The 142,008-nt window shown below is 41.3% G+C and overlaps 2 protein-coding genes across 4 annotated transcripts; one reads left to right on the forward strand and one right to left on the reverse strand.

Moving 5' to 3' along the window:
• Positions 1 to 69,856: 69,856 nt before the first annotated feature.
• LOC121946175 (teashirt homolog 1-like) lies at positions 69,857 to 110,998 on the reverse strand. Of its 3 annotated transcripts, none has more exons than XM_042490644.1 (3): positions 110,801 to 110,998; positions 108,242 to 108,787; positions 69,857 to 74,701 (listed from the first exon to the last, which is right to left on the reverse strand). In XM_042490644.1, the coding sequence occupies exons 2-3, from the start codon at positions 108,279 to 108,281 to the stop codon at positions 71,160 to 71,162; spliced, it is 3,582 nt and encodes a 1,193-aa protein (XP_042346578.1). In that variant the 5' UTR covers positions 108,282 to 108,787; positions 110,801 to 110,998; the 3' UTR covers positions 69,857 to 71,159. The 3 variants fall into 3 exon arrangements, 2 of the variants coding, with proteins under 2 accessions (XP_042346578.1, XP_042346577.1); XM_042490643.1 differs by lacking the exon at positions 110,801 to 110,998 and adding an exon at positions 108,988 to 109,577; XR_006105997.1 differs by lacking the exons at positions 69,857 to 74,701; positions 110,801 to 110,998 and adding exons at positions 92,360 to 92,477; positions 108,988 to 109,578.
• Positions 109,700 to 115,024, forward strand: LOC121946176 (prostaglandin reductase-3-like). The gene is made up of 2 exons (XM_042490646.1): positions 109,700 to 110,616; positions 113,053 to 115,024. The coding sequence occupies exons 1-2, from the start codon at positions 110,330 to 110,332 to the stop codon at positions 113,981 to 113,983; spliced, it is 1,218 nt and encodes a 405-aa protein (XP_042346580.1). The 5' UTR covers positions 109,700 to 110,329; the 3' UTR covers positions 113,984 to 115,024.
• Positions 115,025 to 142,008: the final 26,984 nt, after the last annotated feature.

Consider the following 142,008-nt stretch of genomic DNA (forward strand, 5'->3'; position numbering starts at 1 on the left):
GTTTTCTTTTCGCTACCTCTCTTACTCTCTCGCTCTTTCCCTCCCCTCTCTCTTGCTGCCTCCCCCCCTCGTCTTTCTGTCTGACTGCAGGCAATGGAGAAATTGGGACTTTGTCTCTGGGGAAGTGGAAAGAGTAGGAGGGAGAGTGTATGGTGTCTTTGTGGGAGTGTATTACTCACACACACATGCACAGATAACACACACAAACCCGTGTAAGCCCACTGCATACACATACACACACATACAGCAGCTCTGACTGAGCACAGCATGTGTGTGTTCGCATGTGTGTGTGTGCATGTGTGATAATATGCATGCCTATCTCTGGCCATCCAGTTTTATCAGCGACAAAAAGGTATTGGTTTCAGTGTTTGGTGTGGAACAGCATGGTGCCACGGGGCATGCCTGCTCAATAATCTGCTAGCGCACTGAAAACAACCATGCGCGCGCGCGCGCGCGCGCGCACACACACACACACACACACACACACACACACACACACACACACACACACACACACACACACACACACTCATGCAGACGCACACACAGGTTCATAAATGCAAACCAATATGCATAAGCATGCCTAACATACGCAGGTGGCACATGTAAAGGTGTATATGCACATGCTCTCTGCGAAAATCATCTACACACACACACACATTCAAAAAAATACACACATATGCAATGCATTCTGGCTGTCCATCAAGACTCTCCCAGTCATTTCCATTCCCCCCTGTCCTCCCTGAGACATGGGCTAGTTCTTTTTTCTTCGCCTCTGCTTTAATCCCCTATTTGCTTTCAGCTGCTGGTACTGAGGTAGTGTTTATCTTCACTCATACACACATAGTGTAGCTTAAATTAGCTCCTATATACGTGATTGATTTCATTTGCAATACATCACAACTAAATGAGTGTACAGGTAATTTATGGGTCACACTTTAACATAAGTAAAGCATGATGGCATTGATTTGGAGATATTTCTATGACAACCATGAAGAAGACCATGGTGGCTTCACTCGGCCTCTGTGCTGCATTTTTTCTAAGGTTGTCTGCAGCTGACTCCAGATTTTGGAGGAAACCTACTGCTATGTGACACAAAGCAGTAGGGAGGAGATAGCTTTACAGCATAAAACAGGAAAAAAGAGCTGCTCTTTCAAAGTAAAAGGAGTTTATAAACAAAGAAGCCAGGTCAGTCAGGGCTATGTTTAGTTCATGTTAAGGTATAATTGCTAATGTTAATTCTTGACCAGAAAAGAGGAAACAACAAAGTGCAGTGAAAAAAAAACAAAAAAAAGATGCTTACCAAGATCCTAATTTGCATGCGATATGATCACATGACTTCTGTGTACGTTACTTGCAGCAGAATTATTTCTTGTCAAGTTTACAGACATAGCAGATTTGCACAGGATGAAATCACAGACAATCGTCAGAACCATCACAATTATGAGAGGTCCCTAGATAATACTAGTCCTGTGTGACAGGGACTAGTCCCTACTAAGTTCATTGCTGTGTTCAGTGGTCACAATTCTTCATAAAGGGGTTCACAGGGCAAAAAGATTGCACTAGTCTAAATCACAGCCTTCATTGTTTATAATATTCACACCAAGACACCACAGTTAATGAGTAAATGATATATTATCGCTGGATTTATTGGAATTAAACTAATGCTGACTGAATCATACACTCAGACCTATCATTTCACTATTGGACAGCTGTAGTACTGAATGTGCTACTCACCATCACTAGATGATGCATTTGTGGATATTTGCACAAGTAAAGAAAGCAAAAGGCAAATGTGTGTGTGTGTGTGTGTGTGTGTGTGTGTGTGTGTGTGTGTGTGTGTGTGAGTGTGTAATTCTTTGGGCGCCAGCCATGTCAATCAGCCCCCCGCAGCGCAACTGCCCTTCACACTTCTGTTTATCTGCTGCTGCTGAGGACTGGGAAGACTGATAAGAGTACATCACTCTCTGTCTCGCTCCCTCTCTCCCCCTGTCTCTCTGTCTGTCTCGCTCACACACATTAAACACAAACGCCCACAGTTTGTTAGCTGTCCCTCTAAGCAGTCTTCGTCATCAGCGGAGATCATCAAGGCTATGTTTCATTGCAAGCGTCATATTGTTTGAAGTGAGACCTGTTCATTGTTAATATTCGCCCCGTCTCTGTGCATCCCATGTGCATTCTACAAAATCAGATGTTTAATAGAACATTTAGGATGTATTGCGGTGCTCGTGTTTATTCCTCAGTTTCCATTGTGGAAAATGATCACAATCGTGTATCTAATGGTCAACGAGAGAACATGTTCTTGCTTTTCAGCTTGCTTATTCAGGCTCCATGTGTGTTTGAGCTGTTTCAGATTGTGCCCTATATTATAATCAAGGATCAGAATCCATTTTCCCTATCAAAGCGCTTGCCGCCGGCAATGTTGATTAGCACAAACCCTCAAAATGTTTTTTCTTTCCTTTTTTTTTTCCCCCACTGCCACCTGAAATTTTCTCTTTTCATGTCTGACGCCCGGCGACTGCGAGGCTCCACATTTCCCTGGAGACTGGCCATTGTTACCATGGTCGCTGGACAATATTGGCGGCCATTGTGCCCCCCATGTACACCTGTCACTCAAGGATGGAGAGGCCACTCTACGCAAAAAGACACAGTCTATTGAGACGAAAACGAGTGTATGGATGTGCTGAGTGTTGAGGGAGTCCATACGTGTATATTGAGTGGGCTGAGTTTGCACGCCTGTGTGTGTGTGTGTGTGTGTGTGTGTGTGCCTGTGCATGTCTGTGTGTGTCCTCACTCAGTCAGCCAGCTGAGTCTGCAGTCAGTTTACGTTTGACTGCGGGGCAAAAGCTCGAGCAAGAAATGAATTCTGACTCACCGAGCGCCTCACATAAATTCCTTTTCTCATATTCCGACACAAAAGACAACATATCTGCATTGCATTAGCCCTGGGACTCCTTTCTCATTCTGATGATGATTTAGGGATGTTGAGATCTCCCCATGAACCTCAGAGCCGAGCCAGAGAAACAGTAAGACAGAGATAAAGAGGAGAGACACACTGAGAGATGTTTTTGGGTGTGCGGTGGAAGAGGGGGTGCTAAGAAAGGAAAAGAAAGGATAAAATGATAGTTAGGTTTCATGTGCAGCCAAAAGTTATATTTTTTTCCCCATTTGTTTGCCAACGTTTGAATTTGCATGCTGTTAAATGTTATGTGAAAAATGTTTTGGGAAGCATTATTAGACAGCTGTAAAGTTAATGACCTGACATTACCTTGTAATATTCTGTTGATGATTACGCTGTAAGAAAACTTTACCTGTGTTTCTAGTGGACTCTAATGGAATGTCAGAGGTGTATAAGTAAACTGTCAGTTTAATATTGTTTCTTTAACCATCGTGTTGCCACAGTAACACCTTTTTTTAACATATCGAAATGCATTACATCCTTCAAACACTTGTATAACGCTTAAGTCTTATATAATACCATGTGTTTACCTCTTAACGTGCATGTGTGATGATTATATTGTGCAAGTTTACCTTTATCTCTGGTCCTTTTTATTGATTGTATTGACATTATTGGTATCTTTTCATGCAAATAAAGCTTTCTAAAGGTGTTGATTTCCACTGAGAGACATTCATAGTCCATTTTTTCTCTCACACATGTTCTCTCTTGTCCTTGAGGTAAACAAGAGTGACACGCTGGATGATGTTTCCTTTAGACTGAGGTGACAGCCCTCGAGAGATGGAGTAAAAGACGGAGTAAAAGATAAGGAGGTAAGATGTAGAAATGGACGTGATCGATTTCAGTTTTAAACACTGGTTTAGCACCTGTTGTTTGTTAAGGTTGAGGCAGGAAGACATTTCAGAGAAGGGAAAACAAAGTATATGCTCAGGTTGACACACTCTTAAAGGAAAAAGTCCCTGGTCTTGAGACAGGCCATTTTTATTTTTGTGTGTTTTATTGCAAAATGCTTCAAACCACTCAGTCACTTCAAATAAGGGCTGAGCAATATGGCTTTAAAATATTATTGGGATAGAGACAGAGATTATTGGAAGGCTATATCGCTATGGACGATATATATCTTGATATTTTTAAATTGACTTTAATGTTAAAATACTGAATGAAATGCAGTTACAATAAAGTTTAATAAAGAAGCTACAGTAATTAAGTTGAATATGCTACTGTTATAATAACAGTTGATAAAATATGGTTATAAGAAAGTTAAATTAAGTATTTTTATGAAGAAATTTTAAAAATATTGTTACAATTGAATAAATCAGAGCGGGACCCATGATGCTTTTATTTTGAAGGACATTGCTCTTCTCGGGCTGGAAGTGTTGATGTTTTTGCTATTAACTTGAAGTTAACTTTTAAGTTCAGTCAAGTTAATTTTCAGTCAGCAGTTGGATGTTAGCTTTAGCAGACAGATAGCGCGGCACCTTTAACCGTAAAGACTCATTCACAGTGAGTGGGCAACAGACAAACAGCTCTCCAGTTCACTTATTACTAATATTTCAAGTCGCACCGGTGCTCTGTGGTCACAAAATGGGACTAGATAGTTGCGATCAAAACTATGCAAATAAAAACACACACCTCAGCTGCTCACACTACCACCACTACCACTCATTAAGTTCACTGTAGGCTGGAAATAAACCAACAGCTCTCCACTTCATTTATTAATAGTATTTGCAAATCGCAGCAGAGCTCCATGGTCGCAAAATGTGACTTGACAGTCAAGGTCTAGAGCCCTGTAAAAGCCCTGCTTTGTGTGTGTGTGTGTGTGTGTGTGTGTGTGTGTGTGTGTAAGAGGCAGAGAACCATAGAGGAGAACGAAAGAACCAAAACGCCAATGGCTTACAAAAACAACATAACATTTTATACTCAATGTCACGATATATCAAGCATATTCAATATATCACCCACCCCGACTTCAAAACTTTTTGGTCGTTTTTCGAGCGAATCTGAGAGTTTGGTTGTTGTGAAATGACAGTATGTACTGTGCTCACTATGTTATCATCTGACTTACTTATTGAAAAGGTGCTCTGGTGCTTCATCGTACCAAACAGAATATACTGTATCTACTGTACTGTATCAGCTCTATACACTGCAGCTGTGTTTTTGTGATGTCAGCAGTGGTGAGAGAATTTGGATCCTTTACTTAAGTAAAAGTACAATTTGTTGGTCCAGCTTCTACAACTACACAGTTTTCTAAAATATGTTTCTGTTTTTAAGGCGAAAAAAAACTAAATCTTCATTCATATTTGATCAGAACTTTAGGTTGACCTTATTTCACATGCCACGATTGACATGATTGACAGCTGCATTAGAGACTTCTTTGCTCTAATTAGATGTTTTTGCTCACACACGTTAAGGCCATAAGAAATGCTACATGTGCATAACTGTTTCATTAAGTGCTGTGCAAAATAAGAGTGAGTTTCGGCAAAAATCTGAAACAACAGTTTCCAACTTAAGCTTTAAGTAAAAGTATGCAAGTATTATCAGCAAACTGCACTTTAAGGATTAAAGGTGAAAGACCTCATCATACAGAGTGGCTCATTTTTAAGTTTTATAAAATATAATAATATTCTTCTTTTATCACCACTGCATACATGTAAGTGCAACTTAATATCCCAGTTTAGCCAAATAAATGCAGTGGAGTAAAAAGTACAATAGATCACTCTAAGATGTAGTGGAGTAGAGTGGAAAAAAGTACCAGAAAAAGAAAATAAGTACAAGTTTGTCAAAGGCGTACGTAGTTACAGTACATTCCACCAGTAAATGACAGTAACATCATCCACTGAGAGTGGCTGGAAGAAGAATGTAATTTGTTCTTGTTTAAATGGTGCTGCGTGTCAAATTAAAATCAATTATAACACTGATCACAAATTTAAACACTGCAAAGCTGACTGGCATATCATTTGTTGCACATATTCTCATCCACACAACCTTCTGTATTGTTTGGCCCAAAGGTTGAGCTCTATCAGTCAGCCAATTTAGGACATCATCTACATCAAAAATTCAATTTGCATCTTGTATTTCCACACTTTGACCTTTTGGCATTTGTATAACTAGTTGCTGATTGGCCCTGAGGGTGGCTGCGTCATTGCTGCATGACTACATGTTTACTGTTGCCTTGTTATTATTGCAGAGTCCCGGGCACAGTGGGGGAGTTGACATTGAGCAAGGTTTTAACCTTCGTTGGGCGCTCCAGGATGGAGGCGGTGGTGTGTTGGAGGGTTGGGAGCTTCTGTCTACATATATGTGTGTATAAGGGGGTCCCTCTGTATCAGAAAGGAAAGGGTTAACATGCAGGTGTGAACCTCTCATTACCCAGTGGCATGTGTCCTGTCACTCCGTCATTGTTACCGGCCACGTTCACATCTGAGCTCTTTCACATTACTCATCCTCTGTTTGCCCCACCTGACCTCTTTCTCTCTCTGATGCGCGTGCGCACGCACACACACACACACACACACACACACACACACCCACACACACAAAGAGAACGTTGAGTATTCAGGCAGACAAAGCCTCTGCGTACTATAATATTTATACATCTCAGTTGTTCTTGTGTGCTCAACTTAGAATAGGGGGAAATTGTTTTACAAAATACTGCTTATTCATTATTTACCTTTCTTTCCCTTTGTTTGTTCTATCCACCCATCCTTTGTAGCACCACTTTCTGAACATGAGCATGGAGAAATCTTTTTACAGGATGTGTCCTGCAACATGACTAATCATTTGAATTACTTGCTGTAGGCCATGGCATTAGATTAACACTTTGGAATTAATCTAACAGGATTTTAAAAGCCTTTGGGTGCAAGGATCATAGCATTCTCAAGTCATACATGTGCAATTCATAAGTAAGTCTTACTCTTCAAGTCCCAGGGTAAAGTGGTAAAAATAAAAACAAGCAAGTCAAGTCCTTGTAAGTCAAGCGAGACAAGGTAAAGTTATTGGTCAAGAAAATCGCATATCTAGACACATGAAATTCTGATGGTCGTTTCTCTAATGTTTAAACTTGTGTAAATGTTAGCTGTCTAGCCAAATTTAGCTTTCTAGCTAATATTATAAACTGATAAACTAGTAAGTTAGCTAAAAATACACATTCACGTACCTTTTTTTGGTTGTTGTTGGTGTATTAATGGATGAAGTTGGGTATGGTGATCATTTTACTGATTTTGTGGGTACAGATGTTGCATATTGCTGCTCTCTTCTTACTACCATAATCATTAAATCTAAATTTGATTATTTGTGGATGTGCCCCTTCCTTGATAACTGCCCCCACGCATTGGTCTTTGCTGGTCTGCCGCGTCCTAGTAGGTTACTAGTTATATGCACATTGCAGTAGCAACAGGTATCATGTTTTAAAAACAAATCGTAACTAGAAAAAAGCAAACATTCAATTTAAAAAGTCAAGTCTTTTTAAGTTATCAGTCTTAAACCTAAGTCAAGTCTCAAGTCATGAATAGCGGTCAAAGTCAAGTGTTTTGTCATTGGTCATTGTTAGTTAAGCAAGGTGATCAGATTTGCAACCCAAGTCTCACTCATGTAAAGTCATATGACTCGAGTCCCACATGTCTGCATTCTGTCAAGTCATCATTCCAATGATATACTTATGCAGTTTAATATATGAAACTAAACTGTGTCAATAAAGCGCTAGTGACATTACAATGTCATGAGGTGAGCACAAGACACTGAAGTTCCACTGAAGGTCTTATAAGCTGGAAATGTGAAATTATGCCCTCTATACTATCCATGTTAGTGAAAGTCTTCAGAACCAGTGTTTCAGCCGCTGGTATTTGAGGAAAAAAATGAGATACTGAGAGTTTGTCTTCCTTTATGATCTGACTCCCCTGGAAGCTCCTCTGCAGTCCAGTCCACATTACTAAATACAAGATACAGAAAGTATATATGTACAGGTGGTGTGTTAGGGGAATACCCTTCTCTATATGCTGGGGAGCTGTGGATTTAGGGGGAAAGGGGGGGGGGGTTCTCTGGATAGAGGGGTTGGGGTAGTCTGGTGTTGTACGCATCATTTCATGGGTGATAGAAAATGGAGAGCCCCCAGGGGATGCCTCCTTCTGCTCAGAGAAGCCAGGGGAGAGAGGGACTTTAGGGACTGAGAGAGTAAAAGAGAGAGAGTTAAAGAGACAAAGTGTAAGGGGGGGGGGGGGGGGGGGGGGAGTCCTGCCATCACATGGGACGGATCAAACTACAGCTGGCTGATTTCATTCGTCCCTTGCCTCCCACTCTTCCCATCCACCCCTCTGTCCCCTTGAACCTCCTCGTTTCATTTCTCCGTCCTTTCTCAGCAAAGGCTACGGACCAGAGATCATAATGTTTTCAGTATTCAGCCTGTTGACTGTTTACTGTTTGTCCAGTGAGAACTTTGATGAGTTTGACTTTTGTTTGTACAAGTTCCTGCAAGCATGCAGTTCATTTTTTTTATACAAACCTTCATGGCATAAAAATAAAACAAATGTGAGTTGCTTTTTGAAATTTTCTACGAACATGTTGACAAAAGAGTAGACTAAAAAGTTACTATGGCCTGAATACAAGCATACTTTGCAGAGGCTTCCTGTTTCATTTGTTCATGATGACATCATCCTACCATGTTGGCTGGGATGGTTATGTTTAAAGACCAGGAAAGTTAACTATACCATTGGAATTATAACAAGAGCACTTGCCTTCATATATGCATCATACATTCGGCACCTAGGCTGTTCTTTTACACTAATATGTTTGGATGGGTCACAAAACAGAGGATTTCCCTTGGAACTTTCCCAGAAGACAGGTGTTTGGAATCAAGTAAACTTTAAGTGAACTTTGAGACATTTTAAGGTCCGTCCTTACCATGTTTCTTTTCCTTAACCTAACCACAGTAACTTTACTTGCCTAAATGTAAAAACACCCAACCATGTTTCTTTTCCTAAACCTACCCTTTATAACTTTACATTAAGGACATAACGTGATTTCTGAGGCACCAATTCGCATAGGATATCACTTGAACCGTTTTATGAGGATAAGATACGGTACTTACGTATGTGTCACTTCATTACGCATACTAGTCATGTTTCCATTCAATTATGAAGCTAAATGCTGCAAAACAGAATCAACTGGCTTGGAGCAAATAAACTAGACTATACGAAGCAAAGTTTCATTACAAGTTGGAGGCATAGGTTACGCTTTAAGCTTGGCTGTAATCCACCCGAAAACAGACTAAGAAGTAGAGGGTGAGAAAACCGGAAACGACTCAAGTCGCCATCTAACCCATCTGCAAAGGACTAATTGACTATGTTTCATGCTGTCCAAATTATGTTGTTATGGAAATATCTGAGAAGACGCTGACAGAGGAAACAGCTAATCAGTCATGTAAGTCAAATGTGTGCAATGAGAGAACTTATTCCGCAAAGTCATTTCCACATCTATTGAGCTCATCAACTCAAAAAAAAACCTCATGCGATCTTAAACATTTTTGTGCAATTGAATAAGTTTTAGCACATTAAGCTGTGTCCATACAGCATTTCTAATGTCATACATCAAAATGCAGATAAAAATATGTGTATGGAAACATGGCTACTGAGAATACACTTAAAATCTACACTTTCGATTTCTTTCTTTTTCTAACTTTAAGTTCACTTCTTCTGTATCACAAAGACTTTTTTGAAGATTTTGTCAAAGACTTGGATGAAATTCATCTTATATCAATTGCCCTCTTGAGAACTTTAAGTACAGATGACCAAACTCGGGGCTAAAAACAATGGAGGCATATGACCGCCAGCTCGCGGCTATATTTCAATCAGCGCCATTACTCCCACCTCCTACGCTTCCTGCTCCATGCTCTCCATTTTTTTTCCCATGCAGAGGAGGCAGAGGAAGGAGCTGAGATCAGACCACACATACAGATCCAGGCCTCCACCCTCCACCCCCAGCCTCCAGTTCCCCCGCCATCTGTGCACGTCCCTCCGCCTGCAACTCCACAACAACAAGGCCCTGAACCTCCGCGGAGGAGTCAATCCATCACTGGAGAACGAGAGAGAAAGAGACAGAGAAGGGAAGAGAAGGGAGAGAGAGAGGAAAAGAGGATGAGGGGTGAGGGGTGAGGAGGCGGGGGGGTACTGTATGAAGAAGGAGAGGTGAGGAAAAGCGAAAGTGAGATGCCATGAAACTTAATCACAGAAAGGGTCGTGTCGGGCAGAGGAGGGGAACAGATTAAATTAGCATAGCATTAGATATGGAAAATGATCTCTGTCAAAATCATCCGCTGCACAATTATAATATGTTAATTACTTATTTCATTAAGGAAGTTTATTATGGCCTCGCAGATGAAATCATGCAGGCCAAAGACACCTGGAGGAAAAGCAGTGATGCCTGAATCTCTCTCTCTCTCTCTCTCTCCTCTCTGCCATCACTCTTGAGTTCCCCCCGGCCACTCTTGACTCTCACCGGCCCCCCCCCCCCGCTTTCCCATCCTCATTCCTTCACTCTTCTCTCTTTGTTTCCCACTACATCACTCACAATGTCACACTTTAAAACACAATGTCTAATAATCTCTGCGATTGGTGTAGGAGTGTTATATTGACGACCACCAGAGAAGAGGTTTGATGTTTACCTCTCTGTCTCACGTCTCATCAGTAAAAGTGGGCATATAAATAGTCTGGATCTGGTGGTGTGCAGTACACACGCACATGCACACATATGGACACTGTACAAACATCTGCACATGCAGGTTTAGGGAAGGTATTTTCACTTTACACACAAGATGGGTTCCCATCCAAGTGTTATCTTATTTTGTGTTTTCTTCTTTTCTGAATTCTGAAAAAGTAAATGGGCTAAAACATTCTGTTTTCTTGAGTGTTTTTTTTAAGGTTTAAAATCATTTAGAATGTGAAGATACAGAGATAAACTGCAATAAAAATACCTTATCACAGGCCTTATTTCACAATCAAAAAGAGCCTTTTAGGTGACAAACATCTGTTTCTATAGAGCAGTAACAACTTGCCCAATACTTATTAATTATTGAAAGTCCATTTGTTGTGTTGTTATTCATTCCCAAAGCCAATTTATTCCCTCCCCAATCCAAGTGATAAAAACACACCTAATTCACATTCTATTTTTTGGTGATATTTCAAAAGTTTGCATAAAATCTGCCTGACAGTTGGATGCGAACAGGGGGGCACGGGGCAGTTTGCATTTGTTTCCACAGCCCTGCTGTCTGGCTATCTGGCTCGCTGCCTTTCTGGCTCGTCAACGCGGGTCGGACACACGGACGATGATGATGACAGTCATCAGGGATGTAGCAGCCTTCCGCCCGTCCATCCGACAGTAAGAGCGAGAGGAGCAGGTGCAGAAAATGCAGAACAAAGAGGAAGGAGTGAGTTGAGAGACTGATGGAGGGAGAGGGAGGTTGGTTGAGGATAACAAAGAAGCTCTTCTTCATACAGGACCTGTTATTAATATGTCACAGGTTATATTGGATTAAAATCTTGGTCAGGAAAACAAGATACGATCAAGCAAATAAGTTCTCAACTCCAAAGATGGTCAAAATCCCAATGCATCAATAGTTGACATAAAACAGTAACACTTTACTGTAACACCTTCCTCATTCACCACCAAAGTCACTGTGCGTCTTCTGAGGAAAATAAATCTATAAACAAAGTTTCACAACATTGCATCCAATACTTGCTGAGACCTTTCAGTCTGAACCTAAGTAATGGACCAACTAACCAGCTATTAGAACACCTACGTTGAATGTATTACTCAACTGAATGGGCGTTATCAGTGGTTATCAGTGTCATGCATGTAAATTAGAAGGGGCCTGCTACACCTACGTGTAGATTCAGAAGGCCATTATCAGCCCATTAGATGGTGTTATCAGTTGGTAACTACAACCTGAGTAAAGGAGAAAGTCAGGTGACATAGTATAAAGAGCGACAAAGTCTGTGTGGAGGTGGTCGGCATGGTGGATGAGTCAAACAAACACAGTACCTCCACCTAGAGGGTGGCTGTTTGTGTCCCATAAAAAAAACCAAAGTCAACATCTACATAATAATTTCTGTCATGTCACGTCGCATTGCATTGTGTAACAAAACAAACTACTTATTTATTTTACTTATTTTAACCAAACCCACAATCTTTTCCCTAAACCTAACCGATTTATTTTGGCACTTAAACATAACAAAAGTTAAACTGACACCTAACGGCCATATAATGGGCTGATAACAGCTTCTGAACCTACTAGTCGGTGTAGTGGGCCTCTTTTAACCAATATGTATGAAGCTGATAACCAGTGATAATGGCCATTTACTGCACTGATATCATTCAAAATGGTTGAGCCAAATATATATTGCCCTCCACAGAGCCATGCTGCTACGGCTAAAACATACACAGCTAATGTAGCTACATGTGATTTAGTTAGTTAGGTCAGATCTGGTTTCACACAGGCATGAATGTGGCACTGCCAGCAGACTAAATAATATAATCATATATTGTCACAAGAATTTGTAGATATGGAATGTTGACTCATTTAACAAATTTACTTCTTTTCTGGTTTAATTACTATGATTAATTTAGCTTAACAGTTTAATTGAACTGTAAAACTGTTAAGATTTGTTGCTATATAATGACTTGGCATTTTGTAGTGAACAATAGTGAGCTAAAACCTTGTCAATTGCTACACACAAAATCCTTGTCTACATATATAATCTTTATATGTATGTGTCAAAATAATTAATTGTATCAAACTGATGTCAGCTAGATTTGTAGGTCTATAAGGCAAAAACAGTAAAATGCTTTTGAAAATATGATGTTGTATGCTGTAAAGCCCTCAGAGACGAATTCAGATTTGTGATAATGGGCTTTAAGAATAAAACTGACTTGACTTGATCATTGTTTGCATAAAATACTATTAAGGAGATACGTTTCTTGCTAAAGGATTAACAGAAAGATGGACCTGATGAGGCACTGCACACACCACATCTAAAAGCCTTGTATTCCTCAAAATGAAACCAAAGACCTATTTATGAACTGAACTTTCTCTTTTCAAGATTTGAACTACTGAGCCCACCCAGGAATCATGCAAAAGCCCATATACACTAGAAAGGTCGGATGATGCAGAGTTGGTTTCAAATGAAGCAAACTGATTTTCAAAGTGGATTTATAAATATATAAAAATGCACATCACATGTTCATTTTGTAACGCTAACTGCTACATCCCTGATTTAGTGATCTGCTAATAGATTCAAATGCAAGAATCAGAAACATTATATAAAAAAAGCAACAGAAAGATCAAAGATAGCTGATAAAAAGCTATAACGTCTGATGCACGTACAGTATGCAGCCGGGAACTGGGAAAAACAAATTCAGACGTTTAACATCTCTCCGCTGATCCCAAATTTTCAAAACATCTCCGCTGTTTAACATGTTTAGCATTCCAACTTCAAAAAAATCCCGTAGCTCCTCTCATATTGGCCGCGAGGCTTCAAGCGAAAACCATATTGATCGCAAAGTGAGAGGACTTGCAGAAGATAAATAAAAGGGAAAAAGAAAGGAGATGAGAGAGGAGGATCAGGAGATATATATGGCAAGAGAACGAGAAAAAAAGAGAGGCATAGACAGGCCAAATAAACCAGGGGCAATATCTTCAGTATCTGGGGCTCTGTTCTGCAAGGAACACAAGGGGAGAGGGAGGGAGGAGAGGAGGAGGAGAAAAGAGGAGAAAAGAGGAGGAGAGCGAGAACATCTTAGAGAGTGTGTACAAAGAGAATGAAAACACACACACACCCGAAGGCTGGGGTCACAGTCAGAATGCTAGAGAGGTGCAGCGGAGCCGACGGCTACGCAGGAACACCTCGCTCTGCCTTTAATATACCCTGCCCACCCCACAGATTTCAAAACAGATAGTCAAAAACAAAAAAATCAACGCCCCCAAACACACATACACACCCGCCTGGCGCAAACACACACCCTCCACCATGTACATAAACTCTGCAGCCCCCATGCAGATGTGTAGTCTTGTTAGGTCGAGCTCAGAGGGTGGGAATGGGTGAATTCGACAATGGCAGCCTCTGGGGGATTGCAGAGTAGTCTCACACATACACTAAACACTCTCTCCACATCATGCCCTCCCTATCTTGATCTCTCTCTCACACACACACATACACACACAGGCAGAGGCAGAAGTGAAAGGTAAGCTTTTCTTATGGTTTCATGCATAATTCTGCCTCACAGCGCCAAACATTGTGATGAATTTTCACAAGGGATTTTATATTTTTTTGTTTTTGGTTGTGTGTGTTTTGAGGCCACGAGGTGCCGCGATGACAAGATAGTTAAGTTGGTTTGGGCAACAGCTTGTTTTCAATCAGGACATTTATGAGGGGTTGAATCATTTATGCGCCCGGCGTCCCGGGCGTATGACAGATCCCTTGGAAACACAAATTATCATGTTGACTTGCAACAAACACTGTGTAATTACATCATGGCCTGTCGAGAGGCATTAAGGAATCTTCTCCCTATCGCCAAAGTAATGAGACGCTAATGCAGCTACATATGACACAGTCATTGGCAGTTAAAAGATTCACCCAAACACGCTGCCACTGAATAATTATAAGATATCACAGTTTTATAGGTTATGATATTAGAGGGTCTCTAGCATGTCGGCTCAATTTCAATAAAGGGTTCAGTAATAGATTCACTATCAGGGACAAACGTCTCTGTGGCCTGCCGTTACATCTGGTGGATCCCCTGTGTATCAGACCTGCCTCTGATTTCATTTATACATTTCTATTCTTGGGAGAGGAATAAAAATGCCCCGACTTTAAGTCCCATTTGAAATCCAGCAGCTCCTGCCATGTAAAGGAGCCAGAAATGGGACAGTCCTCCTGCATGTGTTAGCACATCACTTGATCCATCAGGCATCTATCTATTCACAGAGGTCTCTTTAGGAGCAGACCGCTCAGGGCTGTTTGCCTTCCCAATGTACGTGCGAGAGAAATTGGGAGGGCCGTAGCCCTTAATGGTGCCCCCCCCCCCTCCCCCCCCCATCTCCCCCTTCTACCCAACCCCCGCCTCCTATCCTTAAATCTGCAGGGAATAAAGAGTGCTGTTAAACCAAACTGGAAGAGAAATGGTTTTGTTCAATGGGAAGCCGCCTCCATAAATTCCCACTTAATGCGGTGGAGGAAGGCTGAGGCAGAAACAGGTGATTTCGTCGCAGTGAGGGACGCCATTCATTACCTCTCAGCAGAGGAGAAGAGCAGGAGAAGAAAAGGCTGGGTACTGTAGATGGACAGATGGATGGACGAGCGGACGAACAGATTAAAGTTTTGGGTTAAAGAATATACTGTTTTTTTCTCATATTGCTCTTTATCAAAAAACAGATGATGGCAAGGGAGTGTGCTGCACCTCTGATTTGTTTGATATGATACTGCATGATTAAATTGTGACTGATTAATTAGATGCATCGTATACTATGATTAATATGATTTTGTCTATGAAATGCTTTTTTTCTGAATAAAAATAAATATTTCATTAGAATTCCCTATATAACTTAAATACCCCCCATACACCTTGACCACAATATATCTCTGTTGGAAACACACAAGTTTACACTTAAAAATTCTCTTCACAGTTGGTAAAACATATGACAAGTCATCAGTTACAATCTGACAACACTAGCAATGGTATCAGCATTCGAAAAATCTAAATAATGAGCCTTGACCGAAACACTAAGTATGTATGATAACAGCGGTCTAGAACCTATTTGGAGTCCCTGACTGTTGCCAAAGTGCTAAAAGTGATTTCTGTTCAATAATGTAATATCTGGGCAAATGGCCGGGGAAAGGAGATATTCTCCGAAGAGATGAGGCGAGGATAAGACGGGACGAGAGGCTCTGAAGGGTGAGATAAGTGAAGGGGGGGAGGAAAGGTGGGACAGGGATGTGGGGTGTTGGGGAAACAGTGGTACAGGGAAGAGAACTGGAGTTTGGAGTGAGCAGTAAGTGAGTTATATTTAAACCATTAGGCAGCTTATTCGCTCAGTACAAATGCAAATGAACCGGCATTATCATCACGGCCTCTTCCCTGGAAATCGACTCCCTCTGTAATACCTCGGCAGAAGTGGACCGGTCATGAACCCTCCTCCTCTGCAGCGCCAGCTAGCCCTCAAATGGCCTACATAGACAGCAAGACGCACACACACATGCACGCGCGCACATGCACACGGACACGCACACATGCAGCCAGTACCCCTCCTCTGCTAGGCACCCACCCAAATCAGAGATCAAAGGCTGGATTTGTAAAGCTAATGGCTGCTGCGCTGCAGCCAGGGACAGGGAATGAGGGAAGAGAGGAATAGAGGGAAAGAGGGCAAAACAGACAGCAACAGCGGAGGCAGAGTGACACAGACGCACGGAGGAAGAAAATGTCTTTGTATTTTTAACAAAATTACCAAACACAATGTGGAGTGCGAATGCCACGCTATTTAAAAATAAGGCGATATAGAATATAGTGGGAGGTATCTCCAAAACACCTAGACAAACGCCACACTGAGGCGTTCACACTTTAACTTTTGCTGGGTGCAGTTTTACTTTTAGGCAAAGCGATGAGAGACACGTCCACAGATGGTGACTATCTCTCGCTCATCACTGTGTGGGATTGTGGGATTGATGGTGTTGAAACAGACCTTTCTCTTTGTCTCACACATGGCGCAAGTGCTGCTGCTATTCCCACAGTGCAGTGAGAGGCCATTGAGATAAATGGCATGAATACAAGAAAAGGAGCGAAAAAAGAAGAAAGGGAAAGGAGGAAAAATGTGTCTTTGCCTCAAAAAAACAGCAATCTTAAGCATTCAGTCTGCCAGTTTGCATTGTCCCAACATTTATAATGCTTTAAGCCTGTCAGGAGTGCTCAGTCACTCCCACTCATTACAGTACGTTGAAATCCTCACTGTCACAAAGAAACAAAAAGCATTTTATCACGTGCAATGATTTGGTGATCACAGAAACATATTGAGGAGCATATTTCACATCTAAAAACTCCACAGCATGTATACCGGATCTCATATATTAACAGCTCAGCACTTGGCGTACTGTTTCCAGTTCGCTCAATTAGGAGCCATTTTGGTGGCGAGCGGCTCGCTGACAATGATGAGAGAGGAAAAGTAGCTCTTGCATACATTAGCAATGGAACCAGGCCAAAATGCTAGATTTCTCCTGATGACACTAACACTGTGACTTCATTATCACGACAATAAACAAGCGAAATGAGTAAAAATAAAAGTGTCAGAGCAGCAGAAACGTGCCGGGGGCTGGGTAGAGCCTGCTCTATGATGTCGATACCTTATTCGACGTGTTAATCGAGACAGCTGGTTATTCTCAATGGAGATCCTGTTTTTTGACAGTGAACAAACTGTATTTAAAGTATTTTCACACATTTTAACGTTACAAACAGCCTTGCATGTTTCCCTGCGATGAAGATAGCCTGTGAGTGTACTAACACCCCACCCTCTTCCTCCCCACCAGTCCCTGAGACTCCATCAGTCATCATGATGGGGCACTGAGGCCCCTCCATATCCCCGTGAGAGAGAGGATGAGGAAGAGGATGATGCAGAAGGATGAGGGCCAAAGCCAGAGCTCTTTGTCAGGTGACAAAAGCTTTCCAACACAACAATAGCTATCAGTCACTTCCCGAGCCTGTCGGATTATACGGATCACTATACGGCAGCGGTGGTATGTGTAGGTGTCTGGTTAAGTGGGTGCGGGGGGTGTTTTGGAGGTGTGCTGGGGGGTTGGGTATTGTAGGAAAAGACGGACATGGTTTCAACCTGCTCTGCTCCTCTTCTACACATTCAACATTCAGTCAGAGCAGCAGATCGTCACCTTTCTGCTTACATAACAGACATCTCCTAAAGCAGCAGGGAAAGTCGAGAGCTCAGATCTCAGGGTCAGACTGGTGCTGTTGTCTGGTTGTGTACAAGGATGGATTCTCGGTCGGTAGAAAAAGAAGGAAATACTCTAATAAAGTATTGGTGCACTTTTTTGTAAAACATTTTTTTGGCATTTAAGTCTTTATTGTGAAGTTGACATCATCAATATATCCTTATAGTCAAACTGTAATTGTTGCACTTTTACAGAACAGTGCAGTCTTGTCTCCTAGAAATTCTGTTTATATCGGCTTACAACTAATTTGAAACAGCATTTTGAGTGAAACACAATGCCGAACAAATTATTTGTCCTATTGATAGAAAGAGGAAGTCGTGCTCATTTACGCATCTGGCAAGTCACAAAAATTTTGACACTGAATGTATCAGCAAAATGTTCATTGACAATGTAGCTGTTTTCCACCTGTAGCCCATCTACTCAATTCCAGTTTTTTCACTGAATTATCATGTATACATTACCACTGTGGATCTGATAGTGTCTTCGCATGGGAGGGAAATTGGTGAAGGTCAATTGAAATGTATAATTAGCACCCAGGCCACACTGCACGTGAAGCAGCGTGTGACGGCAACCTTGCCAAACTGCTGCAACTTGAACGTTTGCAGTGTTCACACTGACAGCATCATTGCTGCGGCGCTGCTGCAGAGCTGCCTGCTGCTGAAACTACTGTATTTGCACAATCAAAAGCCAATACTCCACTAATTTTTAAAGCCATGCAAGCTACTGCATCATCAAACACAGTCCTGCAAACACTTCACACGTAAACACCTCGTGTTAACGACTGAGGGGATTCTGTCGATAGAAACGTTGTCAGAGGGCTTTTATTTTGAGATGGAAACATGAAAGGTTAATTAAAACAGATATATTTTTATTTCTCCATGTCTGTGACAGATGAAGAGATTGTCAAAGCTGTAGTAAAAGGTGGCATATTACCAATATAATTATCAAAACACCATTTTCACTATCTATTTTTACTGACAACTGCACACATCACGCGGAAATATAAACAGCAAGACTCTGTATCTCCAGATGTGCTGCAGCTGAGAAGCAGCTCAGCTGACCCTGAGCAGCGCTCACCTCAGCAGCGTGGCTGCTCTAACTTGTTAACATGGTCGCTGAAATAATGAACAACAGGTTCTGCCATGCAGACACATGCATCTGACAAGTTCGAGCATATGAGCATATAGGTGCAGAGAGGCCTGGTAAGCTTATTGCATAGCTACACTTTTATTGTGAGCTTTAAAACTCCCATGAATCTTTACTTAAGCAACAGTAACCCTTAGTTTGCCACTAAAACACACATATGTTTTACAAATCAATTAATCTTAAAACACAAGTATGGACAAGTATTACATGCCCATGAAAATATTTGCTCCATGACAGTTTAAACACACCATTAAACCTGCCCGGTGACCCAAAAAAATAAACATAAAAACATCTGATATTGTATGATTCAGCTAGTAAGACCACAACTCGGGCACACTTGTTGGAGCTCATTGAAAAATGCAAAGGAAATATTATGTGTACTCACTGTTCCTTTGACTCAGAAAGCTGTTGATAGTCTTTGCAAACCTCCTGTCCAGCGGTGATCTGTGGTGGAGAGACCCTTGCTCTGATCGGGTGAAAACAGCATGGCCTCCTCTGGCATGCAGCACCTCCTCTGCAGCAGCGTCCGACACACACTACCCGGAAATTCATAAAAAATAATTAAGCTCCTAGCCTTTAACCATGAATGTACTTATCCTCACACTTCTTAATGTCCATACTCACTCTGAAACTCAGTGACAAAAAGGGATTTCCCACATGCAGTCTCTCTCCTCCAAGCTAATCAGGGCGATGACCTATTAGCAACAACACACCTGGTTACACCTGATAGTCAAAATAATTACTCACTGCAAACAGCTCCACAACAACCTCCTCCTCCTCTTTAAAAGGTTACACGCTGATATAAACACTCCGGGTTTTTACTTGATAACAAACAGTATCATAACAATCTGTACTGAATTAAGAGCTAGCGCATAGCATCTTTCTTTACTTTGCATGTTTCTCGCATGGATGTATTATAAGGAAGTCTGGATACAGCCGTGGGGGCGGGGCCTCAGTGGTGCATGAAGCATAGAAAACTCTTTTTCCGGGTTTAGAAAAGTGTAAAATACCCGGATCTACTGGCCCATAGAGCATGCGTGGAAGTGATTAACGACAGCCGAACGCGGCCGAGTGTACCCGAGCGGCTCGCTCACTCAGATGACCCGAGTGCTCGAAGCGAACAGCGCCGGTGCACGAGCATTCTTCTCGTAGTAGCTTAGCTTATTAGCAACAGCAGCTAATCGGCGGTATAACGACAGCGCTGTCGGTTTTAATATTTACGTGATTATCAGATAATGGTATATTTATCTCTCTCTCTCTCTCTCTACACACACATATACATACAACTCATCAGGAAATCATAGCGTAATCACGATCGGATTAACAGAATTAACAGAATCGGAATGTGTTGTGCCCATAAAAAGGTAATAAAAGGTGGTGCTTGTAATATTGCCCCGTTTTATCACACAGCTCAACTTTAAGTAAATACTACGTTCAGTGCCTTTCAGTAACTGTCTCTAGTGCTCCGCGCTGCTCACTGATAACCGGTAGTTTGAATGCAGAGCGTAGACTGTATATACGGTCTCTGACACACGGTAAGACGTCCATATTAACAGCTTTACAGCCAACAGCGTATGGATGTGTTGTAAAATGGTAAAAATGATAAATTGTGATTAAAAACTGATGATTTACAGCAAAAATATCCATTACTACGGCCGATACGAAGCCTGTGCTGTCAGAAACGCTTTGAGTTACATGCGCGTTCACGTGGTAGAGTCCCGCGGGTCCGATGCGTGTTCATTTTATGTCTGGAGAAATGTCCGAATTCCAAATTTGATTCGGAAAATAGCGCATTTTACGTCTCTAGGACTTAATTTTTTTTTAAATAACGGCTATAAAAAATGCGTTCTGAAAAGTCAACATGTCTCAAAAAAAATTATCCAGTGATTTAAGGAAGTCTCTTTCCCAATGTTAACAAACGGGGAAGTCTTTCTGGGCCAGTGTGCATCACGTGACGCTGTAGTTCCACTTTCGGCCACTATGTAAATAACTTATTATAACTTCCTTATAATACTTTCATGAAATTTTGCTTCAGAGGGTGGCGCACTTCCTGGGGGCTTGGTTTCTCGACTTCCTTATAGTCCCGCCTTCTCAAAGAACCCGTTAGGTTGATGTTCACCTCTGATTGGCACTGATTGGCTGACAACATATTGAAACCTTGCCAGTCAACCAATGAGACGTTCAAGGGCTCCACAAAACATAGGACATTTTACCATCTTACCAGCAGTTTTCCTGACCCACGTCGTCCAAAAATATGCCAAAAGAAGGCATTCCTGCATGGCAAAAAGATGTAAAGCAGAAGAGCAAATGTTTTATTCAAAATATTAACTTTTTACTGCAAATAGTTTTTTTCATGTTGACCCTTTGTAATCACCAACATTTTGATTAAAAAAACTGTAATTAATCACATATTTATTCTCAGTAACTGTAACTTATCACAACTACATTTTGTTGTAATCCAATTACTGTAACTAGTCACTCCCCAACATTGCTTGTTGTGACTACAGCATTATTTTTGTATCAGTGCCTTTTTTTTTTTTAAATTAACATTTAACCCCAAATCAAGATTTTTCCCTAAACTTCACCAAAATGTCTTTGTTGCCTAAATCTAAGAGAGGAGAATGGACATGAAACTGAGGTTTTGTTGTCAAGGTCCTGCACTTTGTACACCCTCCATCCCTCCAAACCACCTCCTTGTGAAGCCTAAACATGCAGTATATAAATTTAGTGTTTAGTTACCTTAAATAAATTTTTTCTGAATATTATCCAGGCCGTTGCTACAACAATGTTATGAATAAAGCAGTCTTGTTAAAATTCAAACTTAATTTCTAGGACATAGAGTTGCACAGTATACTGTATGTCTGAAACAAGATGCTTATAATCTATTACAATTAAGAGTTCTGCATTTAAAACTGTACCAAAGTATACATACTGCAGTATTATTGGCAAATTATGCTTGTTTTTAAAAGTAAAAGTTCTCACTAAGTAGAAAAATGACACCCATGACTGTCATATTATTATATATTATCAAACTGGACCTTTACTAATGCATAAATGTTACTATAGTTCTATCATACTGTTGTATGTTGTCAAAGTGGAGCTAAATTTAACTTCATATACTAATTTTTAATCTATAACTATGCAACAAATTTTTATGTTTAAATTCATATTGTATCCAATTTTTTAAGTACAATATTTCCCTCTGAAATGTAGCGCAGTAGTTGAGTAAAAGTACTCTCTACTTTCCCCAGTGAACACAGCACACTATTTCTGTTCATATTGGTGCTTCTTCATCAGCAACACAAACCAATATTTGTTAACTCTTTGAAACCTGTGAAACCTAAGGTTTTATTTCTTTCAAAGACACGGGGAAAGGTAACAAGCAATTTAACAAGACATGGCCCAAAAATTAGCAAACAATATAGCAAAAAACATTATATGATGGGGTTTTTTTCAAGTAATTTTTAGGTTTTTTCCCCCCTTTTAACAATTTCTCGCAATTTCTTCCTTTTTCCCAATGTTTTTGAAAGAGATCAAACCAATTTCCTCAGGTTTCAAAGGGTCAAATAGCTTGTGAAAGGTGTCTGAATGCGGCACAAGAAAAATGGTTTCGATCCAGGTTTCAAAGGATTAACTAACCTGTTTTCATTGATAAAGATGGAGATTAAATGTTACAGTTAGCAGCTCATTTCCACTAACAAGTCGTGTAGTCCATGAAATCTATCTTCAGATATGTGTATTCAAATCAAATGCAAGTGGGTGTCTGAGTGAGTGTGTGTTTGTCTCAGAAATATTCAATCCGTGCTGGTGGTGGGTGAGGGAAGCATTGACAGTGACCTCCAGCTCCACTCTCTCTCAGGTCAGAGTTCAGGTTGAGGACGATGCTAAAGGATCCGACTGGAGGGAGCCTGAGAAAGGGGGTGGGCTCCCGGTAAAAAAAATCAATGCATGGCCGGTGGTGGGTCTCCTTCTCAATCAGCCACCATGACAGCTGCTCCAGATGGCCACTGGGTAAGTTGGCTGTCAGGCCATCAGTATCATCATTACCCATAAGGCCCAGCACGGTCAAAAGGTCAAGGGGTGGCCTCTGTAGATTTGTCAACCTGAAAACACCAGGGAAGCACCAAATATTTGTATCACTGTCAGCATGCGTGACATTTATCTATTTTATGTAAATGGCATATTATAATGCTCGCTGAACGCAAAACACACAAACTCCAAAGCAGTGGTGCAGAAAGGGATAATTCATCATGAGAAGTCAACACTTCACATTTCATTTCTTTGCAGAGTGGTTTAAAAGCTGGCATGGAGACAATTGCTGTGACATGTGTTTTCCTTCGTTTTTATACCATAGTTTATATCACGCTTGCAGGTCGGCCCTTCGAGGAATAATAATCTGAGGGCGTGTGGCTGATGGAGTGTCTGTGTGTCTTTGAACAGTAGATGACCCGCCTGAACTCAAAGCTAACACTGCCCTGATGAATCTGAGGCCACTGGGTCATGGTGGGGTCATGGGTCACAGAGAGGACTCTTGTCTGACCTTTAGCACCGTGTCTCTCTGATAACCTTGCTGTGGAATGAGAAAGCACAGTGTTAAGAGAAAGTTAAAGGGAGGCATTAGCTCATTTAGTCCTGAGTATTTTTAGTCATACTGCTTCAGTCCCTACCTACCTCCTCCTTAGCTCGGTTAGCCAGAGCTATATAATGTTAAAGTTATGTCAATAAAGTCCAAGGTGACTTTTGTAAGATAGGCTTATATACTTTAATTCCATGAGTCAGTGAAGAAGACTACTACCACTATCATATCTGTCTATTCAAATATGTGGCTGAAGTCATCAGCTGGTTAGCTTAGGTTAGCATACAGACTGGAAATATGATGTGGAAAAAAGTTCTCATCCCAACTTGCTATTTGTCATATGACTTACATGTCAAAATATGAAGCGCTACGTATCCTCCTGCATCACTTTTGAAAGTTCATGGACGGCATGTAAATTTACGCTTGCTACAATGCATTGCATCTTTCAAAAAGATCCATTTTCACAGAAAATGTATGGTTTCTGCCTATACAGTCTTTTTTAAAACAAACTTAAAATGCAGGTATGACACTTTGTTTTTAGGTTTACTTCTTTAGGTTTAGACAACAAAACTCAGTGGTAGGCTTGAGAAAAAAATAACATGGTTTGGCTTAGGTACAGTAGCTACTATCATAATATTGTAAAGTTACTCTATGTGACATAAGTCATGTAAAATACATCACCAGCTGCACATACAAGTTGTTATTAAAGTAACTCAAGCAGCTTTTGGTATCACATGGGATGCGAACAATGGGCTTCCAGGTGAAAGTCCAGTGTTTGTTTGACCCACTCACCTCCATATTCAACCACCCTATACAAACGTTGTCTCTCTTAATACTATGGTAGTTGCTGGTGGTGTCAAGTTCATATCATACTACCATGAAAGGCTCCTCTATGCGTTGGTTTTTAATGCCAGCAACACTGACAAAGCCGCAGTATTTGACAAGTTGGGAGTGAGAACAGGCTCAAAAAAGATGCTGTGGATTTACAAGGGACAAGCTGTTTCTCCCTTTCTCCAGTCTTCATACTAAGCTAACCTAATCAGCTGCTGAACCTATAGCTTTATGTTTTTGACTCTTAACTTTAACAAATATATACTATACTTACTGAAAAGAGCCACCTCTGTTTATTTGGACATACTGTTTCTCTTTATCTGGCTTAACTAGCAATCACCACCCACTAGCGTTGTAGTTTTACAGTAATCAACTGTATTACCAACAAAACTGTGATTGTTAGTGCAGTTCAGACACAGGTTCAGATATATCTGACACTAAGAACATAGAAATGTATGTCAAGGAATTAAAGTTCCAAGTTGAAGGATCTCTATGTCCTAGTGTATTAACATATCTATATTCTTCTGAAGCTGTAAAGTGATGCTTTTAATCAGTCAACATTCAGTTAAACTACAAGTTGCAATATTAAAAGGTAGAGTGAATGAAGGTAATGTAAGGCCACCTTTGACAGACAGCTATAATGATATATGTTTAGTTTGCTTTGCTGGCTTCCACTGATTAAACACAATGTGGGATCAACAATGTTTTTATGATTGCTGTCTGTTTACTGCCCTGCCTGGTCAAAGACTCAGAGTGTGTGCATGTAAACATTATGTGGTGTCTTTCACACACACACACACACACACACACACACACACACACACACACACACACACACACACACACACACACACACACACAGGCTTGTATGGGAAAACAGCAGTCGTGTAGGAGGGAATGCAGTTGCAGTACGTCTGGTGAATCCACAGTCTGACACGACCCTCTAAACAACAGATGCAGTCACACACACTATGACAACAACACACACACACATACCCACTCTGACTAACAGAAGCATAAACACTCCCATACATCCACACATGCACAACATACATGCACTGTATGTGACCTCGCCCTGACAATGGCAACCACCTACGCTACAATCTGTGTGACAGAGGAAAAGAAAAAAAAAAAGAGAGATGCCCATTCTTCTTGAAATGATATTTCGTGGTGTTGCTGTGGTCTGTCGTTAAGTGATTGCAGTTAAAACTGTCAGAACTCTTATCTCTTTTGAGCGAACAACGCAGACACTGAAAAGCAAGTAAAAGTAAGTACTCAAAAGATGCGTTTAAAGTATGGATAGGTGAATTTTGAAATTCCAGGTGAAAAGAGGTGTCAAAGTACTTTATTTTACATGGTATTTTTGTTGACTTTATGCTACATTCCCTGTCTATTAGGAGCTCTATTTAATGGATTAAACATCAAAAATGAATTATATTCATAATACATTTTTAAGTTTATTTAGGAAGAGCAAATGTTGACAGAGGTCAAGTTAGGAAATAAAGGTGCAATGTTGATTTTTTTTTTTTTTTTTGTTTTTGCAGATTTAGCCATCTGTAAGCTCTTATTTTAAAGGTCTGTAATTATGATTTACCATTATCTTTAATGCGTTACAATGAACAATTTGAACATCAAGGGATCATCTAAGTCAGTGGTTCCCAACTGCTGGGTCACGGTCCAAAAGTGGGTCGCAGGTCCATTCTGAGTGGACTGCAAGTGACTTGTGAACATGTCAAGTTTGTAACAAACACATTTTACTTTGAAGTACAATGAATTGCTGGCAAAAAGCTTTTATTTTGAAGTGCCATTTCTGTTTTAATCTTGCAGTGCATTTTATTTCTTTGTGTTCTAATCTAACATGATATTTACATTTAATGAAATAAAACTGAATATGTGGTCATTTGTCTAATGTGTGGACCTTGAACAAACGACTAAGGAGAGATATGACCCTGTGACTGGATTTCTTGGGAACCACTGGTTTATATGATACCTTCACTCTGCTGAAAAGCAAAATTCTGGGGGTAGCAATGAATACTTGCGTAAATACGATTAACGATGAAATTTGTCAAACTTTATGCTCCTAAAAATAGTACTTAAAAAATCTCAAATATCGCCAAATAACTGTATCTGTGTTGCAAAACTTCATATTGTTCAAGTCCTGATCTTTTGAAGCCTTTTTCTTTTTAAAGGGGGTAGAAAACAACAAGAAAACCTAAAGGCTGTTGAACTACATTTGTCTCTCAGACAGCACCTACAGTCTGCTCTGCCGGCAAGGAAAACAAGGAAGGAGCAACCAGACGGCGGGGGGGCTGTTGTATTATCCTCCTCACAGGGGGGTGGGGGGATGCTCTGCCATGTTATTGAAATCTCCAAGTCCTGAAGCACTCTGCTGTACTTCTCATTAACCGGCGCAATGTTTGCCGGGGTGTCTCTTTCCTCTTTAATAATAAAACAACGCTCCCCTCTTTTCTGCCGACTTAAAGGATTTCCTAATTTAATCAACACGGGCAGGAACAATAACAACAAAAGCATCAACAATGGTAACATGGCCTCCGGTGTCTTGTCTGTACTTTTGCAGAGCTGAGAACCTGCCTGGATGTGGGGAAAAGTCATGTGTGTGTATGCTCGTGTTTGGGGCTTCTGCGTGTGGATGAAGCGGAGAAAAACTACAGAGAAGATGACATTTACTTCGGTCTGGATGTGCTAATAATGTGGCTGTCAGTCCATCAGTTGCTAACTGATTACCACAGGTGAAGAGTGTGTTTTCTGTGTTTGTCTGAGCACATGTTTACACTAAAGGGTGACACACAAACAGTCCGGCAAAGATACTCCTCAAAGTGAGCCATGGTGACCATTGCTTGACCCCGATAGCACACCCCAGTCTCAGTGTACATAGGCAACCTGACCTGACTCTCACCCCGGATATCACTCCAGCACCCCTACACTCCCACACACACTCACACACACACACACACACACACACCAGTGTTTGTGGGCTCTACTGACCTCATGATCACCCTCTCATAGTCCAGCTGGCCTCTCTTTCACCCCATGACCTCTGGATCACCCCAGACAGCACCCTGAGAGAGACAGAAGGGCCGGGGTTTTAGGTGAAAGGCTACGGTCATCTTCCTCTCAGTGGGTGTCAATGATCCATTTCCCAACTCAGGACAGCTTAGAAACCAGAGATTACATATGTTATGTTATGTTGTTTACTACTACTATTTTCAGTGTAGTTGTATTGTTGTATTATTATTACCATTATTATACTGTTTTTTATTTTCTTTCTTTCTTTATCTTGTTTTATTGTTTTATTATAATGGTGATAATATTGATAATAATGATATCGTTGTTGTTGTTGTTGTTATTATATTTAATAATTATTATTGTTTTTCTTTCACTTATTTACTTTATTGTTTACTATTAATTTTAAATTTGTTTCTGTTGTGATGTAATGTTATGTTCTCTTGGACCTCAGGAAGACTAGCTTGTCACCTAGATGTCAGCTAATGGAGATTCAACCTCAACATTAGAACATGTGTATTTGTCTCCCCTAATAAAAACATTAGCAGAGGACTTTTATTTTGACAAAATTAAGAATTTGGTAAATGAAAAATTCACCATGTGGGAAATTAAGTATTTAATGCTCAAAATGTTCAAAATTTCCAATGTTGAAAAAAAAGGCTGGGCATTATGGAGGAAATCAAATGATATATTTGACCATGTACTGAAATATTGATATTTCAGCGTACTGTAGGGTAGGGGTGCTCTCACAAAATATTTACACAATGACACTTTTTGATTAATTATCAGCAATGCCCATAAAAGTGGTTGAAGGCAAATAATAGAGCAGCAAGAGCAGTCTTGTAAGTTCAGAAAATGACATCACATAATAATAAATCGCATAATAATAAAAATATCATATCAATGTATTGCCCAGCCCTACACCCTTGGTAGAATGCACCTTTTAAGTCTCCTGAATCTCATGCCTATTACAGCTCCAAACTTTGTATAGAATTGGTTAAAATGAGTAAAATAGTGTAGTGAAGTAGTTGTATCTAACCCTTTGAAACCTGGAGTGACATCACTTTTCTTGTGCCGCTTTTTCAAGCCTTTCACAAGTAATAAACTTCAATAATCTCAGCAAATTGGTGTGATTCTTTAAAAACATGGGGGAAAATGCAGTAAGCAACTTGATAAGAAATGTTCCATAAATTGCAAAAAAAATAGCACATTTTGAAAATTATTAAAATAAAAATAATGTAAAGCTAAAGAAAGATTTCTAGAGATCATAATTATATATTTAAAATTATGTTACAGAATTAATATCATTTTTAACACTTCTTCCCAGTCCTGTTTGCCTTATCCGTGTGTTTTTTAACTTTTTTCTTTTTAGGTAATTTCCTTGTAATTTTCTTTAAAAATGTGCTCAGATTTCAAAGGGTTAATGGCTTTGGCTTATTTGCAGACATGCATCAGGAATAAAATTTCATGCTGAAGTCATCAGAGCCTTTTAGGAATTACTTTCAAAGTGCACTGTAATGCACAACAGGCTACTCGAACAGATACACTTTTCGTATAATGTTAAAACATATATTAATCATGTCCAGTTTGACTTCAAAGTTGCTCCCCATGAAATATTTAACCTCTACACTTTCACACATTGTGCTTGTTATGTTATCACACATTAGCTTATGATGCACCTTTATAGTCTTGTAGTGCCTTATTAGAGCCTTTTCTAGGCATGTTTCTTCTTGGAAATGAACCTTTCCTGACATGTTAGTGTTATTCCTGCCCAACCACTTAACTGGTCCAGACGACGTTCCTATGGGATTCCATTAGCAGTCTTGTACTATGGCTAACAGCAGATCTTCATGTTAAGAAAAATTGAACATGATTCTATGTTGTATTAGAGAAAATCTAATTTTGTCTGCCAGTCCAGTGTAACATGTTACATACAGTACAGGCATCCAGAGAAACATTGGGGGAAAGGTAGAATTTTGTGCACAATATGCAATAGCTCCATCATATTTGAAATGCAAACCGGCTCCTTTGGTGAGAGACTAGTGGGAGTTGGAGGTGCACTGCAATGGCTTCTGGGAGTAGAAAACAAACAGCGCTGTCAAAACAAATGCTTTAATGCCTGCGGAGGCTGTCCTGCACTCTGCAGTTAGCAAGACTGGTCCATACCAGCCGGCTTAATGGGCTAATATGGATGAGAGAATTTTTTCCTGGTGCTTTTGTAAGCTGAACTTTACATCAAAGACCCATGATTAATTACTGATAAGGGGTTAATAAAACATTAATGCTTTTTGTAATTAACTACGACTCTGAAATACAGTACAGCCCCCCCCCGTTGCCACCACTTCTCTCCTCACTCACCCCCAGCTATGTCTTGTCTTCATCTTTTTATGTCACATTCTGCTGCATCGTGCCATCTTGCATTTTTTTTCTTTTTTTTTCCGAGGTTGAAGTGAAATCATTAAAATAGAGTATAGGATGGGCCAGAAGGGAACAAACACAGCCCCAGATTTGTTTATCCTGCTCCAGAGGAGGACGGGGTGGCGGGTTTTTAATTAAGGGCTTTTGAATATTAATTTGGAAGGGTGATGGAGGCTCCAACAAGGTCAAGATAAAAAAACAAGAGCTTCATCACACTGACTTTTACAAGAACTGAGCCTCCAGAAAACAAAACACTCTCATTAATTGTCTTGCGCAGGCCAGTGAGAGGGTTCAGACAAAAAGTAACGTTGCATCATCAAAATGGGAATTCTCGCTGTTTTCTTCTACCTGAGTCAAGCACACAAATCCAAACAGTAAGTATTGAAATATAAACACTTGGGAGGTGAAGTAGTGTGCGCGTGGCCTCGGATTCTATCATCATGATTTTGCTGAATGAATGGCATCCAGTCTGAAATATGCACCGCAACATATAATCACACAAACAAGACATTTAATAATGTTGTTTTGATATGTGGTGCGGGAGTCATCTACCGTACTGCTTTCGCTGGCACCAAGAATGTTCTTGTATTATCAGCCCTCCCGCTGAAGTCCTAGTTTAAACTTTCATGTTTTCTTTCCTTAGCAAATATAAAGTCCTTACATGACTTTAAATATTGTTATTAAAGGGACAATCCACTGATTTTACAAATGGAAATTTAATTTACTCGTCATGAGAGGTACCACTCAGCCTGATAAAACAGTTGTATAATCTTTTCTGTGACTGAGACACTTTCCAAAATTTGAAAAAAAAAGAAAAATTAAATACAATATCAAGGCTTGAAGTTATAGATGCAGCAAGTACATTTAGATATACTGGCAGCAATGGAATTGAATATAGTAAGTATATATTTTTAATCACCGGGTAATAAGAACTGTAGTGTTTTTGATACCTTACAAAGCGACATTTCTATCTATATAAGGAACAGGCCCTCGTCTGTGGAGATTGCCATGTTGCACCACCATGTTTCTACAGGAGCCAACAACAACAAACCACTTGCTCTTAATAGAGCGTTCCAGTTTGGTTTTCTTGTTTTGTGTTTGTCTGGTGGCCACCGTAGTCAGAAGCCCCTGCATGACAAGCGGAACAGCATTGGAAATTTTTTTGAAAAAACTGGCTCAAGTCACTGGCTCAAATTGTTTGGGAGAGTAAGAAACCTCTGCAGTTAATTTTCTCATGGTTAAAACCTCTGGATCTTAATTTATCAGAGAAAAAATAATGAGCACACCGTAGGTTATTAGAGAAAAATTGTGAGAACAAATTAGCAGGCGCTGTCTGCAATATGCCGAACAATGTCAGGAAAAACATGTTGTAATGTGAAACTACCTCATTCTGTGTTTTTACTGATTTTTACTTCCAGTTAAAAGTTCCTGAACATCTGGATCAGAAATAAGGCCTGCACATATTTACTGGGGCTTGGCCAGTAGCCTGTCTCTGGCATGCCAAATAACATTGCTGAAACACTGAATTGTAACAAGTAACTGCTTTATTCATTTTTTTTACTGGTTTTAATCACCTAGTCTGTTTGTCTAGGAGAGGAAGAGACCTCTGCGAATAATTCGACTCCTGGTATAAACCTCCTGAACAATGAACACTGAAAAGAATTCTAACCGGGAGAAGTTTATCTCAGATAACAATCTGTTTTCCTTACCTCTAAATCTCCCTAAATCTTACACAGATTTAGGGAGTTAAAGATTACAGATTACTCAGTTAAAAATTCTTACGATGACATCCACTCCCTTTTTCCCCTTTAAAAATACAGAATCAGTGCCAAACTGTTTTTTGATATGAGTAGGGCGATGAGATTTTAGGCATGAAATAGTCAAATATAAATTGGTGGGTGGGGGGTGAGGGGGATCACATGCAGTAAGGGGCTACAGGTTGGAATTGAATCTGCGACCGCTGTGGCAAGGACATGGCCTACCAGGTGAACTGAACTGGGCGGCCCTTTCACATGTATATTCGAGGATTTCTGGGCAGGGCGAATTGCATTAGAAATAAGTAGAATTTACTGACTGCAGTACTCTATAGACATTTTCACAGTGTGGTTTTTGTTTCAAAAACGTGAGGAGGACCAATCGTTCCCAAGATACGATTGGTCTGAATAAGTTTCTAACCAATATGCTGCCCAATATAAAAAAAAAAACAAAAAAAACACTTGATGCGCACCAACATGCACACACACACACACACACGCACACACACACTAGACACAAATAGAAAGGTCACACACGTAGCACTCTCCATCTCCCAAACACACACATTCACCTATACACAGTGGATGAGACAGCGGGAATGTGTGGTTAATATTTAACAAACAGGAACAGAAATAGATGGGCTTGTGTGTTCAGAGCTGAATAGGTTTCAGCAGAGTGGCCTCTGTGGCGCATGAAACATTTAACACACTCCAAACAGTAAATCATAGGAAATAGAAAAGTAAAGTTTACATCGAGATAGACTTGTAAAAGAGCTGCCTCTGCACTGGATGAGGCATGTAGGTGGCCCTCCATTTTTTTCCCCCCTATCACTTGATTAAAAGCTGTTGGTACCCAAATGGATGTTGCTGTAATCAAAAACTGTATGTATATGTCACAAACAGGTTATGAATAGCATATTATCCAAAATTCCAGACTGTTGGGGTTATGGGTTAGGGTTATGAAAACATGTTTTGATGATAAATAATCTACACTTTTACATTAATGCAGAAAAAATACTAATATTTACTGCATATTATAGATTAAGGCAATCACCCACACTAATTCAAAGTGATCATATTACCAGGTTTACTGTATGTACAGATCACATTTCCTTAAAATGAACAACCATCTGGTGTATGAGTTTGTGAGCCTGTGTTGTTTTTGCTTTTCTCTGCTTTTTGGAGCCTGCACATGTGCTACCTGTGTGTATGATAAATCTGTTCTCCCTCATAATCTATGTGATTCAAAATGTGATATATGTGAGCGTGAACTTTGAATTATGACCCGCACGGTGGATCGTAAATCTCTCCTCCCAAACTCTCTCTGAGTATACACTCTTACACTCTTTGGTTTGGTCCACTCATAAATCTCTCCAAACTGGAGCGGAGGTACACTCTTTCTTTCTTTCCTTCTTTCCAACACTCTTTCTCACAGAAGTTGGAGACTTCGGATTAGACAAAACAACAGTGGAGAGGCCAGCTGACTTTTGTGAGTATGCATGTGAAAGCAACAGAAAGAAATGGTAGACTTTGAGAAGAGATAAATTTGATAGTTTGCTTTGAATTTTGAGGACCTTTTGCAATAGATATATCAAAAGAAACGTTCGGATTTATTAAGCTTTTGATTATAGATGACAGATAATAAAAATGTATATTTACAATTTCTGCAAATTTAGAAGGTTTTTGTTAAAATGAATAAATCACAAAAATTTATAAGCAACTAAAACTAAGGGGGGCTACAGTACTCCAGTTTGCGCACATAAAAGTAGGCATGGAATCCTAACTTGCTTTTGATCACACTTTCAACAATAACAGTTGTTTTGGCCAAAATCTCCCACAGCTCCCAGGCTGACCACTGGTTCAAGGACTGGAGCCTTGAGGGTGTTTTCCAGACGGTGTTTTCTCTCTCTGTCTCATTTGTGTCGCAGCCAAAGTAGATTTCAGGAGAATCACAGCATCAGCAGCCGCAGCCGGAGTGGTGAGAGGACAAAAGAGTCGTCTGCTATTGTTACCCTGGCTCTCAATAATTTGCAAGTTAGCATGAGGTGCGATATCACAAACAAACGCCCTCAAACAAAGAAAAAAAAATATTGCCATCTCGGCATCCTTCTGTCACCTGTGAAAAGAAGCACCTGTGATGCGCAGAAGCCGGTGCATGTTGGTAGTGCAATTGGACAGTGAGCATTCATCTGCTGCTTCTACAATATAGTCAGTGGATGTCAATCAAGATGAGTAATGGGTTGGATCGTTTTGTGACATCAAGGTGTAAATATGTTTATGAAATATGTTCAAAACAGCTTCTAAGATGCTTTTCGTTGAATTGTTAATGAAAGCTTTGCTTTGTTGGATAAGCTGTGGAATTGCACCAGACATATAATTTATCTTTCAGTTCTTGTCCTTAACATTAAACCAAAAAAATGTCACATATAAATTTTGATTTCACACACAGTACAACAAATAAATTAGTGGTACCTATTTGATCTTTTATGTAGGGTCCTGTACTTCACATTTAGAGCATTAATATAACAGCAAACCACTATTTGCTATGTACAGATATAGTGGAGAAATGATGTCATGAGCTGAGAAGGAAGTGAAGCTACCTCAGTGTGTGCTGTAATCCAAGCTTTTCTGATTTTTGCAGACCACTGTTAGCACTGTTTGTATTGTTAGCACCATTAGCTGCTAGCCAGTAGCTCAGCCACCTCCATGTTGAGAGCCATGTGCAGACAATCCCAGCTCAGACTCTGAATCATAACTACACTCTAAATGTCACATACAAGGTACAAGGTAACTTTATTGTCATTTTTCCCTCTTAAACTCCTTTGAAGTACAAGAGTGTGTAAATAGTGCATCACAAATAAAATTATTGCATTCAAAATCTTACTTACATATGTGCATTAAATATCAAAATGAAAGTATTTGATGCACAGATGAACAGCCCTAGCAATTGTTAAATATGATTTTACTGATTCCTACAGCATTCTACAATTGTGGCTAGTTGTCCAATTTAAACTACATTTTGTACTGTTGGGTAGTTTATTCTAAAGCATATGTCTTATTTTGATCCTGATGTTGCGTATGTAAACTATTAACCACCAACTTATTTCTATAGTGGCCAGATCAATGTAGTGGGGTATCAAGTACAAAGAATTCCTCGGAAATTAATTCTAGTAGAAGTAGAAAGTCACGTTAAAAATAAGCACTCAGGTAAAGTACCTCAAAAATGTACAGCAGTTGATCAAATGTATTTGATGCCATGTCACCATTACAAAAAAGGACTATATATAATAAGTGATCCCTCTACATATATGGTTAGGTGACGTTCAATTATCACAATAATCAAATAATAATATCTTGTTAGTCATCAGCAGTAGCAGTTCTCCACTTTGTCTCTAGAAATTCAGCCCTGGTGATTTTTTAAACCAGACGCAGCTTGCATTTAGTGAACTGATGCACCTGATATGCTTCATTATGATTGTCATTTCCACTTCTGCTCCTACTGGTGCCGCTGCAGCCGTTTTGCCGCCACTAACGGCGCTATATGGAGTAATTAGCATGAGTGTGTCGCGGTGGGTTTTACGGGACGCAGCATCGTCGCCTCCATTACGGCTGACATTCATCGCTCATCAGTCCACTCACAGATGATGATGATCAACATACGGCGCATCATCGCTGCTAATGAGATGCGCTTTGCTGATGAAAGCCATTCGTCGAAATTCAAGCGTAAAAAATAGAGAAAGAGAGACAGGGGGAAAAAAACACATACACAGGAAGGCGCATTCGGACAGCGCTCATCTTTCAATCTAATGGTGTTAACTAAGATTCATTAACCACCAGCCATCTTTGTCCTGCAGGAATCTTGGAAGAGTGTTTGTGTGTTTGTCTGCTCTCTGTTTCTCTACCACATACTCTCTGTCTTGTGTGGCATGTGGTCATATTGCATGTGAATGTACTGTATTTGTATGAGTGGCCATGGGAATGAGTACCAAATTAATCTGTTTCAAAGGGAAGGTTCACTTCATGCCATTATCCATAGTAGAAACAAATTCACAAATGACTTGCTCCTGGAAATGTGGCCATGTGTATGTGTGTGTGTCATTGTGGGTGTGTGTGGGTGTTGTCTGTGCAGACGGGGTGCTCATCATCTCCTGGAAGGATTGATATGAACATTCTGTCACTCACGGGCAGCACAGATGGCTAATTTCCGGAAAAGAGCAGATTTGAGCCAGGTTTTAAAGGGAAAAAAAAATAGAAATGGCACTTTTTCAAAGTGTGTGTGTGTGTGTTTGGGGGAGAGAGCATCAGTGTGTGTGTGTGTGTGTGTGTTTGTGTGACTGCCTATAATGTAGCGGGGGTTCAGTCAGGCTTGACCACTGACAGATAAAAGCTTTGTGTTGTTGAGCTGCCAGCCCAACATGGCTGCCTGTCAGAGTGTGAGTGAGCAGTGTGTGTGTGTGTGTGTGTGTGTGTGTGTGTGTGTGTGTGTGTGCGCGCGCAGTGAAACCTCCAATGTGATCTAGGCGCCCACAGCTGTGGAGCTCTTCCAAAGTGCTAACATTTAGACAAACAAACCCTGCTCCACATCCATCGGAGGAAAAAAAAAAAGAGAGAAAGAAATCCAGATAACGTCACTTCAATACCCATTTAACACTCGCTCCTCTCGCCACCAAACATTGGCGAAGGCTTTGTGGAAGGACGAGGGAGAGGTTGTGACAGGATTATAGCGCTGTTTACTGTAAATAACCAATTTAATGACCGCTGGCAAGCTTCAGGCTACAGGCCAGAGGCTCAGAGAGAGAGAAACAGAAATACAAATACGAGTCATCTGGTTGACTCCCCATAAGGCGAATTTAGCGGAGGTACTTTGGAGGCGTGCTCATGTGATGCCACGAAACTTGGCCATGAAAAAAAATACTCCAACAAAAGTAGCACATTTACATAAGAGGAACCCTCCTCTTTAGTCAAATGTGTTTGAGCTGGAATCTGGGCGATCTGGTGCCGCCATAATCTCAAGAGAGACAAGCGGGACCAGAGGACTTCAGACAATATACTGTAGTTAAGGAGTAAGTGTGGGGTACACATTTATACTTTGATATGCACAGACTTGTGAAAAAGTGCTTATTTAAAAAGATAAACACACCATACATGTTACTGCATCAACACGTGTATAACTTCTTGTAGGCTCAATGTGGATGTGCATGTGCCAGCATGTATGCAAGTGTTTAAATTTGTGTACTCATCCTCCTTGTCTTAAATGGATAGACATGCTTATGTTTTGTGTGTGTGTGTGTGTGTGTGTGTGTGTGTGTGTGTGTGTGTGTGTGTGTGTGTGTGTGTGTGTGTGGCATGCGTTAGGCACATATCTCTGTATTCATCTGTGCTAAGCGGATGAGGGACCCGGTGAGCAACGCTAAAACATCCAGCTTCTTGTCCTTGCCCTTGTCAACATGGCGCCGTCCGTTATCCCTCACCTAGCAGACAAAGACACTTCTTACAGGAGGGATCATCAGTCGCCTTTGCAACTCTGCAGATTCACTCCATAAATCCTAATTATACCCCTCCCAAGTCCCCCCCATTTCCCTCCCTCTCCCGCTCCACAAATAAATGGTCAGAAAGTGTAAAACATCTGCTGCGTGGATCATCTCAGTGGCTGTGAAGGTAAATCATCCTCGTCTGTTTCTATTATAAAGGCAGGAGAGTCAAGGGACTTCAATCCGGCTGAATGTGAAGCATCACTTCACCGACTTGTTCCACCACGTCACTTGACTTTTCAGCCATTGAGGTTGTGAATTGTTGTCTGTTGCTGTATTTTTTTGTTTTTGACCACTTAAAGTGTTGCACTTTAGGTATTAGAAACACATTACAAGAGCAATGTGAAAACTCAGGGTATGATATAATGAGCGCAATATTGTTTTATGGGGCTTAGAAATGTAATGGGTTTTTCTGATGGATAGTAATTATGCCTGAAAACTTTTCAGTGCTTCTGTTTTCTATTACGCTGGATTACATTACATTTGATTTTACTACAGTATTAACGTTATGATTTATTTATGAAATTTTGGCACGTCATTCACTTGATTAACTATGCATTCCAAACAAAGAAATGCATTGAAATGATTTTAAATAACAATTAAAAAATTACAATATTATCAGTCTTGTTCATGTGTCTGGTACATTCGTGTTTACAAAATGTGACATATGTGAGCGTTTACACGTTACTGTCACCAATTGTCAATCAATACAACTATGTGAGCCAATTCAAAATTTCAACGTCTGTCTGAGCAAAGAAAAAAATGTGATATCCAAACTGTAAAAACCCTTTCAAATGTAAAATCTACAGTCTATATGTTTAACGGACAATCTGAAGTAGTTTTCCTTGGGGGTGTTCTTCAAATCCACTCGCAGCTTGACCTATTCCTTGCTGTATTGACCAGTAAACTAAGCTCATAAATAGGAATGGAGACCACTAGTGAGTAAAGCCATGCTACAATGTCAAAGCACCTGAGAGGTAGTCTGGGAAGATACTCTGGATCCTACACCGTAGATGGCAAAATCATCAACAAAGATAAGGCTGTTTGCTGACCTTGTAAAAAGCAGACTTATATACAACAATTCTGAGCTATGAATACTGCAGTGTGTTGATTGGTCAATAGACACTCTTGCTTGACAGTGCACAAACCCCAAACCTGCAATTTTTAAATATGTAATGGATTGCTACAGAGACTCTAAACAATCCAGCCTGTTCTTTTCTGAAAATGTTGTGCAACCTTGGTCCGTAGACAATCAGTGAGGTGCAGATGTTCCTCTTTATTATTGGTGAAGAGGAAATACAGCGTGAGCTGGATAAAGCAATGACGCTGCTCACCTACATAAAAGCACTGTTTCCAGTGGAAACTCAAATACAGACCTATGGTTTAGAAACATGTCTGTGCAGGTTACGTATAGTTCTAAGGTTACTATAGAAAGTGATGGTGGAAATTTGGCTATAGTACTGTTTTACAACACCACATAGAAAAATACTGAAGGGTAAGACACTCTTTGACCGCCGGACATGGTGAGGGGGTACATTATACTTTATCGAGACTGTCCATATATCATGTTGTTTGTACAAGCAGCAATTACGACTCATGTTAATTTGTTGTTCGGCAGTAACCTCTAATGGCTGCAATAACTGCAAAGGAGGAAGTCAGGTGACCAAGGAATGAAGAGTGACAAAGTCTGTTTAGGGCCAGAGAGAGGGGCGGTGGATGGGTTAAACAAATACAGGACTTTCTTTTGGGAGACCAAAGTTTGTGTCCTGTGTGAAACCAAAAGTCAACATGGAGCTATTTTAACAACCCAATGTAGTATGCAGTCATGGTTATTACATATTAGGTTGAATTCATTTGAACTTGAGCTCCGTCACTTTACAGAACAGAGAGTGGTTGCTTTACAGCACAAACCGGAAGAGGGAGCTGTTTTACCAGTACAAAGAGAGATTAGGTTAGATTTCTGACTTTCTGATGACACCAGATGGTGGGGGAAGTGAAAGGCTGATGGGAAAATATTTCCACAACATGTTTGTCCCCCTCATCATCTCCAAAAATACATTTGAGGGAACAAGAGAGAATGGATTTCAGCAAAACTGTGGATTTCAATTGAAAAACGCTGGCACCAGCAATACCACTGGCATGAGAAAGAGGCTATACCATTCACCCCTTTCAAAAATATGAAATGTGAGACCTTTAACTTCTACAACTACAGTAATTTATTTTTGTTAAATATTAAACAAGTGAACTCACCCGGCCCTGTTGCTATTGACAGTGCATTGTTGTTTACTTGTGTAAAAAAACAGATGGCCTTAACATATTTGATGTTGGGGGGAAAGGAGGGTGGCAGCGGGTTCATGCTAGTTTAGTTTTGTGTGTGTTTCTTGTGCAGGCGTCTGGTATTTTATTTGCCCTCGTCCTTTTCTGCCTGTCTCTTCTCCCCTTCTCCCTCTCTCTCTCGGCTCTCCTCAGCCTCCAGCCAGCCTCGCTGTAGACAGGAGGTCAGGCCATGCCACTCCGCTCTGCCTGCTATGAGCGCTGGGTCACCGAGCCAGATAACACCACCAACTGTTCAATATTTGAAGAAATCAAGCATTCTGTTTGTTTGAAATTTCACTATTTGTTCGCATTCTCTCCACCTCCCCTGATAAATCTTGCACTTTATGCAAAACAGTAGAGCAGTTCAAGGGTGGAAAGTAACAAATTAAGGCTTTGTGAAAGCTGTGAAGCTGTAGCTCTTTTGTATTCTTGTACTTTAAGATAAATGTATGTTTTGACTCCTGTACTTTACTACATTTCAAAACAAATCCATTGTGGAATATATATTTCACCGGATTAGAGACAGATCATGGTTGTGATAAATCAAGTGAGTTATTTCTAAACCAAGCTTCAAACTTTCTGTCCTCTTTTTCCTTCACATAGACCTGCAGTCATATTCAGACAAAAAAATTTTGAATCAAACCTAACTTTTTACTTTGACTACATTTTAAATTTGCCCCTGGACTTTACAGCAGTATGAGAATTTCAGTTTAGCAACGGTGCTTCCACTCAAGTGGGACATTTTGGCTCCTCTCTGTTGCTGCTTATCATGAATATTCAAAACTGTGTTGCATTCCAAGACTGAGACACCAAACATGCAGATCAGTGAGAAAATACACTCCACCACTGACAGGCTGCTAAAGCTCGTTTGAAACTCTGGCTAATGTGACTGTACATTTCCCTTTTGGTCACCTATAGTGAATGAAAGCAACCAGTGGCAAAATAGAGGGTCACTGTTGTGTGTTGTGTAAAAACGTGCTGTTTAAAATGGGAGTGCTCTCATGTGCAGCTGAGCCACGCAGTTTCCTCCACAGTAAAAAGGTGATTTATTTAGTGTTTGGGGGGTGCTGTCAGGCCAAGCACGAGATTTCACAGGGTGTAATTTGATCTTAAATTGCTTGGCTACATACACTTTTCACAGCCAAGAAAGGGACACCCACATAGGTTTCTCAATAAAAGGATGGCAGACATGTCACTCCAACATAACGCAGACGTTGTACATATGCAAGTACAGCCTATACAAATATGCATGTTAACACATTGCTATATGTGCCAACATGCCAGCATGAGGCGACACATACAGAGAAGTGATGTGGCTTCTACAGGGCCTGGTTTTTATCATGTGCAGAGAGTTATCAACTTTTCTGTCTCTTCTATTCATTTGATGAACCAGATTCTGTATGAAATGTAACAAATGTAAAGATAAAAAGTAAAATGTAATGCATTGAAAATAACATCAATTGATAGTTTAGCCTCTTGGGAGCCAAGATGACAACCTGTAAACATAGTACCGATCTCCTTTTACGTTAATGTGGTGCACTCTTCAGCACAGTTGCCTACAGTTTCTTTTGAAGTCGTTTTTCTGTTTCTTCACCTTCCTTTTAGCTCTGTTTTGTTCTCAATTACTCCATTAGATGCTATAAAAGCAGTGAGAATTAACCAAACTGTGAACCTGTTGGCAACCATGAGCTGAAAGATGCTATTATGTGCTAGTGGCTCTGCCAGACCATACTCATGCACAATGGTGCCTTAAGCAAAATCCTAACGCAGCATGCTAAAGTCCACACAAGGACAATGCTAACATGCTGATGTTTAGCAACTAATCTTTACCTTGTATTAGCGGGTTGCTTACGTTTGCTTATTAACACTAAACACAAACTACATTGGGATTTAACTCAACAACTGACAAATTCTGTTTTTGAAATAACAACCAATACTCAATCTCTCTATAGTGCCTTTCCAGTGAAGAAAACCTTTTGCAGTGCTCTCTAGGATGCCCTCCCAGAAGAGAAAAGTGCTCCAGTGCTCTCTAAGGTGGCCTTAACATTGAGAAACACAATGCACTACCATAAAGGCTTCCCTCTGTATTACAAAACTATCTGCGAGCTGGTGCCCTTTTTATTTTTCTGGCCCCTGTCCCTCAGACAGCCTGAATCTGCCACTAATTTTTTGTAGCCTATGTGAGCAGGGTTTACTCCTCACTGTCAGATGATCTCACACCATCTTCTATTTTGTCTTTCTGCACGGGTTCTCTCTGCCTGTCTTACTAACTCTCTCTTTCCATAATGTCCTCTCCAGACGCCAGTACACTTGAGGGGTTTAAGGTAATTGCACTCAGGGCTTCATCTTAGCGCTGCTCTCTCACATGTGGAATCATTATCCAGGCTAACAATTACAGCCTGCTCTAGTAATTGATCAGAAAACTGTCTCGAGGAGGTTAAAAGGTATTAAATATCACCACTTTCTTAATTTACTGCGCCTGTCAAATAAAAAAGAAGGCGAAAGAGGAGTGAAAATGAGAGTCCTCAGCCTTTTCCTTCTCTCAGCTTAAATAATGACCCCCAATTAGAGGTTTTCTCTGTTACTATGCACTGCTCTAATGCAGGTCTGTTGGCCCTGTGGCTAATTTTGTGTACACAGGGTCATGAAGATTTTAATTTATCGTCTTGGCATTGTAGACGTGCGTGTGTGTGGGCTTCCTTTTGTGCCTTTGCATATGCATCTGCGTGCACAGCATGTGTATGTGCAGGCATTTTTTTGTGTGTTTTCTCTTATTTTTCCACTTTACTTTCACCAAATCACCAATTCTAATGAGTTGCCACTGGCAATTATTGCCCACTTTAGCGCTGACCCTACAAGATGGGGGGGTCAGAGTGTGCTACTTTGTGCCTTTGTATGCATCAAAATGGGGAGGGAAAATTATCAAAATGTGCAAAAATAAACACAAGATGTTCATTGTGGCCTAAGTGGTCCATTATGTGCACAAATTTCCCTTTGTAGGCTATTATAGCACCCTTTGTACCTTTATTACAAAAAATTACTTGTTGGATGTTAAAGTTGGAATATAAAACATATCAGATTCTGCATAGAGATTAGTAATTTCTATTTTTATTTTTTCCACTTTCTTCATATAAGCTCATAGCCAATCAATGAATGATGTGCTTTTTACTTAGACGCGGTATCTGATCCCACAAATGTTCCTTTGTTGACATTAGGATGCCAAAAATGTCCAAATTCTGCAAGATTTTGTAATCTCTGAATCCTTTTATGGATATTTGGTTTTTCAAAATTGAAGTAAAAGACCACAAAGACACCTGAAAACAACTCCTTGCAAGTCTACTAATTCCTCTTTACCTCTATGAAACAAGCAGCCCCAACCAGTCCCTTACATCTCTCCCTGTTTCTCTCTCTCACAGTAAGGATAGCTGACAATGATAGGCAGCCAGGGTGAGGTGGAGGGGGTGATAGGAGGAAGACGAGGGAGGGATGGAGGGATAGAGGGTAACAGCAGGGGACAGCAGGGCTAGCAGGGTGAGCGACGCTTGGTGCCTCTCAAATCAGGTCCATTTTTTCATTAGCTCATATCCTTGCCAGGCTTTACAGCTGGCTGATCAGCAATCAGTGGCCGTTTGTTTCAATCAGGCAGCACCTCCACTGTTACAGACAGGGCCAGATTACCGAGAGAGGGAACAAGGGAGGGATGAAGAGGGGAGAGGAGGAAGAGGAAGGCGAGGGGAGGGGAAGGGAGGCAGTGGGGGGAGGATGTCTATACCTTGCCATCACAGAGATGAAAGGGGTGAAACAGGGGACATGCAAATACAAAATGTACAAAATGGAGAGCAAGGCAAATGTAAGGGTTTGAACAATGGAGTGAACTGTACTGGAAATGAGAAAATGCTCCCTGTTGCTGCAGAAACAATGGAGTGAGGCTAATTTTATTTCAGCGTTGCCACTTGTATGCTGGAAAAGTTAAGGGAGAAAAAAAGGGAGAGATGAGTGATTGCTATACTGCAAAAGGTATCTCTCTCAACAACTTTTCAGTGAAGTCTTTATTTTTCGTACACCAAGTAAAAAGAATCTGTCACCGCAAGATAGAGACGAGAATACCTCTTGTTTTACCAGACTCCAGTGGAGAAATCTGCATATTACGCCCTGCTTCAAGATATTGTGGCACGTTTATAACACAAATCTTGTGACAGATGAAACTGCATGAGTAACAAAAGGTATTATCTTATCCAGTCTGTCCAAATTACCTTCTCATTTCGAGAAAAATAAGACTTTAAGATCAGATATGTGATTAAAAGACTTATTGAGAGTGAGGAGGGGTTTTTTTCCACAGTGAGGGGAAGTGTGAGGAAATAAAGAGAAATGAGAATGATATCTCTCTCATCCCTCTTCCAGTCACCCAGCCGGCCTCTCAGCCTCTCAGTGTTGAAAGGAGGGAGTGAAAAAAGATGAGAATGAGGGATGATTTAAGGGGGAAAGCCAGCACCGTGCCCAGGGAGGCCTTGTGCCTACTGAGCGTGCCCAATGAGTGGCGGAGACTGAGGCGTGTTGGATCTATAAGCAAAGTATTTATCCTGCCAGAGACCCTGAGAGATTAGCCTCCGCAATGGTGATTTATACCGACACACAGCCATCCTTTACCTTATACTACAGACTCTCTCTCTCTCTCTCTCTCTCTCTCTCTCTCTCTCTCTCTCTCTCTCTCTCTCTCTCTCTCTCTCTCTCTCTCTCTCTCTCTCTCTCTCTCTCTCTCTCTCTCTCTCTCTCTCTCTCTCTCTCTCTCTCTCTCTCTCTCTCTCTCTCTCTCTCTCTCTCTCTCCCCTCTCTCTCTCCCCCTTCATTCCCTGTGGATTGTGTCTGTCAGTGGGCCCTGATGCCCAGTTAGCCTCCAGCTATGATATTTGATCATAGTAACTACTGACTCTGTCACCTCCATTTCTTTTCTGTTCAGATACATTATATATAAGGCTGCTGAGACTTGGATGTATGGCGGATAGGGCAGGAATCATATGGAGATGGATTAAAACAAGTCTGATGAATAGAGCAGCTTCAGCGTCTGACACGTAGGATGCAGGTTTATTTAGCTGCTTGACAAGCTGGTTGTCTCTCTGTATAAACATGACAGTCTAGAATACATCACACTAATCAAATTCGTGAGATGTTATTAAATTGCAGTTATATAAAACTGAGACTAGTGTCAGTTACAGAGTAAAATGTGTGTGTGTGGGGATACAGGCGAACTTTGCTTTATTTGTGTTTCTAAGACAGATTCTGACCACTCCAACCTATCAGCTTTGATATAAATGTCCTCTACTTGATCAGGAAATGCTAAATAGGAATAGTTTGACATTTAGGACAGTTATGATGGTATGAATACATATTTTGAATAAACTGTGTGCCCTGTTAGTGTCAAGCTAACTGGCTTGCTAACTGACAGCGGACAAATTTGCCACTATGTGGAGTGACTGGGCCTTGGAAAAAAAAAAAACTGGCATTGCTATATTTTTTCTTTTGGGATGAATACTGTAATATGAAATAATTCATGAGTTTTCACCAGATGACTGAATAGCGTTATTAGGAAAAAGGTGATCATTCTAGAATTAATGGTGTGATTTTGAGTGAGCGAAGTAAGTGCATCTGCATGTAAAAAATAAAATAATAATATAACAGCTGCAAAAACAACTTTATACTTTAAATATTTGTTACTGCGTGGGGTGATTAGGTATTTTAATACAATGGTCGACTCATCATGACACCATTTTATTTATATAATGCTCCTCTATTAATCCAGGCTGATGTCAATGATCTAACATGTCATATTAAGCATGTTGCTTAGTTTAAAATACAGGGGCTCCCTTTTGTTGCTACACTCTTGTTGCTCGCTCTTGTTCAGGTTGTGGTTCACTGATAGCATGACATGCTTTGGCTTTTTATCAAACAGACTCCTATTGTAGTTAGCGTTAACGTTAGCGTTAATGTAACCTTTCTAGCCTTGCAGTTCAGAACCGTAGTAAAAGATCTCTGGTTTCTTGATGCTAACTCTCTTTAGCTTTAAACAGCTTCAAGCTGGTAACTAACTAAGTAGCTTTTAAAGCTGGGCAACTTGGAGTGAAGAGAGATGTTGTGATGTTGCACTAAAGAGGTTTACTTCTTCTGTGCTGCGACCACGAAACATGGCCCTTTTAACAGTCATCATACTGGAACCTGAGCTCATTAAGACACTTTCTGCTGACTACTGTAGTTTCGGAAAAGCGCTTCACTATGTTCACTTGTCGACCCAGTTCAGATACTTTACTACATACACTAGACCATGGATGTAAAAGAGAGCTGGATACCACATTGGAGGTGGGACCCCAAATTATGCAATTCAATGGCTCTTCTTGACTTTCCAGTTGTTATTGGACCACATGCACTAAATTCCGAGAGTGAAACAAGTTATTTTGCAGGGGTTGTGATACTCAAATAATGTATCCATGGATTTACAGACATCTCTTTCACCATGTATGTCTATGGGAAAAAGTCTTTTAGGCCATAAGGCATGATGTGACGATGTAGGCTTATCACACTGTTTGGCCACTGCAAAAACTAGCGAATGAAAAGTCTCACTTCCTATTGTAAACGCCACCAGACAAAGGGAAGAGTTGGCTGGTAAAATCAGTAATGGAAAGCAAGCACTATGTGAGTTTTCCCTTTTTCCTTTTGTATCAAGCAGCAAAAAAGTTGTAGCATTACGTGTTTGGGTCAGTTTGCCTAACTTGACATCGCACATATTCACATAGCAGTGTCAATGCTGACACAATATATCATGCAGCCCAAAAAACGAGAGTAAATGCATCACAACTATCAAATCAGTGCTGAGTGATTTGATATCCTTTAAAAAAAAACAACAAAGTCAATGTCAACACTCTTATATTTAAACAATTGCATATCTGAGCATGGTCACACAGCATTAGACTTCTGTTGCTTGTAATAGCCACTGGGATGTGGTCAATCATATGAGCCTGTATTTGCCCCCAATGTAACCCCCCCCCCCCCATTCCCCCTGCGTTGCATCGCTTCTGTAATTGGCTGGGGCTCAGACAAATACACTGTGACAGCTAAAAGCAGCTAATTGGCAGCTTCTTGGTTTGATGCCATTATGTTATTATACAAATATAGCACCTAAAACTGTGCACAATTAAATATACTACATATTACATTACCCATGATCTGCTGAACAAACTTGTACCCTAATGAAAAGAGGGACTAGGTACAGTGCTGGACCTAGTGCACATCATCTTTAACATCTCACCCTTGACACCAGCACCCTACAGCCCTATAATTGTCTAGTCTGACCCAGTTACGCAAACACACCAGTGCTTTGACATATCGTCTCAAGGCCTCACCTCAACAGGTAATGATGACGACTGTTACTAATGGAGGCAAGCATGTAATTGGCAGCTTCTTGGTTTGATGCCATTATGTTATTATACAAATATAGCACCTAAAACTGTGCACAATTAAATATACTACATATTACATTACCCATGATCTGCTGAACAAACTTGTACCCTAATGAAAAGAGGGACTAGGTACAGTGCTGGACCTAGTGCATTACTATGATTTCTATTTATTGTATTCATTACTAACAACAACAAGAGAAATTTGCAATTTCTTTTTCACCATTTCCCGGGTGTTTGTTTTTTCGGAATGTCAAAAAAAAACCAAGAAAAAAAAACGCACTGATTTGTTTGTTTTGGGTGGCATGTGTGATGGTTGTGGTGGTGGCACAATCACAGAATGGGTAGACAAGGTGATTTCACCTTTTTACCGGCACGGTAGGAAGTAACAGCGCCAAAACAGTGTCTGTGTAAATGTGACAGTTGGCAGGATGGGACCATGGGCCAGGTGGGTGTGTTGCTTTGATGGTGTGTTATGTGTGAGGTCAACACCAGGAAATAGCAGTTAGCTGCTGACTCAAAGAAGAACAACAGTGGCGCAAAATGTCCGCACATTGGGAAAACTATCCGGTTTGAGAGCTCCTTACCCTCCGAGCACAGTGCGTGATCAGCTGCCATAACAGGGACTGTAAATGAGTCTTTCTGACTCGTTATGCACTTGGTATTGTTTAGAAGGTGTTGCCAACATGCATGTTACATGTCACGAGGCGGACGCTGTTGTGTTAAACATCATGCCCCTCACGTCTCTTGTGCTTCCGTGATGCTGGCACGCTGTCTAAAATCACACACTGGTGCAGCATGATGCCTCCATTTGGGTCTATCTAAAAATGCAAAGGCAGCCCAATGAGGGCACTTAGTAGTGGCCCGATAAAGCAATCTCTGTGTAAAAAGGGAAAATGTAACCTATAGGAAGAACCACCTCCTGATTAAGTCGAATGAAGAAAACATGTCCATCTTAAATGTTGTGGCCTATTCTACGGGCAAACATATAGCCCAGATATAGGCTACTGTATGCATATATGAAGTGTAAGTGTGTGCTCACCGGCCACTTAATGGCTTTGTGAAAAGAGGGTTGGTGGTCCTCTGTGAGGTCACTGAGAATGACCCGTCACAGCAGAGTGTCACTTTAACACAAGGCAGGCCTGGATGCAAACATGTGCACAATTGATGAAGTCACAGTAATGAAATATCTATCAAGTATGACTTAGAGCTGCAAACTAAAGATGTCACACTGTGAATCTGAGTGTATTTGAATGGCCATATTAGAGTATAAACTACCACGGGTGTTGATAGTGTCACTGGTGTGTTGCTGAGGCAAATGAGACAATATCTAATATTTTCTCCCACAGTGACAACAGGTAGAGTGGGTAATCAGTAAAAGCATTCACACAAACACGCACACACACACGGACTCACACATTCACACTCAGGCATAAAGCATTCATCTCTCACTAATTTAACCACAGGGATCACTCACAGTTTTGGCCCCTAATAGCAGGAGCTGTCAATATGGACAAGGTTAGTGAACCCAGGGCCATAACAAGCCAGACACCCGCCACCACACACACCCCACATCCACACTTAAACACACTGCCGGGCTTTGATCACACACATGAACATCGTGAGAATAATTTCAGAATATAGTGATGAATGTGTGCACTGCACATGCCTTAATACACCTCAGTCTGGTGCTAATTGAATTTTATCCATTATACTCCAGGCTCCACGGTGGTATAAGGCACAACATGGCATATAATTAACCATTCATTTTCAATGGCATAATATTATATGGATGTTATCGCCAGGCCTCTATCAGGGGACTTGTATTGATGAGCTCAATACGCTCATCTGGAGTAAAAATCTCAATGTATAGAGGGAGTGCATGTGTCTCTCTCTGCCCATAACTGAGATTAAATTAGAGTTTAAAAAAAAGTCAAAAGAAGAAGAATCATCATGCCGATAATAGGATTATTGTTTGTTGTTTGTTTGTTATGGATGGCGGATTAAAAAGAAAACCAGGGTTAAACGCAGGGAAGATTAGCACAGGCTGCGTGGTTATCGCCCTGCCGTTTCATAAAATTAGCAAACGCAACAGACTGAGAGCTCATTTGCATGAGGAGATAACGCTGGCATTGTTGTACGAGTGTTGCCGCTAATTAGAGGTTGTGCGAATACTGTTATGATGAATTAAACCCTTCATCATTAACACTGAGAAAACTCACAAATGATTGGACAGAGGGGGGAATAGCTGAAACAGGAGCTTGAGAGAGTATTTACAGGGTGTCAAGTTGACTGACATCCCCCCCAAAAAAGCGTCTAGGGAGGGGCGGCTTTCCCTTCTGAATATTATCAAAGTCAGTAAAGCCCCAGATTGAAATATTATGGGGTTTAATAAGACTTGGGGGGTGTGACCTGCTTCTGTGTGATGGTTTGTGTGTGTGTGTGTATGTGTGTGTGCCTTCTGGATGTGAGTGCGCGTAGTTGTGAGTGTGTGTGTGTGTGTGATACGTGTTTCTGTACCATACTGTATGTGTGTTTGCTTTATCTAAAGTGGTTAATTAAATAGGAGAGTGGAATTGTCATTTAGTTTTAATTATGTGCCATAAATGAGGAGAGCAGCCGACTCGCTCTCCCTCTCTCTATGAACTGGTCCTTCAAAAACATCAGTGAATAAAACCTAATATACGGTTCAGTTCGTAGTTATGCAATCTGACGAGACGAGGGTAGGGTGGGGGGGGGGGGGGGGGGTGGGGGGGGGAGTGGGGGTGGTGAAAAAGGGGGGGTAAAAAAAGGAGACGGTGCTAATTAAAGTCAGCTCTCTGTCAGTTCTGGTGGATAAACACTTCAAGAAGCTTTGCAGATAGACGAGAGATGCCTTTGTGTCAGGGAAATCTCTCTTACGTGGAAACGTACTCCGCAAAGGGTGACAATCCCCAGGGAGAAAACGTCTGATAAGGACCTTGTCTCAGTTTTTAAAAAGCCAGAACAGGCCTCATTAAGGACCAAAGTCATATAGATATGCCCTTCGTCTAGACTTTACAGCCAGCAACCAAAAAACAAGGGAAACACTTGGACTGCCAGTTGCGTTGACAACACATGCAACTTAGATTTTGCAAAGAGAAAAATCTAAATGAAAGCTTTTTTTTTGTGACCACCAAATGATGATCACTAACTTTTTTGATTAACTGCAACATAACATGAAAAAGTCTTTGTTTCTGGCTTCTATTAATAACTACCATCTACTTAAGAGAGAGCTAGCAAAATGTTTCCTATTAGTTTAAGACGCTTCTAGAAGCCTTTGCATTTGCTTCTAACATTTTGCAATTGTACAAGAGGTGCTTTCACAACAACAGTTTTTAAGCTCTAAGCTCATTTTAACTTTAAAGTGTCATCTTTAGGTTTTATGAGGGTTCACCCCTCTGTGGACCAGATGGATTATTATGTAGAAACAAGGTACCTGTTGGCTTGTAATTCTCTGAAATGAACACTTTAGATTCTATTTTGAGAAATTTGTTTCCCCTGGTTGGAGAAATAGTTGACCAGTCAGCACTGGTGAGATTCAAATTGCCATTTTACTACATTGCTAACAAGCTAACTAGCTTTACGCATGGTAAAAATAGCACAGGCCGGTTGAATAAATTAAGCAAAACAAAATGGCTATGTGTCTTACTTAGCACTTAACTACAAAATGTTGTTTGTAAAGGGCCAAAATATTACATTGAATCAAATCCTAAATATTTGTTAATTGTTTTTAGAAATGCAACAGTACAAGATACTGGAGGATGTGTTATACTGTGTTGGGGTCACTGGCAGCAGTGTGCAGCGCTGGATCATGCAGTGTTAACTCTCTGTTCTAATAATGCTTAAATAAGCAGCTCTTCAAGTGTTACCAAAATTTTTAAATATGTCATAAATGTCTCTTCCACATACTATCTGAGGTTAATGGCAGAGTAACCTCTTTCATGTTGCCAGCCGTTGATCCTGGGCTCATTTGTCTGCTTTGCTTTGCTGATGTTATTGTGTTACTTCCTGGTCAGCAGATACAGCCAGGGCCTCTGTTCTTATAGATGTTGGTTGAGGGATGAAATGAGCGGCTGCTGGAGCTCCGAGGGGCCCCGTGCCTGCAGGCAAAGCTGACCCCGCTGTCCTCCTCCGACTGTCTGTGATGAGGCGGCAATACTCGCTTCAGGCTACAAACGTACAAGGGGGGGATGGAGGGAGGGAGGGAGTGGGAGGGCAAGACTGCATGGGGCAAAGGCTTAATTTGTCTGTTTTGTCACTAAATTTAAAAAGGGGGCTGCTCAGAAGTGTAACATTTTACACAGTGTTTAATCCCACTCTGTCATGGCAAACAAGGGGCTAATGGGGAAAAATGGGGTGAGGGAGTCGGGGGTGGGGTGGTTGAGAGGTTTTCCCTGATGTGTGGGGAGCCAGTTGACTGGTGGTTTGCATGGAGATTTGCATTCTCTGCACAGTTAAATCTGCACCCATACACCAAACACCAGTAATTATATTAATTTGTAATTGAAATAATGCATTGTGCAGCCTACTTAAGATAATAACCTGCCAATTTCATGAAAGATGTTGATAATTTTTTTAATTTATACTTTGAAAAATAGTAATTTCATATTATTTTCTGAGACTGTCCTCACTAAAAAAGGACAACTTTAGTTGCTTGTCCAAAAAATCTGAATGATCTATATATTTACTTATTTTGTGCAGTTGTATGGATAAAAAGTAAAAGACCAAAGATGTTTGATGTTTCACAGCCACGTAACCTCCTACAGCCCTGACACACCAAGCCAACAGTCAGTTGTTGGTCACTGGCAGGCCTTCGGTGAGTGTCTGTTGCACCAGTTTTTGTGGTGTCTTGCACAGCTGGCACTATAGTAAGCCCTTGTTGGCTTTTTTTCAGTCGATTCAGCAAGCTGAATTGGCTTCAGAGTCAGGGGAATCCACCACTCTATGAAATAACTTTGATTGGTTCAGCTCAGTGCACAACAAATGGGAGGAAAGAATATGAAAGAAGATCGAAACTAGCTTGTTACATAAGGTAAGATTATATTTTTATCCATCTAGCTCGTATGCAGAAATGGTTCATGACTCTTTGTGTTCTTGTTTGGTAGGGCACTGTAGGTATTTTTGGTTCTTTCAACATTGGCTGATGTGCCAGCTGGCTAATAACTGTCTTGAATCCCTCAGCTCTGCCTTACAGTTTCCATTTTTGAATGACCAATACTACGACTACTGCCACCTGTTGGCATGGAGAGTTATTTCCACTCATGCAAGCATAAGTGCTAGTTGGCTGTTAACTGTAGTCTTCACATTGTGTTCTAGTTCAACTTTTTGGCCAAGACGCAGGTGACACGAGGCGACGCAACACCTTTGACCCCAATAGTTCTTTATGCTGGTTTAATGCATCTGGGCCTTTAAGGAGGACTGTGGCTCGCATCCTGTGTCCTTCCCTCAGTTAAAACTGATTTCTTAAAACTACAAGGGCAATACTTACCCAACCAAGTACTTTTAGTTACTTGTACTTAGTTTTCTCCACCTAAAACCAAATTTTAACCAAAGGGGTGAAGTATCATGGCATGCTTATATGTGTTGTTTTTGGAAACGTCACATGGATCGATTTTAAAGGCACTGGCAACCGACCACTTTTTGTTTTGGAGCTCTGTGACAGCTTAAGACAGTTACTTGTAAAGCAGAACAGAAAGGCTGACCGACATTTACTGCATTTAGCCCCTTTTAAGGCTTACTTGAATCACATTTAGGTTGTATCAGTGAGCTCTATCCTAAGTTAGATGAGGATTTCACTGAATCAGTGATCGTTATGATCGTTCTGATTATCGCCTCCATTCGAGTTTACTCACCTTTTTATTTACTACACTAACACTGAGCATCACGTCCTAGTGGCTGTGAAAAGGAGAGATAGCAAACAAAAAGGTATTTGGTGAAGGGTTTTTTTGGAACTACACCACATTTCTCTTTGACTGACAGCCAGCAGTATTTTCAAGGCTTTCCTTCCTAGTGTAGCCCGGGCGACAAACTGCACATCACAAGCCGGCCAAGATGGCATCCATCGCACAGCCCTGCCACTGATCTCACCGCCATCGGCCGCCAATCAGACTCATCACATAGCTGCCTTCTGCTTGCTGACAGCAGCCAGGGCCAAGAAAGTTAACTCTTCCTCCACCAGTCTGGACAAAAAAATAGTAGAATAACTGTCTCTTTCTGTGTCTCGCTTTCTCTTTGTTTCTGGTCAGATTGTATCTGCAGAAAACAGGACTGAACCACAGCGAGCGATCACTCTCTCCAGGATCCACCTCAGCCTTCTCACTGTCACCAGGACAGCAATGCAGCTGTGTTTTTTCTTCTTTTTTTTTTTTTTTTTACAGCTAGGCCAGCCTTATCATCTCAGTTTGCATTCACAATACTGTGCTGAATTATTGTGTGAATGTGCATAGTGAACATCTCTAACTTAATTGGGAATATTGAATAGCAGATAATTAGATATTTGATGTGACACGTGGCGTCTAATGGGCTTGATGCAGTGGTCTCATGTTGTTCCCATAGCGAGAGGGATTTTTGATGTGTTGTCAGGCCCCAGTGTAAAAATAACTGAAGTGACAGCAGTGACTTGGTTGTCAGTGTTGTCGAGGCTGGTGCGGATTTTCACAGCCGTGGGTCCTGTGTATGTGTGTGTGTGTACGCCTGTGTATATGTGTGTTTGTGTGCATGCCTGCACTTGTATACGTGTGTGTGTTTGTGCACGGCAATGTTGTGGGTGACAGTGCTGATCGCTGTGTGATGACAGCCTATCATTGTCGCTGTGCAAGAGTGAGAGTGGCAGGGGGGCCTTTTTGGCATGTGTTTTCTCCACGCCTTCATCTGTGTCTATGGCACTCCGAGCTTGGCTTAACAAAGGAGAAGCAGGGTGGCGAGGTGGGGGGGGGGTACTGGGTGGCGGATGTCGGAGGCTGGGTGGGGCTAGCTGTGGAGAAAATGTGTTGGTAGCGCAGTCACATGGTGTCACTTCCATCCACGGTTCAGGAACAGGAAGCAGAATTCACAAACTCTGTGGGGCAAAAAGTCACCATGGCAACGAGTTTCTTTTTTAAACTCTTCTTTGTGTATGTTTGCTGCAGAAAAAACACACTGATTTTTAACTATCAGTCATATTTAAGGTGCTCACAGGTATTGCTTCCATAGCTGCCGGCTTGACAGGTTCCAGCTTTCTCATTCCCCAAAATCAAATACCATAGCTTGCTCAGCTATTTGTCGGACACCAATGCCAAAAGCCACCTTTTGTGGCAGTGGCAAAACATTGCCGGTGGTGACGTAATATAAGGAGCTTAAAAGTCACTGTCGGCTGGATGGGAACAAAGGTAGATATTGGTCCAAAAAAACTTGGACTTTTCACCTTTCAATGGAAGTATATTTTGAAAAGACAGAATGCATTAACATGCATAAATTGACACGCTGTCCCGATACCCCATCTACAGACGCAGCAGAATACCTCTAGGTGTAAACGGCAATGACCAAGCTGCAATGCTTAATTAGAATGTAAATGTCTCAGAATGTATTGCAGGTTTATGTGGCACACGAGAATCCCAAAACTACATCAGACCCTCCACTTCATTTATGCATTGGTTTAGCTGTGATTCACATGACAAAAAATACCAAACAAAGCCGACTTTATCAACAAGTGCCATGTGGGAGCAGCCATTTCTTTCTCTGGTCCGAAATTTGGTACGGGGAAGGACTTTTGTAAAAACTTGCCTTAAGCCACTATTCACAGTGTGTTTCAAACAGACGGATTACATGGTTCTCCATCAAAACAAAGCTCTGCAATGCTAGCCTGGAAACACTGCAAGAAGCCTTTCTTTGTGCTCTTAATACTGTGCTCACATATGGAAACCTAAACAGCAATCATGTTGGAAACGGCTGCACATACAGCACACACTTACACACAATGGGTGAAGTAAAATTATCTTGGTGCAGTGACAAGGAAGTGACAGGCTGTCCATTAAATCAACACTCAGGAACTGCAGCTTTCTACCTTCCTACCGATACGATGATGCATGGCCATTAACTGGACTGTCTGCCCGTCTGTACTCTCCACATTCACCAAAGCTTTCACTCATCTGCAGACTCCTCCATGGGGAAAGCAATATGAAATAGATCACATACTGTAATTGTTCCCTCTGATTGTCTGACCTGTCAGTCCTTTTTTATATTAATAATTTTAAAATAAAGATAATAAATGTGAACGTCTTTATATTTGCCACTTTCTAACTTCTCATTTCTCCACTTTAATTTCTCCTCAAGTTCAGGTTGAGTTTATATTTTCCCTCTCAGTTATTTATACCAGACGTACTGTGACTAAACCTGTCATTTACTCTCTTATCAACAGGGAGGACAAACTTTTCAGATGACAATCCACTACATGTTGTAAACTCTGAGGACTGTGAGAAACGTACGCTTCGTAAGTGTGGAGGCAGTTAACCTTTGATAAACAGATGGACAACTCCAACTGGTGCTGTGAAATTAACAGGCTCGAAATAACAACGGGACAATTACATGCAAGCTGCCTACAGTGACAGTCTGCTTCATTCTCCCTTGATTTTACTTTTGTTTCTTAAAACTGATGCCACAGCGGTCAGGGGTTCCCAAAGTTAGGACTAAGGGCTCTCAGCAAACGGAAGAAAATGACATTTCAAGAATGTACAAATTCCTATTGCAATCAGAGTTTTCACTTTACTACTGAACACCTTTAAAAATAAAATTAAAGCTGCAAACAGCGATGAATGGGCCCTTCCTGCTTCGCAGGTAATGACGGGATGAAGGTTGACGCAGCAGTGCATTTCTGCGACCATCTACACAGCACATAACTTGGATATTATTTCCTGCGTGGCAATGAAAATGATGCATCGCAAATTGTGTAAGACTTCATGTATCAATTATGAGGCACAACAGAACACACAATTATTATATGTATGCCGCTATATATCTATTGCAGACCACACTATGTAAATATTGTGTAAATTGGATGATCTTTGTCACATCAGGTTGACTCTCCATTGTAAGTAGGTGGCGCTATGAGTATAACAAAATATGGGCATGTACATATCTTCATACCTGGACTCCTGTGAAATTTGTGGCAGACAGGACAATGTAAAGTCAAGTTATGACAGCTTCCTGTGTCATGTCTAAAGGTTGAAATTCGCTGTGCTGCCATAGCAACGCTGTTACATAAAACCTCACAATCTTCACAACAAAGCATCATCATCATCTAGTAACTCAAAATGAAACTGAGTTGGATTAAGTCAATTTGCTAAGAGAAGTACATCAAAGTATTAAACCTGTCATCTCCTGTTGCCAGTAGGTGGCATTTTGACTTTAACCCAATTTTGGCATGTAGACTCTTATCAGTCCTGTGAAGTTCAGGGAAGATTTGACCATGCACAGACACAAAACAACATCCTTTTTGGTGGTTCAACATGGAAATCCAATGCCTCGCCGCTGCCAAAGCAGTCAATAAAAAACTCAAAAGCTTTGCAATTTAGCACTGCGAACATCAGTAAATTATGTTACCCAAATTTGAAGTCGATCCAACAAAATCTCTAGGAGGTGTTTGTTAAAGTACAACACCTGAAAAAAGGCAAAAAAAGCCCTGACAATGAGAAGTTAATTCATATTGTCGGAGTTGCTAGTGGTTCCAAGAGACTCTTTTTAATTATTGGGATGTTACATGTGCCTCTCAATTTTTGTACCTCTAGGTGAAGGCTTCATGAATTTTCGAACACTTCAAGCCCCTCAAAAACACAATTCTTTTTGTGTGAGTGATTACAATAGGGTCAGTGCCAGGGCACTAACTACTTGTGCTGAGTCATATTCAGTGTGAAATTTGAAATTTTGCCCACAGATTAAATCGTTAACACATGACATCAGAAATAAAGACCACAGCATTCATGCCACACAAAGCCCATATGTCAGTTATTTATCTCGGCAACAAAAGGCCTCTTTTGATGGTCTTCTGTCTCCATTGCAGTCCAAGAAACCCCGTCAGCAACCTCTGACTACAAAAACCAATAATGTTAATGGAGGGTCACAAGGGAGCAGTGATTGAGCTGGTTGGGGGTAATGCAGGGATACTGCTTCCAAACAAACACATTGAAGTTTTTTACAGCAAGGGAATGAATGTACAATGCCTGCCCCTGAGGTCCAAATCCTCTGGGAAATAATCATTTTATATAAGTCTTAGAAACAGCATTTAGAGCTTTACGGGACATTAAAAGTCTCCATAAAAAAAGCTTTCATTGCAGGTTTTCCCAGATTGTTGAAGTAATACCCCACACCACATTGGAGCCACATTTCTGTGGCCACATGTCTGATCTTAAAATATTATTAACAGAAGAGATATTGACTAGATGTGATCAGAGAACCACTTTTAAGGCCTTGGAGGTCAGATTATCTGTATTTTGTTGTTTCTGTGAGTTAGTTTCCTGTCCAGTGTATTGAGATTTGACAGTAAAAGGGTATTGTGTTGTCTTGCCTTGTTTTTATATTCACTACAAGCAAACTTTTATTCTGTTGGAACCAGTCTGAAAAACATAGCCCAGTTTGTAGCTTGAAAAGCCTGGAGCAAATTTTCAAAATTCCACATAATCTGTTTTCAACTGATGGGAATGTCATGGCCTTTGAATCACCATTAGTAATTTAGTATAGACAATTTTAAGAATTTATTTTTGATAAAAACTATTACAATAAACAATTTATAACCCAATTTTCAGCCAGGATGTTTGTATGGGACAATTCTGTAAAACTCTGACCAATGGCAATCTTTATTTTATTTTATTTTTTAGTTTGTTTTTTTCCAGAAAACTGACAAAAGTCTGCGCTATAGGTAGGGTTGGGGAAAGACTGTGGTTATGACAAATGAACAGGGATGAAGGTATGGTTGGGATTAGGCAACTAAAACTGGTTAGGATGGGGAAAGATTGTGGCTATGTTAACAGAAAAAGTGGTAAACCTGTAGAGTTGCGATGGTCTCCCACAAGTTAGATGTGCTATGCCAACCCACCACCCTGACCTCCTCACCCTTCATTTCTGCTTCACTACATCAAGGGAGCACTACTTACAGCATTGGCACTAAATGTTGGTGCTGGATGTAAATTGTGTGCTGCAGATGTGTAGACATATTTAATGAACAAAATTCCTAGGATGCAGGGCTGTTGTGCTTGACATAATAATAGCTAATTGATGGTGGTATGCACAGAGAAAACCACATGCAAAACCCTTTTTTCCCCATGATGTAAGCCTGATCTTATATTTCCTGTAATTATTACATTAACTTGCATTGTAGAGTGTGGTGAAACACTGAAAAGGGCGGTTGGACATGCTCTCCATACTCTATGTCCCTGATAAATGTTGATCATGTAACCTGAGTGTAACCTTTTCCTTGTAGAAGGGAATACATGTTGCTGATCCTGGGTTTAGTATCTGAAGTATCTAACTCTGGGGCTCTCATAAATGGAATACACCTGAGATCTACGAGTCATCCTTACATCAGGTTAACTCAGTTATCTATGTACACTAAATTTCTAAGTTGGAAAGGAGATTGGACAGCAGCAGACTACAAGAGAGATGAAAATACCTACAGCCTACACAAAATAAACACAACCACTGACTTACAAAAAATAGAAAAAAATATCTTAAGGTGAAAGGATAATTTTGTCCTGTTCATTTCCCTTTAAAACACAATAATACAAAATATAATCATAATATTCACTCAAGGCAAAACTTAAACTCAGTAACACAGAAATAAGATTAATCACAAATAAACATCAACCACACTTTGCTGTAAATTAGAAATTAGTGTTCAACACCTGAATTTTTCTCACAAATCAAATGTGCCTCTATTGGACCAAAATGCTCTAATTTACAGTTATTAGTTCTTTATAGTCTAATTTCCTTTAACAGCCACTTAAATTCCCTTAAGATCAATAATCTCCTTTAATCTCTAGTTTCTTTGTTTAAATGTTCCTTTTATGTTATTTATCAACTTTGAGTTTCCTTACGAAATCAGTTATAGTCATTCTTGGGCCCAAAACAAAAAATTACCTGAGATCTCCATGAAAAAATGCAAATGGAGTGCAATCCTCCTTGATTGGATCCCCTTTAATTCAGTTCCTACGGCCTTCAGGTCACGATGAGGCATCCATGAGCAACAGTGACAGTCTGGATGGAAGACCAAGCAGCTCCGCCATGTTGCAGACCACAGATTGAATCATCCATCAAAAAAACAGCCTGCACACAAGTGTGCACAACAGTTATTGTATTGTCTGAATGTCCTTGTTTAACTGTCAATTTCTGAAAGTTTCTTTTTTCTTTATTCGTTACCTTCTCCTCATAATTTTTTAAAGAAATCAAGCAAATTCGCTCAGGTGTAAAAGTTACATTACGTGAAAAGTACATAAACACATTTAGGCTGACTTTGAACAACACAATGCTGACCGTGTTAAGCAGCTAAAAACTCATCACCATCAGCTATGTCTTCTTTACATCACACAGACATTATATAGTGAATGGTTTTAGCTTTCACCAAACATTTTCAGGTAAAGTAACAGACAGTTAAATTCTCTCTGAACAGCTAGGCTACTTGATGCTAACTCGCTAGCCGCAGGCAGCTAACTCACCTGGATATTTAGGAAGGAAACGGCAGCCGGAGTTTCTCCCGAAGTTGTCTTACATAGCCACTCTGCAGCTTGCAGTTTCTGCTCTCTCTCACTCTCTGGCAACACGCCAGCTCCACTCAGTTTATACCTCTGTAAAAAACAGTTTCTGACCATAAACATGTTGCGTCTGTTGCATTAACTGAGAGGAAACTAGACCAAACGCGTCTCTGCCGTCATCTCTACCTGTGAGGCGTTTAGGGAACATCTACATACTGGAGCGTTACACAAAACCTAGGTTACACTGTGAGGCATTTAAGGAACACCTGTAAATTATCGAGTCTGAAAAATAACCAGGGTAACAATCAGTTTTGTTGCGTCATAGTTATTTGTTAGACACATAGGTGTTTTGCAGGTGGAGAGAGCACAGAGTTGCAGATTGCATTTTTAATAGAGAGTCAAAGATAATTGGGTCTTACATTTAAATGTATAATAACATACCTGTTTTATCAGGCTTGTTTGTAACCTTTAAGACTTTGTTTTAATTTGATGCTTGTGACTGGTTTATCGCAGCAGTCTCAAGACAAGGCCATAGTGATTACAACATAAAGAAAGGAGATGGAAGAAGTATTCAGATCATTTACTTAAGTAAAAGTACCAATACCACCCCGTGATAATACTCTATTATAATTACAAGTCCTGCATTGAAAAGCACAAACATCTTTAAGAAACAGACATGCATCCAAAAAAACACCCCTAAAACTCAAAATAATTTAAATTAATAAGAAAAAATCCCCCAAACTCAAAATTTTAATTAATACAAAACACCAAAAAAATCTAATTAAAAAATAAAAGAAAAAAACAACAACCAAAAACCTCAAAATTATTTGAAATAAAATAGGAAAAACAACCCAAAACTCAAAAATATTTTTAATAAAGTAGAAAAACAAATTCATAAATTTTTATCGAAATATTTGGCGATTGATTCATTCATTGGCGAGTAATTCATTAATCAACTAACTGTTGCAGCTGTACTTGTATAATCTTTTTGGTAATTTAATTTGCGACAAAACATCATATCAACATATTTTATTAACTCCTCTGTTTTTTATGCAAAAATCTTTATTTGTGAAGAAAGTAAACTGTCACATAAATGTAATGAAGTACAATATTTGCCTCTAAAATGTAGTAGAGTAAAAGTTAGTAGCATGAAAAGAACAGACCCAAGTAAAGCACAAGTACCTCAAATTCTTACTTAGGTACACTACTTGAGTAAATGAACATCATAACGTTCCACCACTGAGTATAAAGGCATGAAGGAAATTGGACCATGAAACTGTTCAAACTGCAAGACAAATTTTTTACCACCACCTAACTGTCCAAGAGTCAATAGTTGATTGTGTAGGTGCGTAATGAAGCTCAGTGATCTCTCCCAAACTGCAAGTCAAATAGCAAGCGATTGGGATGAATTCACACACTGTTTGACCAGCTTTAGGGTTCATGGCAACAAGATGAGATGAAATTAATATTTCTCATCAAGCACAAGCATTAAAACAGTAATATCAATGGACAGGTGACCTACAGGCATATAAGACCTCCAGATCCACATCCATGTCCGCTCGGGGTGAGGCCTGTCCAGAAAAAGGCCCAGAGGGCCCATACTGAACCTCACAGTCATGTCTAATTTTGGTTACTGAGGCAACGGCAGGGATTAGGAGCGTGATGAGGGAGGGGCTCCTCTAACAAGACTGGTCATATGCATAATTCATGTAAACGAGCCAGGAGGGGGGGGGGGCAGGAGTAGTTGATGCGTGATGAGCACTTTCCAAAGACACTCACAGTAATTCACAAATAACAGTAAATCCTAACCATGAGCTAATTGATATTACATTCATATTTACTAATTTGTAAAACATCAACACACACATGCACATTTATCAAGAACACTGGCCATAATCTGTCCATATGTGCCTTTATAGCCACACCTATTTACTGATTCACTAAAATGCACCATCTCACACACAAACACATCAACATATAACACATCTAATTAACGCTTTACTCACTGAAGCAAAAATCATGTGAAGCTGATGAGAAGCGGTGTCAGCGGTGCTTTAACACCACGCTGCAGCTAGTGCTCGGAAAACAATCCCATCCAATGGAATGACAGAGGGTCATGTCAACGATATTAGTCATTTTCACTCACGAACAGATGTCTTAAGGGACAAGATTATGGCTGTGATTTCACTGTGACTCAACATGCATATCACCAAAGTGTGAATGTGCGTGTGTGTGTGTTGGTGCGTGTTAGAGCCCGGGTGTCTGTATTAGTGAATTTGAATGCACTTGTTTATGTATATGTTGCTTCTCAGTGGACATGACAAATGTGTCGCCCCTTCAGTGTGTGCAACACCAAGATGCTGCCATCCACCGCCCCTCGAAACACACACACACACACACACACACACACACACTCTGCCACCTCTGCGCCCTCGCTCTACTCTCCCAACCCCCCAACCCCCCCCCCCCCCCCCCCCCCCCCCCCCCACCTGCATAATAACCCCCCCTCTGTCTTCACTGCCAGAGCGCCCATGTCCAAACCAAACACAACAGATCAACAACTCGGCATGCAGATCGTGTCACAGGATAAATTATGCGCAGCGTGTCAGCTTCATACGTGGGCTCTCGGCTGGCTGTCCGTGACATGTGTCAGGGTGCCCCTGCATCTCCGCTGTGCAACGCTAATGACGTGATGCTGGGTTAGCCTCCCGTGCACCCCACCCCGCCCCACCTCTCCGCCTGCCCTCAACCACCCCAACCCTTCTACCCCTTCACCCACTCGCCTACCACCCCCCACCCATCATGCGACGATGAGACAGTGTGTCACCTCCAGAAGGGCGGAAGGAGAAAAAACTCAGGTTTTAAGCGGATAAAGATGGACAGCAGTGTCTGGTCCAGTGTGAGAGTGTGGGGGTTGATGACTGAGGGCCTTTAAATAGAAGAGTTTGACCAACACTGCCAACAAGATTATTAAATACCCGTCTTTAATGCATCAAATATACTGAAATTTACGCTTAAAATATTTCAAACAATGTTTTTCCCCTTCTAAACTGCTATATGTAAAATTTAAAAAAAAGAAAAATGAAACCAAGGAATCATTACATAATATATTTAACTGTCAATAATGATAATAATTTTCTTTTTCATTCAGAGGCATACGTCACCAAACCAAATGCCAAACGCCAGTATCAACTCTGTATATCGGTCCAACCCTTTTACATACGCAACACGACATGCAAGACCTTTTTAAAACAATTTACCGGTCTCCCCTTCCACCCTCCCTCCCCTCAATTCTCCAACTTCTCTTCCTGCTCAAGATGGTGCATTTTTTATTTATGCCCTCCTTTTTTTTGTTTTTAGTCTTTGTATGCAAATCCTGTCTGACTTGTCTGAATTATGTGTGTCTGTCCGGGAGCCTCTGTGATTCGGAGTGACTGAGGATTGCACACACGGTGATTGCATCCACTGGGCCTACTCTGAGCCTTGCATAAGTAATTGAGATGTCAGTATGTGTTCTCATATTCCCACAACAAAACTGTAGGAAAACATGCACTGTTGAAGGTCATTTGAATAATTCCTTAATGGAAGGGAGGCCTTGTTTTTCGGGATGCATGAAAAAGCAAATGTCAATGATCAAAATCAAGCAGCATCATATCTCACGGAGGCAGCACTGATTCCTGGAGCACTTCACCCTCTATCTCCTTCTCTTTCTCTCTGAAAAGATAGATAAGGGATAAGTGTCTTTGTGCATATCAAACACAACACAAGCCACTTTTTCTCAAGGGTCTTTTTGAAACACAAATTGGTTTTGAGACATTTTCCGTGTTGACCTCTTTGATTTGAAATAGGAAATGACAGGGACATGGTAGTTCTCATATTCAGAAAACCACTGGGAGGTCAATGACTGAATCATACATATACACACTGGATAATAGGGAATATGTCATTAATCTTTCATATATGGATGGTTATTGTAGCTATAGACATGTCCCCAGGTGATCACGCAAATAGAGATAGATTAGGTGATATGCAGACAGAGAGGTGTACATAAAAAAATATGTAGCAGATATGTTTAAAGAATTTATATCAACATGCACGGTTTATTATATGTATAAATGAAAGAAATGAAGAAATAAAAGATACACAATAAATAAACCACCCCAAAAAAGAAAAAAAAAGGATAAAAGGAAAAAAAAAATTACAGTGCAGTGTCAGGAGAGAATGGATGGGTATCGCGTCTTGTTTTGTAAAACCACATCCCTCATCCACTGAGATGGAGGAAACATTTCATCCCCCCTGTATTCTTTGTGTTTTGTCCGGGCTTGTGATGGATGAAGGGCCTGGCGACACACACCTGCAGTTCTCATCCACCACCACATCATAACTAAAGGCTTGGCAGACTCAGATGATCTCCTACATCCGTTAGCCTGCTGCTGTCAAACACCATCATTCTCCAAAGACAACTCTGTCACATCAACCCTCCCACCACAAAATGAACCCACCTTGATGAAAGAGTGCTGCGTGTCCATCAAAGAAACACAAATACACTGCTACTGACACCAGCTGGAGTGCTGCTCTCTCGGTTCCAGAGGCATGAGTATCACACTGGTGCCTGAAATGACGTAGTCTTCTTCAGTGTGTATGAATCAGAGACAGGCAAATGAATACATGAGTGTTAATAAATATGAATCTTTTTTGTAAACATGTGAGCAGACTGCAATGGACCTCATCAAGTTACCTGTGTAGTTAATTCAAGACACCACAATAGGAGGGTTAGTTAACCCTCTGACACCTGGAGCGATATCACCTTTCTTGTGCTGTTTTCAGATGCCTATCCCAAGTATTTAGACCTTTGAAATTGGTTTGATTTCAATACAAACATGAGCAACTTGGCAAGAAATGCCCTGCAAATTTCAAGAAATTAGCAGATTTAGAATTTTTTTTTTTTTTAATAAAAGCTAGGGGAAATTTCTATGAGGAACTAATTATAGTAATTACAAATTTAAAATTATTTTACAGAATATTAACTTTTTTAAGCAGTTTTTTTCAGGCCATTTTTCTGTTGTTTTTAATTTTCCTGTTTGATTTTTTCTTGTACTTTTCACAAATTTCTTTTTTATTTCTGGGTTATTTCTGCTTAAGCTGATCATTGCCTTCTTTTTGTGTGCTTTTTTTTTTTTTTTTTTAAGAAATCAAGCCAATTGGCTCAGGTTTCAAAGGACTAAAGGTAAACTCTCAGATTTGTTGTTGAAAAAATGGGTTAACTTCAGAATGACATGTATTTTAACATCCTTTTTAAAGTACCATATGTGTTGTGTAAATGTAAAATATACAGAGTTAAATATATCAACCCTTGGGAGACAGTTCTTGGAAGAACCCTTTGCAGAGCCTACATGCAAAATTATATACAATCTAGGAAACCTTTGATAGAGCAAGGAAGTCCTGCACACTGTCATCTACGCTTGCAATAATCATAAATTAACTGAGAATATAGCCTCTCTGCAGAGAGTTTCATCAGGTCATTTAAAATATTTAAAAATACAAAATATTTTTTCTGAAAACTCATGTAATATCATTTGATAAGGGGAGTAACAACAAATAAATAACTGGGGGGAAAAAAGGGAAAAGACAAGTAAAGTAAGTTATATAAATGAAAGCTGTGATTTATTTACAAAAGAAATAGGGGGGCCCAGTAGCTCACCTGGTGTGTGTGCCTCACAAAGGCTGTGTTCTTGTTGCAGTGGCTGCAGGTTAGATTCCAACCTTGGTCCTTTGCTACATGTAATTGCACCTCTCACTCCCTTTCATGCTGTACTATCTAATGAAGGCTAAAAAACCCAATTTATAGCCATAAAACATGTACAAAAGTCTTCAAAAATGTTACAAAAATCTTCTTTCTTTAAAAGAAAGTGGCACTTCATTTAACTATAAACAATTCCACCAAAACATTTAACACACTCCCTCCAAAAGACAGCAAAGGTCACTGAGTTCTGTGCATTACAGCATTAGTTCCTTCAGTCTTTAATCCGACACACAGCAACAATGCTGCCAAACTGAGCCACTGGCACCGACATTTAGCTTCTTTAGACCTTGTTTGCTCCATGCTCCTGATGAGCAGATAAAGCACAGGTGTGCTCAATCACTCTCTGCAAGGTGAGGAGGAGGGTGGCACCTGGAGAAGCACACACACACACACACACACACACACGCACGCACATAAAGAAACAGGAAACAAGCACAGAAAAAAGCACACCCACCTCTTCACCCTTAACAAATATCCTAATGAAGGTCTGCACCGAAACGTTGTTCCCAATAAATTTCTGATTGTTGCAAGTGTAAAAAATGGTGTGCAGGAGTTCTTTGCTCTCATCTGGTTGGCCCATGATCTTCTCCTACACACCCGTCGACTTACAGGTGTGCCAAGGTTTTGCTTTTTGAGGTAATCTTTGATAAAGTTAGAGAAGAACACCTCCAAAATTGACGATTACAAGTTGTTTTTTTCTATTCAAATCAAATTAAATTAAATTACATTCAGACAACTTAAAAAATGAAGGCTGTCTGGATACTAACTCTGTTTTTTTAAAGTTAAAACAAATAGTTTATTTTTACAGTCGGAAAGTTCAATCAGGATCTCTGAACATGAGCTACCCTCTCAAATGTAGAAACCAGAGAAGAAAGTCTCAAACTTGTGATGTCATAAAGTCTGGAGCTGCTACATAGATAATGAATCAGAGCCTGATTTTGTGGACCCACAGTTTGTTTATTTTCTTTTTTCATGCCCAAATGACCTTTATTATGTTGTAGTGTTCTGAAACAGAAAATGTACGCATGTACTCAGAAAATTCCCCTTGCTGCTCTCTGTGTCAGAACATCTTTTCCAATTCATTGTCTATGGAGCAGCTCCAGACTATATACTATACCCTATGACATCACAAATTTGAGTTTTAGCACTCAAGTTTTTGGATTGGGAAGGGAGTTGTTCATTTTTATCAATATTTTTGGGCTGTCTTAGACCACTGGAATAGCATGTATGAATTTTGAAATGGGTGAAGTTTCCCTTTAATTTATCTGGAGATGAGCCATTAAGGACCCAGATTTTGTGAGCACCCTAACATTAAGTGTGAGTTGCCAAACTTATGTCTGCTGTTATGAGAAAAGAAATGAATAAATATGAATTGTGGTATTGTATATACCCATTTCCAGTGCCTGTGAACTGTACACTGTCTCAAAAATTTAAAGCACCTCCTAAACAGAACCTGTTTTGGTTACTGTGTATATGGAAAGCAGAATTGTAACAGATCATGTGCATTTTAAAATACAAAGCTGAGTAACATAATTGAATTAAGCCTACAAACTGACTTAAATCAACATAAAAATAGACTGAGGCAGGTATCTTGTGCAAAAATGTGAATACTGATAACTTCTTCCTGAATGGAATCTCCACAATGAGGAGTTTTATCAGGATCCAAACAGATTTCTCCGACTTTAGTTTCTGATCCAGTGCAAAGGCTCTCAGTCGTCGTTGTCGTTGTCGCTTTGTTTGCTGATTTTCTGTCAGACATTGTTTGTTTGGTTTGAGGTATTTTGGAAGGGTATTAAACTATACGTCGGAGTTCTGTGCAAAGTTGGAGGTTTTATAGACATGCGTGCCAGGATCCTCAGTAGGAGCTTTGTCTTTGTTTTCGACAATGATCGTCATGCCGCTATCATATACAAACAGGGAACAAGTACCATGAACATATAAAGCCTAACAAAAGACTTGTCTGAAACCACAGGTGTGAGCATGTGTTTGCACTGAGCATACACACATTGAGAGTAATAACACACCTTGAAGCTTTAGAGGTGAACATCAGAAGCATTGGGATCAACATGCCCTCTCTCTCTCTGTGACTCCAAAGTGACACCTCCATTATTGTCTCACAGGTGACACAAATATACTCAGTATACTTGATGTAATGTATAGAATCAGAGTGTGAAGTAGAGTACACACTCTCATGCAAACACCAATACACCCTCTTTCTATCTCGGCAGAGGCAGATGCGAGTTATGCAGGTTAATACCTCCTCCCCGTTTTCCCACCAGCCCAGGTAATTTTGTTATTCCGTTTGTGCCCTCTGTCTACACCCACCCCTGTCTGCTGTACATAATGGTCCCAGCCCTGAGAGGAAGCAGGCATTTACTTATACAAAACCTTGAGGAAATCCCTACCAATCCTCAGGGCTCACGTTCAGCAGCGCCCAAAACACAAAGGCTATGCAAATCTGCCCAGCCTGCGTTTATCTACCCTCGGTTTCCGTTTGCACCACGGGAACCAGCATTGTGCCGTGCGTGGCGATTATCGCATGTAATTTACATAGAATACGCACAGGAAACAGTGCACTGATCTCTAACAAAGCAGGAAAGAGTCTCTATCGGCTCAGCAGCTATCTGACGGCACAGCAAAATTACAGGTTTAGCTGTGGGGTATTAAACCTACAAGGTGTTTTTTTATTTCTGGTGTGCAGGGAACACTATCTCCTCCAAATGTTGCTTGTTTATCTGCCTTGTTTGTTTTATAACCCAACTCTAGCAGCCCCCTTTTTCCGAGGAAGCTGCATCTTCAGCCGGGGCTAATCTGCCCTCTGCCTGTGTTTCCTTTGTCACTGAATCCATGTATCAACACAGCGAGGTGCAGCCAGATCGAGGAGGTGTGTAATTGCACAAAGACACTCACGCTAATATAGCCGGGAGAGCGAGTGTGTGTGACTGACTCAGCCGACACGAGACACGTTGTGAGTGTGAGGAATGGAAGTCATAACACTGCAGCATGGCGTCATCCATACAAAGGCTGGCACTGTAAGTACTCTATCAGAAACTTGAGACATGAGGGCGAGATGAGAGATCAAATTCCTGATGCAGACGCTTCACCTGCAGGGCTGCCTGAGGAAGAAAACCCCACAACTTGCTGGGCGGTCATCCAGAGGTCACTGAACACAATGACTTACTTTCAGCTCTCACCAAAGCTAAGTGTTCAAGCTATGGTGAACACTGAAAGAAGTCAAAACATAGAACACAACAAAGCAAAGAGAGCTTGAAAAAGTGGCTAAAAAAGCTGCGGCCGAAGTGAAACAGAGGATATTGACGTACTTAGGTGATGTAGAAGCTGCTTGATTACCCGAAAAGGTGAGGACATCTTCTGTCATGCTCTGCAAGCAACTATGCAAACAAACATTTCAGAGATGGAAACAAATTAAATGAAGTGGAAAGGGAAATGGCAGTGGTTTTCTGCATAGTTTGTGACTAACCTTAGACCATAACGAGCTAGCTGCGGGAACCCTAACCCCCTAACCCTAACCTCTTTATCTGTAGAATACTGATAAAATACAGATACTGAAAATTTGGTATTTACTGTACACATGTCCTTAAGACTCTGGCTCTGATCGATGATACAAAAAGCTTTAAAAAGCAAATTTAAATGATACATTTTACAGTTACACTCCTCCACTGCCGCATCCCCAAAAAATATCAATGTCACTTTTTCAAGGCATAGTGTTAAGATATGCAGTATTTTCTTGTTATCAGTGATGCAGTTGATCACAGAAGACGACAGCTTCCTCGTGTATCAAATGAACAGCTGTGTTCATCATTGGTTGGTACAGTGTGGCTAGTCAGGAGGCTATATCAAGAAGAACAGACACCCATCTGATTTTGTTCCAAGAAGACAGGCAAAAGTACACTGCCGTCATTAATATAACACTGATTCTTTGAGAACGGGCCCTCCAAAGGCCAGTCACAAGCCTAGCATGAGTTCCGTACAGTACAATAGACACCCTTACAGGCTTATCATCCCCGTCATCTTCGTCATTATAATAATCATCGGCAGTATGATGCGGCCCAGTCATCAGTTATGAGTATGACACAAGTGACTTTTCTTTTCTCTTAAAATTTTCGAACACAAAAGCAGGTCTGTTGCAGAATAACATTTGAAATCTCACCTCTCAATTCAAACGCTTAACCAAATAAAAAAATCCTGTTACACTGTTAGGATTTACTTGGGTGTGATTGCTTTAATCTGCCGCAAAGCAAATTATGCTACAGAGCGAGACTTTGTACATGCTGAGTTTGGTACACCACCATGACAAATGAACACGCAACCACAAATGTATGACTGTTAACAACTGCTTTGGGGTTTATTTTACAATTGAGAAAGAAATGAAACAAACTAATCGGTGCTAAAAAGTTTTTTTTTCTTTTTTTTTTACAATATTGTCGATAAAACATTGAAATGTATAGTCATTGTGCATCGCTTATTTATTTTCCACACCATTTCATGCATCAAATTGGATGCAAGTATAATTAAAATCATTTCTGTAAACCAAGCCAGAGAAGCTAAATTTGTATTTTCTTTAAAAAAAGGACATTTTGTAGCTCTACAGCATATATCTATATACACCATCTGTTTTTATTTTTTATCATTTTTGTATATAAAATGACAATATAAAAGTTAGAGAATGCACACACCTTAAGATACAAAGAATGTTGAGCCGTTTCAAATGGTAAGATATGTCTGATGGAGTACTGACATTTTCACTGGTAATCATTTACATGTAACGGACTGTTCTCTTTACAGTTGAATAAAGCGACACAATTTAGAAAGAGAATGTTGTAACAAACCATACAACTGGAAAATTGCTATAAGGTGATACTTCACAACAAGGAAAAAGTTTTTTGAGCAAACTTGCATACTGACGGCCATTCATTTTTCACTGATTGACTCGTAACCAGAAGCAGCATTTCAGTTTTTCCAAATGTTCACGTGATCTTTTTTCTAATACACTGACAGATTTATGAGCAGGCCATTCGTCATCAGAAACATTGCAGTGACAGGAACCCAAAAAGGAGAAAGGGGGGAAATGATAATCCTCAATATTTTAAAAATCAATCTGATTTTGACAAATGCAAGATATTTCAAAACATGTTCTCTTTACAATTCAAAATTCAACTGTCTAAGGTGCTACTTCAGTCTTTCAGGGTATTCTTTCATTCTTTTGGTGTATACATTTAATTTTCACCTTCTTCATATCAAGTATTATACAGTTTTCTCTTCCACCAATTCTTTTTCCACTCACCACTTTTACCATTGAAGCAGTAGTTGTATTTTTGCCATGAAAAGATTAAAATCTTGTGTTTAACCTTGATTCACTAAAATACATGCACAGATCAGACAAATAGCATATAAATATATTACAAAATAAGTGTAAAAAAGCTTGGCAAAACAAAAACAAATCAACATGAAAAGACATGGTCCAGTCAGGCAGTTATCACAACAAAAAATAATAAGACCGTTTTTTTTTTTCTGGCGGCTCAGTTCGGCCCAGTGCAGTAACTGTGAACAATGTCATTTTAGTGCAATGAAATTCTAGTCAGTTCCACAGCTGTCAGTCTCTACGCTCAGCTCTAGACCCCGTTTAAACCTTCTCCATTTTGTCTAGCTTCTCCAGTTTCTCCAAAGCAGTGACAAACACCAGGTGGTCCTCTGGAGACTTGCCGTGGGTCTTGCTGAGGTGCAGTTTGACTGCGTGTTTGCTGACGAATGTCCGATTGCAAAGTCTGCACTGGTACACAGAGCCTGTGTCATCCTCTGCCGTGGTCAAGGCTGACAGGGGGCTGCCGAATGTCATTTTGTCTGTGATCACCTTTGAGGCAGCCTGCTGCTCCCGAAGGTGCTCAGCTGACAGTTTGGACAGGTCCTTCAAGCTGAAGCCCAGGTGAGACTCCAGGTGGCTGATGTAGGAGGAGGGAGTCCTGAACTGGGAGGCACAGTCACCACAGAGGAACACAGGCTGGCACGAGTCCATGTTCTTGAGAAACTTGGTGCCCCCAGTCCGTCTCAGCTGGTACTTGACATTAGCCAGCCAGTGGGATATGGTGGTCATGGAGAGGCCTGTGAACTTACAGATGTGGACCCTTTCCTGGGGGCCCAGGTCAGTCATGGCGTAGCGACCTTCTGAGGTCTCCCTCAGACTGGAGGCAAACTGGGCCTGAAGGATGAGGAGGTGCTGGGGATTCCAGTTGGATTGCCTCCCTTTCCTCTTCTGCACTGGGGAGAGGTCCTCGAGGGCGTCCTCAAATGCACTGCCGTCTGCGTCCGACTTCTCTGAAATGGAGGAGGGAGTTGAAGATTTGGGCGTCAGTCTTCCAGTGAGGTTCTTGACCATATCGGAAATGTCCATGAGAGCATTTTCTCTCAGAGGAGAGGAGACTGAGTCAGGGAGGGAGATGAGGGGTTTGTTACCATTTACACTACTATTGGTCAATAGTACACTGCTGCTGTTGTTGTTGTTGTTATTGTTGCTGTTAATGGTGGACTTATTTTTACTCAGGTCTATTGGCTGGTCACTGTTTTCATATATAGGATAGTGGTTGACAGGCTCAGCTGGCTTGCCCTGAGGAGTTGGGTTAAAAGCTGGCTTATCCATCATGCTGTTGCTGATTTTATAAAGCATAGATAGTGGGTCTGCAGCTGGGCTTACGGGTTTGGAGGCCTTACCCAGGTGCGTGTTCATGATTGACTGGAGTGCGCTGAGAGGATTGATGAATGGACTTTCTGGTGAGTGATCGGTGATGATGCCAAGACTGTTGCCATTAGTTACTGGAGATTGGCACGCCTCAGAGCTGTTCTTTGAATGGTTGGTGTGGCCATCAACGAGGCTCTCTTTAGGCTCCTTCTTGCAGATGAGCTCTGAATCTATACTGCCTGGACTGCTACTTCTCATACCCGATGGTTTACCTACAGACAGGTCATTCGGAGATGCCAATTGTTCTCTCTGCTCTCTCAGTGCAGGAGAGGGGGATTTTACTAATGACGGGGGCCGGCATCGTTCCAGGCTCACCATCTTCTCCTCCTTTTCTTTCTTCACAGTGGCAGCTTTCCCAGTCACTTTCTCCACTAGCTCCTCCATGGCAGTGACGTTGCTCCTGAGGGGGGTAGGGGAGGAAGGGCTCCGAGGTGAGTGGATGACTGAGTTGGGATCATTTACCAGGCCTCGTAGCCCACTGTTAAACATTGGCTGCATCTGGACACTTTGGACCATTGGGGGTAAGACAGTAGCAGAGCTCTTCATGGCGCCCTGCAGCTGATAGGCCGCATGAATGCTAGAGTAGCCACCCCATGTGGGTGTGCCTGTCTGGGCTTTGCTGATGGCACTGGATACTGTGTTCTCAAGGGATTTTAGAATATCTAACCCTCCTTTAGGTGCCTCCTCCAGATCTTCTTCTCTAAGGTATTTATATGATGTGGCGTCAGACTCAGATTTCTCACCTGAATCATCTCTTTCCTCCTTGATTTTTCTCTCCACTGGCTCACCACTTTCAACCTTTTCATCCTCAACTCCTTCCCTCTTTTCCTCTGAGCCAGAGGAGAGGGCGGGGGATACCGGCTGGGACTTAACACCACTGGGAACAGGAAGTCTGGTGGTGGTCGGTGGCAGTGGGATAGACTGAATCTTCTCTTCCACCACTGGATCAAACACCAGCTGTTTGCCCTTCTTGGACGCAGAATTTGTAACCTTCAAAAAGTGACCAGTAACCATCATATGGGCAGTTAGCTGTTGCAGTGTATCATGGGAGCTCCCGCACTCCATGCATTTGAGGATCTGGGCTTTACGAGCTTCAAACTGCCATGTGTAGCTGGCGCCATTCTGGTAGCCATAGCGGTTGTTAGGTGTTACATAGGGGTTAGCTGCAGATTTTGCATCTTTGCCAACATCCCCAAGGGATACACTCCCACCACCACCACTACCAGCATGGAGAGAGTCCGGGGAGCATGGAGATACTATAGCATCTTGAATAGCTCGTTTTTTAGCTGAAGTGGGCACCAGTTTAGTGGCCAAGGCTGGCACTGGTTCTTTGAGAGGCACTTTCTGGTAATGCTTGGTCTTGATCATATGAACACTAAGATCTTGCAGAGACTCAAATGAGTGGCCACAGTACATGCACTTCAGCACCTTCTGGGCATCCTCTTTCCCCTCCATCTCCATCAGAGAGCGCTTACGTGGTTTGGACCAGCGCTTTCCCTGATCCTCCTCTTTGTCCTTGTTGTCATCTCTATAGTGGCCCGTCTCATTCATGTGGACTGTTAAACCCACCAGCGTGTCGTAGGCAGCGCTGCAGTCTTTGCAGCGAAACTTGCTTGCACCAGTGAAAACAGAACCATACAGCTTGTTGTTCTGCCGGTAGAGCTGCACTGTGCTGAAGAGACTGGGCTCTGGTAAAAGGTGGTAGGGGGTCTGCTGAAGAGTTTTGGCAAGTGCTGCCTGGTGCCAGTCATAGGCTACACCACTACCATTACTAGCCCCACCACTGCTGCTCCCACTGCAGCTGGTTGCACTGTGGCTGCTAACAGAACTAGCAGCTGTGCCATTGGTATTGCCACTCGTGCTGCCTGTGTGGTTGACAGTGGTGCTGGAGCTCCTGCCGTTATGGTGACTGCTAGTCAAGTTGACGGCACTGCTCTTGTTTGTGGTTGTAGTCGTGGAGACAGAAGCGGTAGGGGTGGGCTCTGGAGTGGTGAGGGCACTGTTGACACTGCCAGCTGCAGCAGGCTTGGATTTCATGATGTCCATTGTGATGCTGGACCAAGAGGCATCTGAGATGAGGTTTGCATAGACGGCTTTCATCTGTGCCAGGCTATCCTGGAAAGAGAGGCCGTTGTTGGGGCGGAAGGGCAAAGCCGTGCCTTCCCTCTCCTGACCGTCCCTGGAAGAGGTGCTCTTGAAGTCTGTCAGTCGGTCACTGGCATCACTGAGCGGGGACCCGTATCCAGCATCAGGGTTGGTGCCGTTGCTGAGCGGAGAGTCTCTGTAACTAGGCGGCTGGCCTCCGTCCACATCTTCCTCTTCCTCGTTGCACAGAAACTCAGTGTCCTGGCCATCTAATGAGAGGCCGTCATCCTGCAGGTGCTCTTCCTCATCGTGAACGTCTGCCTTAAGCTCGTCCTCGGGCATGTACGCTGGAGAGAATGAGAGCAAGAGAGTAGACAAAAAAGAGGAGAAAATAGGAGAATAAAAAAGAGGTCAGCTCAGTGAAATTAAAGATTTAGAGCCCACCAACAGGACCACTGTCAAAATAACATGGAATGAATACTCAATGATGGGAAATGTAGGCTTTTACTCTCATCCGTTGTTGGTGTGTGTATGTGTCCGTATGCATGCATGCATGGATTTGTGTGTATTTCGCACACATGTGGCTCTGAAAGCCAGTGGTGAAAAAAGCCTCCAAGGGAAAAATAAATCACTGAGCTTCTGACAGTTGTCCTTTTCCTTCCCAACTCCCTATTCCTCCACACATGCCTCATGTTCCCCAGGAAATGACTGGCTGTTTGGCCTTGTTAGCCAGCTGCATGCTTGCATGTTTAACTCCCCCTGTTTCTCTTTTCTTTCTCTCTTTCCAGAGCTTTATTGCCTTTCACTCATCCAGTCAGTGAAGTTCAGCTCCTCACATGCTCAGGTTATGCAACTGATTAGGGGGGGGGGAAACAAAACACTAATTTGGAGATACTGCAGCTTTTCCTAAACCCTCTCTGAAGAGCTGAAGGTCACTGTCATTTGAGCTATTAGGCAGGAACTGGCAAAACAATGGTACTTGGAGTGACAATGCCACAATGACTGCTGAAGGAAGGAGTCTGGGGCATTTTGAAAAATACTACTGCTGTCCTGTGATCCAAAATGGCATGGACACAGCTTAGCAAAAAGACAGATTAAAAGAGGAGAGGGAACTAAAGAAGGCTGAGATCTATCAGGTAAAATGCACAAAGGCAGATGAGACAGAAGGATAGACCATGTGTACGTAATGTAAGTATAAGTGTGTTCGCGTGCTAGGGAAGACACAGCAAGCATCAGTAAGTAGGAGAGACAGGAGGTGGTTAGAGGGAGAACAAGTGAATGAAAAGACGATGGTGCGGCGGAGAAAGAAAAGTGAGCAGGAGGTGGTGGGTTTGGTGGGCGGGGAGACGGGGTGTAAGAGAAAAGGGAGACAGAAGAGGGAGAGAGAGAGAGGGTGAGGGAGGCAGGGAGACAGGAAAGACGGCCCCCTAGCTTCTTCCTTTATCTCCTTCCTGCACGGTGAGATGTGTGTCCTAGATGCCAGTATCAGTCTCTCCTGATGAAACAGATGTGCTGTCAGCTTCAAACGGCACGCTAACCTGTCATATCATAATCTAAGTGGACATAATACCTGATATATATACACTGGCAACATTTACTGCTGCCTGAGAGGAGATGGGTGGAGGAGGTGGGGGAGGTGAGCAGCTGCACCGTCGACTGTGACTGCGCGATGATGTGCATGTGTGTGCGTGTGAGTGCCTCGGTAAGTGCCTGTTTGCCCGCATGCTCACCTCCCCATGCCTATGTGTGTACTTTACGCACTCTGCAGCTCATGCATGTTTGCTCTTACAGTGCAAACCCGAAGCCACCGACCATAATATTGCCTATAAGTCTGAGTTCGCTGTGTGCTACTGATACACCCTTCTCCAAATGAGCAACATACTCCCCTAACGCCTGACAGGATTTCAGTGAAATGAGAGCACTACAGGAGAACCTGGCTGCGCTTCAATCCCACTGACAGACTGAGACCGAGACAGTTTCTAAAACTCCTGAAAATCCCTAACACAGCAGATTAGCATTATGTGCTGTACTCTCTACAACACATCTGCAGAGTGTCTTCTGTTACAGTGCCTTCCCCCTCGCTAACCCGCTTCAAGAACAGGAGGCTATCAATATATATCAGCCATTTAATATACAAAGCATCCTGCAGAAACGGCTATCCGTTCTTCATGAGCCCACACTAACAGTGCAAACATACAGTAGGAATTACCTATGTGAGTCACTCGCAATGGCTGCAGCCAAAAAATAGCTAAACCCCGATAGCTGGCAGTGCTTAATACACACACATACACACACACACACACACACACACACACACACACACACACACACACACACAGACAGCAGGAATGAGAAGCAGCAGATCAGAAATATCACTGTGTGAGTGACAAAACAGACTGCAGCAGGGAGGGGCTTCGAACAATGAGCAGGTCGCCAGGGAACCCTTTGACGATCCCTGTCAATCAATGCCTGTCCTGCCATGTTGTCATGGAAACAACAAAGAGGGAGATATCAAAAGCACACAGACAAAAGACTGGCAGAGACAGACATCTGTAAAAATCACAGGCAGCAAGTGGACGGTTTCGCAAACCATAAATGTACAATATTAGTGATGAAACGTTCGTCTGAAATAAATGATCCCCCTCGTCTCTTTTGAGTTGCTGCATCCATTCTGACAGGATGCTAAAAATCTGAAGCACAAGGAAAAATATTAAGAGCCACACATCAACTCTATCTCTTTCAACTTGAAGATGTGTGATTCTGACGGGCGACCAGATTAAGCTCCTTCTCTCATCCTGGACGCACATATGCAGAGCAACACCAGCAGCAAAGGGGCGGGCTCGGGAAGGGGCAGGGCTGGCGTGCCGTCCCTGGCGGTTTGGTTTGCCGAGCGGGTGATGGCTGTGAGCAGGGCCATCTGCACGGGCGCCAAAGCGCCTGTCACTTTTGCTCGGGGACGTGCCGCCATCAAGGAGACAGGCGGCAGCGTGGCCAGGATAGCACTGCAGACTCACTGTCAGAAACAGCAGCGATCAAGCCCGCCACCAGCCATGCCAGATCACCAACAATACACACCGTGGAAGCAAGAATTAGCATTCAAGTGCACTGATCTCACAATACCTACACATATGGTTAATACACTGTAACAAAAAGGGGATCTAAAATATGTAAAGTACCAAAAAGGGTTGTAGGAGCCCCTTTGGATGTTATAAAGAGCCTTTTTTAAAAATGCAGAATGCACAAATGGATTGGCACTTTATAGTTCTATAAAAAAAGGTGTTATCAAAGGTTTTCATGTCTCAGGCTACCAAATATATTTTGAGAGAGAGACCTTTATTTTATTAGGGATAAGAGCTCAAGTGTGTTTTGTTCTCTCCTGCCTCATTTATTATTATTCTTATTTAAATAAGAGAGTTCCTGAAGGACTACCACAACTAAAGCACCCATGAAGCACCTATTCTGATTTGTACCTAGTATATAAAGACTGCAGATTTTGCATTTGCAATCTGTGCTCAGGTTTAACACTAGTTCTCACAGATTTTAAGCAGAAAGGGAGACACTTTGACATGATGTTTTTCTGATGGAAAGACTGCGGTGAACGCCCTCGACACAAAACTGGGCCTCACAACGGGACAACATTATCGACCTAAGTACAGATCATCTCCAAAGCATTCCTCCCTCACACACGGCTTAACTTTGTGTATGACTTGATTTTTGTAAACGATACCAAATGAAATACAACCAGCGGACACGTCAGCGTTTTGGCAAGGAGCTGAGTAGAAACATATCACTCCTTTTTCAAAACTTCTGCTATCTTCTCCGCCCCCCCCCCCCCCCCTTCCCTTTTCCGCCTTCTCCCTTTGCTTTGCTGTGAGTCTGCCGGTTGTTAAATCAATAAAACTCTCTGTCAGGCTCGTGGAGCTTCACCATTTGGCCGATGTCAAAGCCAAACAAACCAGATAAGAAAAGGCAGAGAGGCGATGAAACGAGAGAGAGGAAAAAGAAGGGGATGAAACCAGTCAGGCTCCCCACCCTCACCACCACCAGCCCCATTTCTCCAACACCCCTCCTTCTATTTATTTACACACATTTCTTTATTTATTTGATGTGAGTTTGGGAAGAGGGGGCAATCACGGCAGTCATTTGCGGCACTAATGTCCAATCACAGGCCCCTTCACTCATGTGATTTAGGCAGTGTAGGAGTGGGTTCGCAGCAGAGAATGGTCGGGAGGGGGTAGGCGGTGGGTGTGGGGGGGCCGAGGCCGTTTAGGCCGGCCCCTAATAGGAAACTGGCAGTCTTATTCCTTCCCCAGATTCTGTTTGTCACCCCGCTCTCCATTACGTGCCTCTCAACCCTGATGGCTTTGGACAGGAGCTGATCAAAAAGCCATCGCTTGACCTACACGCCGTGGCAGAACGAGACTCGCACCCTGCACAGGGAGAGTGGGAGAGAGGGAGATGAGATAGACGAGGCGAGGGGGGGTGAGTAGGAGGGGTGTATGTCAGTGTATGTGTGGAAAGGAGGAAGAGTGCGGCGGCGGTGAGGAGGGAGGGAGAAATGAGGAGGGAGGAGGGGGGGGTGATAGCTCTCGGACCGGGACAAGAGGGCTGTAAATAAAATGACATTATTATTTCCTCTGTCCCGTCATGTAGAAAAGCCAATTATGGTAATGCTGCTGCCGGCGTGTCAGAGGGAATGCTGGGATGTGCTTCCCGTGAAGCGGCTAACATGAGAGCAATGCCCTGATCAGGAACACAGGCCTCAGTTTGACAAGAGACTGTACAGATAGGGAGAAGAAGAAAGAGAGAGAGAGAGAAAACAAGAGAGAGGAGGAGATACGAAGCTAACAGCAAAGCTGCATCTAGGCCTTGTTTGAGATAAATATGAAGCTATCTGCAGAAGATTATTTTGAAATATTAAGTTTTGGGGATCCACATTCTGAAAAGGGGCAAAGTTTATTTGCACTATTTACTTGATTTTATCCTGATCACATTTCATTATCATTGCTACTGTTGCATATTTAAAGCATTTCAGTTGTAAAAAATACAAAAAAAACCTAAAAAAAAAAAAACCATGAGGAGGCATTCCATACAGAATCACATTAAGTGCAGCTCCACGATATGAAAATGATTGAGAAGGCCTAACCTAAGAAAAAGCTATCAACCTGAAAAGTTCAGGAGTTCATGAATTATACTCTGTCACACCTCAAAATTTGACGAGATGAATTATGCAAAGACGACGGCGAGAGAGCCGGATATTGAGGGTGAAGGCGATCATTTACGTTAGAAGCTAATTCGTTCTCATCTCATCTCAGGCTTCTCCAGGTATCCCGTTCTCAAAAAAATTCCTCCTACGCTTGATAGGGGGACTCTCCTTAAAATAATTCCTCGGCTACCTTTTTCTCCTTTCACTCCCCTCCATCACCCCCTCTTTCTCTCTTTTGCTCCCACCCTCCTCCTCCACCTCCTCCTCTCTCCAGCCTTGCTCACATGCCCACATGGGCCCCTCCCAAGCGGAATAATGGGAGCATATGGCCTAGGCAGCACCTACAGGGCCTTAAATAACTGCTGCAGCATTCCAGCTCGCTGTACCAATTTATCTCTCACCCCCCCCCCCCCCACACACACAAACACACACACACCCTCCTCTCTACCCCATTTCAAAACACTTCTAGCCTGAGTTGAGCTCAGCAGACAGCGGGCGGATGGGACATGTTGTTCTTGAGACACACAGCTACATTATGGACTGACGTAGAAAGTGGTGTGAATGTGAATAAGTGCTGTGCAAACAGGATTAGTGGTAAAATTCTGTATTATTGATATTCATTGAGTCAACCGGCAGTCTTTCCGGTGATGGTTTGCGCCGGTGGCTCCGTGCAAACACTTCAAGTCATGTTGAGTTACAGTTGGCCTGTAGCATTATGTAAAGTTACAGCGCTGATGTTTTAGAGAGCAGTTTGTTAGTGTGTTTTGCCTTGCAAGCAGGACAGCAATGTTGGATTGCCTGCCATTCTGAGGCCCATATATGGACAACTAGGGCTGCAACTAAGGATTACTTTCATTAGTAATTAATCTATTGATTATTTTATCAATTGATCGATTAGTTGTTTGGTTTATAAAATGTCAGAAAATGATGAAAAATGTCAACTGTTTCCCAAAGCCCAAGATGAGGTCAACAGAGGTCGTGTTTTGTCACCAAACTTTTTCACTGTCAAAGAAGAGAAGAAAAAGAAAGAGAGTTACCAAAAAAAAACCCAAACAGAGAGTATTTACATTTAAGAAGCTTGAATCAGAGAACCTTTTTTTGTAAAAAAAAAAGACTTATCAATTATCAAATAAGTTAATAATTATTTAAATGGTTTACAACTAATTAATTAACCGACTAACTATTGCAGATCTATTGACAACTGCTGGCCAAACAGAGATTGGGAAGTAATCCTCCTGGACTTTGAAAGGCTGGTTTGGTAAAAATGCAAGTTCAGGTTCAATGTCTTCATCAGCTAATGCGATTGTATCACCATTATGGGGAAAAGTCACAGCACTGATGTTTTAGAGAGCAGTTAGTTAGTCTGTTTTGCCTTGAAAGCAAGATGGCAATGTTGGATTGCCTGCCAGTCTGTGGCCCAAATCTGTACAACTAACCCTGCAACAAAGGATTATTTTATTGATTAATCACATAGTTGTTAGGTCCATAAAAAGTCTGAATGTGATGATAAGTCCAAAGCCCAAGATGAGGTTCTCAAATGTCTTGTTTTGTCCAAAAACCAAAGATACTCATTGTACTGTCCTGGAGGAGCAAAGAAACCAATAAATATTCATATATAAGAAGCTGGAATCAGATAAATTTGAACTATTTAAACTGATTTATAGATTATCAAATAAGTAATAACATTTACTCCTTCTCCACCAAATAAGCTCTAAAAGCTTGGTGCTACCAATAAAATCAAGGATATGTAATCAATGGAGGGCATTGCACAATGCGCAATTTGAAGTAAACAGTAGAAGCAAAATCACAGATAACATTGTTTACTGATGACCTTTAGTTCTGTTATTGTAGATATTTGTTTTAAAAAAAGCATGAGCCAACTATTAATGAGACCACTGTATACTCTTTTTTCCATTGTCATGGTTCGCGCTTTAGGTAAAGGAAAACCTGCTCTTTTTTGGTTCTAGCTGGGAACCAACTTTTTGGGGGCTAAACCATTTTATTTTTGGTCAAAATGCTACAGTTCAGGTTCAATGTCTTTATCAGCTAACACCTTTTTTAATCACCATTTTGGGGAAGACATTGATTATCTACGTGAACATTGAATAAAATCGTCAGCTAAATAACCAACTGTGCACACTTCTGAAAAGTAAGGTGGGTCAGAGGTCAGGCAGGTAGCCCGTGCTAAGCTGGTTCAGGTCTCACTCCCATGTAAATAAGTCAATATGACGCACAGACATGCTTCTCTCTGACCTCCACAGATATGGATTGATGGGAGGTCTATGTGTGAGAGTATTTTTGCATACTATGATAATGAACGGGCAGGTGTAAAATCCAGGAGGCAAGTGGGCAGGTTTAGGTGTGTAAGTATGTGTGTGTATGTGTGTGTGTGGTAAGTGAGAGAGAGTGAGTGTGAAAGGTGCTGCTGTTTTATTTATAGAGCAAGCGCTATTTATACCCAACTCAAAGATCAGTTCAGAGAAGCAGCTTGTGGGCCACAGCCAAGATCACTCTCCATTACTGTGCACGCACAAAACCAAGTCACACACACACACAAACACACACAAACACACACACACACACACACACACTCACGCATACTAAAGCTGAGGCTGCAAGCACAATCCGCTTTTTACACATGCATGCAGTAACAACACAGGGAGACATTTACAGTATATGCAGCCGCGTGTTAGTTGGTGAAGGGGTGGAGGAGGATGGGGAGGCGCTGGGGGGGGGGGTCTGAGCCCACACTGACTGACTGAGTGTTCTTCATGGAGTACAGCAGGCTTTAACATGCTGGGGGATCAATACAGTGAACCAGCGCCAATCGATTGCAATTCATCTGGCCCTTTTTTTTTTTTTAAATTTCATTCTCACCCACTCACACTGCGCACTGAGCTGCTGCTGCTGTCCTGCGAGGCAGCAATACATAAATAAACATTCGCGCACATATGCATACACATGAACATATAAACACAATAACACGCGCACACACCTGAATGGCTGGAACGATTGCACCCTCCGTGCAAACGCGGGTTCAATAAACCCCCGTATGGAATTTATTTATTTTTATTGAGCATATCAGCCCATCCTGGTCTTCTCTGCATAACAAGGCCTGTATAATTAAACCATAAATTTCAGTGTGCTCCTTTAATTACCACAGACAATGTCAGGAGGCAGCAGAGTAAACAAATGGCTTTGAAGTGAGCAAGAAAAAAAAAACGCTTCGACACAGCAATGGAGAAGCTGTTCATTTTGGTTGGGATGTTGTTGCACTTGAAAAGGATGAAATGTTCAAAAGAGTGTACGTGCATGGGGAGTACAGTATGTATTTTTTTTTCTCTTCCCCCTCCTGCCTTTTCTAAGAATGCTTTTGAGGGATGCAGGTTTGCGGTAGAAGGTGGGGAGGAATAATCAGTAGAAATGTAACGCTGCGAGCATGACGATGTGCAAATATGTATATTTGGATGAGCAAGGCACGCTTGCACTAACTAATAAAGTATGTTAGGAAGTGTGTGTGTGTGTTTAAGCATTTGTTTTTCCTGAACACACTGGCACAGGTTTGTTTTTGTATGTAATTTATTGGGTGCCAGGGGTTTGTGTCCCTCTTGACCATGACTGGAGACATCTGTGTGTCTTATACACTATATATGTGCCAGTGTGTGTCTGTGTGTGTATTGTGTGCGTGTGTGTACGCTTTAGGTCAATGTCAACACACAGACCTGCTTCCCAGCAGCTTAGCTAATTACACAAGAGCCCTGAAGGCCACTTAGAACAGGTTAGCTAATTAACAAACAGGCTGATTGCAGATTAATTGAGAGGTGTTCCTAATCTTCACCCCTAAACGCAATGACAAATGCTAACTGGCGCTAATTAGGCTGGTATGGAGAGCCGAGAGTGGAGGTTGTATTTACAGTTACCGTCGCTCATATGGACGTGTGGCTTATATCCAGCTGGCTTTTAAAGAACTGCCAAGCAAATAAAACTTCAGCGGAAGTGCTCGGATGCAAAAGTGTGAACGAGACAGTTTCATCAGCAGACTTTTTCAGCTCCTAACAATCCAGACAATCTAGTTTAAAATTAGTTTGTGAATTAGCTCTTTGATATTGTTAGAACTTCTATTCTTATCATTATTAAATTTGGTGGTTAAAGCAGAGATTTTGTTTATCGCTGCTTGCAATTTTATCTGTTAGAAGTTGTCAAAATATTGATTTATTGATACATATCAATTTTTAATATTTTATTAGCGTTTCAATACTAAGTTTTCACAGTATTGACACTATTGATACTACTTTCTTGCTCTGTCTTCACAGACACACACACACACACACACACACACACACACACACACACACACACAAACCGCTGCGGTATCTTCATAGCCTCCGCTCTTCTTACTCACTCACAGTGCTCTTTTTGTCACTGTTCTCATTATCGAGTTTGCATACAGGCTTTTGTGGCACACTTTTGTTTGGGTTTTACTTTCTTTTCTTTGCATTTCAAATGTGTGACAATCTAAGAGGCTTTTGAATATGTGCGCCACAAGAAAGATTATTGTTTTCATTGATTTAAAAAAGAGTTTTAATCATTGTTAATATTACCAGGGTTATGATGCTGCTCTCTGCTACTAACCAAGAAAAAAAGTAACAATGACATATTATAGCCTTGTTATATTTGTCATTTAATAAAAATGTGAAATTATAAGCACTCAATGCCATTTTTTTTCAAAAAATCCTAGTATTTACGCTTCTTCATATTAGACATGGGATCATATGAAAATTTCATGTCATGATTTTTCTTGCCAACAACATTTTATCCTGATAATCATTTAACAATGCTGAAGTTAAAAATCAAACAATATTAAAAAGCCAGGATTTTCAAATATTTTAAATGTCATCACAACTTTCAATATGAAACATTCAAATGCTTGACTATAATCTCCTTTCGTTGTTGGCTGCCCAGCAATCTTTTTGGACAAGGGTGCAGGTTTCATTTCAACATTGGGGGTGACACATATGAGACAGGGGGTTTGGGGGTCCTCCAGAAAATTTTGAGCATGAAAGACTTAATGACCTACATTCTAGTGAGTTATTATACACCAATTTATACCTTTCCTGCATCAATTTATGGTGCTAAAATCCTTAACTTTGTCAAAATAAAAGTCCTCTGCTACTTTCAAGTTTTCATCGGGAGGTGGATGCAAATATGACCTCTTCCTCCCAAATTCTACACCTATGTTTTTGTATTCTGCTGGACACAATTATCCCTCAAAAGGAAATACGACACGATCATCTTATTGTCAGTGTTTTTTTTTTTTTTTAGGATATGCTACAAAATTGTACATCCTCCCATCTGTGCATCTTGTAATTATTATTACAACTTGTATACAGAGCTAGTTTTATCATGTCCTCTCAGTTTTGGCTCTTTATCATATCATCAGAAGTAAACATTTCAGCAATCTCTCTCTCTCTAAGCTCTACATTCCAAGCTACCCGTGATGATAATCTCCTGCACTTTCTTTGAAACTCCCCCTCATATGTTCACTGAATGTGGTGTTAAGACTATAATGTTTGACCTTTCACTGTGTGTGCCTGTGTGTGTGTGTGTAGGATTTGGGTACATTCATGTCTGCGCCGACATGAATGGCGTGCGTAGATCATGAAACCTGAAACGGCTGCGACACAAAGGGCTGCGGTAGATTACAATGGCAAAACGAAGAGAAATAGGCCCCTCAGCAGGGATCTGAACCAGCACCCATCTGTGTGACGATCACCTGCCAATAGAAAACAATCTCCCCCACCCTCCCCTCCACACATACACACACTCAATCTTGCAATTTTCACAGCCACTAAAACTACTCCCCAAGGCCCGACTTCTTCCAACTTCCATCTGCCTGGATACATTTATCACACAGCTCCCCTGTCTATCACACACACACACACCTGTGCCTTTTAAGCTGCCCACTCCCCCCCAACACACACACACACACTCTCAAATTCCACCTGGCCTTTTTCAACCTCTGACCCCACCCTCATCCAAGTCTCCCTCCCTCCTATAATCCTTCCCTCCATTCGATGACGCCTTCTCTTCCTGCTGTCTTCTACACCACCTGCGCTTTTTAAATCCCCACATCAGGATGGACCACTTTACCTGAACACACACACACACACACACACAACAGACACACGCACACGATTACCGCTAAATACACATGCGTAAGCACATGCACCCTCACCCAAATCCCCCGGAAGCACACACACAAACATACACAAGTATGTACAAACACACACACACATGCACTGTCCCTGACAAGACAACAGCCAGCAGCAGCTGCTTCCATCTCCTAGCAACGGCCGGCCTGATAGATGACCCAACGATGGATAATTACCGTAAATCACCACAGCTCACACACTAAAGGAGAGAGAGAGGCGAGAGAGCTTGAGAAAGAGTGAGAAAGAAACAGGGAGAGAGAGAGAGAGAGAGAGCGAGTGAGAGAGAAGGGACTGAAAGGGATCAGAAATAGAGGGCTGGGACTGGTCATGTGTGCACTAATGCACCTTGATGAGCTCAAATTCAGTCTCCTTTTAAAGCACACACACAATGTAGAAATGAAGATACTCGTACTCACAATTCATACAACTCGGCACCAGAATAAACCCGTACATATCCACATGAAAACTCATAAAAAATGCACATCTGCGTATATATAAATGTGAGTGTACCATTTGTTTACAACACACACTCAGACACACACGACACACACATTGGCAGCATTGTGTAATCTGAAACTGCAGGCCCTGCCTACCTACAGAGGGACGTGCCTGTCACAGATTCACCTCCTTTACACAGAGACGCCAATCACAGGCCAAGTGGTGCTGTAGGGTGGGTATAAACGCTACTGTGCAGAGCAGGTGGTATAATATAGTGGAAAAAATAATCACAAAACTGATGTCTGACAGAGTGGATTTTGCACACTGTAGTATGTGAATATGTTAAATGGGCTGCACCTGAATGTCTCTCTGAATGTGACTTTACATGACTTTAAAATGAATTTCCTCTGTAAAATTGGACAAGTTGATTTTACTTAAAAGCACCTAGGAAACCGTTTACCTTGAAAAATGTAAGTAAATATAACAAAAAAAATGTATGTTAACTTTATATCTAATTGTTGTGTTTACTTATATTTACTTGATTTTGTGAATTTATTGCAAATTAAAATTGAAAAATTTACGAGAATCAATCTTTATAAGTTTTAGCAACTTATGTAAACCAAGTTTACATATGCTATATGTGTATATTCTGCTGGTTGGATACTAGTCAATCATGTTTGCATTTTCTTAAACATGTTAAGAAAACAGAAAATGCAGATCTCCTATCTTCATCATTGGTAAATTCCTTTTTGTCATGATCAAGTTAGGTCTGAATAACTTAATTTATGAAGTCACTAACACTTGGAAAGAACAAGGTAACTTCATAAAATAAATAAATACTACATGTAAAGTACATTTTACAATTAGATAAAAAGTAAACATAAATCATGATTTTTAATTATATCTACTTTCCTTTTTTGGTTTCCAAGATTATTTTAGGTGTGATCAACTTTTTAGATTTTACAGTGTGATAACTTGTCTATGACCCTTTTACCCTTTGTTAATACACATTTGCATGCCATGCCCGATGACATGCAGTCTTTTTCATGTATCAAAAATATAGCAACACCATAAACTACCACAAGTTTTAAAAAATTGCACTCAGGACAAAGTTTACTCCAATTTATCAACAGATCTTCGATATGCCCACGCAGCTGCTCCATTTACTTCCCCTTCATTTTCTGCTCTCCCAGACACGCAATCTGTCCTTCTCTTTCCTGTCTTTCTTTCCTTTTCCTTGCCCCCCCCCCCCCCCCCCTCCTCCCTTCCTCCCTCCCTGTGCGAGTCCTGGCTGCTGCAGACATTTGATCTGGCTGCCTTGTGATAGATTGACAGGTAATGAGGAGGTTGAAGGGGCGTTGGAGACAGGAGCAGGTGTTCAGCACAGTCTTTTTGGCCAGCGCTAAGCTGCCATGTCCTTCACTGCTGCACCGCACCACTCCGCTTCCTCCCTCTCTCACTCATTCTTTCCCTCCTTCTTTCTTTTCTTTCTTTCCAACCATCCCCCTCTTTTCTCTTCCTGAGAGAAGAGGACTATGCAATCCATCATGCGGTGACACGGTCGGACATAGAGTGTCTTTATATGGGGAAAAACGCATGGGCTGTGGAAATAAATAGAGAAACGAACATTGAGTCCCATGCTGGCAACAGCAAACTGGGCCTTGGACTGATCAGTCAAACTGTGTCGAGGAGAGGATGAGACTGATATGGGCTTTTAAGACGCTAATACTGGTACCGACATGACTTTCATCGTGCTGAAAAGATTTCAATATTGTGTGTATTCCGTCAAAATGTATCTGTCCTGTTGTACGCATCTCAAGAAGCATTTCAACCAGCAAACAATGCCAAAAAGTCTCTTAAAAAGCCCAACTAATGTCATTCCCTTAGATTTAGCAGCTCTACATGTCGATGAACGCAGGTTTCATTTCAGGATTTACACACTTCAGTAGGTGAGTAAATCCTCCCACACCACACTGAGGTGCATTTTTCCGGTCAGCCACCTGAAATAAAAACATTACCAACACAGTCATATTCACCTGCTGTAGTCAGACTTCACCACATCACATCAGAGGTGGGCAGTCATGTCTGGACAGATTCCAACAAGAAGCCAATATCAGCAAACATACAGTGCACTGTATATCGGTCTGACACTACACCGCTCTGAGTCACTCTACACTTTGACCCGTTTGAATCCTGCTGACATAGCGAAGCACCGCTGTGCATCATTCCTCACAAACTAAGGGAGGAAAGAGCAGAGAGGAGGAGGATGAGTGGGAAGAAAAAGTAGAAATCTAAGGATGTGGAGAAGTAAGAGATGAGCTGAATCAAGATTGCGAGTTGATATGAGTGTTTTTAAATGTGCAGTAAAGATCTCTGTTTTGGTTCTAAGTGAAGGAGGTTTTTTTTTTCCATGCAGCGTTCAGGTATTGTTTTGGTTGCAATCCAGTGATAAAAATGCCAAGCAAAGTTAAATGTATTGACAACAGCTAAAATGATTATTTTAGTGTATTTTTAAACAAAAATCTTAAATCAAAGGTTCTTAAAGTTTGATGACTGAGTGCCATTTTAGGGAGCCAGCGTATGAATAGGGGCTGCACAGGAAAAGTGCACACACTGTGGCTTTGTTATTGCCATTTTTTTTTTTACGACATACTAACATTTAACCAAAATTAGAACAGCCAACAGTGATTTAGCTTGCATAACATAAACATTGCATTCTCTCACCTTTTGAATACACTCAAAAGTAATGAAATAGAGAAGCAGTACAGTGTTTGACACTGATTGTACTTACGCACAGCGATTGAGCAACAGCTTCTGCTTCTCAGTAGTAATAACAATGGCAATGTGTAAAGGTTATTTATGATTATGATAAATACATTTGCTGCTGATTATTTTAGATGGTAATGCACTGCCTGTCGTACCATTTTTTTTAAAAATATTTTTTCGGGAGGGGAGCATTTTGATCATCTTTGAATTATGACTGGAGGATCTGGCATAAAAATAATATTTCAATATTTTAAGTATTAAGTAAGAAGTCTCTTCTGAAGTACTGTAGACTATTTAGATAGAAAACTATTAAATGAACAGTTACAATAAAGTTAAATAAAGTAGCTACGGTCATATCATTAAGTTAAATAAAGTACTATAATAATTCGATAAGTCAGAGCACTAGTGCTTTTATTTTGAAGCACCCGTCTCATCTTGGGCTAGAAGTATTTATGTTTTTGCTGTGAACTTGAAGCTTCAACAGTTAGCTGTTAGCAGAAAGTTAAGCTGTTGCCTCTATGCCTTTAAACATTATGATTCTTTCACTGTGAGCAGGAAACAAACTAAAAGCTCTACACTTCTAACATAAATATTATTCACAAGTTGCACTGGTGATCCATGGTACAAAATGCGACTAAATAGTCACGGCCTTGAGCTCTGCAGATACAAAAACACACGCCTCACCTGTTCACACAGTATCACTCAGGATAAAGAGGTCTGATTGGGTGGAGGAGTGTGTGTGTGACATATCATGTTTGCAAGTTTGTGGGTGTGTCTGAGAGAGAGAGAGAGAGAGAGTTGTAGCAGAGAGTGAGGGAATTAAAACTCCGAAGTGAGTCTCATGACGGTGGCTTAAAAAAATAACATGCAAATTTTGTACTCAATGTTCATAACATAGTCATTTTTTACATTCCATGTGGAACCAGCCGTGATAGGTCGGTTTTAATCGATATATCGCCTACCACTAATATGAATTTAGGAGTCCCCCAAAACATATATTTAAATTGCTGCCTAGATTCCCAGTGTGCTGAGAAACTTTCTCTTTGTTGAATTTCTGTGTGATATATAGCAGCTAAGGTGGACGCCAATCGCTCAGCTTTAAAAACACCTTAAATGAAGTGAGGGGTGGAGCTTGTATTGTCGTCATAGGAGCCAGAGGACAGAGACAGAGGGGGGAAAACGAGGCTTGAGCCTGTAAATCCACTCCTCCAGTTTATTACCCAACATTAAAGGACATGTCACCCTCCTAAATCAGCAGGCCGAGAGGAGACAGCGGGGCTAAAACAGGGAGCATTTGCATGTTCCCTCAAACATTCCTGAGAGGTGAACAAACCGCTCGACCACCTACCTCCACTTACACCAACAGCACAGTCCAAACACTCTGAGATTACGCACTGCATGATGGATGCCATCAGCTTGCAGTCATGATGGACCTTTCTGAAGCCAAGTGAGGGTTTGGATATGTGGAGAATCTTCTGTGTCCTGTTATCAAGGTTTTATTTTTATCAGCATTTTCCTACAAATGGATTTAAAAATGCAGCACCTGGTCAGACGTGTGACCGGCTTTCCTACTTATTCATAGCTACAAAAACAGCTTCACCTGGACAGTCTTACAGACAGTTTAATTATTTCAAATAACGCCAGATAAGAGTGTGTAGAATTAAAGAGGAAGCCACCAAGCTTAAAATTAGCCTTTCCCAATTGTCACCCTACTCAAAGAGAACCTGTTTTCTGAAAAAAGAAAAAAACGTCATTGACGCGCAATCACATTCAAACACACTCGCCTGTCAGTTTATAACTCTCCTACTCTCACACACTCACACACACACACAATGACACACTCGTACCCGCACACACAGACCAAACGTTGTCCAACACACAAATAGACACCCACACATACACACTTTTTAAGCCCTCGCCTGGCATCAGCTGTCACACAACCTGTCTCGGAGAACTAAGCAGAGACAGACGCTGTCAACTTAGAGTGCCTCAAATGCCCACATCCAGCCAGGCAGAGGAGAAATCAAGCCTGTCTCCCAGTATAATTTGCGCTAATCCTTCATGGGAGATAGTAAAGTCTATGGCATATCTGCCTAATAGCATCAGTCACCGGCAGGTTCTAATCTCATATTTAGACCCATTTCCATCACGGACTGACGACAAAAGCACCAGCACAAAGTGTGATTACCTTCTTATTTTTTACATTTCTGCATGACTTGACTCCTGATAATGGCGGGGTGGGGTGGGGATTTTAAAAACATGAGAAGCAAAAACTTTGAGGTTCTTTTCTTAGTGGAGGGAGAAGAAAGTCATTTCAGGCAACTACAGAAGACAGGTAGACAGAGAAGAAAAGAGGAGTAAAGTAAGTGGCGAACTGTATCGGGAGAGAGAAAAAGTGGAGGTAAAGAGAGTGAAAACCTTTCAGTCAAGAGCCTGCAGACACTCACATTTACACACCCGTGCACACACACTCATACACACTCCTTTTCAAAGCATTTACAACCTGTGGTGTTTGTCCTGCTCTGCTGGCTGCTTTACCACGTGCATTTGAATGCCGACTGGAGTGCATCCCTCTCTTTCAGACAGCGCCATAAAAGACGACACACACAATGAGAGCTCTTTTCAGCCGAGTGGGGCTGCCTGGGGGTAGGGAAGCACCTCCAAAAAACCGCCACGGCACTTCACAACTCTCAGGGCACAATGAGGTGCTGAGCCTTGATGAATAATAAGAGATTATTCATAAAGATGACAAACACAACAGAAACAAACTATACAACGTGTTGGGATGAAAAGTCCTTTAGTTGCAGCTTGCAGAGTGTGTGTTGTGTCTGAGTGTGTGTGTGTATGTGTGTGTGTCTCCAGGAGTGACCTGGCCAAAGCAGGGAGACAAAAAGAAGGAGGAGGTAGCGCAAGAGATCCTAATGAAGCCGTAAATCAGAGTCCGATGAGAACGGGCTCTGAAGGAGGATCACATCAGAGGAGATCAATGCAGACAGCTACACATACACACAGACACACACACACACACACATCCACACACAGTTGAGAATAAAGACGAGAAACAGTCTAGCACATGCCAGAATTCCCAAGCGAGGCAGACTTATGCAGGTACAAGTGAGTACATGAGCACACACACACACACACACACACACACACACACACACTCATCTACAATCCATTAAAGTTCCTCCACGCTGTCCCCCGCAGAACCCACCCATGGGCTCAGGAGTCCCACCTCCTTGTTCAATCCCGCTCGTCTGAATAATATCGGCTGTGATGAATGGCGCCATAACTCTGATATCCACAATCAATCTCTGCTTTAAAGACACATCCATCTTCTGTAATGCTAAAGGTGGAGGGGTAGGAGGGTTGTGGGGTGCTCGCCTGACCTCCTAGTGGGCGGGTGGAGTACAGAGAGCGGGGGCTCAAGGGTGCCGATGGGAGGAAGGAGGGGAGTTGGCGGGGGTGGCCACTGAGTGATGTCTGTCAGCTCACATCTGGCTGCAAAAATAAATGAGGCTTATGAAGACAAATGAAAAGGGGGCTGTCTTCCCGGTCCCCCCACCTTCCGCACACATACTCTCTCTCACACACACACCCACACACAAGATAGGACAAAGAGAGAGGAAGAATAGGAGAGGAGTTTTTTTCTGCATCTCAAAGCTACTCGTCTCATCCTTGATCTCCTTATAAACACTGAAGTTGCTGAATACACATTTAGCATCAACATGAGCCGAGTAGCCCCGTCGTTGCCAAAATGTGCTTCAGAAGTGTAGCAGAAGTGTGTGAATAAGATTGTTTTGTTGTGCTTTCGCTAAACTTGGCCGCACGTTACAATCAATGAAAAGCTTTTACTGCTCAAGACGATTTTCTCAACAAGAAAAAAAAGAAAAACAAAGATATCAAAATGGCCACTGTGTGAGTGAGTCTCTGCACCCTGAGCTCATACCTATGGCTGTGTGTATGTCGGAGGGGGCGGGGTAAGTATTTAGTGGGCTGGGGGTGGGCGGGGGTTAAAAACTGAACTATCCATGACCTGTTAGGAGGGTCACCCCTCAGTGACACCACCACTGCATATTCTTCTTAATGATGTACCATGTCTTTTAACCCCTGCAGACAAAGCAAGGAAACATTACACTGTCAGGAGAGCTCCCCCACAACTTCTTTTCCCCTCACTCACTCTCTCTCTGTCTGCTCGCCATCTCGTGCTGCCCCGAGTTGGATTTTTAATAATTAAACAGAGAGTTTCACCCAAAGTTTTTCAGCTGCGCTGACTGTTAGAAGTAGAAATAGACTCTGTTTAGTGTGGTGTTAGAAAGCAAAAATGTGCAAGCGGGCACAGTTTTCAAAGAATGCCTGTCAGACGATCAAAATTGTATGTATTTGAAATCCCTAGAATGCCTCAAGAAAAATGTTCTTCTATGTACATTTCTATATGCCCTTACCTATGGAAACGCAGTTGCCTGTTTATGTTCACTCCATTTTAAAGGATATAAAACTTTTATTTTTTCACTGTGATAAAATATGTCGTTCTGGCTACTAAATGGTAACATTGATCCTGCATTATATGATTTATTTAGATGTATTTCCACATAGATTTAAGCTGATTTTACTTCAAATTTTGTCAAACTCACTCATCAGAAAAATTCGAGACTGCATAAATAATGGACATCGTAAGGTCACCAATTGGTTTGTGGATACTCACAAGCCTTAAGTTGAGCATTTCAGCCATCCCCATGTTGGCTCTTTGGAGCCAGAAGTGACAATATTTGGACGAGAGGCTGGTGCTGTTGAGGAGTGAAGGAAGGTGACTGGAAGCCGAGGACACTATTGACAGAAAGCCTGTCACTCAAGCAGATGGCCCTGAAATATGCGTAACTTTGGACCTTAATAAAATGTAAACAGGTGAGTTATATAAAAAAGGTTTCACCCTCTGCTTTAAAGTTGGGCATTTTAACATGGGCGTCTATGGGAATTTACTTTATTTATTTTAGGGCCATCCTCCAGCGGTCATTCGATGAATTGCAGTTTTGGGCACTACCACATTGACTTTTTTTTTTCTCGTCTCAGAGGTTGATGCTTGAGTTCGAGCGAAAAAGACATCGCTTGGTGGTGAACAAAAACAAGACCTTCTTTACTGCAACTAAACACAGGTCAAGAGGCAGATTACAGTGTTCCTAAAATCTAATCTGGCCATGGTGGAGGACAGGAAGGGCACCCAGGTGAGATATCTTATTGATTCTGCAAGTAGCCGTGATGGAGTTAACCCCAGCAGGGGCTGATGATGGGGGTGGATGAGGGGTTGGGATGAAAGGTGAGCTGATGATGGATGAGAGGAAGCTGGAAATGGAGTGCGTGCGCTGAGGTAAGACATTAACACAAAAAAGTTGTAGATAGGCATGCCATGACTGGACTGACATAGCCTGCTATTGTAACTGACACGTTGGTTACAACAGGCGTTCCTATGTACAAGCTGTTCTGCAATGTAATGCGTTCTTAAACGGGCCCCGAGCGTTCAGTGCCGTGACCCCGCAGACCTCCGACTGGGGCCCGACCGGCCGGGAAAGCTGTAATCTCTCTGTCAAACAACTCTTCAGTAGCAGGTATGGAGTGTGGTGAGTGTGGTGTGTGTGTGTGTGTGTGTGTGTGTGTGTGTGTGCATATAAATGTTTCCAGACCATGAGAAGATAAAATGAATAAAACTGACAGCAAAGGAAGAAAAGAATGATACAGGGAGAGTGATAACAGCTATGTTCTTATAAGGTTATAATAATAACCAGAAAGACAAAGACTGTCCTTAGCCAGATCAGCAATGGTAGGGCTGACAAGCTCTTTCTCGGATGTATCCAAGCGTGTATCACACGCTAATAAAAAATGACAGTTTATTAATCTAAGGATTTATTAATCTAGGGATTAAATGGTTTTCGATGTCTATCCCTAACCCGTCACAATTTAAGTGATTTTAACCCTTTGAAACCTGAGCAAATCGGCTTGATTTCTTTCAAAAACTAATTAGCAACAAAAGAGGAAATGATACGAACATTAGCAAGAAACAAGTAAAAAGTAAATTAGCGGAAAAAAAACAACTTTTTTTTGTAAGTAGAAAACAAACAAGGAAATGACTATTCTGTTACCAAATTTTAAATATGTATTATAAATGTAATTTCCCTAGATATTTTTTTATTTTTCCCTAGATATTTCGCTTAGCTTTTTAAAAAGTACTTTTCTAAATGTGCTAATTTCTTGCAATTTGTGGGACGTGTCACAAAATTGTTCATTGCCTTTTTTCTGGTGTTTTTAAAGAAATTGGACCAATTTGATCAGGTTTCAAAGATCTAAGTACTTGTGAAAGGCGCCTGAAAGTAGCACAAGTGAAAGTGATGTCACTCCAAGGTTTCAAGGGGTTATTATCATCATAGGGTGATAATTTTATGAATGATGATAAAAAAAAATCTGTCTGGGTTGTTAGCTTGAAGCATTTTGAATGCTTTCTTAACATAATTTATTCTTTCAGATTTTCTTCAAAGTTGGACTGACTTTGGCTTTAAGGTATAGCAAGTACCCAGATTCAGAGGAGCAGCCCTGCAAACACACTCATGTTCATACACACGCGGCGGCTGTGTGCGAGTACAGGGAAGACATAAAACATTACAGAGCCCTTTTTTTTGGCACCAGGCAAAGTGAGCAGGGAGGGTGGAGGTGGTCGGAGCGGGTGGGGGCAGAGAGGAGAGAAAACGAGGAGGAGAGTGAACGGCCGGGGCGGGCTGAGGGAGTAGCGATGAGGGAGGGAGGGAAGGGAAGGGAAGGGAAGAGAAGAGAAGGAGGGAGGGTTGAGCGTTGGAATGAACTCTCTCAGGCTTTGTGGTGCACGTTTCCCAAGGCCCCCGCCTGGCCCCTTTGATAAATGACACATGTCATTCTGTCAGCTTGTGACACTGCAGCTGGGAGGCCCTGTGATGTATGGCTCTGCTGAAAAAGGAAATCAACTTTTTTCCCTTCTCTCTCTCTCTCTCCCCCCTGTTTCTGTCTCCCTCTCTCTTCCCTTCTTTCTCCCTCCCCTCGTCCCTCGGCCTGGGCTGAGTGCATGGCCTTTTTATATGAGGATTTAGGTTTCCTCTGGTCCAGTAAGCTCCCACCTCCTCCTCCCCCCCTGCAGCGATAGACAGGCATGCATGCAGCCAGGTTGCGGCTGGTTTGTTCTCCCGTACACACACACACACGCGGTGACGCAGCTATTATGATCGTGTACAAAGCCGTAACCCGAGGAAAAGGGGGCAACGCCACCTTGGGGGTGGATCCAGGATTTATGGCGAAAAGCCGAGGAAGTAAACAAAGTATGCACTCTTTAGTAGCAAAGGGGGGGCAGGTGGAGAAACGGGAGGGCGGGGGGTGGGAGCTTACTGGACCAGAGGAAACCTAAATCCTCATATAAAAAGGCCATGCACTCAGCCCAACTGGGTCATCTGTCATCCATGTGTCTGACTGGAGGACGAGCACACACAGCACTGGAAACATCGAGCATACACACACACTCCCACAGGAACTGGGATGAACTAAGAAAAGTATGCCACACACACACAAACACTTACGCGGGCACATACTGTACAGATGCAGGCAGATAAATATTCACACTCCAAAAGAGATTTTCAGAGCAAATACCCGCACTATCAATCTTCAAACAGTAGGGGAAAAAAAAAAGAAAAACAAAGACGCGATGAGATTTTATTTCACAGGGCAAATGAGTCTAGCCAATGAGCTGCTCCCGTGAGGCCTGCCCTAACCCTCCCTTCCTGGCAGATTAGCCTATCACGGCATCACATTGACCCCTCCACTCCATGCGCCGCCCACGCAATGGGTGAGCCAGCATAAAGAAGACCAATCTCTCTTTCCCATTTTTTTTCTCGTCTGCATACACACTTTCTTACTCTCTCTCTAATCATATCCTGGTTCTTTCACTTCCTCACTCTACCCCCTCCGTCTCTCTCTCTCCCCCCTCCTCCCTCTCTTTTCTCTCTCAACGGCTGACCTGTTATCAGCGCTCTGGAGATTTAACGGCCAAAAAAAAAAAAAAAAAAAAAGCCAAGCGTGAGTCAGGCGTGACGGAGGGACGTTTCCCAGTGTCGCCTCTCAATCTTCATGTGATCTCACACACACACACACACACACACACACACACACACACACACACACAATTCACTCGCCACCACAAGACAAACACATTGATTTGGAATCAAGCAAATGTCCAAATATCATCACCGGGTGGTTGCTCAGTTCTGGTCGGGGTGAAAAAATCATGGTGAGGTGATGGATATGTTGGTATGAAATCACAGGAACGAGGAATGGGATTTCAGGCCATTCAGCAGGGCTGCATACACACTAATGAGTAAGAGTTCACTATGTGTTGCTATGGGGACCAGGGCTACTTTGACTAAAGGAGAGCAAAAGAGCGAGAGACACAGAAAGACACAGGGAGCAGGGAAAAAAGGAAAACAGCATGAAAAGGAAGGAGAAGTTGGTGAGGATCCAAGAGACAAAGGAGCTGAAGAAAGAGTAGGGTCAGACATATTAATACATCTATTTACCAATATTTAGCATTTATTAAATATGACCTATAGTTCTATTGTAATGGATATATTTAATCATGTTTATTATTAAAATTTAACACTACTCTGTTGTCTTAGTCAAGCTCTTTTGACTATATGTAATAGCGATGCAGCATTCTGATTGGATTAAACAAATATTTTTAGCGCTGTTATTATTATCATTGCTATTATTATTGGCTTATTGGCTTAGAGCATTTTAGCATCACATATTTCTGGTTAAAACAGAGAATATTTGGGATTTTTGGTGGCATGGAAATCAAATTAATACCATGCAGCATTATAAATATCAGCTATCTTCACCTTCCAGCACCAAAAAATTGATACCCGCTGTAAAGGGCTTGTTTGAACCTAAATGGAATATAATGTCAGCTGAAGAGGAGAGAAACCGAGCCAGAAAGAGAAAGAGATCAAACCAAAATGCGTAAAGAGGTGTATACTGCAAAAATAAACAGTTTTAACTTGAAAAAGTTAGTGCCTGAGCTGACAAGTTCATTGAATTTAAGAAAACAAGTTCAGGTAATTTTGTAATGATTTGACTTGTCTTCTCAAATTCAGTCAACTTAAAAATTTAAAGGCAGCCCAGAAACTAACTTTTCAAATTAAAATAAATGTTGTTTTTTTTTATAGCACGGTTGTCCGGTCTGCGGCCACCGTGCAGTGTCTCGGCTGACTTAAAACTTTTAGTTGAGGATTTCAAAATGAGGCAATGTGTCCATTATATTGAAACATGTATTAATACTGTATGGATTCTCACAATAAAGACATTTGAAACAACAGCAACATTTTTAGTTGACTGAATTAAAGAAAAAATGTTGAGGTCATTTGTTATGATTCAACTTGTCCTTTCAAATTCAGTCAACTCAAAAAATTAAGGCAGCCCAGACACTTACTTTTTTTTAAGTTAAATCAAATAGTTTATTTTTATAGTGCAATCGTCCAGACTGCAGCCACCTGGGGGTCATGACCTGCCTTCGACCCCTTCAGATGTGTGTGTGTGGGGGTGTGAGTGGGGGTTGGGGGAGAACAACTCGTCATTAGGGCTGAGTGATGAGCGGTGGCCATGTCTGACGACTGCAGGGTAGAGCTCCACTGCAGGAGCGACACTGCATTTATAAATGCCAGAAGGCCTTCACAATGCTGTCAACAGCACCAGTGCAACAACTGTGTGTATGTGTGTGTGGTTAGAGGAGGTGGGTGAGGGGGGGGAGACCACTGCTGGTATGAACCCCCCTGTTAACAAGCTGCCTCTGTGACCCACAGGATATTGCTATACACATGTAGACAACAAACACATTGAAAACACACAGCGCCGCCGCCACTGCAAGAGCATTCCTGCCGCTAATGTCCATCTGCATGAATAGTGTAGCCACTGTGGCCATTTTGTTTTTGTTTAGTCTCCTTCTTGGCCAAAGTTTGGTTTGAGCAGTTTAATTTTCTCTTTTAATCACAGCGGGAGGAGAGGAAGAAAGAGGCATGAGGAAATGAAGGAAGTGATATGACAAGAGGGGCAGTGTATGTGTGGAGGAGGGATCCTGGGAGTGTGTTGTTGTTGTATGTGTGTGTGAGAGCACAGCAGTGTTGGGACTCCAAGGTCAGCCGATAAACACCACATTCACGAGTCAAGAGCGCAATGACGGTGGAGAAAACCCGCAACCTCCCATTTACCCCAATCCCTCCGATCCTAGCAGAGCATTCGACGCAATTAATAACACTGGAATTGTTACACCATGGTAATACCAAAAACAATCTCCATGATCACACGCACAAACAAAATTTCAAATTGCTATCATCCATCTCACCTGCCCCTGTTAAAGGCACGGGGAGGGGAGGGGTGGTGGTGGATGGGTGAACCATTCATTGGCCTCCCTCTCACTCTCTGTTCTACAGGCCTGGCCAGTGAAATGATGGTGAAAAATTAACGGCAGGCAGCCAAACAAGTAAAGGCGCCAGGGCGAGGGGATCAATGCACGGCATCCGCGGCGGGAGCAGCTATGTAAAACACTTGCCTTAAGTCAGCCGCATCCGGTTAATATTTAATCCCTCCATCCATCTCCACAAAGAGCGTTTCCCTTTTAGCTTTAGCTGCCGTTTACTTTGATTACACACAACCGTTTGGGGTGGCTGGGGTGGAGGGGGGGGGGGGGCAAAGCAGGAACGATAAGAGAGCATGGTGGGTGATTTGCATGGGGATGGAAAATATTCTCAGGTTTGATAATCGCTCGGAGCAGTCTAGTGCCAGTGTGAGACAGAGGAGAGGAGCTAGGCCTGAAGAAAGAATTAAATAGAGAAAGAGGGAGAGAGGTTGAGAAGTAAAAAGAAAAAGAAAAAAGAAAAAGGTGATGCAGAATGCCGCAAAAAAACAAACCAAATTTCACTCCGAGGGGGTTGCCTTATTTAAAACAAGAGATATGCAAATAAAGCAGGAGTAGCGAAATAACACTGATATTATCTTCCCCGTTTATTTTCTGTGGCAAATGATTTCTAGGGAGGAAATCCAAAACTGTAACTCCCAAGTGAACATGCAAATCCATCTGTGTATTCCTGGGGAGCCTTCTGCGCTCACTCTCATGTTGCTTTTTCGCGTTGCTGTTTTTGCTTCCTCCTTCCGATTGAAGCTTCTCATGTTTATTCTGCGCCGGCACTGAAAAACTGCATTTATTACAGAAACCAAGTAATAACTACACAGTGTCAACAGCGTGGCACACAAGCGAATAATATCTTGAAAATTCATTGTACATATGTGCATGTGAGGGTAAATTATGTGGTGTATAATTAGAAATAAAGGTATGTAACGCTAAACTTTATGTCTCTCTCGTTATTGCTCACACACACACACACACACACACACACACACACACACACACACACACACACTGGCCAACTGAATCTCACACACATGATGCTTTCTATTACACTTTAATAATTAAAGGGAAATTAAACTGCATGCCACCGCACTGATTTAAACCCCTCAAAATTGAGAAAATATGGCAAATGGAGAACACACACGCTTGAATTTCCTTCTTTTTTTTTCTCGCTGTAAAGCCAGAAGCCTGTCGACCCCAAAATGTGTTTGTCAGCCAGCGGGTTTACTGGAAGGCAGCCTTCGAGATGGGCAATGGCAACTGTTCATTTTCTCACTCATTGACCTCAACTCCCCACTTTACAATGTGGAATAAAAGCCGCCCTGTATTAGCCAACAGGGTGAGTAACAAGGGAACCAGAATCTGGGTTAGTCTGCAGCCGCTGCTTTGCAAAAGGTGAACACGCCTCACACTATAGTAACAAACGCAGAGCAGGAGCGTAATGAAGGGGCTTCTTAACCTGTAGAATGGAGCTGAACACAATTCTGATCTAAATCTTTATAAATCACCATTATTTAAGACATGCATCATTGCATCTTTCTGGTCATGTTTAGTTACGCGATCACAGAGTGAGATTCAAACAGCAGGTCACAGTTAGCACAGCTACAAATGGACCAAATTGGACACCAGTCCATCTACAGACACATCACCACAATCGCTAATACGCCGAGCTATTGATCAGCCTCTGCCGCTGGACGCCGTTTCAAAAGGGGGTTGAAATCGGGGCTGCAGGGCCTGTGACAACCCTGACAAGGGTAAAGTGTTATTTCGCTCGCACGCCGACAGCTGGACAAGGGGGTGGGAGGGTTGGACGGTGGGGGCACCTATCCGATCTCCGGGATAGGTGTTAATGGGGGGCGGGGGGGTTCGGCCGGCCGGGCAGTAATTCTTAATTGACACCTGTCAGGATAATGGCGGTAGTCACAGCTGTTGCGGGAGAATTTGTCCATCGTCCCGTTCATCTGTCAGCTCTAATACCCATCCTAAAAGCTGCCCCCCTCCTCCTTCCCTCCAACATCATCCCACCACCTTGCCATCCATCCGCCCACATAGACCTCCACCCACTAACACCATCTTCTTCGATGCTGCAGTTGGACTAAACACTAGTGCCTGCTGCCATCATCGAACCATCTCCCTCGATTGCCAGACCTGTTTCATGACACTGCTCTGTGCACTCAAACCATGTTGAGATGATTATGGCCAAAAGCAGCTCCAAAAAAATCAAGAATGCACAGTTAAAGTCTTTCACTCCTCTCCCTCAATGGTTTTAGCTTTTCATTTCTCCGACGATCTCCTACTAACTATGTCTGATGAGGTGCAACTGACAAGGGGTGGGGGGGGCACGATTTTTTTTTTTAAAAGAGAGAAAAACAAACATTTTTTCATCCACCGTTTTTCATTCCCCCCATCCTCTCCCCCTCCTCTAGCACTTCTCTCTCTTTTCTCTTTGCTTTTGAGTGGCAAAGAACGAGTATTTATCCAGAAGAGAGGGGGATGTGAGATGAGAAACATGCTGGAGAGGGGAAAAGAGCAAGAAATAAAGGGAGAGGGAGTGCCGAGAAATGAGAAGAGAGATGAGAGGTGCCTGAAAGAGACGAAGAGAGAGAGAGAGAGGTAGAGAGGCATGGAGGAAGAAGAGACGGAGGAGAGGGAGGAGTGCGCAGGGGTTGGGTGTCCCTGGATAGGGCTTTTGCTCTTCTGTAGTGGGCCCATCTCGTTTGTCTTGTTTGTTTGTTGGCATCAAAGAGCTGCCTCTCACTCCCCCTGCTAACTGATGTAATGAGTGGGTAAGCTACATGTTTTTTTTTTTCCTGCGCCGAGGAATTCAAATACTTATTAGACAAAATATTCTGTAATTGCTCATCTTTTATTGATAGAAGTAACATGTTAAATTTGGCTCTAGCAGACTTTCCCATAGCCTCTCGAGGAGGCACGGCACTGATCAAGAGAGCAAATTTACCCTCGGCAAATGTAATACTTTACTTAAGAAAATTTGAGATGTCAATTTCTGTGCCTTAAATGTTGCATGACTACTTCTCTTGAATGCTTCCCCTCTTATCTTCTTCATGTCTAAAATTATGTGCGGGAGAAAAATAAAAAATAAAAACACAACATATGAACAAATTTTCATTAATGAGCTCTTAAGCCTTACATCCCCACCGTGGAGCCTTAACAAAATGTAATTACTCAGCACAACACAAATATTACATAGTAATTAAGCACACTTAACAAAGAGCTGATAAGCAACAGCATGCCATTTATCACAGCTTTGAGTCCAATCTGAATTTCACGAAAGTTTTAAAAAAAATAAAAAAGCAAGTTTGTTATGCTGCCGCAACGTTGAAAAATGAGAACAAAAATTCTTTATTTGGGGGAAATTGTTTTTCTATGGCAGTCAGGAGTAAGACTGCTTGTCAGCCCAGTCCCAGAGGGCTGCTTTCTATCTGTTTCAGACTTGATTTTCTCAGACTTGGGATTTTTTTTTTCTTCTTTTTTGGATCCCATGACTTGCTGCTGTTTTTATGTGCTGCAAGGCAGGCAACAAAGCACATCTGGCTGCTTTAATGATATGATTTCCCATCATACTAAGCCACCTCCATTATGACCTCCCACAGAGACATGCTGGCTGCACTTAAGCATTAGGTGTAGGTGTGTGTGTGTGTATCTGTCTGTCTGTCAGTCTGACTGTCTGTGTTTATGGTTGATGGTGTGTGTGTGTGTGTGTGTGTGTGTGTGTGTGTGTGTGTGTGTGTGTGTGTGTGTGTCTAAAGTGCAGCGGGGGCAACACACTGCTAGTGATGGTAGCAGCGTGCCCTGAGGGCAGCTTTTGTTGAGAATGCCCCGGAAAGAATCAGAAAGAGAAAGAGACAAGGAGGGGTGTTATTGCTATGGTGTGAAATATATCCTTATCTTTGTGGGCAGAAAAAGCTTAACACATGCTGCTTAAATCTTGTTAATACCTTCATTTTGATTATATTAGCTATTCACTGATAATTAAAATATTTAAAAAAAAACAACTTTCATGGCTGATCTTGAAGCTGCTGGAAATTGGAATTGAAGAATTTTCAATCTGCAAAAAGACTGCATTTTCAAGGATAATAAACACACTGAATGAACTAATAAACTAACACACATATAAACACACACACACACACACACACACACACACAGGGGCATTTGTGGTGACTCGATGCATTAGAAGAGCGAGCTGAGCATGTTTGACCTTTGACTGCCTCAAATCCCTGATGTAAATTTAACTAATAGTTTCGGAGGGTGGCGCAGGAGCAAAAGTGGCTATCGACGAGGTCGATCGATGCCACCTGCTAACGACACCACCGCTCCAATTAGCGTAACCTCTAGCCAAGTCCGACCGCTAAACACACACACACGCTAAAGGGAATGCCCAGGAAACATACAGCACAACTCAAGCGGTGGAGGGAATAAAACTGGTCCACTCTGGATCAATACGTGTTCTTGCTCTGTGTGGTATTTCTGATTGGGAATAGTGAACAGATATGACAGTCAGGAGTGAGAAATATGTGGAGCTGCTGTTAGGGGTTGTTTTCGTGCTCCGGTGGGGGAACAGAGACAGGATCTGAAGGCAGGGCCCTGCTAAAGAGGATGACTAACACGGCGTGGTTACCGTTACACTCGTTCAAGTTATTCATTCCAGGAAAACTAACACCGGTCAGTGCTAAGCTACAAACACACACACGCTCTTTACGCCTCTGTCTCTCTCTCTCTAACTCTCAAACACACACACTTTTTTTCATTTCTAACATAAACTTCTCATTTCTCAGAAGCTGTGGAGCCTTTAAGCCATAGCATGTAATAAGCCGCTCCAACTTTCAGGCCAGAGACACTAGATTCTTTGCTAAAAATCAACTTTTTTTTAATCAAAACAAGACTGTTCTAATTCTCTGGAAGGAGGGTAGTACACAAATCGGCAACATTAAAAGTTAAAAAAAAAAACACACCTAGAGGCTACACACTGCTGCACTCCTCAGGACGCTGGTGTAGACAGAAGGGGTGGGGGGCCACATAAATCTCAGCATGCTGATTATTTCGAGGGGAGAATATCACATAACAGAATCGTCAAGTAAGAGCACAAAGGTCGCTGTGTAATCTTAGCTACCCCGGGCATGCAAAATCATTAATCCCTGGGCACTGTGATTCTCCAGCTCGGAAATAAACTGGAGGCCTTCAGCAAGGCGGCTCCGGCTCCAGCGCCGAGCTGAGAGGACGCTCAGCCAAAGCAGACCGTGTTATGATGTGTTGGTGATTTACTGCAGGGGCTGCAACACATGCAAAAGTGTAAAAACTTCAACAGTTTAAAAAACGGTCCCTGGGATTACTTTGGAGTGCTGATACATCAAGTGGTTAGAACAGGCCTGAGCCGTGACATTAATATAAAAATAAATAAATCTCTCGAAACAGTTTGAAAAATTTCCAGCCTCGCATTCCAGCTGGAACAAGGGGAAACTTAAGGAAAACGCGACTTCGACGCGAAAATTAAGCTTGGTAATTGAAGAGGTTGGAATGAAAACAAGGGAAAGAAAATGGTCAAAAATAAAGAAAAGAGGTTGCGATGTAATGCTGGCCTGGTTTGCTTATTACAAGGTTATAAGAGCGGTGAGGGTGGGGTGGGGGCTTGCCGAGGTCATTAACTGGCATTGTCTCCTGACGTGATTAGTCAGGTAGCAAAGTCCATTTGTCACCTGCACAGGCAAATTGAGTTGGTGCTGCACTAGGGGCTATGGGGACTGTATAATATCAACTTGATTACATCAAGGCAGCTGCGGACTTGACACCTTACTGAATTTGTCAGCATTAATCGTTAGGGCCTGTCACAAATCCATCAGCTCCACAGATAATTAGGGCTCTCTCTAATGAAGCCAACGGGAAGCAACCTTACCCCCACCACCACTGCCCCCCCATACCCACACACACACACACACACACGCACACACACACACACACACACACACACACACACACACACACACAGTCTTTCTTATAATTAACCATCGCGCTCCACAGAAATAAGAGTGACTATCTTATGTGCTCTTCCTCCAGTAAGAATATCTAAGCCTGCCTTGGATAAAAGACGCTGTCACTCCATTTTATTGTTCCTGCATTCCCCCCTAACCCTTAAATCGAGTCGTTTAATGACAAGGTGAGGCTACAAGTGTAAAAACACACACAGGAGCGTGCACTATAAAACACACACTGGAAAGGATGAAATGCACATTTACTTTTTTTTTTTACACACTCTCTAATGTAGGTTTCCAAGGTTTCTTTCCACCTCAGCTTTCATTCTCAGATTTTTTACTAAAACTTGAACTCTTAAATGAAAACTATGAAAAAGATAAAAGTGTAAAAAAGAGCTACTTATGGTCTGAAAAAAAATGGCCATTTTCTGTGGAGCTTATCAAAACAAACACACACACACACACACACACACACACACTCTTACTTGAGAAAATCATGTGGGAAAATGGCTGTCTGATAAAATAAATGATGTGTCCAAATCAGAATTGTCTTTGTGTAACTGTAGGATGTGTCCTACAAAAAAAATCCTCAAAATTTTTGAGAAATTTTAAAATTAAAGGAGCCAAAAAATTAATTGTTGCTACAATACCATTGAAGACATTTAATTAGAAGCTATCTACATTATATTGAAATAAAATTAGCACAGCTGATTGTAAAACTCAAACAAATCCACAATTTTGAATTTCGCTATTTCTCCTGTTGAGAAATATTCTGTGCTGGATTCATGGCCTCGAAACACTAAAATAAACATTTTGTAACAAGTAATATTTAAAAAAAAAAAAAAAGGTACGAGGTGAGAAAAAAAGAAACCTGTCAAGACAAGTCTGCTGTTGTTGTTTTAATTGTCTGAGCTGTGATTTCCATGCTCCACATCCCACCATGAGCAATTTCCTCTCTGAGCAGCAGCACAGAGAGGAAGCCACAGGTCAGTACCAGCTCCCAGTGGAGCATCAGGCTAGCCTAGCGTGTGTGTGTTTGAGTGTGTTAGTTATTTGTTGCTACTAGGAGCGTGGAGTGAGGGCGTTATCTCTGACCGACTGTCATGTTCATGGAAGAATGGAAAACATCCCATCTGCCAAACTGTGATTGACCATTACAACCCATGATGCGCATGGTACTCAGTGGACAGTGTAATGGATCAATGGTGTGTGTGTGTGTGTGTGTGTGTGTGTGTGTGTAAGAGAGAGAGAAAGAGTGTGTGCTGAGAGAAGGGGAGGGGAGTGAGGGGTCACAGCGATGTCATGTTTTCATGCCTCCATCTACATGCAGAAACCTAACAGGAGTCACTCTGCTCCCACCATGGACGACCTTTTGCAGTTTCGCCAAAACATGAACCAAAACACACACACACACACACACACACACGGAAAAGTAAAAGCTAAGCTCAATTTCTAAATCTGAATGCTGTCTTCGCACTGTAGGCCAGAAATCATGTGAGAAGCGCTTTGCTGGAAAAGCCAGGAGAGAATGAAAGAATTCAGCATTGAGCACCGGTTGAATGTTCTCCATCCTACACTCCGTCTCATCCTCCTCCTCATCCTCATCACCACCATCATCACCAGCTCCCCTGCTTAAAATGATAAAACCTGCTGAGTTCAAAGTCTTCGGCGGCTGGCCCTCCTGTTCGACCCGCTTTGCACCTCATATTTCAAAATCTCTTTAAAATTCTGTAACTGTCTTTTGTTCACTCCAGTTGTTAATGCCTAACTTCAAAGGCTCGGCCTCATTAGCACAGAGGTAGAAACCCCTGTCACTCATTTACATTTGTTTAAAGGCTGCAGGGAGACGAGAGAAAAAAGGGGGGAGTCCAAATCCAAACCACTAGAAGTCAACCTTGTCGGTCCTCTGCCAAGACCTGGTTTTATCAGTTGGTCACATTGCAAACGTTACACTCCCCCTCCAGCAGTGGATATTGATTTCATTACTGGACTGATTCTTACAGTGAATGTGGGGTGAATTTGAAAAACCTCAACATTTATTTCTGAAGAAAAAAAGCATTCAAACATAGTTAAAAAAAGGAATGTTTGGGGTTGATTTTTCCTGTGATCTACTCAACATACACACCATGCTTTCATCTGCTTCTCCTGGAAATAAAAACGAGTTGGATTTCCAATCTTATTTTGCAACTTTTTTTTATGCTTCCCCACTTTGAGACAACAGGAGGGGTTGTGTGTTCCGACTGGCTAAAGCTACCAGAGGCATGCCTGTCTTCATGGAAGGATTTATTGATGTTTATCAGGGATGAATAGATCAAAGACTGCCACATGACAGGCGATCAATCACGCATCAAATCAAGGATGGCAATCCTCTAATAAAACTGAAAGAAAGGGAAAAACCGGCTCTCACCAGTTTTCTCCCCCCTTCTTTCCCAGTCAATTATTCATCATTACTCACTCTTGAACCTCAAAAGCTCCCTTTTATCCCCATAACATGCCATTTAGTTTATCTCACTATTCTTAAGAGAACTTTCCTGGCAAAGCAGGGATAAAAAAAAGAAAAAATCTCAAAGTGGCATTGCGCAGATATGTGCGTCATTTGCGCAATTAAGACACATTTTAAACACAAGTGAGGGTCAGGGGTTGAGCTGCGCGCTGTGTTAATAACACAACAAATTAAATTTAAGCTAAATAAATCCAATCATGCAGGACAACTAAACAATGTGATGTGTGTGGAGATATTTTCATTTGGTCAATAAAAACTAGTTGGCTACTTGGATGGGAAATGGTGGTTATGGAGGGGCGGGTTATACCTGCTGATCGCCGCGGCTCTTGCTGCTTTCTCCTCGGCATAGTGACCGTCACTTTCCACGGTGCTTCTCATGCAGGAATTACAAACAAATCAAGTCTATCAATTTTGGAAAATCATCCCGTTTTTCGGGGGAAGGGCTTTTTTGATCTCGGAGCTGTCTTCTTTTCAAACTGGCTGCTCTTTTTGGGACTTAAAAGCTGGGTCGGCTTCGACAATAAGCAGGAAAATTACGAAGGGATTCGGCCAGCTCCTGACACCTTCATGTCCATCAAAGATCATCTTCCTTCATGTTTCTCGTGGCAGGGTAACAAAAAAAGAAGAAGCAGCAGCGATTAAGCACCCAAGTTTTCAATTCATTCCCCCTGGAAAAAAAAACTCCAGTGCTGTTTGGAGGGGGACGATACTTTGCTGCGCCTTTTACGCACACCAAAACTAAAAAATAAATAAACTCTGGCGGTAACAAAACAAATAAGTCCCGTGTGAGCGCAGCGCGCAGCTCTGATAAGTAATGTATCCTCGTGTTTCCTTCTCTTCTCGTGCCAGAGACCTGAAAGAGAGAAAGCGAAGAGGAGAAAATAGATAGACAGGCATTAGATGGGTTAATGTCAGTCCCGTCACCACCACGCCACCTCAGCCCGGATCCAGCCTCACCAGTCCGGCGGAGACTTTTTCCTCCCTCCCCTCCTTCCCTCTTTCTCTCCCATTGAAAAACAAAATGGATAAATTGTTCTTTTCTCTCTTACTTACGTTTTTCAAGACTCGTGGAAATAATTTCCACCGCTCATCTCATCGCATCTTGGACATAGTCGGGTTTTTTTTTTTTTTTTTTTTTGGAGGGGTGGCTGATGCGGTGGAGAGGATATCACTTGAGAGAGAGGGGAAACAAACAAGACGCAGGCGCATCCAAAGCTTCGCCAACAACAGATCAGATCGACATGGACTAAAATATTTGTCTCTTAAAAAAGCGAAAAAGACGGGGCAAAAACTCCAGGGGACTGATCCGAGGTCTTCCCAAAAAAGAAAAAATGGAAACGCGGTGGATCCAGAAGCTGTTTCAGACAGTCTCAACTGATAGACAGACGCATCGAGTGGCTTTTCCTGCTACATTTTTACTCCTCCCCTCTCCACAAGCGTCACCCCTGACAGAGGAGCCTACCTGTCAATCTTTTTAATTGTCTTGTTTTCCCCCCTCTCGCTCTCTCTCTCTCCTTCTCTCTTTGCTTTAAAAAAATCCCATACCTTCGACAAAGGAAAGGATCCTTCCGGAACTTATCGAGAGATCAACTAAAACAAACTTATAAACATTGATCGCAAACCACAACAAGTACAAATTTAAGATCGCTGCAACTTAAATGTCATCTTTAGCTTAGAAGAGCAGCTGACATAGTTCGAGGTCTCCCACGAGGGGAGGGACGAGGGTTCAGTGAGCCAGTATGTTGTAATAATAGTGCTGCGAGATTTTGAATAGCAAGAAAATGACAGACACGAATGAAACGTGCAAGCAGAGTGGAATGCAAACAACACACTCTTTAAAAAATCGCTGATCCACGCTTTGGTTACAGGTGTACATGTGGTTACAAACATTTTTCGGCAGCAGCCCCCCCTCCGAATCCAAATGAAACGAAATGGCACAACACGCTGTTTGATTTATATGTGCACATGTTTGACGAGATCCGGCGGGGTTGGTGTTGGTTTTCGTGGGAGTGAAACGGGTTTAGGATACGTTAGGAGACGAGGATTGATTTGTTTCACCTTACTAGGAAGTGAGTGTTGTGTCCGGGAAGGGGAGGGACTCCGACAACAAGTCTGGGGCGCTGCTGTGCTACTTACAGGGCTGCATCAGTGCTACGTTTTAATGCTAAATACGCGATTGTGGTGCTTGTTGATTTTTTGCGCAACAAACAGAGAGGCTTTTTACAAAGCATCGCGGTTCTGTTTTTGTTAAAAGGCGCGTTTTGCTCGGCTCTGCCCGGCCCGGCCTGCACGCTGCGCAGAAGGGGGGAGAAGCCTATAGCGCAGGCTAATGGCAATCGGGCTCATAGCTGCTTCAAACGTACGTCAAGTTTGAACTTTGTCACATTTCGGAGCCATGTCCAGCCTGCTGCTGCTGGGGAGAAACGGCACGAGAGCGATTTCGGTAATCGGCGGGGGGCGCAGAGGCACCGACGCACTTTCAGGAGTTCATCCGGTTGCGCGGCGCTCCATCATAGATATGTCCTACTCAGCGCACTTCATGGATTTTAAAGGATCCTCCATACCGAGCAGTATGAAAAAGCTGGTCGTAAACAAGCTCAGTCCGAATTTTAGAGAGGCCGCTTCTCTGCAAACCGTCGCGGTTCCGACACTCGGAGACGCGGACTTGCTCGTCAGAAATCGGTAAGTTGTTGTTTTTGAAAGGTTGAGGCGCAAACAGACAGCAGCCTGCTGTTGTCTCTCTCTGCGCGGTCGCAATAGCGAATAGGTGACCCCAAAGCGTGTTATGAGTCTATTAGTGGATGATTATTTGATGTCGATGTATCACAGTAATGTTGAGAAGTTGTAAAAAAGGGGCTGCGCTTACCTCGATCTACCCATGTCCGGCACCTGCGATCATCATCATCATCACAAGATGGCAAAATACGTGAGGAATAAGCGCTGTACTGTAATTCCAAGTTCCGCCCTCTCTGCATTTGTCTATCAATCCATCTCGGCATCTCTCTCTCTCTCTCTCTCTCCCTCTCTCTCTCTCTCTCTCTTTCTCTCTCTGTCCTCCTGTCTCTCTACGTCACCAAACTGCAAACGAAAGTCATGGGGGGGAGGTGGGTGTGTGTGTGTGTGTTGGGGGGGGGGGGGGGGGGGGGGATCAGACTGGCATCAAGAGATGGAGATGATGGAGAAGGAGATGCAGTGTTACATGGCGCGGGAATTGCAGCATCATTTCTCTCATTCGCAGCAGCAGTGTGTTCAGGGGAGAGTAAACCCACCTGGAATCAGTATCCATGCCTCTTTTTGCCTCACACTGACTAGATTATTATTATTATGAGAACTGATCAATAGTATTAAACTGCAGGTAAGGTGGAAAAAGCATAAGTTAATGCTCTTTTGAAAAATAGTGGTTTTTCTGGTTCTATTTCTGATTCCAGCCGGAGGTGATATATTACCCCAATTTTGATTTACTACTACATTACCAACTGTATGTAAGCCTGATGTGATTTTAAATGTTGTATTAGCCTTACACATATGCACCTCAGGGTTTATTGTGCTATTTAATGCTGGTAAAATCTATATTTTCCCTCAGATTGGGTGTAAAACATAGAACATTATTTCCTTCACATAGATAAGTTGTGTGAGACCTTGTGACTCTTAGGTTGCCTGTGTTAGTGAGTCCTGGGATCAGTGAAGATGTTTTAATTAGCAGAAAATAAATATTTGTATGTGGAATAATGCAAATTGAGAACCACTTATCCCATATTAGACAGCATCAGCGCAATCCTAATGAAATATTGCACGTGAAAGTGTTAAAGTATGAATTTTAAAGTGAGAAACTGGTTATTGAAAAGATCACGACTGCGGTGAAAGAGGTGGATAATTCACATGGAGGAAATTAAAGTTTTTTCCTCATTAGATGCTGCTGATGCTATCAGTGGAGCAGGTCTTTGCAACATACAGTAAATCCTTAAGTTCATTCCCGAGTGCTCCACAAATTCACACCTCTATGTCATTTTGAGTGCATAGATGTTTATAAAATACATGACCTGCACATGAAAGCACAAGTGGCAGAAAATGATATTTTTTGCTTTTTCTGCTATATATATATTTTTTTTAATTGAACCATCATGAGTTCAAAATTCAGCATTCTCTTTAAATGATAAGAATATACTCCAAAACAAATAACTTGCATACATTTGATTGTCAGTAATGCTATAAATAAGTGATTTATTACTTTTTTTTTTTTTTTACAAAGTCTTGCATAGTAGTATCTCTAATGTTATTATATTTTGATGTGTTTGGTGTTTTTAAGTTTGCTGCACATGATGTCATTTTATCATCTTGGCGAAGGTTGTGTCATCAGATTTTAAAGTTGTTCAACGGTTGGATGTGTGTACACAGACTTTATCGCCACAAAAATCATCTTATTTAGTTTAAACTCAAACGGCTGTGTGCCTTTAGTACTGTCAACTGCAGTAGTTATACCTCTTATAATCACGTAATATTTCCCAGTGAGGATCTGATTCTGTGGATGTAAAGTAGTTAAATCAAGGTGTTTTGTTATATCACCATGACCCATCTATAAGCCACACAAGCATTATCTACAAGCTCAAAGTACACGTGTGACATGCACAGTAATGAGGCACAGCATGCGTGCCGCTCTAAAAGACAGTAAATGATTTATTTATACATTCCCCTCTCACATATTTGTTCCCAACATGTTACCAAAGTAAGATGAAAACGGCCGTCTTCGTGTTGAGGCAAGAAGCAACTATCTAAGGTTTTAAAAGTGCAGTTTGTTGTGGGTGTCTCTGAAGACAATGAATCATGACATCATGCAATGTGTTTTGTGATACAAGCCTTTCCCTGTCAACGCAGGACTGCTCTCTTCCAAAGGAAAGGGAATCATTGCCAAAACAAACCAGTGTTTGTGCCCCGTGCAGACATGTCTAGAGAGGGAAGTTGAAGTCTTGACCTTCAGAGAGAATTCAGGAAATGTGCGCTCGCACTAATGATCACATGAAAGCTTTTGTGCGCAATTGTGAATGAATGCATTTTGCTCATCATGTGACCGTTTTATTTTCTCACTTTTAATCAATTTTTTAAAATCTGTTTGTATTTCAGTTTTGTGGGAATCAATGCCTCTGATATTAATTACTCAGCAGGACGTTATGACCCCTCGGTGAAGCCCCCCTTCGACGCCGGTTTCGAGGGTATCGGTGAGGTTGTTGGCCTCGGCCTCAGTGCCAGCTCCCGTTTCACCGTCGGGGACACCGTGGCCTACTTCAACAGCGGTGCGTTTGCAGAATATACGGTGGTGCCAGCCAAGGAAAGTGTCCCCGTCCCCTTGGTGAAGCCAGAGTTCCTCACCCTCCTGGTCAGCGGTGCCACGGCCTACATCGCCTTGAAACGTCTGGGTGAGCTAACCAAAGGTGAGACGGTGCTAGTTACGGCGGCTGCGGGAGGAACAGGACAGTTTGCAGTGCAGTTTGCCAAACAAGCAGGTTGCCATGTGATCGGTACTTGTTCATCCAATGAGAAAGCCGGCTTCCTGAAATCCATCGGTTGTGACCGGGCGATCAACTACACCACAGAAGACCTGGCTAAGACGCTGAGGAAAGAGTACCCAAAAGGTGTAGATGTGGTGTACGAGTCAGTCGGAGGCAGCATTTTAGAACTTGCAGTGAACTCTTTGGCCAATAAAGGCCGCCTCATTGTGATTGGCTTCATCTCGGGGTACCAGAGCGCATCAGGGATCCCGCCATTCCGAGGGGGAACACTGCCGGTCAAGCTGCTGCAGAAGTCGGCCAGCATTCGCGGTTTCTTCCTGCCGCACTTTTTCAGTGACTACAGGGAGGCTCTGGGTAGCATGATGCAGATGTTTGCAAAGGGGAAGCTAGTGTGTGAGGTGGATCAGGGGGATTCTGCTCAGGAGGGGAGGTTCATCGGCTTGGAGTCAGTCTTCCGAGCTGTGGACTACATGTATGCTGGGAAAAACCTGGGCAAGGTGGTGGTAGAAGTGGCACCACCCCCTGTTAGTAACAGTAAGCTGTGATTTAACTTAATGCGTTAATGCACTAAAAAAATCATACTTGAACTTGAGTGATTGTTAAGTTAATAATGGAAAATTGTTGGGCTTTAGTCATTTTTATAGAGATTATATTCTTTATTTTTGTAAGATAAATGGTTTAACACTATAAATCTTTGCTTTCACAAATAAACATAATAAGCAAATTTATTTTCTCTTATTGTGGTTTTGGAAACTGTATACAATAAAAAAATGTTTTAATTATTATTAATGTGTGGGTTCAAAAGTCCCTTATTTGCAATAATAAATTTAGTATTAAAAAAAATCTGAACATGAACTAATACCCATGCATTTAAGATTATATTGCACAAATATTCCGATTAAAAATCACAAAAGGTACACTCTAATTTCACCCACAAAATATTTTTCCTTTATCTCACATGCCCACCTTCTGGTACAAGTCCACCTCCAAAATTAATTCAGACCAGCTGCCATAATGTGCTTGCTTTTCCACACTCTCAGGCACTTTATTCACCATAAATGTTTTATGATAGACTTCATTGTTTTTCTAATAGGGGCTTACGTTGGTATGTGCTTGTCAAAAGTGAGTGCTGCTCCAGGTGTGCTTGGTATTTCATCGGCTGTTTGTGGCTGACAGAAACGGCATTCACACAATCAATCTTTTCATTCACATGCCCCGAAGCTGCACATAATAAAAAAAAATTAGCCCAGCTAACCAGGAGTTGGACTAGAAAATGCCATTTCTTTCCCACAGTGCAAGTGAAAAAAATCAGTCACAGTGAATGTATTGTGGAATGCCCTTTGACATTTTTCTTTTCATTTCCATTTTTTTTTTTTGTATTTAATTAAGTTTTGGAAACAAGAGTAAAAGCAGCACAGCACGAGGGTAAATTAAGTCACATGGCAGATCATTTCCACATAAAACCAAAGATTATTATTGTCATACAAAAAGATAAGACTTATGAGAAAAGTATTTATGAAAACTTGAAAAGCCCCAAAGTTTATAAGATTTCTTGAAAAGCGAGAAGCAGAAAAGAGCTCCTGTATGTCGACACCGTCCATGTTGTATTAATGTACTGTATGTAGTCTAAAACAAACACCTGTTCCGACCTGGCAGGGAGGGCTGTAGTGTTCATGCACTGTGAACATGTTATTTCCTCATCCAGGTGGCCACTCAAAATATAACCCAGTGTGAAATACGTTACAGGTGTGACCCCAGCATGCAAAGCTGCTACCTTCACCAGACGGCGCAGGAAATCAGAAACACACCAGGCCAAGGCCATTTTACATCCATAATGTAGTAAGTCAGAACAGCACTGGTAGTCTTTGACATAGGCAGTGGTCAATTTTAGATTAAGCTGCAGTGATTATTGATGTTTGAAGTCCTATAATATCTTTCACATAGCCTACAAAATTAATAGAAACAGTTTTGATAGGCAATAACCACAAATTATGAAAAATTTCAAGTATCACTTTTTAAAGTATAACTTAAAATCCTCAACAAGAAAATAATGTTTCTGTTTATAATATATTTTGTCATTATTATATGTCATTAGATGGACACCGGGTATTAAATTCTCCCAGAGTTCATGTCTTTTCTTATCTTAGCTTTTTCTTTAACAGAAGCTACAGTATAAAATTTGGACTAATTTATGTAAAAATGTGGTATATTTATGACCTTTATCTTGACACTTTTTAAATAATACTTTAATTCATCAGAAAGAAAATAATGTGTCTGTTCATAATACAGCATGTTTTGTCATTATTGTGTGTCATTGGATGGAAACTGGGTACTGAGGAGGTCACATCTTTTCTAAAGTTATTTTTCTTTGCTTTTCTTTAACAGAAGCCACAATATTAAATTTGACTCATTTAGGTAAATGTTTGGTACATGTCACACATATCCATGACCTTTAGCTTGATGTATATGATGTAAAATCTTCCCAGCGGAAGATTTTTAGAGTGACTTGGTTTGAGTTAAATATTATTAAGAAGAAGAAATGAAACTATTATGAAATGTATCAGCCAGCCAAACAAACCGTAATTGTTAAAATGATTGCAATCACCTCTGTGACGCTACTGTTTGGTCAGGCATTATGAAACAAAGCAAGCTTGTACATGCCAGCCGCGTGAAAGGTGAGAGAGGTGATGATGCACATGGATGTCTAGATGAAGTTAGCATGCACAAGCACTGTGTGCATCCATGCTGCAAGGTGAGGAGGAGGCTAGTTTTAGCATCTCTTCAATTAACAGGAGAGGCCTCGTCTCAGCGTCCTCCAGGGCCTACCTGTACCTCCGCTGATTAGTGAGCAGTCACAGCCCCAATTAGAGAACACAGGAACCTGGAGAGACAACACTCTTTATTTAATTGGATTGTGTTGCAGTCGGAGGCTGCTAACTGGCAATGTATTGAAGCAACCTGGAACTGCGGAGCATAAACAAGACATTAAAGATAGAGAGGGGTCTTTTAGAGAAGAGTTTTGTGTGATGGCGAAACTTTGGAAACATTTCTTCATTTGAGGAATTATGCTAAGTGTCGCTCTCATTTTAGTCGAGGGTTACTGTAGTGCTTCTCCCCAGAAAGGGTCATTAACACATCAGTTAAATTTAAATAGTTATGCACAAAAAAGTAATGGAGGGTAAACTAAGTGTAGCCTTTTAAACATGATGTAAATGTGAGAGATGTAAATTCAGAATATAGATTATAACAAGTATTGTCAAATTGACCGTGCAGAATAGGAAAAATGGTGAACGTGCTGGTTTTCATTTGTGGATGTGGGTTTTATTGCTTTGAAAATAGCCATTTTACAGTTAATGCAACTTTATAATTACCAGGGAATCAGTGTTCTTTAGAAAAAGCACAAAGGTGATGGTTATTTGAGATTTCCTGATATTTGTGGTGTACCTTGAAGGAGCTGTATGTGACATTTAAAACATAAATATAGCAGAAAACCACTATTGACTGTTTGAAGATATAGTGGAGTGATGGTGTCCTGAGCAAATAATGAAGTCGCACTACCTCTGTGTGTGTTGTAACAAAAGCTTTTCTATTATGTGTTTTGGTAGTTGGGCCTTTGTGCATATGTGAGTCCCTGTGTTTGTCACTGGCTAGCTCATCGCTGCTGCTCTGTACTGCACTATTTTGGCAGTTACTGCAAATATTGGAGTGCGGTTCTTGCAGAACTGTAGTAGGCATAGTGGCGGCTAGAGCAGCTAAATGATCTGCCCACCCTACCTACACATCAGACCACGATCGCCCCCTTATCCCCTTTGTAGGACCTTGTCGTGTGCGCTACAAACACTATGTGTCTGCAGCTATACATGTCTCATGGTAGCGCCCATCCTCAGCTTTCCCCAGGTAACAATGTTAGCTCTGTCAGCACTTTAAGTTAGCACCATTAGCTGCTAACCGTCAGCTCCGCCGCCTCCACATTGAGAACCGTGTGCAGACAATCTCGCCCCAGAATCTGAATCATAGATATATATCAGATTCAGCCTTTTAAAGTGAGACTTTGTAACTTTTGAAAGAATTGAAAGAAAACTCTTCCTCATACAAATGAAAATAAAAATCTTTGAATTGTGACACACTCAGGGGTTTTACTGCTTTGGCCTGACTTGATTTGGTATGACGCATAGCTTATTATCAGGTTCAGGTTCCCTTATTTGTACACCTAGGTAAATTTAGTTTGCAGTATAGGGTGAAAGGCATCCATTTAACACAGCTTTCAGTGACCAAAGACAACATACAAGATAAAACAAGTAAAGTGCCCCAGTGCTAAATCAAAATGTTAAATATGTCATAAATACCAATAAAGACATGAAACTATAAAAACTATGACAAATGTATGCTAATTTTAGCAAATGTGTATTTTTGTATAACTTACATTGCTTGGTCAATTTGCTGATTTTATGACTCTTCTGTAGGCCTATTTGTGCTTCTCTTTCACTTTATTTTAGCATTTACCATTATGTCAGAATTGTCGCTTGTGGCATAGGGGTGGCTGCTCAGTGAAGGTTACACCCATTTTAAAATGAAAATGTTTTTCCTTTATATCACAGCTTTTTTAAGCGAAGGAACCTCTTGAAATCAAACTTCTTTAATTCACAGCTTTTTTGTAGCTTCCAATCCATTTCATTTCCAAGAATGAAGTTCGGAGCTGGTTTTCATTGTTGCACTTTGACATTCAGGGTAGGGAAATTCTCAAAGGTCTTCCTCTCCCTTCCTTTTTTCACTAAACTCTCTTTTTCCACAGTTTCCCATTGCTGGAACATGTGGCATGTAACAAAGACATCACCCTCATATTGTGGGATGGTAGTCTACCTCCAGGCGCCTAAGGGACACACTGGCTGGCTGCTTAGTGCTGCCAGGATCCAGACAGTCCAGTTTCTTTCTGTGCAAGTCAGTCAGACCCCCTCAACTCCCCGAGCCCCCGTCACTCCTACCTCCGCCTAATTACCAAACCTAAAACCCCACTCGACTAATTAGCCACAGCAGACCCAGGAACTGTGAGTAAAGGTAAAGAGATGGCTTCATTCAGGAGGGTGTGTAGGTGTGTGTGTGTGTGTGTGTGTGTGTTAAAGAGAGGGAGAGTGAAAGAAAGAGACAAGAAGAAAGGGAAATGGAATATTCAAACCTCCTTTAGCGAGCACATCTCTACAGCCAATTAAAGTCATTTATTAAACTCTTTGCGAAACCTGAGTTGTGCATGACAGAATGATAGGGGAATGTGTTTGTTTGTGGCTGTGCATGTGTTTCTGGATATGGCGATGTGCGTGGGGGTTACACACACACACACACACACACACACACACACACACACACACCCACACACATCCACATGTGTCTCAGTATGGCTGGCAATCTGTCAGCTTTTCTGTCTATCAGCGGCGCGAGCGCTCAGTGGGACATAAATTACAATATGCAGCAGAGCCACTTGTGTAAGTCTCAATGAAGGGGAGGAATAACTTTCTTAATCAAGTTCCCCTGATTAATTGTAATAAAGGTGTCATCCGTAAATGTGTCCTCCTGATTGAGTAATTCGGGGCCGGAGACAGTAAGCACATCCCTGGTGATTGGGGGGTTGGACAGAGAGTGGGGGGAAGGAGGAGGAGGAGGGAGGAAGGTGTGTGGAGGACATACTGAGACACAAATAGCTCCTGGGCACACTGGCAGCCTTCGCACAACTGACAGTTATGAAATACAATTATCAGTGTGATCTGCTTAAGAATTCATCAGCGGCTTCACCGGCCAGTAAAGACGTTCATAGAGAGACGGAGAGAGAAGAGGGGAGGGAGGGAGCGGAGGGGAGGGAGGGAGGTTGACACAAGAGGAGAGAAGGCCTCACTGATTAAATGAGATTTTTATTTTGTCCAGCAGATTGTTCACATTATGTTACACTATTGTGAGGGGATTATCTTCTCTGTTGTTTTCCCGTGTTAGAGCTGCCTGCATTGTTCAATGTTATCCATCTAACCTCAGTCCAAACCAACAGAATTTTGAAAAAGGGGCTGATTATTTTGATGCATTAAAGTGACTCACAATTTTTATTTCAACACTGGAGAGAACACATATGGAGCAGAGGATCTGGTGGTCCTCCGACAGAAACTTTTGAGCATAAAACATTAATTTCCTGCATTCTTATGAACTTGTATGTTCCAGTGTGCACCTTTTCTGCATCAAATTAATTCACGGTGTCAATTTCCGGTCAAAGTAAAAGTCCTCTGCTGCTTTCATGTCTCTAGTATTTAACAATAAATGGCAAAAAACTAAGAATAGAAATAAAGGGAAAAAAATAAATAATTTGGGACTAGAATCAAACAAGGGAAAGGTGCATGACCCCCTGATGTTTAAGCTTGGTATGAAAAAAAATTCATTTTGGATGTGTGTGTGTGTGTGTGTTCATTTTGCCATTGGAGAAATTATCATATATGTTAAAAGGTACACTTAAAAAGTTCCCAAATAGTAGTATACCTGAAAGAGGAAGGGTTGAGCAAATATAGAATATATAGAATAATATAAATATAGAATAATAGAAACCACATCTGGTTGTCATTTTCATTATATCTCGTCGTATTTATTGTTTGTTTATTTATTGTTTTTTGTTTGTTTCTGAGAGGTTATATGGTAAGCAGATGTTGTGTTTGTTTTTTTACCCTAAATTCTGTAAATAATCTCATGAAATTTTCTAGCAACCCCTCCATGGGGTCTGTGTTAGTAACCATTGGTCTTGGTTGCATATTATAGTTTATTTAACAGCATTTGTATCAGTATATTTCAATTTAAAAACATTTTTTAAAAGTTATTTATTTGCTACCAAAACAGTGTTAAAATAAAAACTAGAAACCAATTACTTATCAACCAAATTTGGCCTGGCTTTAACTGTGACATCGAGATGCCTTTTGACCTGCAGAACACAGAATCAGTGGTAGAAAACACTGAGGCATATAGATCAAACCATTGTAACTAACAATTTATTTGCAGGTATGTGTGGTAAAGTTCAAGAGCGATCCAAATACAATTTTAAACCATGCTTTACCTGAAAGTCATATTAGCACAGCTTATATTTACCGCTATCAACAATATAATAAAACTTTATTCTAGCTTGCTTCCTGCAAACATATTGAATAAAGGATCAAAACAAGCGGCAACATTCCTATTCGACAGATAAAATCACACTCAGCAACATTCATCATCTCCTTCTACCTACATTAACCCTTTAGGGCACCTTCTGTAGCCTCTGGAGGGGAGCGAGGGTCCCTCTCTGTGTCTGTTCAGATGTAGATATATATTCAGGTGAAAGGCAAGGGCGCTATTCACAACCTCAGGATTAATGACAACATCATCGCCATTGCCATGCTGACCAGCCCCATATTTCCATTGGCTGGATAAAGAGGAGAGGGAAGACAGTGGGGGAATATGAGTATCCTGTCGGCAGGATGACGGACAGGTCCTCAGTCCAGCTCCCCCAGGTCCCCCCTGTCCTCATTCTTTACTGGCCCGGGTTGGCTGGCGAGGCAGCGTCTCTGCGGCCAAGGACACAGGGGTGTCAGCAATGCGTCTGGGTAACATCGTTCATCAGGCCGCATCGGTAATGGGTAGCTCTCTGTGACAGTGGTCATCAGGACACAAAAGCAAAAGGGCCCATAAACATCACATGACAGATGGCTGGGAGGACAGCTTCGGACAGGGAGGGTGGGATGGAGAGCGAGAGATAAAGTGAGATAGAGAGAGAGGGAGAAGGACAGAGGTGGAAGAGAGATCTCAGGCTGGATTGTTAAGTCTCATGAAAAGTCTCGAGCGCCGGATGGTTTATGAATGTCCATGTTCAATGTCAGCAGTGAAGGGAAAAACTCGAAATCACCGGGGAATTACTTTACAACTGATGTCCAACAAAAAAGCCAAAAATGAATGAAGTCAGTGCAAAATTGTTTGAGTAAATCATCTGATAAGCTGAAACTGATACCAAACATTTTGTCCTGTTTTTGCACTAAAAATATACTGACTCTGGCCTTTTTGCTGTATAAAATAAATAATTTTCTACAATACATCAGGGTTCATACAAGGTGCTTGAGATGCTTGAAGTACTTGAATTCAACACTCAGAAGTTTAAGTCCTGAAATACCTTGAAAATCAGACATTTATCAACCTTTTTAAATCTGAAATGACATTACTTTTCTTGTGTTGTTTTCAAACACCTATCAGAAGAATTTAAACCTTTGAATCCTGCGCAAATTAGTTTGATTTCTTTCAACAACATTTTTACTAATTTTTTGATAATTTTCTTGTACTTTTTATTAACTTCTTTTGGGGTCAATTCATTTTTTGTTGCTCATTTCCTTCTTCAAATGTTTTAGAAAGAAATCAAGCCAATTTGCTCAAGTTTTAAAAGGTTAACTCTGTCCTTGAAAAAGTGCTTGAATATAATTAAGAGAAGTACAGAATGCAGCGGGGGGATATGGGGGTCCTCGGCAAGAGAAATTTTGAGCATCAAACATTTAATTTCCTGCATTCTGATGAATTTCCATGCACCAATTAATGTTGAAAACTCCTTGTCAAAATAAAAGTCCTCCTCGACCATTATGTTTTATTGGGGCACTGAATGCACATATTCTAAATATTGAAGTGGGCGTATTCCCTGCATCCCCCCTAAAATCTACACCCATGCTCCAAATGGTTCGCTTCCATGTCATTGATGACTTCAGCCAATTAATGGGGTGAAACCATTTAACCCCTGGCATGACACACACGGTTAAACGAAAAGCCCGTTATAGAAGAGGTGTTTGCTTTCAGAGAGAAAGTTTTGCTTGAAAAGAGAAGATAAGAGATTATTGAGGAGACAGATTTGAGCCTGCAGCGCCGATACGTCAGAAGATTCCATCAAAAGGATGTTTGGCACAACTCCGACTTTGAAGAGTTTGACAGATGAGCGCGCCGCTTCAGTAGAGTTGGCCTGAGGAGGAGGAGGAGGAGGAGGAGGAGGAGGATGTTTTTAAATAAATTACAGTCTAAGCAGTCTGAGGTGGGGTGAAAGTTACGGAATAATTATGGAGGTGATAGCAATGACAGAATGCGAGAAACAGGTTGTGCGAAAATGAGGTGAGGTGAGGGTGTCGAGCGCTGTCACAGAAGTGACTGTGGAACCTGTTGTTGGTCCCCGCAGAGGGAAGACAATTGTTGTGTTAGCAACACCTTTGTCACCTCAGGATGTATACTTTGTCTCCACGTGTTTACAGGGAAATCAAGTCCCAAATGTGAGGTATCATCTTCAGAAACACAAGGAAAATGTAGCTCCCTGCCCTCCAAAGTGACGCCGCAGGCCGCGCTGCATCTTTCTTTGTTTTGTGGGAACAGCCTTGCCTGTCCATTAATCGTCATCCATCCATCCTGTGCACCTGTATATAAAAGGGAAATTAGAATATCCATCACTCGAGCACGACGTCAGCGTGATTGATGGGTTAGTCACAGGATCCCCTTCGTTTCCTACCCCAAGTCTGTGTTTCAGGAGTGAGAAGTGTACATTATCTAGCGCCATGATCAGATTTAGTCGGCGCATTTCCATCCAGGAGAGCATTTTGAGTGGATGATACACAATCCCTACGAGGAGGCAGCCAGCAGAAGGTTTATGGAAATCTAATATCATAAGGCCTTTTGGTTTGTTAGACTTGTTATTCACAGAGTGGGCTGGTGACACTTTTGATGTAACAGTATGAGACAATGTAACGAGGCAGAATCTCATTTTGTTGAAGTGTTTCTGTCAAACTATGGTCTGAAGGATGATTGGGAAAATCTGTGCAAACAGGTTTTGAGTGGGGTGTGCTAAGACTAAAATACCAACTGTTCTCAGAGAAAAGCCTTTGGTAAATAACAGGAAACGTCTTCTCAGAAGGCAATATGAATGCCAGCGAGCGCCGGATGCACGTTTGCCTTTTAAGTTAAGCAGGCAGTATTTAAACAAAAGGCATAAATAGAGTCGGCGCAAACAGACGATGAGAATTAATTTGATGTATCACACCAATGTTGGTGTTTTATTAATAAAACTGCACGCTTTAGTGTGATGTGAGGGTGTAAATGCTCTATAGAGACTTCATTCTCAATCTTCGCATTTATTGTGGACTTAAAATCAGCAGCGTCAATCCAAAAATATTGGTTTTTAAAGATCTTTATCGGTCAACTTTACATCTCTCCTTCTCTGTCTGTCTTTCTCCCTCTGTGTGTGTGTGTGTGTGTGTGTGTATGTATGTGTGTGTGCTTTGACGAGGTGGAGACAGGAGCCCTAACGCTGCAGGATGGAGAAAGGTGAACAGGAAACAGAAGGTGCCCATGGAGGAGGTATATGACATCTGTCAGGATCCAGGGTGGGTGGAGGATTCAGCGCCCCCCCTCTGCCGGCTGAGGGTCACCCATCGCACCGCAGTCGCTGAAGTTGTCACGACACCATGACATTTCCTTGGCAATGGTGGCCGCGAGCCGGACAGCCTCGGACGTTCAAGACACACACATATTTTTGAGTAAATTTGTCTGAGGGGGGGTTGTGTGGGGGGGCATTTTGTATGTGCTGTTTGTTCTTTCTCTGTGCAGAAATGTCAGCGTCCTTCTCATTGTTGTTTTTTCTTTCCTTCCCCCCTCTCTTCAGGGTCCTGGATGGAGGAAGGTCAGCTGACACGGCAAGGTCGACAAACAAACAAACAAACAGAAGGAATTAAAATAGAGAAAAACAGGGCAGATGAAACGTGGCGGTGTGTTTTTATCGCTGTGAGGTTGATTGCATGTAGCAGCCATTACTCTCCGTTGTGTCCTCTGCCCCCCATTGGCTGCAACAACACCGCCTGGCAGGGCTGCCAGTGTCACGTCATCTCATACTTCTGCTTAACTACGCAGATGACAAAGGCCACTTTACACCAGCATCACTTTACTGTTTCTTACTTCTCAGGTAGCTGTGATTTTCCCGAGGAGGCAAAGGTCATTCACAGTTGATTTGATAAAAATCTGTTCTTTTCTAAGCCAGCGTGAGTTCAAATTAGATCTTTGTTTTTTATTATCTCCATGGAGGGAAAAAGTAAAAGAAAAAGCCTCACAGAATGCATTTATAATAGCCTCTGAGTCATTACCACGTCTCTGATTTTTGTTTTTTACATGGCATCGGTTTAATTGGAGAATCCCCGGTGTTCTCTCCAAATTAACAATGTCTGGTGACCTTTTTCTTAATTCATCAAATTAAGACAAATAATAATTCATTGTCAGCTGCAGATCATTACCTCATTTTGTCCGCAGACGTTTTGATTTGATAGTATTCAAAAAGCAAAATATTTGCACCCCTGAGGGTCGACAGGTGTGGACACACAAACTTTGTGGTGTTTTTGTGTCTCTTTGCATCTTTTTGTGATGCTGTGTCTATTTTTAATCAGTTTATGTCTCCTTGAGGTAATTTTGTGTCTTATTGGGGTAATCTGTGTCTTTCTAAGGTATACTTCTGTGATTGTTTTGTTCCTTTTGTCTCTGTTTGTAGTCATTTGGTGTCTCTTGGGGATTTTTTTGTCTCCTATGGTAGTTCTGTGTCTGGTTTGTTGGTTTGTGTCTCTTTGTAGTCATTGTTTGTCTCTTTGAGGTAGATTTGTCTCTTAAGGTAATTTTGTGTCTCTTAAGGTACTTTTGTGTTTGTTTTGGTCAATTTGTGTCTCTTTCAGATCATTCTGTATCTCTGAGGTAATTTTGTGTCTTTTAAAGGCACTGTCTGTTTTCTTCATTGTGTGTCTCTTTGTGGTTGTTTTTGTCGTTATTTCGTGTCTCCTTGCAGTTTCTTAGTATCTCTTGGTATTTTTTGTGTGTCTTTTTTGTCTCTTTGTTGATGTTTGAGTTTCTTTGTGGCCTATACATATTAATTTGAGTAATATTTTACGGGTGAAGGCCAGGGGGCCCTCTAACACTTTGGGCCCCTGGGCCTGTGCTTGGCAGGCCTGTTCAGTATCCATACCTTCATCAAGGGTAAAATACTGAATCCTTTATCATTTTTCTGTAAACGTTTGTATTGGACATTAGCCTTATTGTGAAATAGCTTTGCTTAGAATTGTTTTTTTTTTTTTTTTTTTGACCGTTTAATTTAAGTTATAATTTTCTGCCAATAATTACTGCGTTTAATCAGAAATATAACAAGTAGCAAATTAAACTCGTAATTTTTTGCAATCCAGATTTAAAAATCCAGAAAAAAAGGTTATTTTGGGAGGTTGCCTGAATTGAGAACCCCTGCTTATAACTGTGCAAGAATAATATAGTTGTTTTATTATTTTGACATCACCCTAAGTAGCCAGCAGAGCACCGTTTGTCATGACTTTGAATACGTTTGGCTCAGGCTGCTGCAGGTGAAGCCCAGGCCTCACCCTCACAGATCTGTATGCAGAGTGTGCCTTTAAAAAGAGCATGTTTCTTTTGTTTATTCTTTGCGTTGTCTTTTCCTTTCTGTGTGGAGTTTTGACATTGGAGATGACAGGTGTCTGTGGGGTGGAGGAGAAGGAGGGGGGTGGGGGGGGGGGGGGGGGGGTGCTGGTAAGAAAACAATCTTTGACTGCCTGTGGGTGAAGGCAGACTCCTCTAGGCAAGGCGGCCTTCAGCGTTTAGCTGGGGGCGCAGTATCAAAATCACAGCCACTGCTGTACCCCTAAGGCGCTAATCTCAACCAGTTACCGTCAAGTGCTGCTTCTTCTTTATATAATCCTTCATTCCCCCCCTTCCCTCTGCTCCCTCTATCTCCGCCATTCCTCTACTGTTTCAGACCCAATCCACAGAGGTGAGAGGATAAATGACAGTTTGAGAAGGTGCAGTGGAAGCCAGGCATCTTGAATCTGGCATTGTTTTTTTGCTTACCAGGGTTAAAAAAAAAACAACAAAAACAAATCTAAACCATAGTGCTTTCATAAAACGGTTAACTGGAATTTGTAATATCATAATTAGCAGGGCTTCTGTGCTCATCTGCACCAAACTAGGCGTCTCACCAGATGCTGAGGAGACCTCTGCCGTCATTCAGTCGGCTAGATGGAAAAGGGTTGTTGTTTGATCACTGGATGACTGCTAATTTAATAAGTGTTAACTGTGGAGCAGCCGAGCGAGGGAAAGAGGGAAAAGTGAGGGAAAATGTAGGAGTAAAAAGCATTAAGATTAACTGATGACATGTTCAACTGTGCGCATAATATGAGGCTTAGTTAAGTACGCACATGCTGTTTGTCAATTATTTAAAACCCCAGGAAATTAAGTCCAGGTAATCTCATAAGGTGTAAATAACATTCTTTTTCGTGGCAGCTTAATTGAATTAATTTGACGCTATTTAGAAATAACAGAATTAGATTTGCTTTCACATGCAAACCAAAGACTGATGTTCTTTGGTGGAGGTGAAAAGAAGAGGAATTAAAGTTACAATTCAAACAGATCTGAAGGGATCAAGAATAATTGAAAATACATAAGATTCCTCATGCCCTCCTAAAGAACACTTATTCTGGCACTCAGGTCCATTATTCAGTCATGATGTAGAACCTAAACTTGATGAATAAATCATCTAAATAGGATTTAGGGGGACATATTTGCAGAAGTTGAATATAATATAGTTAGTATGTTTTCTTTAGTATATCATCACCTGAAATTAAGAATCCTCATGTTGTCGTTACCTTCAGAATAAGCCGTTTTTATCTACATCAGGAGCAGGTCCTCTTCCATAGAGGTCACAATGTTGTAGACACTGGGTCTAGAAAGGACCACTTGCATTTTCAGGTTTTTGCATCCATCAAAGTAGCTACCAGCACCAGGAAAACATTGACTTTTTTTGTGTGTGTGTGTGTGTGTGAAATGATTTTATTCACTGTTTTCACTGCAAGAAATCTGTATGTTTTGCAGAGGAAGAGACCTCTGTAGATAATTTGGCTGCTGGTAAAAACCCTCTGACCATCTGGATCAGAAATAAGGTGAGCACACATTAACAGGTGCTAGTTGTCCATTCAAATATGCCAACTGTGATGGAGAAAGGCTGATTGGTTATCCAGAAATGTATTATTTAGCATTTTTACCCGTTTAAATCATGGTGTCCCTTTGTTTTGGGGAGGAAGAGACCTCTGCAGATAATTTGTCTCTCAATGAACACCTCATGAATGCCTAGATCTTAACTTATCAGAGAGAAAAGGTGAGCGCACATTAGCAGATGCTGGGCTTGCAACCCACGTCCAACATGCCAAACACCATATGAGAAACACTGATTTGTAATGTGAAGCTGCTCTACTCTTTTATTCTATTGGTTTTAATCACCTGTTCATTTTTTATGGAGAGGAAGAGACCTCTGTGGGTAATTCAGCTTTGGGTAAAAACCTCCTGAGCAATTAAAAGTGAAGGAATTCTAAGAATGGAGGAGTTTCAGCAGGATGCAATCTGCAATCCTAACAGCCACTAAAGCTGCCTATATTGTACACACTGGACCTTTAAACATATCATTTCAAAGTGGTTTTAAAAGCTGCTTGAATAAAGGTGTCTTGTACAACATTATATAATACATGCATGTTGGGATCTCCATGATTGCTAGCTATTCTACTATTGCATTCATTTAAGTTCCTCTGTATTATTGAAACGACCTAAGTATGAGCAAATGTGCAGCTATTGTAGACTGAAGCAAAGCTGTTTGACAGTGGGTTGTAAAGACCAGGCCAACCGTGCAGATACAAAGACAGTGGCCTCAGGCTTTTCTGAATTGGCCTTACTAGTGGGATGGCATGGGCTTGACGCTATTTACACACACACACACACACACACACACACACATAGAGAGAGAAACACACACAGATAGTCTTGATGCAGACTCTAGGTGAAGGCCGGTATATGTCTGTCTTGTCTTGTCAGTGAGTGGACCGGAGACGGAGGTGGTGGAGACAGATTGGAGGGACGGAGGGGAAGAGGGGAAATGGAGGGATTAGATGAAACCTTTCAGTGCGTGTCATCATCCCTGACATTCTGTAGGGCTTGACCTTAACAGAGCAGCATTGTGTCAGAGACAGGGTCTCATCACCACCAGGGAACACACACACACACACACACACACATAGACAGCCCATCAGCGATTCCAACAGCATTGACATCAACACCCAACATACATCCCCACATACAGTGTTAACACACACATGCAGTCACACACATACACTGGGAAAATTTTACTGACATGTGGGCCAGTATTAAAATTCAGATATGAACTTCCATCAACCTCTGCTGTTAGGTACGTGATGCAGTTTTAATGATTATACATTCACTGACTATTACATGATTAAAAAGTTATTCTGAGGAAGTTGAGAAAAAGTGGTGAAACAATTTTGCTGATGTGCAGCCATGTCAAAGTCTCACACAGAAATAATGTTCATGAATGTACTGTAGAGGACCTAATTTCTTTCACAAACTGCTGTTCAATTCATTTGACAATGACCTGATGAATGACATGACTCATGACCAAGAAGAAGAATACACTGTTGCCCTTTAGATCTGGTCTATATGATATTGGTGTTCACACAGACCTTTTACATATTACCCAAGAAGTGTAAACATTAAGTTATGTTTCATAGGTAATTCATTCATCGGATATTCTGTGTGATCATCATGACACTGGACCTTTAGACAAAGATTTTATCAAAGAAGTGGATGGAGCTACTGTGACATCAGCCATTGTTACATTCCCTGATTAGGCTCAGAAGCTCAGGGGCTGAGGAGTAACAATGAATAAATAACCAGGGAAAAAAAGAAAGCAACATTACATTTAACAATTAAATGACTGAATCAAAAAATACAAATGTTCAACATGCTCCTTTCAAAACAGGAGTAAAGATCACTGATCCACAACAACTAGTTTCTTCAGTTTTAAATCCAACACACAACAATCATGCTGCCACACTGGCCCACAAGCTCCAACATTTGGCTTCTCCAGTCCTCATATACTGCATGCTCATAATCAGCAGATTGAGCACAGGTGTGCTCACCTGGCACCTGAAGAGGCACACACCAAAAAAAAAAAAAAGAGCACAGAAAAACGGCAGGCAAATGGGCACAGCCACCTCTTCACCCAAAACACCATTTTGAAGCCTCATATTTGGCATTTTAGCTATCACTATCTTTTTGTTGTTGTTGTTGTTTTATTTTTGAGTCAGAAGTGACCATACTTGGACAAGTGAACATCATGTTGTATTAAAGAAGACTTGAAACCAGTGATTGAGGACCATAACCTCATTAGGAAAATATTTTCTGATGCAATAAATCAAGTGAGAACTAGCATAAATTTTTTCTATACTTATATAATATCTGACTTTTTTTTCACACTGTAGTTGCCCCCGTTGGCCATTAAAAGAATGCAGGTTTAAAGCACTTGTGTATCAGCTTCATTTTTCAGATCTGGAGATCACTACATCCACTTCTTTCATAGATTTTTCAGAACTTGATAAAATAAACATCCTAAATGGGTCCTCCTGTATTTCCAATTTTAAATTTTGTGCAGTTTATTTGAAGACATCAGCTGACAGGAAGTAAACATTGACCATACCTGTTGCCTCAAAATGCAATTCCAATGAAACGCTCTATAGACCAAAACATTGTGATGTTGCGCTCACAACAGCAGGAAAACAGCCACCAAATATATATATATATGTGGCAGCTTAAGTGTATGCTATATTTGGAATACTTAACCACTTTACCTTACACACTAACAAATTGAGGTAGACCAGCAACTCCTGTGTTCTGCAAACTAAAATTGTGGTTTTTATCAATGAAGTTTGGTGGCTTTGAGAAACAGCTTTAGTTTTTTGTTGAAAAAAGCTGTCAGCAACAGCAAGGTAAAGTTGTGAAAATATTCTGAATATAGCATACACTCAAACTGACACTGATTGATTTAAATGTATGACATGGGCTTTTCTTCTCTGAAGTTATTGTAAACAAAAATAGTGGTTTGGTCTATACAGTCTATGCATGCCACTTTATTGCTTCTTGTTTGTTTATTTTTGTTCTCTGGTGAAACAAAGGATTTGACAAAAAGTGAAAATGGCTGACTACAACATTTTTGGTCGTTGAAGTGAAGCATTTAGCATGACTCCACATCTACCCCTTAGTTCCATGATCTCACTTTAATGCATAATAGCAGCCTGTAAAGATGTGCATTGGTGAAGTCCTCACATACATACACTTACCAAGACTGAGGCTAACAAATACTACTTCTTCCACATGTCCTCACTTGACAGAAATTTACTTAAAGCCACCCTATAAAACATAAAGCATACCACAAGTCCCATCTTTCTACCCTGCACACCAATAAAGACGCAGATACTAGACTTTATCTCCCATACCTTCTCATCCGTCGCGCTCCATATTCTAAGGACAGATTTAGATTTGGCCATAGGGCTGCTGCTATTATAAAAATATGGTTGACCTTTGAGGACCAGGGGTGGTTTAGAGCAGTATTGTTCCTCCCTGGCGCTGTTTGGACGGCCTGTTCCTCTCAGTCTTATTAACATATGCCAGTCTCCCTAAATGTTCTCAGTCACTTTATTAAAAAATTTAAGTACAACAGTATAATTTTTATTATGCCCATAAAGGAAGCGCTAGCTCGCATTAATTTTTTCATGAACAGTGAACTTTCGGAGCGAACAGCAATGGATTACATAATTAATTTTCTTCTTTCTGTTAACCTGTCGCTATATATTCCAAAGTCGTGCACCTTTGGTTTCTTCTGGCTTTGTTTTAACCTTGTCATCTATCTATCTATCTATCTATCTATCTATCTATCTATCTATCTATCTATCTATCTATCTATCTATCTATCTATCTGTCTATCTATCTATCTATCTATCTATCTATCTGTCTATCTACTTTCGGAGCAGTAAAACTGCTGTCAGGGTATTTGAAGGCCAACAGCTGCACATTTTTCTTTATTTCCGCCTAAAGCAAGTTCGAAAAATATTTTTATGATGTTTTTCCTATTTCAATACATCACAAGTCACAGAAAAAGCTGGATGGAAACATATTTTGGTGTCTGTGTTTGTCAGTGAAAGTGCTGCTAGGAGTTTGCAGAAGCAGTACAGTGGTAGCAGTGTGTTTCTGACCCCATCATGCTATCTGTTCTAATGATGCTCAGGCCTCCATCAAAGTAGGGACCCCCCGTGGCTCCTGGGGGCCCCTGGGCTCAGGCGCAGTTGCTCTGGTTCGTTTTTTTTCCCCTCACTGCTTGAGGCTCGGCACAGTAATGAGAAACAGAATTTAAAGAAAAGCAAAACAAAACAACAAAAACCCCTCCATCTTAGACTGACATCCAGTCTGTGTTCAGTCAGCTTGCTCTTTTTCTCCTTCTCTGTATCAAAAACAAAGATTGTTTTAATGGAGCAGTTCAAACACACTGGGCAGCTTTTGTTCACATTTTTCTCTTCCCTCACACACACACAGACACACAGACACAAACACACACACAAGGAGGATTAGTGTAGACTGCGCGCACATATGGATTGATATGTTACAGCTTACTGGACCGATGCAAGACAGAGGGAAAAAGTATTGATTTTTTGCCAATATGGCTGCGTGTTGATCCTGGGGCCACATTCATTTTCATCACTCAGATACGGGGGGGGGGGGGGGGGGGGCAGAGAAGTGTCACACTTGTTTTGCCAGTCTCCATGACAACAATGATCATCCAAGTCAGAGGAGGTCAGGCCGCTGGTGAGAGGCGAATGTGGGTTCACTGAAATCATTCATGAAATGCCCTCCATCCTTCACTCTCTGTCCGTCTCTCCATGCGTCTGTCCATCACCTCTGCTCACGCTGCTCTTTCTCCTCCTCCACAGGCATCATCACTTCTTTTAGCTTTACAACGATTTTCTGTTGCGGCCCGCTTCAAATTCCCACATCAGCTAGGAAAAACCTTTGATAGTACTTTTGAAAAAGGCATTGAACCCCGGTTGCTCCCATGGAGCCACCTAGCAGCCACCGGTAAAACACTGTTGACTTTCCCAAGATGAATGAAGTTTAAACACATCACTCAGTTCTCTCATGTCCCTCCACTCTCTTCTCCGTGTGCTGCAGCTCTGCGACCGGGCTGCATCCTTCACCCCTCATTCTTCTTGATAGATTAGAGTTTATTACCACCATCCCAGATTTGTTGTCACTGTGTATTTGGGTGGTAATATGTTTCCTGGCTCCTCATCCAATTTGCTGGCGGCTGATGGGCAGATTTCGGGGGAAGGCGTGAGAAGGAGGAAGGGTGGCTGTGAACCGACTGAGGCCAACCGACTCTACTCAGGTGATAATTGGCTGCTGATGCAACATCCAACCCCTCGTAATTAATCTCTGTGGTTTTGTGTGTGTGAGTGTGTGCATTAAAAACAACACATGTTCAACTCTTTATGTAATTTTTACAGTACAAAATAAAGGAAGGCTCTGTTTGTATTGATGTGTGAGACCTAAAATAGATAATGTATGTCACCTGACCCTCACACTCAACATCTTCCACCTTTTTTTTTAAACATATTTTTTGGGTAACAAAATTTGTTTGCTTACATCTCTGACAGTGCCACTATCATTCTACTATTACTGTAAACATTTAAGGTCACTAGTCAAAAAAGGTAAAAGAAAGTTCACCAGGTGGCCATGGCACAAGACAGTGTAATAATGCATACAATGACCTGGATCTCTGCCTCATTATCGGAGACTGTCATTCCCCAAAAAACAACACCATTATTACAAGCAGCATTACAACCCATACTTATGTTTATTGCTAGGCTGCAACTTCTAGCGGTCGAAGTAATTCTGATGGGAGCAAAGGAAGGAAGATTGAGATAGATGGAAACAAACACAGGCTTTTGACCCAAGGAGATCACTGTTCATGTCTCGTGTAAAGCAAAAGGTTAACACAGAGTTGTTTTAAGTTAACTGATGTATCATTATATACGTGACATCAGTTTTGTAAAAAAAAAAAAAAAAAAAAAAAAATTACTTATTTTAACCCAAACCATGATCTTTTCTTTAAGTTAACCAAATAGTTTTGTCACCTTAATCTAACCAAACTGGCACTATTTCACTACAATAACAACATGTTTAAAACTACAGCTGTTTAAGGTCTAGTGTGTAGGTTTTAGCAGATTATAGCCAAGCCAAATTTCACCCATGTGGAAAGCGTGTAGACGAATACAGTGTCCAACGTGATAATGCAAAAATGAGAAACGTCCAAAACCAAGCCAGTGTTTTGTTTGCCTGTTGTAGGCTACTGTAGAAACATGGTGGTGCAACACGGTGTACTCTAAGAAATAGGACCTGCTCCCGTTCTGAGGTAAAAAAAACAAAAAACAATAGATCTTGTTTTTAGCGGATCATCACTAAATAAACAAACTCGATAATATTATATTCAATTTCTGCCAATCTATCCCCCTAAATACAACAAATTGGATATTTAACTGTCACATATGTTGCTTTTGCGTTGATCTCCTGCCACCAGTAGGGGTGCTAATATCACAAACACACCTGTGGGTACAGGGTATGAACAAATGACCTATGTGGTCGTATGGGGTGGGGGACCTGTTGCATTATCCTCCTATAATGACACAACTCAAAATGCATAATTGCGTGATTATCAGTCAATTGATGGTTTCCACTCCTGATATAATGGAGATGCCGCTTGTTTGACTGATTATTACGTGTAAAATCTATTGGTACTTAATGTCATCATTGTAATGCAATACATTCAAAAGAATAGCCGTTACCCTACAAATTTCATCCATATTGGACAATTCTGCATCTCAGGATGCGTCAAAGTTTAACATTCAGTGTCAACAGGTAGTAGTATCACCTTTAGCAATGTACAAAGTAAGGGCAAGGTACTTGTCACTTAACGTAATCTGGAGTTTCGATGGACAGTTACACAAAATAACCCATAATTTGTTGTTTCTAAACAAAGTGATTAGATAATACTGTTTTCCATTTTTCTGAGTCATATAACAAAGTCTACCTGCCAAGTATCTCCATGTGTGCATGTTGATATTTGGATTATACATTATATTGTAAATTCTTTCTTCTCTGGCAGTAACTGGGACATCAGTGTATGGGATCCTGCTGAAAAACTAACAAAACAAATAATTAGATTATGTAAATACAGCAAAGAAAAGCCTACAAACTTAATTAGAATCCATTTTTGGAAAACAATATTACATTATAACGTTTCACACAATACACACCAGGTAGTCCATGTTATTGCATTGCAGTCGGTGATAAGCCGTGAAAATAACCTGACAGAGAACAAGGCAGAGATAAGAGGCAGATAGAATGAGCATCTATCTTACTGTGTTAATTAAAGATAATCAGTCCTTAAAGACATCCAGCCCTTTAAATTAACACAAGATGGTGAGTCCTGCACCTCAAAGAAAAAGACAGAGAACAGAGAGATACAAACACTGATAGAGAGCAAAGCTGTATCCATCCAACTGTCATGCAAATTTTGCGCAAACTTTTGAAATGTCACCAAAAATAAAATGTTAATTATATGTTTCACTGAGTTGGAGTACCTGTATATACCTTTTGAATATAGAACAGAGCTATGTTGGGCATATTTCACATTGTTTAATGAAGATCTACAAAGAAATTTGCATGACAATCTACTAATTAGGCATCCACCTATTTCAGGTTTTTAGACATTTTTGGATTGAAGTAAGGTTTCACTATTGTCTTGAGATTCTGATGCCATATATAAACATCTAACACTTCTTTCATGTAAAAAGAAAAATTCTGGAAGTGAAGTCATATTTTTAAGGTGGTAACCTTTTGACAGTTTTAGTGGAACCTCTGGGACACATTCCTTCAATTAAGTAAGTATACAACCGATAACCTAACCCTCACCAAGTTTACAGAAAACATGAGCAAACACTTTAGATGTATAACACATTGAAATGGCATTACAGGATCCCCAGACCACTGTTAATGGTATATTACTGTATAAAGACAGTAAATATCAACACAATACTGTTTATCTGCAAACTAACATATTTGCCAAATGTTAATAGCCTACAGAGGTAGTGCAGAAACTGGTTACATATTTTGTACCATTTACATGTATCATTTCTACTGGTATCAACAAAACCAACAAATGGATTTAATATTTTCTTTTAATACAATATATCATTTGTACACCAATAAGAAAGGACCTTTTTTTTTAAGAGAATGGTGTCAGTTCATCATCTATGTCTTTGGATGAACCACAACAGTTAACCAAAGGCCCGTCCGGGTGTCTTTGCTTTTTTTTCCCCAGTGATTCCGGTGGCGAGCAACAGTAGGAAGCTAAGCTTCCTCGCCAGGCTTTGTTCTCTGTGACTCCCCTACGGTAGCTTTCATTTGACTCCCAGTGTGAGTTCCGTGTTAATTAGGTAAATGAATACGTGTGTACAGACGGGGCCGCCCCGCACTAATAGCGACACCAGCACAATCGCAACAAAAGGGCCCCACCAGCTAAGGCTAAGTTTGTGATTAAAGGAAAGGCCTCTATGGCGAGGTGTAACAAAACGGCATACAGCGGGCTTTGAAGCTTATTTATGGCGCTTTATCTAATCCCTACCACCCGTGGCTATGGAGGAGATATGGATGTATTATTCATGATAATGTATGGTGGTGACTCTTATGCAGATTCACAACAAAGGCAAACTTTCTTTTTGTGCCTCTAAACGGCCAATTATTTTTTTTTCTTTTAGACTGATGCGGAACGGATCAAATGATGAAGGGGGGAAAAAAACGGTGTTTCTGACGTTCGGTGAACCAGTTTACTGTATGTTCTTGTCTGTCTTGTGAGTCTCTGAGCCCTCCAGCTATGGGCTTCCTTGGCAGAACTTCTGACTACAAATCACAGTTTTATTCTTCTCACCTAGGGGATGCCAGAGATCCTCCATAGTCCTAGTAGTAAAATTTGAACTCAGTCCAAATCCACATCATGAACACACAGGTCACAAAATAAAGAGAGATCCTTAAAGAAACAAATCTAGCTGAAAACATCTGAAAATAATTGGCAGTGTACCTTGCACTTCTAGGGGCTTTGTATTGTTTGGTGGTGTTTTTATTTTTCTCCCTTTGGCCTGTTATCATCTCGATTTACAATGTGACATTAAAAATATGATTTGGATAGTTGAATATTTGGTCTACACATGCAGTTGTTACAAGAAATCTCTCCTGGGTCACATGTCAGGGGGAGCAGGGGTCATTATCCTGTTGTTACCAACAGCTGACCCAATACATTTTGTTTTATCTTTCTTTATTATGCTGAAATAGAACTGCTGGGTCAAACACTCTAGAATTCCTATAAGAAAGGAGACATGTTGGGGGCATATTGAACGACCATTCAGCCAGTGTTTGACCTCTTCATATGAAGAGGAGAAGATTTCACTGGTTAATCTGTCATCTTGTCTTCAATTAATGTCTTTGTGTCAGAATCACAGTGGTTTGGACCAATCACCTTCCTGTGATTAGCTGCTGGCAGCTACAGGTGTGATGGCATGGAGAGGCGACTGTTCATTCGAAACACCAATGGCAGCCAGCGGAGGTTGGCGGAGATGTTGCAGTAGCATCAGTTATATCAGATCTGGAGTGTATTTCTCCATTTAAGTAGAGCAAGGAATGACATCAAAAGCTTCTCGCTCTTCTCCCAACTGGCTTTGTCTTTGATGATAGACGATGATATAGATGGTTGATCCAATAACCTGCCAAGTATTTTTTGAAAGTGCCTGCCCTTTTCCAAACAGTTTTCAATGACAGCTTCAGAGATAGTTCTGTGTAACAAACCAATCTATACTTATTTCCTCTGATCTGCAGCTATGGGTGCAAGCACATGGGTCCCATACCAGAGAACAATACAAAATTACATTAGTCCACTTCAGTACCAAATAATAACAACATCAATAGATTAAGTCTCAATCCCTGATATTGACACCTGTGCAGTCAACAAGGGTTACACTTAAAAATCTTGCTATCATCAAATGTTTTTCAGTCATTATAAAAGTGTAAAGTCAGATTGTTTTGACTTCAACCAAGAGCATGCTTCATTCATGTACTCATTAAATAAATAATTCTTGACAAGCAGCCTCTCTGGACTTCTTTATGGGCAATCGAGTGCCCCAAGGATGACCTTTTTCTGAATGCAAACCCAGAAGCTAATGTTGCCCTGATTTCGTTCTCTAAAAGCTTTTGGGATTTTTTCATGGAATTTTTGATTATTGCTGATAATAAGCTCTGTGTTAAACAAAAGCTTATTTTGTTCAGCAAGATAATCTTCACAAATAAGTAAAAGTAAAAACTGTAGGCTAAAATTAACAGCACACTGCAGTCTCATTTAGCCACTTTTTAGCAACTGTCTTTCTAAAGACACAATAAAACAGCACCAAATATTGTGAGTGGGGTGTTTATTGACATATTTTATGTGAATGTGAAAATCTCTTCAGCTTGTGTTAACCACAGACCTTCTTTAAGGCTTCTCACCAAAAACCCATAAAAAAATAAATTAAAAATACTCACTGACTTTGAGACAAGGGAATCAGAGGTTCTGTAATGCTTACGGATTTCTGAGTTTAAGGACTCATTACTAGTGTTCGCTATTACGAAAAACGTGACTTTACAAGATTGATGCCATCTTGGGAAAAAAGGGATGTTTTCTGTGGTCTGTACAATGCAAAATCTTGGGTCAGAATCTTGATGTGATTTCTGAGTTTTAGGACTAATCTTCTGGGATTCTCTATAAATTTCCATCAATTAATAATTCTGTTTCATTCAATTTTCTCACTGCCATGCTGATGCTACATTCACACATTCACTCAGTAAAGGTTGTGCAAACCTGGGTTGAATTAATCTCTGTAGTGAATGGCAGTTACAAGTAGAACATGTGGAAGTTTCCTCTGCATAATGTGACAATATGTGCTGTACTGTATCTCTATGTCACTGTACAACTGTCATGTTGATTTCCAAACCTTTTGGGGCCAGCAATGACTGTTGCCCGGTTGTTTTTACATTGCTAGTGATGAAGTGCTCGGAGACCACTTTTGTGGGTCTCCTGGCCTTTGCTTATCAGTCTATAAAAAGGTATACAATGCTACACTGGCCATGTAACATCTGGTCCATGCTAAGCTTGAGGGCCTTGGATTTTTCATGTTTTTATGATTCAGCTCAATGTCTTGAATCATCAGCAACACAACTAAGTACTTCTTAGCTTTATAATTTCACCTGCAGGACATTTGAGAAGTATAATAATTTAAGGTGAGTTCATTTTGTGAAGAATAAACATGGATACTAATATGGGTGACTGTCAGGGTTGTGTTTAGTTCAAGCTACTGTTTTTTATGTCATGAAATGCAGAGCAGGTGGACCCAGACAGCTCAAAGTCATACAGATGTGATTATTTGGTACTGATGAGGTAAAACCACAAGTAAAACCACACGTAACACTTGATGAGTGAATCCACAGCCCCCCCCCCCCCAAAACAAGAAAGCATACATGAAACAAGGGGTGCGTTCCAGATCACATACTTTTTCTTTTTATGTTTATTAGGTACTGCAACTGTCCTTACAACTGTTGCAGGCAGTATGCACACAATACAATTGAGCCCTGAACTTTCACCTTCTCTCTCATAAAGCCATTACCATGGAAATAAAACAAATCCCTGTCAGAAAAAGCATGCTGCAAAATCCAAAGGAATGTAAAGATACTTTTTTCTATTTTATGTTTGATATTCTACAGAGCGGATTGTACTTTGTACATGTCACCTGGCACTTTTTATCTTTATACCTGTGTGGGCACTATTTCATTTTATATTGTTTTTAGGGTTGTATTGACTGACAGTGAGGGTGTTTTCAGTGTTGTTGATTTTTATATTTATTTTGCACCTGAAATCTGAAATGTATGGTAAAATGACAATAAAATGTGAAACAGAATTTAACTGAAGTCTAGACAAGATCTTACGTCTCTGCTTTGTTTGATATGGCATCAATAGGGTGAATGCAACAAGTTCACACCTTTTCTCTGAGCTTTTATGAAAGGCTTTCAGGCAAAGTAGGAACAATTTAGGTTAAAGTTACAAGAATTAAATTCCCAACAATGTGGAGTATTCTTGTATGAGATAATAAACCAATTTCCTTAAGCATTAATTTTCAAATCATCCTAACCAGAGGACAGGGTAGGATTGGCACTGGATGGATATGTCAGTTCCAAACAACCACACCAGAGTTACGTGTGCTAAATGAAAGACTGTCATTAATTCAAAAGCAGTTAATAATGGATGAGGGAAGACATCACTGAAAGCTATTTACGGTTTGAGGAGGCAGACATATGAATAGATGACCCTTCCCTCTCTTGCAGTGACAGTCGAGGGTTACTTTACAAAACTGTTGGCAGCAGAAGATCTTCCTGTAGCAGACAGACAGAGCTGCTGTCACTCAACACTGAGCTGTCACCCTCTGCTGAGACTATACAAGTGTGTGTGTGTGTGTGTGTGTGTGTGTGTGTGTGTGTGTGTGTGTGTGTGTGTGTGTGTGTGCGTGTGTCAGTGTGACAGGTCTGAATTAATGAGAGGTATGTGTCAAGGGGAGAGAGAGATGTCGAGGAGTAAGGGGGGCAAAGATGGCGGCTGAGCAGTGGCGATTACAGCATGTGTGTATGTAGGATTGGCTCTGAAAAGCAACAGTTCATTGTTTCCTGCCTGGTTATTTCAGGTAAAGCCAGAATCAGATAAATCTTTAAAGTTACAATCTTTGACAGTTTCATGTTAAAACACCTCCTGGTTTCTGGTCTAAAGATACCAGTAACCAGTATATAAAAGCTTTTATTTTGCTCTTGTAAAAACTCCTGGCCAGAGCCCGGGGTGCACAGGAAGTGATGTCATTTATATTTTAGGTTGTTTTGGAATAAAAAAGAAAAGCACTATAGGCAATGAGAAAACTACAGACTACTACTGCTACTATACCCTTTCCCCCAACAAAATTAGTGTGCATATGCTGGTTTTTGAAACATGGAATAACCTGCTAAAAATAGGCAACAGACTCCTTTGCCATTGCCAACAGACAAATATGCCTTTCTCTTTTATTTAGATTCTTTCTTCTGGTGTGTCCCATTCAATGTTTCAAACTCCATGCTCGTCAAATTTCAAACAATTTTTCGAGCCAACACATCCACACTCCCAACTCATCAAATACAGATGCTTGGTTAGTGGATCCACATGTTTAACTATGATGCTGAAGTCAGTACCCCTCTAGCATCACTTCTGGATGCAGTGACAGCATGTCAGTTTTTGTTAGTTACATGCATTGTGTATTTATAAAATAAACTTCTATGTTTACAAGAAATGTACAGTTTCTGCTTCAATGTAGACGTGCTTGTTTAAAAACAAAATTTCTACAATTGGTTTTGTTTCATTTTTAGTTTCCATTCTTAGGTTTAGGCATCAATAGTGTGTGGTTAAGTTTATCTAAAACATCATGGTTTGGGTTAAAATAACGTAACATAACAGCAGGTACGTCACATGACATATGTCACATGCATCATGCAACAGACATTGCGTGACATGGTACAATATATTTTTATAATGACTCACCCTTGATTTTTGGTATCACATCAAACACAAACATCAGACTTCTGGGTGAAAGTCCTACGTTTATTTGAGCATCAATGGACACTATGTCTCCAAGCGTACAAAGCTGATGCAGGAGTGGTACCCAACGTATCACATTTTGACCCTGAGGGCAAGTGAACAAGTTTTTGTATTTGACCAGTTCAGAGCTAGAATGCTGTTGATGAATGTACAGTACTTTCTTGGGGGGTTAGGCCTTAAAGCGTCAAATTCAGCATGCTAACATGCTTAAAATGACAATGTTTATTGAGCTGATTAAAGAATTTGTCCAACAGCAAAATCTATTTTTATGACGTTGAGGCTTTTTTTGTGAAGACCAACCAAAAAATATGCTGGATATTTTACAATTATTATCAAGTAAAAAACATGACATAATGAAAAAGATAACAAAATTTTCTATAAATTCTTACCTTTAAGTACATGGCTTACAGTAATACTTTCGGATCCACACTTCTTTCTTTCCTAAATAGCATGTTTGGTCAAATATGGCGCCTTTGCGTTTGAAAGGATGTGTTGCTCCACATAAAGAAAACGATGCATGCGGGTGACTCAGATGGGTAAACCTCAGTTTGTGTGTGTGTGCATTAGTCTGTGTGTGTGCCAGTTTCCCCTCCTGACTGAAGGAGAAAAACAGCCAGGGAGAGTCTATCAGCGTGGCACCCTGCTCCAGAACATTCTTGATGAAGCAAAGGTTGTCTTCATTAGGTGCATTAATATTCATGACGAATGGTAATTTTGACACAGAAAAGGTCTCAGTAACCTTTTCTCGTGCATTTTTTCACTTCTCAAGGAAATTACAGTCCGGCAATGACTTAATTAATGCTTGGTTTCCTCGCCAAGTCGTTTGAGGGCCTGTCACTTTGAGGTTGGGGTATCTGTCTCACACCGACAGCGATTGAGAGAGAG

Source organism: Plectropomus leopardus, chromosome 7, assembly GCF_008729295.1.
Source record: "Plectropomus leopardus isolate mb chromosome 7, YSFRI_Pleo_2.0, whole genome shotgun sequence".
NCBI lineage: Eukaryota > Metazoa > Chordata > Actinopteri > Perciformes > Serranidae > Plectropomus > Plectropomus leopardus.

Bases quoted from the DNA above. Each gene is read 5' to 3' on its own strand.
- LOC121946175 (XM_042490644.1), bottom strand. From the start codon at position 108,281: ATGCCGAGGAGAAAGCAGCAAGAGCCGCGGCGATCAGCAG. The intron at 74,702-108,241 runs GTATAACCCGCC...CATTCTCTCCAG, and splicing joins AGAGCCGCGGCGATCAGCAG to CGTACATGCCCGAGGACGAG.
- LOC121946176 (XM_042490646.1), top strand. From the start codon at position 110,330: ATGTCCAGCCTGCTGCTGCTGGGGAGAAACGGCACGAGAGCGATTTCG. The intron at 110,617-113,052 runs GTAAGTTGTTGT...TTTGTATTTCAG, and splicing joins GACTTGCTCGTCAGAAATCG to TTTTGTGGGAATCAATGCCT.